Raw genomic sequence first — 144,179 nt, 5'->3', positions numbered from 1 at the left:
TCATGGGTATACACATGTATAAAAATTATCACATTATATTAAATGTGTGCAGTTTTTATCTATGTTTTAATGAATCTGTTTTAAAAAGTCAGATTTATTGGCTGTTACTCCTTCAAATATGCAGTAATACATTAAACAAATGTCATGTAAGACCTTTATATTGAAAACAACAATTTGTTATATAGAGAAAGAGATAGAGATATAACATATTCATGGATTGAATAATGTTTTAATTTTTGAATTGAAGATTTAATACTGTTAAAATTTCAATTATCCATTAATTAATATATAGAACCAATGAAATTCGATAAAATTCATGGAAATTCTTTGAAAACTTTGACAAGTGGTGAAATTTCAAAGAAAAGTGAAGCATTATATTCAAAAGTGTTAAGAAAGAAAAACTTGGAGAACTTACACCTCTTGATTTCAATAGAAGTCATACATTTGTAGTTATAAAGACAATGTGATATTAGCTCAACAATAGACAAGTAGATCAATGAAAGAGAAAGTAATATAGAAATAGCCCCACAACAAATGTGCCAGTGCAATTCAAATTGTGTCAGAACAACTAGATAAATATATGGGAAAGGTCTACAAATTCTACCTCATGTTACACACAGAGAGAAATAATAATTTGAGATGCAAATTATTATTATCCTAAGAGTAAATGCTAAAATTATGGTTTTTAGAATAAGCTATGAGAAAAACGTTGTGTTCTTTTGTTACACAAAAATATTTAAAGAGCACATAAAAAGAGCTAATAAAGGAAAAATAGCTGATGGATTAAGGCCCTGGGAATGCCATGTTGTAAAATGGGAAACAGAAGCATGTATGTCAACTGTAAAAATTGGAGTTCATGGCACAGGAAAGCAGCCGGATTGCAGCTTTGTCCCAGCCTTGATTCACTCCATCACAAGGCTGACATTCTTTTTAATCAGCTCTCAACTCAGTCCTCACCTCTTTTGGGAAGCTGTTCCCGATGTCTTCATCTAAATACTGGAACCTTCCATGTGTCTCGCCAGGACTCTAAACTTCATGCATAAGACTTTCAGAATACGCATCTCTTTCCTCTCTTCTGTGAGCTTTCTGTAGGCGAGGTCTGTGTCCCTTTGATCTATATTATTAAATCTTGCCCATCTAGGTTGTTTCCATGTCCTGGCTATTATAACCTAGATCAGCAAATGAATGGATAAGAAAGCTGTGGTACATATACACAATGGAGTATTACTCAGCCATTAAAAAGGATACATTTGAATCAGTTCTGATGAGATGGATGAAACTGGAGCCAATTATACAGAGTGAAGTAAGCCAGAAAGAAAAACACCAATAGAGTATACTAAACATATATATGGAATTTAGAAAGATAGCAATGATGACCCTGTATGCAAGACAGCAAAAAAGACACAGATGTGAATAGCGGACTTTTGGACTCAGAGGGAGAGGGGGAGGGTGGGATGATTTGGGAGAATGGCATTGAAACATGTATACTATCATGTAAGAAACGAATCACCAGTCTATGTCCGATGAAGGATACAGCATGCTTGGGGCTGGTGCACGGGGATGACCCAGAGGGATGTTGTGGGGAGGGAGGTGGGAGGGGGGTTCATGTTTGGGATTGCATGTACACCCGTGGTGGATTCATGTCAATGTATGGCAAAACCAATACAGTATTATAAAGTAAAATAAAGTAAAAATAAAAAGTTTTTAAAAAATTTAAAAAAAAATCTTGCCCAGACCCTGGCATAATCTTTGATAATTATGACCAGAATGAATAAATGTTTGAAAAAAAGGATTCACTGAGCCAGTAAATCTAATATATTGAATATTGAAAAAAGATTTGCATATTAATATCCTACTGTTAATCTCTGATAAATTCTGTTTCATCTTACCAAGTAAATATTTATTGATTTTCTCCACCATGTAAGCAAGAATGATCAGTTATGAAGGTTCAATATCAATCCTGTGCCATTAATCATATTTCAAAGCCTGGTCTATGATTGTAAAGGGAGAATTAAAATGAACACCACCATTATTTTAATAGATAAATTTCAATCAAAATTATTAGTTTTTTCTTAATAATTTGCAGCCAGTAAATGCAGATATTTAAACAAGTTTAACTCATTACATTATCCTAAGGAGGAAAATAAAAGCTATATATATTGATACTTTATACCAATGCTGTGGATATAGCACTGTGAACTAGGAGATGCTTCAGAAGTCCTATTGACAAATTTATTCCTCTATCTGTAAAGCTAACATTGGAGACACAAAGGTCTTACACCCTAATATTGATAGAGCATGTTAATTATGACCCATATTATGGTGGAATTCTTTAACTTCCTGAGAATATTACCGTAACACTTAACATGATAAGCCCTCCCACGAAAAATTTTTGGTTAGGAAGTGTCAATATATAACTGTTTATTAGGTAAAGTCTACTTTTTAGACTAAAACTTTTATATCATTGATTCAGTACATTTCATTTGATTTTAAACAAACTCTTTAACTGAATTGAAGAAGTATAATTATTTTGAGAAAAGATTTTCATCAACTCATCTCCATTCAGATATGATATTATCCTCACTGTGAGGCAACCTAAATGCCCACTGATGGATGAATAGATAAAGAAGATTTCGCATTTGTATACAATGGAGATTACTCAGTTATCAAAAACATGACATGCCATTTGCAGCAACATGGATGGACCTGGAGATTGTCATACTCAGTGAAATAAATCAGAGAAAGACAAATATAATACAGTAATTTGTAAAATATATATTTTTAAATATAATACTTATATATTGAATATAAAAAATGGTACAAATGAGCTTATTTACAAAACAGAGTCACTGATACAGAAAACAAACCTACAGTTACCAGAGGTAAAGCAAGGGGGAGGTATAAATTGGGAGACTGAGATTGACACATACACACTGCTATGTATAAAATAGCTAACAAGGACCTGGGCTTCCCAGGTGGCTCCTGGTAAAAGAATACGCCTTCCAAAGCAGGAGACATGGATTCAGTCCCCGGGTGGGGAAGATCCTCTGGAGAAGGAAATGGCAACCCACTCCAGTATTTTTGCCTGGAAAATCCCATGGACAGAGGAGCCTGGCAGGTTGCAGGCCAGAGGGTCACAAAAGAGTCAGACACATCTTAGCGACTAAACAACAATAACGATAAGGTGCCATCTACTATAATCCATCATGATATTACTGCAGGGAATATACAGACCCCTACTTTTCTAAGTCAAGAAGATGAATTTAGAATAAACATAGATATAAACAGAAGCAATATCAAGCACTGAGCTTATTTGACTTAAAAATAGGGACACACTAGATTAAAAGTAATGTTGAAATACAAGGGATGGTCTTTACTGGGGCTTTTATCTAGTATAAAGGAAACTGGTGAAAATATGATATCACCTAGTTTAACAGAACACTGACCATTCAGTACTTGCCTATGTAAAGTTGATCAGCAGTAGGGAGCTACACGTGAAAATAGAAGTTTAAAAGCAGCCATGTGCACAGCAGAGATCCCAAAGTAATAAGACTCAAAATTAATTGCAGGGAGCTGAGTCTGAGAAGTTGAAGGTAGAGCAGTTCTTGTCAAAATGTACCTGACAACATGAAATTGAAAGCCTAGGCTAAGTAAAAACGGGCCGAAAATGACACACCCATTGACATCAGACAAAGTCACTGTTGCCTCATGACTCATGGGATATTTACTTTTCATAACAAATCAATAGGCAGGTATTACCTCCCCATTGCAAGCACAGAAACTCAAAAGTTAAGTAATTTACCAAAGGTCACACATGTGGCAAAGTATTAGAGGCAGGAGGTGAGCCTACGCCATTATAAAGATAAGGTTTAATAAGCATTTAGAGGTGACTGTGGCATTCCTTCCACCTGTAAGAATGGCATTCACAGGAAGGGATATTTTGATTTATGAGGCATCCCTTAATGGCTTTTCTCTGTCCAGTTTTATGTCATTGCAATGTGCCCAAATGAGGATGAGTACACTAGTATCTCTTTAGCAAATGACACTGATGGCAGATTCCACTTGGGTGCTGATAAATTGTTGAGTTTGCAGACATACCTCCACCAGCAAAACTCACTGGAGGCAGATGCTACCCAGACCATATTAGTGGCCAGTCATTAACTCCAAATTTAGATTATCAGAAAGAAGCATAATTAGAATAAAATAGAGAGAACTGTTTTTTTTAAATAACATTTCTCTCAATAAGTAAAACCAAAATAAATTCTATTAAATGATGTACTATTGATAACAGTAAATGCAAAATATAAAATAAGTCAATGTGTTGCTACTGCTAAGTCACTTCAGTCGTGTCCGACTCTGTGCGACCCCATAGACGGCAGCCCGCCAGGCTCCCTTGTCCCTGGGATTTTCCAGGCAAGAACACTGGAGTGGGTTGCCATTTCCTTTTCCAATGCATGAAAAAGAAAAGTGAAAGTGAAGTCGCTCAGTCATGTCCGACCCTCAGCGACCCCATGGACTGCAGCCTACCAGGCTCCTCCGTCTGTGGGATTTTCCAGGCAAGAGTACTGGAGTGGGGTGCCATTGCCTTCTCTGAGTCAATGTGTTAGATCGAGGTATTTTTCAGTTACATTATTATATTCCTCTCGAAATATTTAACCCTGTAATAAGAGACAATGTTCTTTGGATGACTACTGTGTCTGAAATTATTTAAAACAATATCTGCAGCAATATACACACATTTTATACATTCTTAAATATTCTTCTCTAAAACAACAATATTCCAATAAAGAAAAGATGCAATACATATACACAGTGGATATTACTCATCTATAAAAAGAATGAAATAATGCCATTTGCAGCAACATGAAAGGACCTACAGATTATCATACTAAGTGAAATAAGTCAGACAGAGAAAGACAAATCCCATATGATATCACTCATATGTGGAATCTAAAGTATGACACAAATGAACTTGTCTAAGAAACAGAAAGAGACTCACAGACATACTTAGGTTGCCAATAGAAAACAGACTTATGGTTGCCATGGGGAGGGCGGAAGGGAGATAGATGGGCTGGGTGTTTGGGATGGGTAGATGCAAATTACGACATTTAGAATGGTTAAACAAGGTCCTACTATGTAGCTGCTGCTGCTGCTAAGTCACTTCAGTCATGTCCGACTCTGTGCATCCCCATAGACCACAGCCCACCAGGCTTCCCCATGTCTGGGATTCTCTAGGCAAGAACACCAGAGTAGGTTGCCATTTCCTTCTCCAAGACATGAAAGTGAAAAGACAAAGTGAAGTCACTCAGTCGTGTCACAGGGAACTATATTCAATATCTTGTGAAAAATAACTCTTAACACCTTCACTATATTGTATTGAATGTGATCGCTTAGCTTTCATGAACATATGTCTTTCTACCTGCTTCAAACCTGAATTTATATATGAAAGGCAGTGCTCCCCATCAAGGGACACGCTCCCCAAAGTCTCCTGCACCCAGCATCATTGATTCTTTAGCTAAGCCAATGTTCCTTAAGGAGGAAAAAAAATAAGAATCCTTAGCAGGTGTTTCCTCTCTGCTGGTGCTGCTGAACTGCAGGGCACAAGGCAGTGCTCAGAGGAAGTACCTGAATCATTTGAGGAAACTATTCCATTTGCCTTTATCTTCTTCCTAATTGGTTTTTTATTTGCCTTTAAATTTTAATTGTCCTGATTTATTGTATTTCACTTTACAATGTTCCTTAAATCCTCTGTGGAATAAGCTATAAAACAGAAATTCTTTAAAAATAAATCATCCAGTAATCCATATTTATGTAGAAACATGAAGGTATGCAGCAGGATTTTTATATAAATACCTAACTAACTTACAAGATGACTAAGTGCCTGTGCTCGATTTTAGCCTACTCCTGGTTACTTGGTTCCTAGGAGTAAGATAGGGAAGATAACCCATTCTCACTACTACCATGGAAGGCATTTTAAAAAATACTTAACAAAGCTCAAACTGGCTTTTCAGCTTCTTTTTCTTTTACCTTGATCATCTGGGCATAAAGTAGAATTTGATTTAATTTTCTGCAAGATCAATAGAAGATGGCTCCCAAATGTTTGTGAAATTCTTATAGATTGTTCAGAAAAGCAAATACCACTCTGTTTAAAGTCATCATATCAGAATTGAAATATCTGTTCCTAGAGTAATTTAAAGTCTCATTTAGTGTGACAGAACGTAGACATATACTTGCTTAATTTTCTTTTAATTAAGCCATTATATAATTGGATCTTACCAGAACTATTGGATTATGTTACAGCTGAACAAATTGAAAGAGTTTATTTACCTTTTTGTTTAAAATCGAGAGAAAAACCAACCTAAATAAATTTCCTCATTGCTTTATTTTATCATTGAATATATGAGAAAATTATCCTGGCATGAAGAAACATAAAAGCTTCTTGACAGAAAGAAATATGAAATTAATCTTTCTTTGACTGAATCCATTCATATTATCTATTACTGACTCAGTGCCCTTGTTTCAAGTTCTGTCAACCGTCATTTGCCATCAAATAATAAAATTCTAAGAGCATTTCCTATGCAAATGCTTAAGTAAATTTTACAGGTATGAAGACAGTGGTTGTTGACTTTAGTTATGGCATTTGGTGGATGGAGTAGCCAATACAAGAAGGAGTCTTGTCTTCACCATCCAAGCTGAATCACAAGGCCATTCACATCTCTACAATTCTGCAGTCAGCAGACTTATTGGCAATTTTTCTGTGCCAGATGTGCAAGGCATCAGGAATATAAAGATGAACATGCTTGCTTTCCCTTCTCAAGTAGTTTATATCATTGGGCACATAAAGGCACATGCAATATGCATATGCAATATGACTTAAGATGTCATGGAGGTATGAGTCAATTATAACGGAAGCGCAGAGAAGATGCAAGGAAATAAGAATAGAAATGTTAGGGGAGCCTTCTCAGAGAACTACTTCTGCTGTGACTTGAAGTAGAATTCACTCTGGTTGATACAAGCAGAAGATGACTTCAAAAATGAAGAAGAGTAAAAATGATACCTTCGGGACAGGAGGCACTGTCAGTACTGTTGGGGGATATGGTTCTTATGAGTGGCATCTGTGAACTCCCGAGGAACAGGGAGGAGGAGGATCAGAGTGCCTGACCAGTCAGGTTAGTGACTTTCACTTTCACCTATGGTCAGTAGTCAGCTACTGAAATCTTAGATTAGGAAGCAGTATCATTGGACAGTTCTAGCTGGGAAAAGGAAAATGGACTGCAGGCCCAGATACCTGGCAGTCAATTATGGCAATAATTTCAACAAGCAATAATGAGAGATTTAAAACAATAAAAACAGAAATGGAGAGTATAGGTCATTTAATTTATGGTACTATTCTTCTAACATTTTGATGAAAGGATTTAAAAACAGGAGATTTTGTTTTCTAACACTTGTGTCATTTATTGCATCATTGCATATTTATAATATGCTAGCTAGTGTGAGCTTTCCACACTTAATATATCTTCAGAAAATCTCTATAAGCTTATAAGTTTGTTGACCCTACAGATGAATGAGAGATTGATTTATTTGACCACATCATTAGCAAAGCTACTTTGAAAAACATCATAATTCATAGGAAATTTGTATGGCCATTATAAGGTTTCAGTGAATTGCTCAAGCACAAAATTACTTTCCTAAGAGGAAAATCTTTGCAGTGTTAAGCTTAGAAAACAGTTATGACTCAGCATCCTTGAAGGAAACAGATAGTCTATCCAAGTATTAACCAAAGTCTAATGAAATGATTATTTACAGTGATGGGGGCAGGTCCAGAGAACCCAGAATGGACAGAAGCTCCCAAGGACTAGTAACCTTCATGCTACAGCCCGAGGGGCCATGTGAGGGAGTGCTGTTCCTAGGAGCATAGCTCTTAAAGGAGGCAGCTGGAGAGGCTGTCAGGAAGGGGCAAGGTAGAGGGGGAGGGGGCCATAGACAGAGAGATGAGCCATTGTCAAAACCTACTGGAGACTGGGATTGGCATATATACACTTCTATGTATAATATAGATAACTAATGAGAACTTCCTGCATAGCACAGGGAACTCTACTCAGTGCTCTGTTGTGACCTAAATAGAAAAAGTCCAAAAAAGAGGGGATAAATATGTAGGTATAGCTGATTCATTTTGCTATACAGCAGAAACTAATACAACATTGTAAAGCAACTATACTCCAATTAAAAAAAAAAAAAAACTATTAGAAAGGGAGAGCAGGAAATACACAAGAACCTTCCTGTCCTTCTCCGCAAGTCTCCGGCTGGTGTATCCACAATGTAAAATGAACTGCAAGAAAGAAAGAGGACAAAGAGCTATGTCAAAGTGTGGATGATGCCTCAAAAAAGGAGCCATAACCCAGGACACAGAATGTGAAGATGGGCAAGGGCAGTTGTGGGGGAGGGATGATGCACACGAGATGAAGCAGCCCTGGGAGGGTGCCATTGGTACTTTTCAAATGGTCAACCTGGCTACTTGAGTAGCCTGCTTTCCAGTTTTGCATTTTCCAGAAGCATGATTCTGCAGATGGAGGTCCCTTTGCTGTTCTGTGTTCACAGCCCTGTGATGCCATCCAGATTCCTGCCTGGGTCTTACTTCTGTGCCAAGTCCTCCCTGAGACCTATTTCCCTAGTGGGTTATGGCTAACCCACTATTCTCTGTGCTTTGTTTATGAGTCCAATGATGCTATTTAATGCATAGAAGTATTTGACATCTCTGTATTGAAGTGTTAATGAATAAATATATAGGAAAAGTGAACAAAGGCCTTGATAAATTATCCTAGGAAAGAAACTTCAAAAGTGAATTTCCCAGGTTTGAACAGATGATCAGGGGTTATTTAATCCTATTCAATTTTGCCATTGTTTTGCTCTCCTTCCAATCTCATCAGTCAATCAATTATCAACACATGGTGAACATAAATGAGTGCTTTCTTTGAGGCTGAACTAAAAGGATGTTGGTACCAAGGGAGCTTGGGGGAGGGGGCAGGCATCTAAAAACAGTTATTATGACATGAACTGCTAGTTGAAATAACAACATTTTGGTGCAAAATGAATCCCTGGTTAATAGGTTTCTAGAGCATTAACTCAGCCAGTTTTATGGAATTATAGACTTTTCCCCTAAACAAGTAATATACTTATTATTCATAATCTACTTATGATTCATAATTTCAAATAACCCTTAAAATACACTCAGTGAAATTGTAGTGCCTTTCTCCCCACTTTACTGGGCAACCTGAGCACTCCTTGCCTAGGCTCTGCTCAGACACTCAGCATCTCCCTCTATTACTGGAGGAACAGCTATTTAAATCAAGTGCAAAGGCACATAGTTCAGCCCCCTGGAATTGAGGGTTATTAACAAATAATGCAGAACTAGAAAAACCAAACCAAGCACCCTCAGGTTTATAATCCTAGCTCTTTGTGAGGACACAGAAAAGGAGGAACTTACACTTGAGCATTGATTCCTGCCTTCCCAGATACCAACTGTGCATCCTGAAGAAAGGAGTTCAGAAACATAGGTTCTGAGGAACTAGGACCCCAGGCAGGCTGTGCGGCAAAACAGGGGTGACCGTACGCCTCACTCAGGACATTATTTTGGGAGGATGAAAAAGGCTAATACATACAAAACTGATGTGTCAATGATGATGGCTTAATAAAGCTTATTTCTTACACTAAGGTGTATACTATTACTAAAACATCCCAGCATTACTGTGTTGATCAGAGATACATATTGATAAGTGAAAAATTATCATTTATTTTGAACTCTTAGTGATGAAAAGAAACAGAGAAGTGTAATGAACACAAATGGATTTTTCATCCTAAGAAACCTCATCATTATTTCCTTTAATTCCTACATACAGTTGTGGTATAGGAGTAACTTCCACAGGATTACTGAGTTGAGAGGATTACAGACTTGGAAGTTGAGAGCCCGTAACTCTCCACATCTTTTCCTTGCTGATTCATCTTTCACTTAATTAGTCTTCCACTTCCTTTTCTTCTTTTTCTGCACAAGAAATTGAGGATTCTTTCTTAAATCCATCTCCTGTCCTTTCTTATCATACCCTGAAATTTAGGTCACCATGATGCCTTGTCTAGACTATGTATTAATGTTCTGTTTTCCATTTTTCTCCTTAAAATCACTACTCTGTTGAGTGATCTCAGATACAAGAAAACCAGTCCAAAAGGTCTAAGCTTTGTAAACTCAAACCACTATTTCCAGCTGCTCCAAAACTTGGCTTCCCCCTCTTTTCCAAATCTCTTGCTATCTTTGGCTTGTGCTTCATTGCCTAGTAATATCACCTAGTGAAACTGTCCAGGGATGGTAAAAATTCTTGTGAATGCAAGATATCTGCCCCCCTGTAATAACTGCTACTCACCCTCCAGGATACTCCGCCTCCACAAACTGGGCCACATGGTCTGACAGCCACACTCTGCTTCCTCTCACAATAGTGAAATAAAGCGATCTCTGAATTTCTTCCTGCCCACAGATGATGACCTGCTTTCAGACACAGATGGTGTCTTCCTCTCATCCTCTTACCCCAGTTCCAAATGCAATGTTCTAGACCCACAAGGAGCACCGTTCTCTGATGACTTTCCAAACATGCAAGAAGTATCCACAAATGCATGAGTGACTTATACTACAACTTCAGGGACATCTACCCCCAGGAGAGTCTACATTGCCACTTGGATTATCCCATTTCACCTCTGTTACACTCACTTTGACACTGGATGTGTTAATAAAATCTACTCCTGACACGTCCATGGATGTGGAGCTGGGCGTTTTCCAGTTCACTGTGGACCTACTGAGCAATTTTCTGTGCGACTGTAATTTTCAGTCATCCTTGCTTGATCAGCAATGGAGCTGATCATGATGCAGAATACATACAGCATGAGTTGAATCTACCTTTATTTCTTTTAGTCATTAAATGTTCACAAGTAGATGATAAATTTTCTCTACTTCAATATATTTCCTTGACATAAAAAGCACTAAAAGGGAATTAAACTGTCATAAAAACTCTAATATGCACTGTACATATTTCCCTGTCAAAGAAGCTGTTTTTAGTTAAGACTTGTAGGATATTCAGTTTCAATCAGTGTAAATTTAAATAAATTCATTTCAATCTTCACTTTCCCTTCCAGCTATAAATCTGGGAAGACCTACAGCATTAATATGATCTCATTTTCAATGTAAGGGCAATGGGGAAGACATTTTATTGATATTAAACAGAAAATTACAATAGGTGATTAAATTAAATCTCTGGGTTGAAAGATATAGTAATAGAATTAAATCAAATTCTGTCACCTTAAATCAAGATATTTAACTGTAAAGGCCTGTTGTTAGGGAACCATAAAGCTACTCCAAGGATGATTTTTTATGCACTGTTAAAAAAAAGAGAGAGCAAGAGAGAGAATTTGCTGGTGAAGAGAAAGGGATATTTTTTGCACATGTGTAGCTGATGTCACCTCTAAATGTAAATGGTCACATTTACTTGATTCATAAGACATAGAATGTTGACCCCAGTAGATAATTTATTTTTCTGCTAATTTGACAGCAAAGACTGGGTGGTATAGTACAAGAGACAATGATCATCAACTTCCAGCTTTAAACCAAGACATCTCCAAGATCATTCCAGCTCTGATGTTCTGAGATTGTCAGATTCTGGTGGATATCCACTCCAGTGCAAATGTTACTAAGAATAGCTCCATTGTGGGTTCACGGGATAAACTGAAAGTTGAAAACAAGAACACAGCTTGCAAATCTGTACTACGGCTTTCCAAACAAATTGACCATGCCAACCATGAATGCAGATTAAGTTGAAACCCTTGAAGCAAAACTTCACTCATAGGCACCAAGTTTTAGATAAGACCATGTCAAAAAGATCTAACAATAAGTTAGCATGGATTAGCTCTAAAAATAAGTCTACTCACTCACTGTTCTAGTGATTTTCTTGATTTATGAATCTTGATCATAACTAGTGAGACTGTCTTGAGACTAACTCTCAGCCTCAAAGCTTTAGGGAAACCCTTCCATGGCACCCCTCACTTGGGGGTTGCCCTCAGTTTTAAGGAAATACGTTCTTTTCTGCAAAAACTAAGAAACCTAAATTCATTTGACTCTGTATGTGTTCTTCATGGTCTTTTTTTCACACTGTAGTTTCTAAATCATAGGGCTATTATAAAGACTCAATAAACTTTTGTACCTGGTACAAGGTAAGTTTTAATAATGTCAGATATTGCTTCTGGGAAGTTATCAATGTATTGATGTTATCAAGTCCAAGCTCATTTTGCTTGCCATGTGACAAGCAATAAATTGGAGGCCAATAAATTGGAGAAGAGGTGTTGAGGCAGAGAATAATGACTTTATTCAGAAAGTCAGCAGACAGGGAAGACACAGACTAATGTCTCAAAATAACCATCTTATCAGGGTCTGGATGCCAGGTTCTTTTGTAGAACAGAGAGGGAGAGGAGTTGAGGAAATAAAAGAAAAAGGCCATAAGTCTTGCAAAATATCTCCTGGAATGCCCAGCCCATGGGGATAGGATGTACTAATTTCTTTTTTCTTGCAACCATTCACAGATGGACAGGGTCTGGATACTTCCCTGAACAAAGGCACCTTGGTTTAACATTCAGGTAGAGGGATAGGGTGCTCCGAGGTAGGCCATTTTGTTTAAACAGTATCCTTTTAGGAACAAATGAAATGGGAAGCAAAGGTTAAAGTAAAAGAAACAGATCTAACATGGAGTCAGAATTTGATCTTCCCTGTAACATTGACTGTGAACTCCAAAGCCATCTTTCACTGCCTTGCTCTGCTGGATGGTTTCCTGCTCCTTGGTCTCCCTCTAAAGCCTATGGTCAGGTCTAGTTATGGCAGTCAGCCACCTTCCAAGCCACACCCTTGCCAACCAGGTGTAAATCCAACCTTGTGGAGAGAACCCCCTCCACACTTGTTCTTTCCTCTGAGGTGCCCTTTCAGCCTTCAGGTTTTTTCAGAGTTCTCTTTTACTCCTTCTTTCCCGTTGGGCAGGAGGCCCCAGCAGGACTGCTGTAGAAGCAGCTGGAGGGCATTATCACTGCGTTGTACCAACTACCAAAGAGAGATGTTACCAGTTCTTTATATTAAAGTTTATGTTAGTTTACATAAAGTACTAAATACATAAGGTATTAGTTTACACAAAGTTTACATTAATGTAAATTTTACTTTACATTAAAGTTACCAATTCTTTACATTAAAATTTCCCTGTTGAAGTGACCGATGTGCTTTCTGTCTCCTGACTAAACCCTGAATAATGCAGCTACTTGAACTACTGATTGTTCAAATGGAACAATGTTTATACGGACTTACTTCCAGACTTCTCTGTATCTTTTACTCTTTTTGGCCACTTGACTTCTGACCAAGAGCCCTCAGCACTTAACCTGACACCTAATTTGGGATTGTCTATAGTGTTAATGCCTTGCCACTCTCTACCTATGATCCCTTTGTTAAGGAAATGGTTTGAATCACCAGTTTTCCTTCAGGCCTTGACGAAATTTCTGGTAAAGTGCCAAGCTTTGCATTGACCTCAATTTCATGAAATGATGCTTGTATTGTAGTAACATTCAGGTAATGATCACCATGTCAGTTTCCTTCTGCTTGTATGCACAAATCTTATCTTTCTTCCTTATAAAAGAATAGGTAGACCAGGTGATGTCAATAATGATATTACTAGCAATAATAATAACAGCAGAGCTTATTTTTGTCAGGCACTGTGTTAAATATATTTTATTTAATTTCCATAATAGTCCTATTAGTTAGATAATGTTCTATATACGTATTATAAATAGTAATACTGAAACTTGGAGAAATTTGGTGTCTTGGCCAATATCAAGCAGCTAATAAGTAGCAATACTTTGGCGACCTGATGCGAAGAGTTGACTCATTAGAAAAGTCCCTGATGCTGAGAAAAATTGAAGGCAGGAGGAGAAGGGGATGACAGAGGACAAGATGGTTGAATGGCATCAGTGACTCATGGACATGAGTTTGAGCAAGCTCCAGGTGATGGTGAAGGACAGGGAAGCCTGGTATATTTTAATCCACGGGGTCACAAAGAGTTGGACATGACTGAACAACTACAACAATAAGAAGCAGATCTGAGGCAAGTAAACTGTGGCTGATTATTCAAAATTAAACTGTTGTTACTTAGCTCACGTTATTCCAAAAGTGGGCTTCCCTGGTGGCTCAGTCAGCAAAAAGTCTGCCTGCAATGCAGGAGACCCGAGTTTGATCCCTGGGCTGGGAAGATCTCTTGGAGAAAAAAATGGCAACCCACTCCAGTATTCTTGCCTGAGGAGCAGAGGAGCCCAGCAGGGCTAGTCCATGGAATTGCAAGGGTTGGACATGACTGAATGACTAATTCCAAAAGTGGTCACAATTTCACTTCCCTATGATTTTTTAAATTTATTATATTATCAATAAGTACTTGATAACTACTGAATTTATTAATCACTCATGGTATTTCAATGAATATCACTAAATATAACTGTCACAGTGACATATGATTTAGTAATTACTAAATCTACTCAAATGTGTGTGAAATAAAAACTACTCAAATGTGTGTGAAATAAAAACTACTCAAATGTGTGTGAAACTGTTTCCATTGATGTATGTAATGCAAATGCATGCAAATATTTTGCCCTAATGACCCCAGCTACTAAATTTGTGTGACAGAAAGATCACTGACAACATTTCTGGTTCAATTTAATTAATTAAACTAGGCTCTGTTCATTGAAATGATTATTTAGTTTTTGAAATGTGGTTCATAAGCTTATGCTTGAAGTATCAATTTTAAAATGAACCATTGCTGCTTGGGTAGGACAAATGAGTAAATCATTTTAAAATGTAATTATACCAGGCTACCATAATCGGGAGGAATGGTAAGGCTACTGACAAGCAAATAGGCTCTAAATGCAATTAATTAGCCTTTACTGAACAAAGGATGCAACTTAATTTTTATCAGGTAATACCATACACCAATTTCATCTCTTTCACACGTTTTCTTGAGAATAAAATTATATTCATGCATCATTTAGGAGAAGGACTGAGACACAAGCTGGATTCCCAGGTGGCACAGTGGTAAAGAATCTGCCTGCCAATTTAGAAGGTGCAAGAGATGTGGGTTCAATCTCTGGGTCAGGAGGACCCCCTGGAGTAGGAAATGGCAACCCACTCCAGTACTCTTGCCTGGAGAATCCCATGGACAGAGGAGCCTGGCGGGCTACAGTCCATGGGGTCCCCAAAGAGTCAGACACGATTGAGCGCACCTGTATATGCTGAGATGTGAATGAAAAGAAGGATCTGAAAAGTCACATTTCCTCATCGAGACTTTAGGTAACTCCTTCCAAATATAATTTGAAGTGAGAATCTCAGGGTTGTAGTGGGTGTCTAACGAATCAATGAGCATGTAAGTGTGCAGTTGTGAAAATAGAAAGTATTATAAAAATCCACGTGGATTTGCATGATGCTACAAATCTCCAGGCTTGTAGATTTTTCCTGCTGCCTTTGTCTTAAAAATCATAATTTGCTTACTGTTGGTTTCAATTTTCCCCCAACATCTCCAATTTTAGTGTATCCCCAAATCTTTATCCCTCCCTGTTTCTTTTAGAAATTGAAAGTCTATGATTTTTGTAGCTTATATCATGAGCTAAAATTGAAACACTGTAAATCCTCCAAAGGACAGAAAGAGTTAAATTTCATTTAAATTATGGCATTCAAGATATTCCTATTTTGAATTTACACTGAGTAAATTTCACTTATTGTGCTTTATTGTTTTTTAATTTTTATTTTTACTTTATTTTACTTTACAATACTGTATTGGTTTTGCCACACATTGACATGAATCTGCCATGGGTGTACATGAGTTCCCAATCCTGAACCCCCCTCCCACCTCCCACCTGATATCATCTCTCTGGATCATCCCTGTGCATCAGCGCCAAGCATCCTGTATCCTGTATCGAACATAGACTGGCGATTCATTTCTTACATGATAGTATACGTTTCAGTGCCATTCTCCCAAATCATCCCCCCCCCACTCCCTCTCCCTCAGAGTCCAAAAGTCCATTCTATACATCTGTGTCTCTTTTGCTGTCTCACATAAAGGGTTATCAGTACCATCTTTCTAAATTCCATATATATATGTTAGTATACTGTATTGGTGTTTTTCTTTCTGGCTTACTTCACTCTGTATAATCAGCTGCAGTTTCGTCCATCTCGTTAGAACTGATTCAAATGTATTCTTTTTAATGGCTGAGTAATACTCCATTGTGTATATGTACCACAGCTTTCTTATCCATTCATCTGCTGATGGACAATTAGGGTGTTTCTATGTCCTGACTATTATAAACAGTGTTGCAATGAACATTGGGGTACATGTGTCTCTTTCCATTCTGGTTTCCTCGGTGAGTATGGCCAACAGTGGGATTGCTGGGTCATACGGCAGTTCTTGAAGAGATCTCTAGTCTTTCGTATTCTATTGTTTTCCTCTATTTCTTTGCATTGATCGCTGAAGAAGGCTTTCTTATCTCTTCTTGCTATTCTTTGGAACTCCGCATTCAGATGCTTATATCTTTCCTTTTCTCCTTGGCTTTTTGCCTCTCTTCTTTTCACAGCTATTTGTAAAGTCTCCCCAGACAGCCATTTTGCTTTTTTGCATTTCTTTTCCATGGGGATGGTCTTGATCCCTGTCTTCTGTAGAGTGTCACAAACCTCATTCCATAGTTCATCTGGCACTCTATCTATCAGATCTAGGTCCTTAAATCTATTTCTCACTTCCACTCTATAATCATAAGGGATTTGATTTAAGTCATACCTGAATGGTCTAGCAGTTTTCCCTACTTTATTCAATTTGAGTCTGAATTTGGTAATAAGGAGTTCAAATCGGAGCCACGGTCAGCTCCTGGTCGTGTTTTTGTTGGCTGTGTAGAGCTTCTCCATCTTTGGCTGCAAAGAATATAATTAATCTGATTTTGGTGTTGACCATCTGGTGATGTCCATGTGTAGAGTCTTCTCTTGTGTTGTTGGAAGAGGGTGGTTGCTATGACCAGTGCATTTTCTTGACAAAACTCTAATAGTCTTTGCCCTGCTTCATTCCACATTCCAAGGCCAAATTTGTCTGTTACTCCAGGTGTTTCCTGACTTCCTACCTTTGCATTCCAGTCCCCTATAATGAAAAGGACATCTTTTTGTGTGTTAGTTCTAGAAGGTCTTGTAGGTCTTCATAAAACCGTTCAATTTCAGCTTCTTCAGCATTACTGGTTGGGGCATAGACTTGGATAAATGTGATATTGAATGGTTTGCCTGGGAGACGAACAGAGATCATTCTGTTGTTTTTGAGATTGCATCCAAGTATTACATTTCAGACTCTTTTGTTAACCATGATGGCTACTCCATTTCTTCTGAGGGATTCCTGCCCACAGTAGTAGATATAATGGTCATCTGAGTTAAATTCACCCATACCAGTCCATTTTACTTTGCTGATTCCTAGAATGTTGACGTTCACCCTTGCCATCTCTTGTTTGACCACTTCCAATTGATTCATGGACCTGACATCCCAGGTTCCTATGCAATATTACTCTTTACAGCATCAGATCTTGCTTCTATCACCAGTCGCATCAACAACTGGGTATTGTTTTCACTGTGGCTTCATCCCTTCATTCTTTCTGGAGTATTTCTCCACTGATCTCCAGTAGCATATTAGGCACCTAATGACCTGGGGAGTTCCTCTTTTGGTATCCTATCATTTTGCCTTTTCATACTGTTCATGGGGTTCTCAAGGCAAGAATGCTGAAGTGGCTTGCCATTGCCTTCTCCAGTGGACCACATTCTGTCAGCTCTCTCCACCATGACCCACCCATCTTGGGTTGCCCCACAGGCATGCCTTGGTTTCATTGAGTTAGATAAGGCTGTTGTCCTAGTGTGATTAGATTGACTAGTTTTTTGTGAGTATGGTTTCAGTGTGTCTTCCCTCTGATGCCCTCTTGCAAAACCTACCATCTTACTTGGGTTTCTCTTGCCTTGGGCGTGGGTTATCTCATCACGATTGCTCCAGCAAAGCAGAGCTGCTGCTCCTTACCTTGGATGAGGGGTATCTCCTTACCGCCGCCGTTCCTGACCTTCAATGTGGGACAGCTCCTCTAGGCCCTGCAGCACCTGCGCAGCCACTGCTCCTCGGGTTGCTCCTCCCGGCCGCCACCCCTGACCGGCGCCACTGACCTCGGATGCAGGGTACCTCCTCTTGGCCATGCCTGCGCCGGCTTGCAGCCGCCTGCGCTAAGAAGAGGTGACAAGATACACAGAAGAACTGAACAAAAAAGATCTTCACGACCCAGATAATCATGATAATGTGATTACTAATCTATTGCCAGACGTCTTGGAATGTGAAGTCAAGTGGGCCTTAGAAAGCATCACTATGAACAAAGCTAGTGGAGGTGATGGAATTCTAGTTGAGCTGCTTCAAATCCTGAAAGATGATGCTGTGAAAGTGCTGCACTCAATATGCCAGCAAATTTGGAAAACTCAGCAGTGACCACAGGACTGGAAAAGGTCACTTTTCATTCCAATCCCAAAGAAAGGCAATGCCAAAGAAAGCTCAGACTACCACACAACTGCACTCATCTCACATGCTAGTAAAGTAATGCTCAAAATTCTCCAGCCAGGTTTCAGCAATACATGAACCATGAACTCCCTAATGTTGAAGCTGGTTTTAGAAAAGGCAGAGGAACCAGAGATCAAATTGCCAACATCTGCTGGATCATGGAAAAAGCAAGAGAGTTCAAGAAAAACATCTACTTCTGCTTTACTGACTATGCCAAAGCCTTTGACTGTGTGGATCACAATAAACTGTGGAAAATTCTGAAAGAGATGGGAATACCAGACCACCTAACTTGCCTCTTGAGAAATCTGTATGCAGGTCAGGAAGCAACAGTTAGAACCGGGCATGGAACAACAGACTGGTTCAAAATAGGAAATGGAGTACGTCAAGGCTGTATATTGTCACCCTGCTTATTTAACTTCTATGCAGAGTACATCATGAGAAATGCTGGACTGGAAGAAACACAAGCTGGAATCAAGGTTGCCGGGAGAAATATCAACAACCTCAGATATGCAGATGATACCACCCTTATGGCAGAAAGTGAAGAGGAAGTAAAAAGCCTCTTGATGAAATTAAAAGAGGAAAGCAAAAAAGTTGGCTTAAAGCTCAACATTCAGAAAACGAAGATCATGGCATCTGGTCCCATCATTTCATGGGAAATAGATGGGGAAACAGTGGAAACAGTGCCAGACGTTATTTTGGGGGGCTCCAAAATAACTGAAGATGGTGACTGCAGCCATGAAATTAAAAGATGCTTACTCCTTGGAAGAAAAATTATGACCAAGCTAGATAGCATATTGAAAAGCAGAGACATTACTTTGCCGACTAAGGTCCATCTGGTCAACACTATGGTTTTCCAGTGGTCATGTGTGGATGTGAGAGTTGGACTGTGAAGAAAGCTGAGCGCCAAAGAATTGATGCATTTGAACTGTGGTGTTGGAGAAGACTCTTGAGAGTCCCTTGGACTGCAAGGAGATCCAACCAGTCCATTCTGAAGGAGATCAGCCCTGGGATTTCTTTGGAAGGACTGATGCTGAAGCTGAAACTCCAGTACTTTGGCCACCTCATGTGAAGAGTTGACTCACTGGAAACGACTCTAATGCTGGGAGGGATTGGGGGCAGGAGGATAAGGGGACGAACAAGGATGAGATGGCTGGATGGCATCACTGACTCGATGAACATGAGTCTGAGTGAACTCTAGGAGTTGGTGATGGACAGGGAGGCCTGGCGTGCTGCAATTCATGGGGTCACAGAGTCGGACATGACTGAGCGACTGAACTGAACTGATGGCAGTTCTATTTGCAATTTTTTAAGGAATCTCCACACTGTTCTCCATAGTGACTGTACTAGTTTGCATTCCCACCAACAGTCTAAGAGGGTTCCCTTTTCTCCACACTCTCTCCAGCATTTATTGCTTGCAGATTTTTGGATCGCAGCCATTCTGACTGGTGTGAAACGGTATCTCATTGCGGTCTTGATTTGCATTTCTCTGGTAATGAGTGATGTTGAGCATCTTTTCATGTGTTTGTTAGCCATCCATATGTCTTCTTTGGAGAAATGTCTATTTAGTTCTTTGGCCCATTTTCTGATTGGGTCATTTATTTTTATGGAATTGAGCTGCGTATGTTGCTTGTATATTTTTGAGATGAGTTGTTTGTCAGTTGCTTCATTTGCTATTATTTTTTTCCCATTCTGAAGACTGTCTTTTCACCTTGCTTATAGTTTCCTTTGTTGTGCAGAAGCTTTTAATTTTAATTAGATCCCATTTGTTTATTTTTGCTTTTGTTTCCAGTATTCTGGGAGGTGGATCATAGAGGATCCTGCGGTGATTTATGTCGAAGAGTGTTTTGCCTATGTTCTCCTCTAGGAGTTTTGTAGTTTCTGGTCTTACGTTTAGATCTTTAATCCATTTTGAGTTTATTTTCGTGTGTGGTGTTAGAAAGTGTTTTAGTTTCATTCTTTTCCAAGTGGTTGACCAGTTTTCCCAGCACCACTTGTTAAAGAGATTGTCTTTACTCCATTGTATATTCTTGCCTCCTTTGTCAAAGATAAGGTGTCCATAGGTGTGTGGATTTGTCTCTGGGCTTTCTATTTTGTTGCATTGATCTACATTTCTGTCTTTGTGCCAGTACCATGTCTTGATTACTGTGGCTTTGTAGTAGAGCCTGAAGTCAGGCAAGTTGATTCCTCCCATTCCATTCTTCTTTCTCAAGATTGCTTTGGCTATTTGAGGTTTTTTGTATTTCCATACAAATCTTGAAATTATTTGTTCTAGTTCTGTGAAAAAAATGGCTGGTAGCTTGATAGGGATTGCATTGAATCTGTAGATTGTTTTGGGTAGTATACTCATTTTCACTATATTGATTCTCCCGATCCATGAACATGGTATATTTCTCCAACTGCTAGTGTCGTCTTTGATTTCTTTCATCAGTTTTTCATAGTTTTCTATATATAGGACTTTAGTTTCTTTAGGTAGATATATTCCTAAGTATTTTATTCTATTCGTTGCAATGGTGAGTGGAATTGTTTCCTTAATTTCTTTTTCTACTTTCTCATTATTAGTGTATAGGCAGGCAAGGGATTTCTGTGTGTTGATTTTATATCCTGCAACTTTACTATATTTATTGATTAGCTCTAGTAATTTTCTGGTGGAGTCTTTAGGGTTTTCTATGGAGAGGATCATGTCATCTGCAAACAGTGAGATTTTTACTTCTTCTTTTCCAGTTTGGATTCCTTTTATTTCTTTTTCTGCTCTGATTGCTGTGGCCAAAACTTTCAGAACTATGTTGAATAGTAGCGGTGAAAGTGGGCACCTTTGTCTTGTGCTTTAAAATTCTACATATTTAATAGCTTTATTGAGTGGTAATTGATAGAAAACCTCATATATGCAATGTGTATAATTTAAGGAGTTTGGACATACGCAAATGCCCGTGGTACCAGCATCACCATGAAGATGACAGACATCCAATACTTCCCAAAACTTCCCTGTGTACCTTTATTTTTGGTTTGTTTGTTTTGTGGTAAGAACATATAACACGAGATAAATACACAACACCATATTGTTAACTACAGGTTCGTGTCACATGTCAGATCTCTAGAACTTTTTAATCTAGCAGAGCTGGAAATTAACCTCCATTGCACCACACTCCATAGCCCCTGGCAACCAATACTGTGTTTGCTGCTTCTATGAGTTTCACTACTTTACATTGTACAAATGAAATCATGCAGTATTTGCCCTTTTGTGACCGGCTTATGTCACGAAGCATAATAGCCTCTTAGTTCATCCACACTGTCACAAACAGAAGGATTTTCTTCATTTTTAAGGCTAAATAGTGTACATTACATGTGTATACTACATTTTCTTTGTCCATTAATCTTTTGATGGACATGGTTGCTTCTGTATTTTGGTTACTGTGAATAATGCTGCAATGAACTTGGGTGAGCAGACATCTCTTCCGTGTGCCTGGTTGTGTAACCAACAACCTCATCAGGATACAGGATGGTTTCATTACCACAGAGTTTCCTTTGCTCTGCCCCTTCCTAGTCAAACAAACCCCTCACCTTTACCTCTTGGCAAGTACATTTGCTTTCTCAATATATAGTTATGCATTTACCAAATGATCATGTAAAAGAAATTGCACATTCTGTAACTTTTGGCTTGATTAATTTCACTTAAAATAGTACAACTGAGATTTACCACATATTTCCATGCATCAGTAGAACATTACTTTTTATATTTGAATAGTATTTTATTTATTTATTCATCTGTTGATGACTATCTGAGGTATTTCCAGCTTGAGGCAGTTACAATTAATGCTGCTATAAATGTTTTTGTGATTTTGTGTGGACATAATTTCCTATTTTCTAGTATAGTGGGACTAATAACTACAAAAGTAAGTGTATGTTTAACTTTATAAGCATCTGCACACCTGTTGTAAAAAGTGGGTTAATCATTTTGCGTTCTCTCAAGCAGTGAATGAGATTTCCTGTTGATGCATACTCTCATCAACAGTTGGCAATGACAGATTTTTAAATTTTTTTCTTTATAGTAAATGAGAAGTGGCATTTATTGTTTTATTTTACATTTCCCAAATAACAATGATGCTAAATATCTTTTATGTGTTATTATTTTCTTTGGTGAAGTGCCTTTTTCCATTTTTTACCCTTTTTAGCTAGATGGTTTGTCTGTTTATCACTTGCTTTTGAGAGTTCTTTGCACATTCTAGACACAATTTGTTGAGTATAGGAACTCTATACCTCCTCTCAGTCTGAAACTTGACTTTTTATTTTCTTAACAGTGTTTTTCATAGATCAACGTTTTTATTTTTGATGACATCCAAACTATCACAGATTTTCTTCTCTGTTTTCTTTTCAACATTTATACCTTCACATTTTACATTCCATCCTATGACACAATTTGATTCACTGATTTTATTTCATTTTTTATTTCTTTAAGTTTATTTATTTTAATTGGAGGCTAATTACTTTACAGTATTGTAGTGGTTTTTGCCACCTTGACATGAATCAGCCATGGGTGTACATGTGTTCCCCATCCTGAAACCCCCTCACACCATCCTCCCCCTCCCATCCATCTGGGTCATCCCAGTGCATGAGCCCTGAACACCCTGTCTTATGCATCGAAACTGGACTGGTGATCTGTTTCATATATGATAATATACATGTTTCAATGCTATTCTCACAGGTCATCCCACCCTTGCCTTCTCCCACAGAGTCCAAAAGACTGTTAATACATCTGTGTCTCTTTTGCTGTTTCGCATATATGGTTATCATTACTATCATTCTAAATTTCATATATATGTGTTACTATACTGTATTGGTGTTTTTCTTTCTGGCCTACTTCACTCTGTATAATAGGCTCCAGTTTCATCCACCTCATTAGAACTGATTCAAATGCATTCTTTTTAATGGCTGAGGAATATTCCGTTGTGTATATGCACCAGGCTTTCTTATCCATTTGTCTGCTGATGGACATCTAGGTTGCTTCCATGTCCTGGCTATTATAAATAGTGCTGTGATGAACACTGGGGTACACGTGTCTCTTTCAATTCTGGTTTCCTTGGTGTGTATCTCCAGTAGTGGGATTGCTGGGTCATATGGCAGTTCTATTTCCAGTTTTTTAAGGAATCTCCACACTGTTCTCCATAGTGGCTGTACTAGTATGCATTCCCACCAACAGTGTGAGAGGATTCCCTATTCTCCACACCCTCTCCAACATTTATTGTTTGTAGATTTTTGGATAGCAGCCATTCTGACCAGCGTGAGATGGTACCTCATTGTGGTTTTGATTTGCATTTCTCTGATAATGAGTGATGTTGTGCATCTTTTCATGTGTTTTATTAGCCATCTGGATGTCTTCTTTGGAGAACTGTCTATTTAGTTTTTTGGCCCATTTTTTGATTGGGTCATTTATTTTTCTGGAATTGAGCTGCAGGAGTTGCTTGTATATTTTTGAGATCAATTCTTTGCCAGTTGCTACATTTGTTATTATTTTCTCCCATTCTGAAGGCTGTCTTTTCACTTTGCTTATAGTTTCCTTCGTTGTGCAGAAGATTTTAATTTTAATTAGGTCTCATTTGTTTATTTTTGCTTTTATTTCCATTACTCTGGGAGGCGGGTCATAGGGGATACTGCTGTGATTTATGTCGAAGAGTGTTTTGCCTATGTTCTCCTCTAGCAGTTTTATAGTTTCTGGTCTTAGATTTAAATCTTTAACTCATTTTGAGTTTATTTTTGTGTATGGTGTTAGAAAGTGTTCTAGTTTCATTCTTTTACAAGTGGTTGACCAGTTTTCCCAGTATCACTTGTTAAAGAGATTGTCTTTTTCCATTGTATATTCTTGCCTCCTTTGTCAAAGATAAGGTGTCCATAGGTGTGTGGATTTATCTCTGGGCTTTCTATTTTGTTCCATTGATCTATATTTTTGTCTTTGTGCCAGTACCATACTGTCTTGATGACTGTGGCTTTGTAGTAGAGCCTGAAGTCAGGCAGGTTGATTCCTCCTGTTCCATTCTTCTTTCTCAAGATTGCTTTGGCTATTCGAGGTATTTTGTATTTCCATACAAATCTTGAAATTATTTGTTCTACTTCTCTGAAAAATAACATTGGTAGCTTGATAGGGATTGCATTGAATCTGTAGATTGCTTTGGGTAGTATACTCATTTTCACTATATGGATTCTCCCAATCCATGAACATGGTATATTTCTCCATCTATTTGTGTCTTCTTTGATTTCTTTCATCAGTGTTTTATAGTTTTCTATATATAGGTCTTTGGTTTCTTTAGGGAGATATTTTCCTAAGTATTTTATTCTTTTTGTTGCAATGATAAATGGAATTGTTTCCTTAATTTCTCTTTGTTTTCTCATTGTTCATGTATAGAAATCCAAGACATTTCTGTGGGTTAATTTTATTTTCTGCATCTTTACTATATTCCTTGATTAGCTCTAGTAATGTTCTGGTGGAGTCTTTAGGGTTTTCTATGTAGATGATCATGTCATCTGAGAACACTGAGAGTTTTATTTCTTCTTTTCCAATATAAATTTCTTTTATCTTTTTTTCTGCTCTGATGGCTGTGGCCCAAACTTCCAAAACTATGTTGAATAGTAGTGGTGAGAGTGGGCACCCTTGCCTTGTTCCTGACTTTAGGAGAAATGCTTTTAAGTTTTCATCATTGAGGATAATGTTTGCTATGGGTTTGTCATATATAGCTTTTATTATGTTGTGGTATGTTCCTTCTATTCTTGCATTCTGGAGAGTTTTTATCATAAATAGATGTTGAATTTTGTCAAAGGCTTTCTCTGCATCTATTGAGATAATCATATTGTTTTTATTTTTCTATTTGTTAATGTGGTATATTACATCGATTGACTTGCAGATATTGAAGAATCCCTGCATCCCTGGGATAAAGCCGACTTGGTCATGATGTATGATCTTTTTAATATGTTGTTGGATTCTGTTTGCTAGAATTTTGTTAAGGATTTTTGCATCTATGTTCATCAGTGATATTGGCCTGTAGTTTTCTTTTCTTGTGACATCTTTGTGGCATCTTTAGTATTAGGGTGATGGTGGCCTCATAGAATGAGTTTGGAAGTTTACCTTCCTCTGCAATTTTCTGGAAGAGTTTGAGTAGGATAGGTGTTAGTTCTTCTCTAAATTTTTGGTAGAATTCAGCTGTGAAGTCGTCTGGACATGGGCTTTTGTTTGTTGGAAGGTTTCTGTTTACAGTTTCAATTTCCGTGCTTGTGATTGGTCTGTTAAGATTTTCTGTTTCTTTCTGGTTCAGTTTTGGAAAGTTGTACTTTTCTAAGAATTTGTCCATTTCTTCCACGTTGTCCATTTTGTTGGCATATAGTTGCTGATAATGGTCTCTTATGATCCCTTGCACTTCTGTGTTGTCTGTTGTGATCTCTCCATTTTCATTTCTAAATTGGTTGATTTGATTTTTCTCCCTTTGTTTCTTGATGATTCTGGCTAATGGTTTGTCAATTTTATTTATATTCTCAAAGAACCAGCTTTTGGCTTTGTTGATTTTTGCTATTGTCTCTTTTGTTTCTTTTGCATTTATTTCTGCCCTAATCTTTAAGATTTCTTTCCTTCTACTAACCCTGGGGTTCTTCATTTCTTCCTTTTTTAGTTGCTTTAGGTGTAGAATTGGATTATTTATTTGACTTTTTCCTTGTTTCTTGAGGTAAGCGTGTATTGCTATGAACCTTCCCCTTAGTGCTGATTTTACAGTTTCCCATAGGTTTTGGGTTGTTGTGTTTTCATTTCACTCTTTTCTATGCATATTTTGATTTCTTTTTTAATTTATTCTATGATTGGTTGGTTATTTAGAAGCGTGTTGTTTAGTTTCCATATGTTGAAATTTTAAATAGTTTTTTTTTTTTTTTTCCTGTAATTAAGATCAAATCTTACTGCATTGTGGCCAGAAAAGATGACTGGAAATATTTCAATTTTTTTGAATTTTACCAAGGCTATGTTTATGGCCCAGAATGTGTTCTATCCTGGAGAAGTTTCCATATGAACTTGAGAAAAAGGTGAAATTCATTGTTTTGGGGTGAAATGTCCTATAGACATTAATTAGGTCTAGGTGGTCATTCATGTCATTTAAAGTTTGTGTTTCCTCATTAATTTTCTGTTTAGTTTATCTATCCATAGATGTGATTGGGATATTAAAGTCTCCCACTATTATTGTGTTACTGTTAATTTCCCCTTTCATACTTGTTAACATTTATATTGTGATGCTCCTATGTTGGGTGCATATATATTTATAATTGTTATATCTTCTTCTTGGATTTATCCTTTGATCACTATGTAGTGTCCCTCTTTGTCTCTTTTCACAGCCTTTATTTTAAAGTCTATTTTATCTGATATGAGTATGGTTACTTCTGCTTTACATTTTTTTTTTTTTGGTCTTCATTTGCATGAGATATCTTTTTAAACCATTCACTTTCAGTCTTTATGTGCCCCTTGTTTTGAAGTGGGTTTCTTTTAGACAGAATATATAAGGGTCTTGTTTTTGTATCCATTCAGTCAGTCTATGTCTTTTGGTTAGGGCATTCAACCCATGTATATTTAAGGTAATTATTGATAAGTATGCTCCCATTGCCATTTACTTTGTTGTTTTGCATTCGAGTTGATACACTTTTTCTGTGTTTCCTGTCTAGAGAAGATCCTTTAGCATTTGTTGAAGAGATGCTTTTTGATGAAGAGTGGACAGAATGAGGTCCACTGGAAAAGGAATGGCAAATCACTTCAGCATTCTTGCCTTGGGAACTCTATGAACAGTAAGAAAAGGCAAAATGATAGGAAACTGAGAAAGGAACTCCCCAGCCAGTAGGTGCACAATATGCTACTGGAAATCAGTGGAGAAATAACTCTAGAAAGAATGAAGGGATGGAGCCAAAGCAAAAACAATACCCAGCTGTGCATGTGACTGGTGATAGAAGTAAGGTCCGATGCTGTAAAGAGCAATATTGCATAGGAACCTGGAATATCAGGTCCATGAATCAAGGCATATTGGAAGTGGTCAAAAAGAGATGGCAAAAGTGAACACCAACATTTTAGGAATCAGTGAACTAAAATGGACTGGAATGGGTGAGTTTAACTCAGATGACCATTATATCTACTACTGTTGGCAGGAATCCCTCAGAAGAAATGGAGTAGCCATCATGGTCAACAAAAGAGTCTGAAATGCAGTAACTGGATGCAATCTCAAAAACGACAGAATGATCTCTGTTCGTTTCCAAAGCAAACCATTCAATATCACAGTAATCCAAGTCTATGCCCCAAAAAGTAACGCTGAAGAAGCTGAAGTTGAATGGTACTATGAAGACCTACAAGACCTTGTAGAACTAACAACCAAAAAGATGTCCTTTTCATTATAGGGGACTGGAATACAAAAGTAGGAAGTCAAGAAACACGTGGAATAACAGGTAAATTTGGCCTTGGAATGTGGAATGAAGCAGGGCAAAGACTAATAGAGTTTTGCCAAGAAAATGCACTGGTCATAGCAAATACCCTCTTCCAACAACACAAGAGAAGACTCTACACATGGACATCACCAGATGGTCAACGCCAAAATCAGATTAATTATATTCCTTGCAACCGAAGATGGAGAAATTCTATACAGTCAACAAAAACAAGACCAAGAGCTGATTGTGGCTCAGATCATGAGCTCCTTATTACCAAATTCAGACTCAAATTGAAGAAAGTAGGGAAAACCACTAGACCATTCAGGTATAACCTAAATCAAATCCCTTATGATTATACAGTGGAAGTGAGAAATAGATTTAAGGGCCTAGATCTGATAGATAGAGTGCCTGATGAACTATGGAATGAGGTTCATGACATTGTACAGGAGACAGGGATCAAGACCATCCCCAGGGAAAAGAAATGCAAAAAAGCAAAATGGCTGTCTGGCGAGGCCTTACAAATAGCTGTGAAAAGAAGAGAAGTGGAAAGCAAAGGAGAAAAGGAAAGATATGAGCATCTGAATGCAGAGTTCCAAAAAATAGCAAGAAGAGATAAGAAAGCGTTCTTCAGCGATCAATGCAAAGAAATAGAGGAAAACAGCAGAATGGGAAATACTATAGCTCTCTTCAAGAAAATTAGAGATACCAATGGAACATTTCATGCAAAGATGGGCTCGATAAAGGACAGAAATGGTATGGACCTAACAGAAGCAGAAGATATTAAGAAGAGGTGGCAAGAATACACAGAAGAACTGTACAAAAAAGATCTTCATGACCCAAATAATCACAATGGGGTGATCACTCATCTAGAGCCAGACATCCTGGAATGCAAAGTTAAGTGGGCCTTAGAAAGCATCACGACAAACAAAGCTAGTGGAGGTAATGGAATTCCAGTGGAACTATTTCAAATCCTAGAAGATGATGCTGTGAAAGTGCTGCACTCAATATGCCAGCAAATTTGGAAAACTCAGCAGTGGCCACAGGACTGGAAAAGGTCAGTTTTCATTCCAATTCCAAAGAAAGGCAATGCCAAAGAATACTCAAACTACCACACAACTGCACTCATCTCACATGCTCGGAAAGTAATGCTCAAAATTCTCCAAGCTAGGCTTCAGCAATACGTGAACTATGAACTTCTTGATGTTGAACCTGGTTTTAGAAAAGGCAGAGGAACCAGAGATCAAATTGCCAATATCTGCTGGATCATGGAAAAAGCAAGAGTGCTCCAGAAAAACATCTACTTCTTCTTTATTGACTGTGCCAAAGCCTTTGACTGTGTGGATCACAATAAGCTGTGGAAAATTCTGAGAGAGATGGGAATACCAGAAAACCTGACCTGCCTCTTGAGAAATCTGTATGCAGGTCAGGAAGCAACAGTTGGAACTGGACATGGAACAACAGACTGGTTCCAAATAGGAAAAGCAATCTGTCAAGGCTGTATATTGTCACCCTGCTTATTTAACTTCTATGCAGAGTACATCACGAGAAATGCTGGACTGGAAGAAGCGCAAGCTGGAATCAAGATTGCTGGGAGAAATATCAATAATCTCAGATATGCAGATGACACCACCCTTATGGCAGAAAGTGAAGAGGAACTCAAAAGACTCTTGATGAAAGTAAAAGAAGAGAGTGAAAAAGTTGGCTTAAAGCTCAACATTCAGAAAACGAAGATCATGGCATCTGGTCCCATCACTTCATGGGAAATAGATGGGGAAACAGTGGTAACAGTGTCAGACTGTATTTCGAGGGGCTCCAAAATCACTGCAGATAGGGACTGAAGCCATGAAATTAAAGGATGCTTACTCCTTGGAAGAAAAGGTTTGACCAACCTAGATAGCATATTCAAAAGCGGAGGCATTACTTTGCCGACTAAGGTCCGTCTAGTCAAGGCTATGGTTTTTCCAGTGGTCATATATGGATGTGAGAGTTGGACTGTGAAGAAGGCAGAGCGCCAAAGAATTGATGCTTTTGAACTGTGGTGTTGGAGAAGACTCTTGAGAGTCCCTTGGACTGCAAGGAGATCCAACCAGTCCATTCTGAAGGAGATTAGCCTGGGATTTCTTTGGAAGGAATGATGCTCAAGCTGAAACTCCAGTACTTTGGCCACCTCATGTGAAGAGTTGACTCATTGGAAAAGACTCTGATGCTGGGAGGGATTGGGGGCAGGAGGAGAAGGGGACGACCAAGGATGAGATGGCCGGATGGCATTACTGACTCGATGGACATGAGTCTGAGTGAACTCCAGGAGTTGGTGATGGACAGGGAGGCCAGGCATGCTGCAATTCATGGGGTCGCAAAGAGTCGGACACGACTGAGCGACTGAACTGAACTGAAAAGCTCATTTGGTGGTGCTGAATTCTCTCAGCTTTTGCTTATCTGTAAAGCTTTGATTTCTCCTTCATATCTGAATGAGTTCCTTGCTGGGTACAGTAATCTATGTTGTAGTTTTTTCTCTTTCATCACTTTAAGTATATCTTGCCATTCCCTCCCGGCCTGAAGAGTTTCTATTGAAAGATCAGCTGTTATCCTTATGGGAATCCCCTTGTGTGTTCTTTGTTGTTTTTCCCTTGCTGCTTTTAATATTTGTTCTTTGTGTTTGATCTTTGTTAATTTGGTTAATATGTGTCTTGAGGTGTTTTGCCTTGGGTTTATCCTGTTTGGGACTCTCTGGGTTTCTCGGACTTGAATAACTATTTCCTTCCCCATTTTAGGGACATTTTCAACTATTATCTCCTCAAGTATTTTCTCATGACCTTTCTTTTTGCTTTCTTCTTCTAGGACTCCTATGATTTGAATGTTGGGGCATTTCACATTGTCCCAGACCTCTCTGAGATTGTCCTCATTTCTTTTAATTCTTTTTTCTGTATTTCCTCTCTGCTTCATTTATTTCTACCATTCTATCTTCTACCTCACTTATCCTATATTCTTCCTCTATTATTCTACTGTTGGTTCCCTCCAGAGTGTTTTTGATATCTTTAATTGCATTATTCATTATTGATCAACTCTTTTTTATTTCTTCTAGGTCTTTGATGAACATTTCTTGCATCTTCTCAATCCTTGTCTCCAGACCATTTATCCGTAACTTCATTTTGTTTCCAAGATTTTGGATCATCTTTACTATCATTATTTTGAATTCTTTTTCAGGTAGACTCCCTATCTCCTCCTCTTTTGTTTGATTTGGTGGGCATTTATCATGTTCCTTTGCTAAGTTGCTTCGGATATTTCTCTGCCTGTTCATCTTGTTTAAATTGCTGTGTTTGAGGTGGCCTTTCTGTATTCTGGCAGTTTGTGGTTCCTCTTTATTGTGGAGGTTCCTCCCTGTGGGTGGGGTTGGATGAGTGGCTTGTCAAGGTTTCCTGGGCTAGGGAAGCTTGCGTCAGTGTTCTGGTGGGTGGAGCTGGATTTCTTCTGTCTGGAGTGCAATGAAATCTCCAGTAGTGAGTTTTGAGATGTCAGTGGGTTTGGTGTGACTTTGGGTAGCCTGTATATTGAAGCTAAGGGCTAAGTTCCTGTGTTGCTGGAGAATTGCATGGTATGTCTTGCTGTGGAACTTATTGGCTCTTGGGTGGTGCTTGGTTTCAGTGTAGATATGGAGGCTTTTGGATGATCTCTTATCAATTAAAATTCTCCGGAGTCAAGAGTTTGCCGGTGTTCTCAGGTTTTGGGCTTAAGCCTCCTGCCTCTGGTTTTCAGTCTTATTCTTACAGTAGTCTCATGACTTCTCCATCTATACAGTACTGATGGTAAAACTTCTAGGTTAATGGTGAAAAGATTCTCCAGTGAGGGACACCCAGAGAGTTTCACAGATTTCCATGAAGAAGAGAAGAGGGAGGAGGGAGATAGGAGGAGAAGACCAGGAGGAGAAGAGGGGGAATCAAAAGGGGAGAGAGCAATCTAGCCAGTAAACAATTCCCTATGTGCTCTCCACAGTCTGGATCCCTCAAAGAGGTTCATGGAGTTACACAGAGCAGAGAAGAGGGAGGAAGGAGATAGAGGTGAGCAGGAGGAGAAAAGGGGGAATCAAAAAGAGAGAGATAGATCTAGCAAGTGCTCTGTTCCCTGTGTTCTCCACAGCCTGGAACACCCACAGAGATTCACAGAGTTGGGTTGAGAAGAAAAGGGAGAGGGAGGAGATAGAGGTGACCTTGGGGAGAAAAAGGAGAGTCAAAAGGGGAAGAGAGTAATCAAGCCAGTAATCACACTCCTAAGTAAAAATGGGTACTGAAGATTGGATTCTTAAATGTACAACATTGATAACAAATACCAAAAAGCAAAGATTAAAAATATAGAGTTTAGACTCTCAAAAATACAATATAAAACAAATAAACAAACAAAATCACAAAATGTATAAGAAATATATATGAGGTTTGCTTTAAAAATAAAGCTTTTTTTTCAAGGTAATAGGTTATAAAAATGAAAATTAAAGGAGTAATAGAAGACTTAAAAAGGAAAAAATTAAAAATGATAATAGTAAAAATATATCTAGGAATTTCTCCAGAGCTGTTGCAGGCGGTTCCCAGAGTGTGGGTCAGTTCAGTTTCAGATAGTTCCTTGTTCCAGCTTATACTTCTCAAGATATATAGGCCATTTCCAATGTAGTCGGTGTTAACTATAGGGATTTTAATCTGCTACACCTGTTACTTTCAAAGCGGTTCTGTTTATTTGGCTTCTTCTGTTTGTTCGTCTCTTCAGTGTCTAATTTCCGCCCTGACACAAGGGGGCAAAAGTGGTCTCTTGTTTAGGTTCACTTGTTCAGTCATGCTGTGAGGAGGGAGGAACACTGCAAACAAATATCACTGGCATGTGTGGGGAGTGCTCGCAGTGTCTCAGCCACACTGGGTTTGCCCCCACTTATGGCATGTGTGCTTTCCCAGTCTACACTGCTCAGGCTTCAGGTTGCTCTGCAGGGAGAGGGCCCTGGGTTGTGTGCACTTCCCAGGTCTAAGCCACTCAGGTTCAGGTTCTCCGGTTCTCCACAAACGTGCAGACTCAGTTGGGCTTGTGTTTGGTGCCCTTCCCTGGTCTGAGAAGCTCAGGTGACCAGGTGCTAGCAAGCACACTCTCCTGAGGTGGGCGGTGCACCTTATCACCTCCCCAGTCCCAGCCACTGGGTTTCCAGGGCACATCCATCCTCATTGTGTCCTTTGTCTCTTCTGGGGAACTGATCTCACCCAGCGACCCTCCCGGAGGATGTCAACTGTCCAGAATTTCAGGAAGTCTTTGGTTAGAAACTGAAAGCCTGTTCACAGTTTGGTAGGGGATGCCCTCTCTGGGGCCATGTTTGTCCCTAGCCTTCCAGCTCTGTCTGGCACCCGCCTGCTCCCTGCGTCTGGCAGAGGATGGGCCAGTCCACAGCCAGCCAACTCTCCTCTGGTATTCGCTCAGTCCTTTGTTCTTTGAACGGCCTGGCAGTGCCTTAGGTTAGGGCTTTTTGTGGGATAGTTTTTTCTCTCTCTCTTTTTTTCCCCCTCTCTCTCTCTGGCTATCCCACAATTTATGTTGCTACCCCACGTTAGCTCCCTCAGATTGCCCTCCGGGCATTCAGGCCTAGTCCTTACCCTAAGCAATGCAGCCCACACCTCCCTGTTCAGCCCCTGCTTGCTGGTGGTGGATGCAAGCGTCTGGGGTACTTCTCTGCTGGGAGTTGCCTTTAGGCACATAATCTGTGGGTTTTATTTATTTATATTTCCTCCTGGTTATGTTGCCTTCTGAACTTCGAAAACTTCCCCCAAACCGGCCAGTGAGAGGGTTTTCTGGTGTTTGGAAACTTTTCCTCTATTAAGACGCCCTTCCTGGGATGGATCTCCATCCCTAACTCTTTTGTATCTCTTTTTATCTATCATATTTTGTCCTGTCTCCTTTTGAAGACAGTGGGCTGCTTTTCTGGGTCCCAGCATTCAGAAGTTGTTTTGTGGAGTTTGCTCAGCGTTCAAATGTTCTTTCAATGAATTTGTGGGGGAGAAAGTGGTCTCCCCATCCTATTCCTCTGCCATCTAAGGATCTGTCTTGATTCACTGATTTTAAAGGCTTGAAATATAGGTCAAGATTTTTATTTTGCTTATAAGCAAAATATTTCTTCAGATTTCCTATGTAGATAACTATGGCCTTTGTAAATAGAGGGTGTTTCATTTCTTCCCTTTGAGTCTTTATGTCCTGTATTTATTTCTTCAATGTGTTAAACAATCTTGGACTTCCTCTACCCTATTAAGGAACAGAGATGAGAACAGATATTTTGCTTTGCTCCCACCATAAGAGGGAAAGCATTACCTCTTTCACCACTGAATTAAATTTTAGCTTTGTATTTTTGCATGTTTGTTTTCATAGATATCCTTCATCAAGATAAGGGGAACTCAAGGTTTCTGAGAATTTTTATTATGAATAAATGTTAATTTTGCCTGAAATTTTTTTCTTCTATCAAAAGTATCCTGCATTTTCCTATATGAAACATTTGATTGACTTTTCAAATGTTGAATCAACTTTCCACTCCTCAGTATAAATTCCAGTTGGTGGTGCTGGAATTTCTTCTCTTTATATATTAACTATTTGATTTGTTAATATATTGTTGAGAATTTTTGTGTCTAAATTTATTTTTTAAAATTTGTCTATTCAGTTTTCTCATGCAATGTTTTCCTGTGACTTTGCAATCAAGACAATATTAGCACACAAAATGAGTTGCAGGTTGCTCCTGTTTTTTGGAAGAGATTATGTAGAATTTCTATTATTTTTTCCATTTGTGTTGAGTAGCATTTACTGGTAAAAAACAGTTTGTCCTGGATTAATCTCTTTTGGAAGATTTTTAAATACAAATTTAATTTATTTGATAGATAAAGGAGTACTTTAGTTATCTGTTTCTTGTTGAGTGAACTTTATAGTACTTATGAGTATTTGGTCCTTTTAATGTAAGTTGTCAAATTTTGTGTAAAGTTATTTGCACTATTCACTTATTAACCTTTTGATAGCTATGAGTTCTATGATGATATTTCCTTTTTAATTTTAGGAATTGGTAATTCTACCAAATAGAATTTTACTCTTTTATTATTAGAAGTTTATCAATTTTATTAGTTTTTCAAATACAGAGCTTTTGTTTTATTGATTTTCTGTTTTTTTTTAATTTCAATGATTTGTATTCTAATATTTATTTTATTAATTTATTTACTTTATTTTGTTCTCTCTTTTTCAAGTTTCTCAAGGTGGGAAGTAAGATTATGAGTCTGAGACCTCTTTTAGTTTAAGGGTTTAATATTACAAATTTCCCTCTAAACTTTGATTTAGTTTTATCTCTCAAATGTTAATGTTTTATTTTCATTTTGATTCACTTTTGAAATGCTCTCTAATCTCCAAACACTGACTCCTTTACCATTGTTAAACAATAAATTAATAAACCATTTGACCCATGATTTATTAATTTATTGTTTAACATCCAAATATTTGGAAAATTTTCTAGTTGTCATTGTGTTACTAATATCTAGTTAATTTTCATTATGCCAAAGAATATGTATTTTCATAGATCAATTATTTTATTTTTAATACTTTATTATTATAGTTGCTTTATTTCAATTATTTTAAATTTAAGTTTTTTTCTTTTTAAACTGAGGATATGTTTAAATAAATATTCATGTGAACTTGAAACAGTATGTCTTCTGCTGTTGCTGGGTAGAGTGTGCTACACCTTTCAGCTTGGTTTAGTTGGTTCATGTTGTTTACATCTTCTATATCCTTGCTGATTTCATGTCAGACTGTTTTATAACTTAATCAGATTTTTACCATTTCTTCTTTCAGCTCTACCAGTTTTTGCTGTATGTCTCATATAGTTATAATCTCTGTCATGAGGTGCATATTTATGCAAGATTGGTTTCTTCTTAGTGCACTGACTCTCTTACCATGATTAACATCCCTTGTTATCACTGATACTTTCTGTTCTTCTGAATCTGCTTTATCTGTTTAATATACCTAACACAGCTTTCTGATGATCACTGTTTCCATGTTAGATCTTTTTCCTTCTCCCTTTACTTTTATTATAACTTTGATTTCAGTTAGAATCCAGCTGCAAGTCTGACTCACCTTCTACAGTTACAATGTGAGTTCAATGTTTAAAGCCTAAGCAGAGATATTCAAATCTGCTCTATATGAGCTCCCTCCAAAATCCATTTCAGTCAGCTTCCCAGCTGCTGGTTGATATCATAGTTTATTTCTCAGTTTAACTTGGTTTACTGTTTTAGGTCATTTCCATGCATCACTTCATGGCAAACAGATGGGGAAACAATGAAAACAGTGATGGATTTTTTTCTTGGGCTCCAAAATCATTGTGGATGGTGACTCCAGCCATGAAATTACAAGATCCTTGCTCCTTGGAAGAAAAGCTGTGACAAACCTAGACAGCATATAAAAAAGCAGAGACATTACTTTGTCGACAAAGGCCTGTATAGTCAAAGCTATGGTTTTTCCAGTAGTCATATGTGGCTCAGCTGGTCAAGAATCCGCCTGCAATGTGGGAGACCTGGGTTTGACCACTGGGTTGGGAAGATCCCCTGGAGAAGGAAAGGCTACCCATTCCAGTATTCTGGCCTGGAAATTCCGTGGACTGTATAGTCAATGGGGTTGCAAAGAGTCAGACACGACTGAGTGACTTTCACTTTCACTTTATATGGATGTGAGAGTTGGACCATAAACAAGGCTGAGCACCAAAGAATTTATGCTTTCAAACTGTGGTGCTGGAGAAGACCCTTGAGACTCCCGTGGACTACAAGTAGATCAAACCAGTCAATCCTAAAGGAAATCAACCCTGAGTATTCATTGGAAGGAATGATGTTGAAGCTGAAGCTCCAATACCTTGGCTACCTGATGCAAAGAGCCAACTCATTGGAAAAGACCCTGATGCTGGGAAAGATTGAAGGCAGGAGGAGAAGGGTCAACAGTGGATGAGATAGTTGGATGGCATCACTGATTCAAGGGACATGAGTATGAACAAGCTCCAGGAGATGGTGAAGGAAAAGGAAGTGTGGCATGTTGCAGTCCATGGGGTCGCAAAGAGTCAGACATGACTGAGTGAATGAACAACAGCAACATGCCTCCATAGCCCAGAATTTCATACAAGTTTGAAGAAATCTTTCTTTGAGCTCCCTCCCATCTATGATTTCCTCAGTTCTTCAGTATTCGATAGCTTCTTTTTTCTTGTCTCCTCACTATAAACTATGGATTTGTTCACCTCCTCATGCTCATCTTGGCATCCCTGGTGGCTCAATGGTAAAGAATCCACCTGCCTATCCAGGAGACATGGAGACACGGGCTCAATCCCCGGGTCAGGAAGGTCCCCTTGAGAAGGAAATGACCACCCACTCCAGTTGCCTGGAAAATTCCACGGACATAGGAGACTGGAATCTCCTATCATGGAATCGCAAAAGAGTCAGACATGACTTAGTGACTAAACAACAGTAACAACACACTCCTCTTATAACACAATTCCTGAACCTGGGTCTACCTCTGGCAGGAGGTTAAAAAGACATAAAATGTAGCACAGATCCTCCCTCATTGATTAGACAACAGAGGATGTTGTTCCCAGTTGATGTCATCAGGAAGAAGGATTTTCCTCCCAGAGCTTTAGGTGTCTTAGCAACAGATGCTGAGGTTCACTCCATAGAAAGGTATTTTGAGGACTGAGACTTACTTAGGTGCTAGGTTGGGAAAAATTAAAACAGAACACAATAATCAAAGAAACATTGAGTATTGAACAGTCAGGGGTTTAAGCTGTCCCAAGTATAAGCCAAGTGATTTGAGAGGAAAAATACACAAACATCATGAATACACACCTATACCTACCACATACACACACACACACACACACACACACATCACACAATCACATGAAACATACTGCTTTTGAATATAAACAAGATGAAGAGACAGAGGAATATCCAGCAGGTAAAGGAACAGGATAAATGCCCACCAAACCAAACCAAAGAGGAAGAGATAGGGAATCTACCTGATAAAGAATTCCAAATAATGACAGTGAAAAAGATTCCAAAATCTTGAAATAAAAATGGAATCACAGATAAATAGCCTGGAGATAAGGATTGAGAAGATGCAAGAATGGTTTAACAAGGACCTAAAAGAAATAAAAAAAGAGGCAACATATAATGAATAATGCAATAAATGAGATAAAAAACACTCTGGGGGGAACAAATAGTAGAATAATGGAGGCAGAAGATAGGATTAGTGAACTAGAAGATAGAATGAACCATAGAGGAAAAAAGAAAAACAAATTAAAAGAAATGAGGACAATCTGAGAGACCTCCAGGACAATGTTAAACACCCCAACATTCAAATCATAGGAGTCCCAGAAGAAGAAGACAAAAAGAAAGACCATGAGAAAATACTTGAGGAGATAATAGTTATAAACTTCCCTAAAATGAGGAAGGAAATAATCACCCAAGTCCAAGAAACCCAAAGAGTCCCAAACAGGATAAACCCAAGGTGAACCACCCCAAGACACATATTAATCAAATTAACAAGGATCAAACACAAAGAACAAACATTAAAAGCAGCAAGGGAAAAACAACAAAGAACACACAAGGGGATTCCCATAAGGATAACAGCTGATCTTTCAACAGAAACTCTTTAGGCCAGGAGGGAATGGCAGGACATACTTAAGGTGATGAAAGAGAAAAACCTACAACCCAGATTACTGTACCCAGCAAGGATCTCATTCAAATATGGAGGAGAAATCAAAAGCTTTACAGACAAGCAAAAGCTGAGAGAATTCAGCACCACCAAACCAGCTCTCCAACAAATCCTAAAGGATCTTCTCTAGACAGGAAACACAAAAAGGGTGTATAAAGACAAACACACAACAATAAAGTAAATGGCAACAGGATCGTAGATATCAATAATTACCTTAAACATAAATGGGTTGAATGCCCCAACCAAAAAAACAAAGACTGGCTGAATGGATACAAAAACAAGACCCCTATATATGTTGTCTACAAGAGACCCACTTCAAAACAAGGTACACATACAGATTGAAAGTGAAGGGCTGGAAAAAGATATTCCATGCAAATAGAGACCAAAAGAAAGCAGGAGTAGCAATACTCATATTAGATAAAATAGACTTTAAAACAAAGGCTGTGAAAAGGGACAAAGAAGGACGCTAGATAATGATCAAAGGATCAATCCAAGAAGAAGATATAACAATTATAAATATATATGCACCCAACATAGGAGCACTGCAATATGTAAGACAAATGCCAACAAGTATGAAAGGGGAAATTAACAATAACACAATAATAGTGGGAGACTTTAATATCCCACTCACACCTATGCATAAGATCAACTAAACAAAAAATTAACAAGGGAACACAAACTTTAAATGATACAATAGACCAGTTAGACCTAATTGATATCTATAGGACATTTCACCCCAAAACAATGAATTGCACCTTTTTCTCAAGTGCAGACAGGACCTTCTCCAGGATAGATCACATCCTGGGCCATAAATCTAGCCTTGGTAAATTCAAAAAAAAATTGAAATCATACCAAGCATCATTTCTGACCACAATACAGTAAGATTAGATCTCCATTACAGGAGAAAAACTATTAAAAATATCAACATATGGAGGCTAAAAACACACTTCTGAATAACCAACAAATCATAGGATAAATCAAAAAAGAAATCAAAATATGCATAGAAATGAATAAAGATGAAAGCACAACAACCCAAAACCTGTGGGATACTGTAAAATCAGTGCTAAGGGGGAAAGTTCATAGCGATACAGGCATACCTCAAGAAACAAGAAAAATGTCAATTAAACAACCTAACTCTACACCTAAAGCAACTAGAAAAGGAAGAAATGAAGAACCCCAGGGTTAGTAGAAGGAAAGAAACCTTAAAAATTAGGGCAGAAATAAATGCAAAAGAAACAAAAGAGACCATAGCAAAAATCAACAAAGCCAAAAGCTGGTTCTTTGAAAGGATAAATAAAATTAACAAATCATTAGCCAGACTCATCAAGAAACCCAGGGAGAAAAATCAAATCAATAAAACTAGAAGTGAAAATGGAGACATCACAACAGACAACACAGAAATACAAAGGATCATAAGAGACTACTATCAGCAACTATATGCCAATAAAATGGACAATTTGGAAGAAATGGACAAATTCTTAGAAAAGTACAACTATCCAAAACTGAACCAGGAAGAAATAGAAAATCTTAACAATCCCATCACAAGCATGGAAATTGAAACTGTAATCAGAAATCTTCCAGCAAACAAAAGCCCAGAACCAGATGGCTTCACAGCTGAATTCTACCAAAAATTTAGATAAGAGTACCTATCCTACTCAAACTCTTCCAGAAAACTGCAGAAAATTCCAGAGTCATTCTAGGCCACCATTACCCTAATACCAAAACTTGACAAAGATGTCACACAAAAAGAAAAAGAAAACTACAGGCCAATATCACTGATGAACATAGATGCAAAAATCCTTAACAAAATTCTAGCAATCAGAATCTAACAACACATTGAAAAGATCATACACCATGACCAAGTGGGCTTTATCCCAGGAATGCAAGGATTCTTCAATATCTGCAAATCAATCAATGTAACACACCACATTAACAAATTGAAAAATAAAACCATATGATTATCTCAATAGATGCAGAGAAAGCCTTTGACAAAATTCAACATCCATTTATGATAAAAAACTCTCCAGAAAGCAGGAATAGAGGAACATACCTCAACATAATAAAAGCTATATATGACAAACCCACAGCAAACATTATCCTCAATGGTGAAAAATTGAAAGCATTTCCCCTGAAGTCAGGAACAAGACAAGGGTGCCCACTTTCACCATTACTATTCAACATAGTTTTGGAAGTTTTGGCCACAGCAATCAAGAGCAGAAAAAGAAATAAAAGGAATCCAAAGGAAAAGAAGAAGTAAAACTCTCACTGTTTGCAAATGACATGATCCTCTCCATAGAAAACTCTAAAGACTCCACCAGAAAATTACTAGAGCTAATCAATGAATATAGTAAAGTTGCAGGATATAAAATCAACACACAGAAATCCCTTGCATTCCTATACACTAATAATGAGAAAGTAGAAAGAGAAATTAAGGAAACAACTCCACTCACCATTGCAATGAAAAGAATAAAATACTTAGGAATATATCTACCTAAAGAAACTAAAGACCTATATATAGAAAACTATAAAACACTGGTGAAAGAAACCAAGGAGGACACTAATGGAGAAATATACCATGTTCTTGGATCGGAAGAATCAATATAGTGAAAATGAGTATACTACCCAAAGAAATCTATAGATTCAATGCAATCTTTATTAAGCTACCAACAGTATTTTCCACAGAGCTAGAACAAATAATTTCACAATTTGTGTGAAAATACAAAAAACCTCAAATAGCCAAAGCAATCTTGAGAACGAAGAATGGAACTGGAGGAATCAACCTGCCTGACTTCAGGCTCTGCTACAAAGCCACAGTCATCAAGACAGTATGGTACTGGCACAAAGACAGAAATATAGATCAATGGGACAAAATAGAAAGCCCAGAGATAAATCCACGCACCTATGGACACCTTATCTTTGCAAAGGAGGCAAGAATATACACTGGATTAAAGACAATCTCTTTAAAAAGTGGTGCTGGGAAAACTGGTCAACCACTTGGAAAAGAATGAAACTAGAACACTTTCTAACACCATACACAGAAATAAACTCAAAATGGATTAAAGATCTAAATGTAAGAACAGAAACTACAAAACTGCTAGAGGAGAACATAGGCAAAACACTCTCTGACATAAATCATGGCAAGATCCTCTATGACCCGCCTCCCAGAATACTGGAAATATAAGCAAAAATAAACAAATGAGACCGAATTAAAATTAAAAGCTTCTGCACAACAAAGGAAAATATAAGCAAGGTGAAAAGACAGCCTTCAGAATGGGAGAAAATAATAGCAAATGAAGCAACTGACCAAGAACTAGTTTCAAAAATATACAAGCAACTCCTGCAGCTCAATTCCAGAAAAATAAATGACCCAATGAAAAAATGGGCCAAAGAACTAAACAGACAGTTCTCCAAAGAAGGCATACAGATGACTAACAAACACATGAAAAGGTGTTCAACATCACTCATTATCAGAGAAATGCAAATCAAAACCACAATGAGGTACCATCTCATACCAGTCAGAATGGCTGCGATCCAAAAGTCTACACGCAATAAATGCTGGAGAGGGTGTGGAGAAAAGGGAACCCTTTTACACTGTTGGTGGGAATGCAAACTAGTACAGTCACTATGGAGAACAGTGTGGAGATTCCTTAAAAAACTGGAAATAGAACTGTCTTATGACCCAGCAGTCCCACTGCTGGGTATACACACTGAGGAAAGCAGAATTGAAAGAGACATGTGTACCCCAATGTTCATCACAGCACTGTTTATAATAGCCAGGACATGGAAGCAACCTAGATGTCCATCAGCAGATGAATGGAAAAGAAAGCTGTGGTACATATACACAATGGAGTATTACTCAGCCGTTAAAAAGAATACATCTGAATCAGTTCTAATGAGGTGGATGAAACTGGAGCCTACTATACAGAGTAAAGTAGGCCAGAAAGAAAAACACCAATACAGTATACTAACACATATATATGGAATTTAGAAAGATGGTAATGATAACACTGTATGCGAGACAGCAAAAGAGACACAGATGTACAGAATAGTCTTTTGGTCTCTGTGGGAGAGAGAGAGGGTGGCGTGATTTGGGGGAATGGCATTGAAACATGTATAACATCATATAAGAAATGAATCGCCAATCCAGGTTCAATACAGGATGCTTGGGGCTGGTGCACTGGGATGACCCGGAGGGATGGTATAGGGAGGGAGGTGGGAGGGGGATTCAGGATGGGGAGCACGTGTACGCCCATAGGGGATTCATGTTGCTGTGTGGCAGAACCAATACAATATTGTAAAGTAATTAGCCTCCAATTAAAATAAATAAATTTAAATTTTAAAAAAATTAATTTAAAACAAAAGTTTAAAGAAGAAAAAAAGGAAAGAAAAGAAACATATTGCTTTCAGATCATTGTCTTATCGTTTCCAACCAGGATTTTTGGTTACAATTAGTGGAAAAGATAATGTAAAATATCCCTACTCTATCTTTAGAAAAACCAAACTACTCTGTGTCCTTACCCTTGCTGCTTTTAAGACTATGTGAATGATGCCCTTCGGAGTTGGTGATGGACAGGGAGGCCTAGCGTGCCTCAATTCATGTGGTCACAAAGAGTCGGACATGACTGAGCAACTGAAATGAACTGAACTGAACTGAACTGTACTGATAGTTGATCTGACACTTCCTCCTGAAATCTTTAGTTGCGGGGAAATATTACCATCACCATAACCACCATCATCCCTACTTTCAACTTCATTGTTTCCCACTGGAATTAGCAGATAGCCACACAGCAAAGAGCATGGACATTTTAAGAAGCCCCAGTCCAAAGTTTTAAACCAACTCCAAAGGCCTCATCCAGTGGAATATCAGCCCATAGATGCCCCCCTTTCAATGCAATGGGAGTAGCCTAGGAGTGGAGGGGTCCCTCGGTATGGCAAGTATGTTAGGTCAGGAGACTGATGACGCCACCCAGACAGTTTGGCATGAATAGCTATCCCTCATGAATCTAGGCTTCGAGGAAGTGATTTTTCTTTTGCTTTGTCTCTTGAATCTAACCAGGCAACAGAAGCTTCTGTGTGATCCTTCCTTGAGCACTAGGGTTTTTTCAATTATAATTTATTTACTTATTTATTTATTTGGCTGTGTCCAGTCTTAGTTGCAACACATGGGGTCTGTGTTGCATCATGTGAGATCTTTTGTTGGGGGGCATGGAGTCTCTAGTCATGGCACCTGGGCTCAGTAATTGTTCTGTAACATGTGAGATCTTAGTTCCCTGACCAGCGGTTGCACTGGTATCTCCTGCATTGTCAGGAGGATTCTTAACCACTGGACCCCCAGGGAAGTCCCTAAGGTTTAATAAAGGGCTTCTGTTTATAGCCCTGCTTCTCCCCAGGCTAACAGAACCTTAGTCTTGTTAGAGCCTCTGCCTTGTTCCTCAGCCAAATAGAAACCTCTTCTTCCTGACAAGCAGCTGAAGCATCTCTATCTCACCAGGGGTATCAGCAGCAGATCTGGACCCAAGTCACAGCCCCACTGAACATGACTTTGCCACATAAGGTCTTTGGGTTTTCATGCTCACATCTGTATAAGACAAACAATATTCTCTGTATCACTGATTTGGGTGGGTTCAATGAGGCATGCATGCGTGCTCAGTTGTGTCTGACTCTCTGACCTTTGTACAGTAGCCTGCCAGGTTCCTCTGTCCATGGGATTTTTCAGGCAAAACTGCTGGAGTGGGTTGCCACATGCTCCTCCAAGGGATCTTCCCGACCCATGGATTGAATCAGCATCACCTGTGTCTCCTGCATTTCAGGCAGATTCTTTATTCTTTATCCACTGGACCATCCGGGAAGCTCTGGGTTTAATGAGGAAAAATATATAAATCACCTAACACCCATAGTTGGTACCAGATTAATCCTCAATGAAAGATAATTCTCTTCCTTCAAAATCTACTGCTGGGTCAGGATTTTCCAGCATACTCTAAAGAAGAACACCCATCCTGTGAAATGGTGGTTTATGAGACTGGGATAGGGGAGGAGACAAGAATTCTAGGATCAAAAATGTCTGGGCACCAATAAATTCCTGCATTTAAAGTTGAAGACTCAGGACTCACACTGACATGTTGAGGGTTCTGAAGAGTCTGGGATAATAAAATCACAATCATTTTACTTATTCCTAGGAACCCAAAGCCAATTTGGAGTTGAAACCTTCTTTCTCACTTGATTTCCCCCTTTTGAGTACAGTGTGTGGCAAGTTTACATTGTTGAGTACCCTCTGCCCCCGCCAGAAACTAACTCCCAGGAGACAGGGCTCACCAAAGCCTTCCTGAGCAACTCACTAGAAGATTTGTTTGTTTCTCTTTCACCAGCCTGCATGCAGGAGTCCTCTGGGGGCCCTGTAAACACAGCCTTTGAGCCAGCCTGCCTCCTCACTCCTCCAGCCCACCATTAATCTCCACTAATCTGCAAGGTGTTGGTGATTAGCACAGTAATTATCATAGCGACAGGATGACAGCCTGAGAGCATCTGAGCTTCCAAGCTGTTTTATGAAAATTTTGCCCAGAAAGGTGATGAGAGAGATGAACAAGGAAAGCGTTACTGGGCCAACAGTTTAACACACGCTTTCCCAAATGCCAACTGGCTCTGTTGAGTCATTATGCAATTCTGGATGATTCTCTCTGGTTAACAAGGCCACTCCTTCCTCTCCACTCTGGATCTGTGGGTGTTTTTACCCTACTTCTCAAATTAAGCTACTATTCACTGAGTTCTGTGTAAGGGACCACAGAAGATAGAGAAAGAATAGCATTCTTTTGTCCTTCCAGACTCAAATTTTAGCAGACATCACAGATCATAAATAGGTATAGTCAAAAGATGCCTTTGATAAAAGTCATATCAGGGTCACGAGGAAACAGTTAGGAGGACGAGGGTCAGGTAGACTTTACTACTTCCTGGTGGGTTATGGGGCAACCAGTCCATTCTAAAGGAGATCAGCCCTGGGATTTCTTTGGAAGGAATGATACTAAAGCTGAAACTCCAGTACTTCGGCCACCTCATGAGAAGAGCTGACTCACTGGAAAAGGCTCTGATGCTGGGAGGGATTGGGGGCAGGAGGAGAAGAGGATGACAGAGGATGAGATGGCTGGATGGCATCACTGACTCGATGGACATGAGTTTGAGTGAACTCTGGGAGTTGATGATGGACAGGGAAGCCTGGCATGCTGCGATTCACGGGGTTGCAAAGAGTCAGACACAACTCACTTACTGACTGGAGGCTTATGAGGAAACTTCTTAGGAGTGAGATGTGACCGAGATTGAAGGCAATTCTCTATTATATTAATCACAGAAAGTTAATTTCCTGCTGGAGTTTCTCCAGCATATAGCATAATGCCTGCGTCCATTTGTAGATTCCTAAAAAGTTTTGTGTTCAGTTATGAAATGTCCAGAATCTTGAAGATTAAGTTTGCTAACTTGGAGGGAAGAGATTTTGAGCAAAGAGAAAATCCTAGTTAAAAGTACAGAGACAGCAATATTCCATGTAGACTTTTAAGGTCAAGACCAATCCCTGGAGAAAAGCTGTAGATATGGGTTTGGAAGCCCTACTTTGCACATTCAGACTCTATAAACATGGCTGAGACCTACATCGCCTCAATTAGAAGGTAGAGGCAATAATATCAAGTCATATGTGTATGTGTGCTGAGTCACTTCAGTCATATCCAACTCTTTCCAACCCTATAGTCCCCCTCTGTCCATGGGATCCTCCAGGCAAGGATACTGGTGTGGGTTGCCATGCCCTCCTCCAGATCTTCCCAGCTCAGGGAGCAAACCCACATCCTTTATGTCTCCTGCATAGGCAGGCAGGTTCTTTACCCCTAGTGCTATCTGGGAAACCCACTGACTTATATAGATGCTTGAACCACAGTTCCCTGGATCCCAAACTGTGAACTACTTCCCAAGTGTGAAAGGGGCTTTCAAGCTGGGCATTCAACACAGTTGATCCCAACTTTAGTCATTTGAGATATAGCTGAATTTGGAGGGGGGGGGTTGTTGTTGTTATAGATTTTTTTTCCTCATCTGTATAAATGAAGATAATAGTATTTGATTCAAGGGGGATTCTTTTCTCATTAAATCTGATGGTAAATGTCAGATACTAGCAGACCATGGGGTATTAGTATTAGACCCTTATCAAAGCTGATTCCTTTCTGGCAAGACTTCTCTTCCACAGCTCTGAGTCAAAGTAGCTGTTTCTTGTTTTGCAATGTTGCTTCCAGGGGAGGGTTGAGGGATGGCTTAATTTCAGATGCAAATGGATGTAGAGAAAAGACTTCTTCCAAAGCAAACTTCTGTTCCAGTCCTTGTTCCCCCAAATATTCATTTTTACCAGTTGCAAAATCTGGGGCAGGTTAACCCATTTTATGAGATTCTGTCTCCTCACCTAGGATGAAATATGTAAAGAACTTTTAAAATTAGCAGAAGACTGTTAAGCAAAGCTCCACGGCATCTTCTAGCACCCATAGCAGGGGCAGGAGACTCACGTTCCTGCTCTGACCCACAGGTTCCTGGAGGAACACTTTCCATCAGGGCATTGTCTGCCGCTGAGCTTCAGTAAACTGAACTATATAGGCACATATATAGTTTCACCCTGAATGTTTAACTGGGACAAAATGACTCTCTCCTAATTAGTGTGAATAAGTACACTGGAGCATTCAAAAGGGGCACCTGGGGCTGAGGATCAGGATGATCATCCTGAATGCCTGCCAAGCATTATCTCACCAGCGAGGAGAAATCACATCCTGTCATTTTGTCCAATTCTCTGGAACAGTTTCAAAATTGCATTCTCACTTCACAGATGAGAATAATCTAAGACTATTTTTTAACATGAAAAAGATTATTTTAATTAAAAAAGGGGGGGGGACAGTATTCTGGTATTTGTGTGTGTGTGCTGAGTCACTTCAGTCATGTCTCTCCGTGACCCCATGGACTGTAGCCCACCAGGCTCCTCTCTCCATGGGATTCTCCAGGCAAGAATACTGGAGTGGGTTGCCATGCCCTCCTCCAGGGGATCTTCCTGACCCAGGGATCAAATGCATGTATCTTATGCCTCCTGCATTGGCAGGTGGGTTCTTTACCACTAATTCACCTGGGAAGCCTACTCTGGTATATACACTACTGGTCAATTCATTCATGCAAAGTAGATGTGAACAAAGTTTTTCTGAGACGTCAAAGAAAATTTTCCTCATGAGAATTGCATTTAGGAGAATTTAAAATTGAAAACCAGGCCATGAGCTCCAAATTAAGGGATGTTAAGTAAGAGTTCCAGAAGATAGGTCTAACCTCTCCAAATTCTGCATTTAGGGGAATACGAAATTGAGCACGGTCAGGACTGTGGACAGAAGTGACACCACCAGGCGGCAGCCAGAGGAGGAGGGAAACCTGCTGCTTTAACCCTCAGCTTCTGTGCCAGCTTAGACACTGATTAATTAAAGAGGCTTTTAGGCCCTCATGGCAGCCAGAGGCTCCCTAGAAATAAGGTTAGTTATAAAATATGCCCGTTTTTTTTTTAATTTACAAGAAATATCAAAGGAATTCCATTTTTCAACAGTGCAAATTTTATCAAAAATTGGCTAAGTTTTTGCTTGTTCATCCCAAGTTCACAGCTGTGAGATGAAACCCTCAAAAGACACCCTTCCATTTCTCAACTTTGAGGAGAGAAATAGAGCGCGTTCAGTTCTTCTCCATCCCTTCTACTAGTAGCTCAACTCCTGCCATTCCGACTCCCCCTTGTGTGGCCAGGGTCTCATCTAGAGCCTTCCGGCCACTTCCGGTCATGCTCCAGGCTCTCACGGGGGAAATACTGTGTTACAAGCACACGTCTCATTTCCCCTCTACTCAAATTCTGCCTCCGCTGGCCTCTTCCGATGAGTACAGGATGCTCAGCCAAAAGTCGGCTCCGTCAACTCTTCCAGAAATACCCCAAACTCACATTCAACTTGTTCTCTTGTGACATTCTTAAATTAACACATTACCACCAAAAAATAATTATTTCTAAACATCCCTTTTCAAGACCTTGTGTCTCTCGTTTGCTTGGAACGTTCTATCCAGGTGTGCCGTCTGGCAAATTTCTGCCCATCTGAGGTGCAGGAGGACTTCTTCCGGTTCTGGTCATGGCTCAGCAAACTGGGCAGGAAGATCCCTGACCACTTTCTAGAACCTTCCACAAAGCCATAGGCTATTTCCTGCCACGTGGTAGATATGCTGGTGTTTAAGGAAGGAAGGAAGGAAGAATGACTCTACACTTCAACATTAGTAAGGGAAGGGCTATAATACTGAAGCGAAGTGAAGTCGCTCAGTCGTGTCTGACTCTTTGTAACCCCATGGGGTGTAGCCTACCAGGCTCCTCCGTCCATGGGATTTTCCAGACAAGAATGCTGGAGTGGATTGCCATTTCCTTCGCCAGGGGATCTTCCCGACCCAGGAATCGAACCCAGGTCTCACGCATTGCAGGCAGATGCTTTACCATCTGAGCCACCAGGGAAGTCACAATACTGAGGACAATGCTAATATTGGAATGTCTTTTTTTTCTCATATTGGAAGAACCTGGTTGTGTTGCACCACTAGGATCTCTTCCACTGCAAGATTTTCTAGAGATGCATCATTTTCAAGTTGGGTTATTTCATGCCAAAAATAAAACATGAGTAGGTCACTGGTCTGAAGCCTTTACACTTAACTTCCAAAATATCTCAGGAAAAGGGAAGAACTAGGAGTCTGGAGTTCTCTTAAAGTGTGCTTGTGTTTCATAACAAATATGCTAAAGACTTTTGATTGACGCAGGTAAACAGTTCCCCTAAGATTTATTAACAAGCCCTTGTGGAATTGGAAAATGCTTAGAATAAGTAAACAAACTGTGAGGAAATATGAAGTCACTAACAACCTAAGTTGTAGAACATATGCTTTATTCTAAATTCTGGTGAAATCACATTTTTTGTCAGAAAAAAAAGTATGCTACTGTAAGAGCAAATACAAGTCTTAAACTTTAAAAATTTCCCTGGTGGAAAGAGGATAAAAATCTCCCCTCCCCACCCCCACAGTTTCATTTTTAGAATACTTCCTTTAGAAAATGTAATTTCAAACCCTTTCTCTGTCCCTTGGAGGTGCATGTAGACCTTTTTAAAAGCTAGATAAGTTTCTCTCCAGTTGAGGCCCTGGGAGTCATTTCTTTGAAATGTGAACATCAAGCAAATGGGTACCCTGCCAAATCTCTCCTTCTTCTGGAGGCGGGGGGCAGGAGAGTTTAAGGTATGTTTAACTTGGTGCCTGGCTCCAAGTTGTAAAACTACCTGATTGTCATAGAGAGAAAAGAAGTCCTATTTTTGCTCTGAATAAAGGCAATTATTGAACACATATGGTCATCTTACCATGTGAATTTAAGATAAAGTATGTGTGACAGTTATTGCACATATTTTCCTACTTAAGGACTATTTATCGTTTATCCTGAGAAAATGCATTCATTGCATTGTATCTGGCTGGATTGCTCTCTGGTTTTGCAGATTTTGTTCTGCTTTTGTAATCAGTCTAGGAACTTGCCTGTGATATACAGCAGTCAGTTGGCTACCTACCCAGTAATAAAACTATTCTTGTCTACATTTGTGGAGCAGTATCCTGGGTAGACAGGAAATTTTGCTGTTAATAATTTCCCAATGCTAGCAGCAAACTCTTATCTTCCTGAGTTTCAATAAGCCAGAGGTTTGTGAAAATAATTGTCTCTAATTTCATTAGGAAAAATAGCAAAAACAAGAAGAATAATGATATTAAATCTTCCCTTGTCCTGATAACTGAGTAAAGGATGGAGTTTGGAATTCCACAGTGCTGTAGGCAATTGTGTTTCTAAATAAAAAGGGATGAACTGCATTTCTATTTATCAATCATCTATCTACCTATTTTAACAAATCAACCGATACCTGGGATATGAAATGTAGCCATATACAACATCTGTGAGGTAGATAACTATAAAGTAATCTTAATTCATCCAAAAAATATTCAGAGCATTTATTTTGTGGCAAAGACAATGCTGATAAATACATGGCTTTTTTTTTTCTGGCAGCAAATGTAAATATTTTAGAAGTAAAAAATCATTCAAAATATCTAGATTTTGAATTTTCATTGAAACATTCAGGATGGTCAAAAATCATAATGCTTGTTCCTTTTCTTCCAACTAACAATCTTGCTGGTAAATTAAAACCTAATTTTCACAAGCATGCCAACGATTTCCTTCCTTCAAGAAGCTTTGGAAACTACAGTGAAGTTTCAGAGTCCCTAACACTATTTGTTGTTGTTATTGTTGTTCAGTCACTGAGTCCTATCTGATTCTTTGTGACCTCATGGACTGCAGCCCACCATGGACCTCTCACCGTTGGATTTCCCAGATAAGAATACTGGAATGGGTTGCCATTTCCTTCTCCAGAGGATCGTCCCTACATAGGGATCGAACCCATGTCTTCTGCACTGCAGGTGGATTCTTTACCACTGAGCCACCAGGGAAGCTCAGTAACACTAGATACTGGCCCCTAGAGAGCTGAGATGAACATCAAAAGAAACAGTTCAGTGAGCCCAGAATCTTGCACCCTCCCATACGAAGTGCTACACTCCTTAACTTGATATAGCTGTTCCATTTAATTAACAGCAATCTTTTGATGTTCCTGACTACCTGCTCTTGGTTGCAAAAATCCTATATATGTCCACGTCCACCACCACATCCTCAGAGCAGTTTCTCAGAGCGATCTGAAATGCTGTCTCCTGGCTTAAGTCCTCATTTGGCCCAAAATAAAACCTAACTCACAACTCTCACATTGTGCAAATTGACAGCATATAATACAGGAAAGATTTTTAAAATTTCATCTGTGACCACCTGCATCGTATCACCTGGACAACTTTATGGGTTTCTTTTTTAAGTATATGGAGCTCCATCCCAGAACCATTCAGTCAAGGTCTTTAGTGGTTGAATCACCAGGAAACTGCATCTGGAAATTTCCCGCTGTGATTTTTACACATACAGAATGTTAGACCACCTGTCCTAAATGGGCTTTAGAGGGATGCACTCTGGTGAAAAAGACAGATAGTAGGTAATACATGTTCACCACCGTTCTCAGCACAGAATATGCTCTTGGTAAAGATTTTGATGATGAAAAGCCCTGGGAGTCATCCTTACTCTCAGTGTTCTCAGACACTGGCCTAGTTAAGAGCTCAACCTGGGAATCAGGAACAATTATCTCTTTGGGTAAAACTGGAGGTGACAAGAATAAAACAAAAGTAAAATATTTTAGCTCCAAGAAGCCTTGCAACGCTTTCCTAATAATCTGCTCTCAGCAGAAATTTATTGGGACATAGAAGCTGCATACATGGTGACGATGCTTTATTACCCCCAAGCTGTGTGAACCAGAGCTAGAATGAACTAGCTGTCGCATTTTGATGGGGTGTTCTTTAATCTCATGGGGCCTGGGCATGCAGTTCCTGAAAGTTAGAAGACAGGGCAAAAAAAAATCACCCAAATCACCCACTGTATTTCTCTCTGTTTAGTTTCCAGGCTGCAGGAGACACAAGGGAAGAGAACATGGTTATAAATCTGAACTCAGGTTCTCTGGGCCATGAACAGTTAGTTTTCCTTTTGTCTTTCTGAAAATGATACTTCAGTGTGCCTAAACACAAAATAAAGAAATATGCATAGAAACACCTAACATAGCACTGGACCTGGAGACACTCCAGGAAAACTGTTTCCACGTTTTTCCATGCTGTTTCAGGGTTATACAACAAAATAGCATTTGACAATATTCTCTAATAATCTTGGGGGTCGAAAATCATTCTGGCTTGCTCAGGTCTTAAAATATAGGAAGATGCAAGTGAGAGAGACTTTTAATGCTGGTCTTTAAAGCTGGGTTTTGGTCACAACTGACTCTGATCACATTCCTTCTTTGCTTATCACAGAGCTGTACTTTTTTGTCATCTGGTATTTGGCTCCATGACTGACCACTGCCTCTTTCACATATTGACGTGTCCTGAATAGCCTCTGTCCGCCTTCTCTGGGTGGGTCCCTCACTGCCTCACTCCTCTGTGACCTTGCTCTTTTCACAAAATCTTATCAGAAGTATTCCTCAGAGGAATACTGGGTTCCTCCACCCTTGCTGCCTCCTGAGTTTTTAGGTTTTTACCTGATTGAGAATATATATATATATATATATATATATAGGCACTTAATTTAATGGTATAACATTGTCTACAGATGAATTAATCATTTGAAAGCTTTTCTGGGTACTTTAAAATCTCTGCTGATGCATATTTTATTTGTTTGTGAAATAAATGCATCTTCAATTTATTAATATTTTAAGTATTTTTTCAAAAAATTTCATTTCTCCTTTGTTAAACTTTTCATTCTTAAACAGTTGATTCAATTTTGATAAAGTGGAACAGTGATCAATGTTAAGTGCTGCAATTAGTGTTTAGAATTGTGCAAAAAACTAGAAAGAGGTACATGGATGGCTATTTGACTTTTGACAATGATTCCAAGGTAATTCAATGGATAATAGAGAGTTTTTTAATAAACAAAGCCAGGAGAAAATGGATATTCAGAAGCAAATTAATAACTTGGACCTCTACCACACGCAATAGAAAAATTACTCAAAGTGAATCATTAATATAAATATGAGTGCTAAAATTATAAAACATTTTAAATAAAATATAAGAGTTGGTTTGGGCAAAAAGTTCTGAGATACAACACTACATGAAATAACAGATTGGTAAACTGAACTATATTAAAAATGTGTGAGCTTGTTTGTGCTTCAAAAAACAATCAGTAAGAAGATTGAAGGCAAGACATACACTGGAAGGAAACAGTTGCATATCTTATAATTGATAGATTGTGAAGAACTCAATTTTTCAATGAGAACTGAATAAAAATCTCAGTTTAAAATTGGGCACACTTTTTTTTTTCATTGTTTCTTGTTTTTGCTTTTTAAAAAATTATTTATTTTTTAATTGAAGGATAATTGACTTACAGAATTGTGGGCACAAGTTTTAAACAGACAATTCACCAAAAAATATATCTGAATGATAAACAAGCAAATAAAAAGATGTCAGTTTCATTAATCCTTACAACTCTGTCTGACCCCATGGGCTGTAGCCCATCAAGGTCCTCTGTCCATGGGATTCTCCAGGCAAAAATACTGGAGTGGATTGCCATGCCCTCCTTCAGGGGATATTCCCAACCCATGGATCGAACCCACATCTCTTGTCTCATGCGTTGGCAGGTGGGTTCCTTACCACTAGCGCCACCTGAGAAGCCCTCCTTAGTCCTTAGGAAAGTGCAAATGAAACCAAAAGCCTGCAGAATAGCTGTAATAAAAACACAGTACCCAGTGTTGGCAAAGACACATGGAAAGTAGAACCTGTGTGCATCGCTCATGGGAATGTGAAATGGTACAGCTATCTTAGGGACTCCCATAGAGCAGGTTTCCAGGGAATAAGTCAGTGCACAAATTTAAGAATAAAAGTTTTAATTATAAGCCTAATGTTATTCAACAGAGCCTGGTGATTCAAAAATCCTTACTCTGATGCACAGAAAGTGTGCTGTGAGGACAAGAAATTGCCCTGTCCTACTCTTGGTTTTTCTTGCTGCAATTTGAATGTCCCATCAGTAACATAAACCAGCCCCCTCAGGAGACCCTGGCCAGTGGTCCATTAAATGAAGAGATTCAGTGGATGAGTGGAAACATTTAAAGATAACTTTAAAGCTGTCACATGGATGTTATTAATAACTTTTCCACAGGGTCTGTGACTAAGACTATTGAAAGGCATAGTGGTTTTAGTTCAGGTAGAATTTCACTTCAGAAAAGATGACTAAGTATGAAACAGGGTGATTTTGATCTCCAGTCACTTGGAAGTGTTGAAAATGATCAATATGACAGGTTACAACCTGGCAAAATACTGCCAAAATTTTGAGCATTAAATGGAAGTGTTGACTTGGGTAACTAATAACCTTTCTCTGGGCCAAGAGACTCTCTGGTAAGGCAGGACATTGTACCTAAATGCAAATCAATAGTTAATGAAGCCATCAGAGATATGATTTAGTAACATGTTCCAGCTTAACTTAAAAAGTTAAACTTTTACTAAAATAAATTTTATAGTGAGTCAAAAATAAAAGCAATGTTGTAAATGCCAGCATACAAAACCTATGTGTGACTTATAACTCAGCAGAAGTCAGAAAAGAATTCTCCAGTACCTCAGACAATTACCTCAGATAAGACAGATATGGATTTCAGTAAGGGAAAATGCAATCAGTTAGGCAAAAGCAAGCCTGTTCTAATAAAAAAAAAATTAATAATGAGGAAACTAACAAAATGTATTTTGAAATTTCTTACCAGGGAGAACAATAATGTGGAAAATGAGAAATACTTGCTGATACTGTACCAGAAACAAAAATAAGGAATGAATGACCCCGAGAGGAAAGTTGATTAAGATCCAATCAGAGATGCTTGGAAATGAGCAAGGGAGGCATAAAAGGACACTGATGTCAGGTGTGAAGCAAGGTGAATGTGCCCAGAGTCAAGAATAGGAGGTGCTTTGGAATTAAGAAGGGAAAATACCTCCCTATAAAGAGAACCAAGTCCTAACACTGGAAGAGTCTCCCCCATCCCCTCCATAGGGGTCTCAAGTGTCAATTGTCAAACTACACCAAGTCTTCCATTTCGATCCTTTGCTCTTTCTCAGTATTTGAGGGAAGAAGAAAGAAAAAATGAGAATGAGTGATCTTTGTGTAAAGTGGGTGGTGTATGTTGGGGGAGGGGCAGTGATTGGGCTCCCTTGGGCTTTGCTTAGGAAGCAATCCCAGAAAACGAAAAGTTAAAACTTTTGTAGATTTTTTTCTCTTTGTCATGCATCTTTTTCTCCTAGTTATTTTATTTTTTTATTTTTAAAAATTTCATTGGAGAGTAGTTACTTTACCCTGTTGTGTCAGTTTCTACCATACATCAAAATGAATTAACTATATTATATATGTATATCCCTCTTTTTTGGATTTCTTCCCATTTAGGTCACCACAGAGCATTGAGTAGAGTTCCCTGTGCTATACAATATGTTCTCATTAGTTATCTATTTTATACATAGTATCAATAGTGTATTGAAGAAGGGCATGGCAACCCACTCCAGTATTCTTGCCTGAACAGAGAAGCCTGGTGGGTTACAGTCCATGGGATCACAAAGAATTGGATGAGATTGAGTGACTCTCTCTCTCTCTCTCTCTCTCACACACACACACACACACACACACACACACACACCCCAATAGTGTATAGATTTTTATTTCCACAAGGATTGAGCCAATGACTGTTAACAAGCTCATGAATGTGACATCACCCCTTTCCACTCCCCACAGGGGGGGTGGCCTTTCAGGTGCATGTATCTCCACGGCTCCTTCATCTGAGGCCCTCGGCCAGGCTTCCTGCAGCCTCAGTTAAACTCTGGAAGTATCTGCCCTAAATTACCGCTGCTCATAGATCCTTTCTTTGGTTCTCAACACTTGTTCATTTTTATCTGTTGAACATACTCACCGCTGGGTCTGCGTGCCGTTAGTCATTTACACCTACAATTTATTAACTCTGTTAGAGGCACAGGCCTAAAGAATTTGGATGTGATTCCAGAATTTGCTGTTCTTTCTGAGATTTATTTTCAAGGCACTTTGTGACCCTGTAACTTTGAAAGGCCTTGTATAAAAGAAAGTTTATTATTAGAGCTACAAACAGCAGGGTGGCTTTCATTGCAGGCCTGACATCAGTGCAGTGAAAGATTTCTCTTTGTAGTTCTTTGAGTGTACTGGACCTCAGTTAAAATTTAGCAAGTGCAAATTCAAGCAACTAGAGAGCTTGTATTAACAAAATATCATTCCATGTTTTTGTCTCTTCTGAGATAAAATAAAATCAAGTTTTATTAAAAAAATAAAATATGACTGAGGTCTAATAGCTTTCTACAGTTTTCATATATAATTTTCATCCTTTTTCATAACTTAAAATGTAGCTGTATCTTCCTAAGGATCACTATAAAAATGGTGGGATGGAATGATGACAATGAATTAATCATAAAAAAAATGGGGCCTTAATTTTTCAGGTTGTTTATAACCTCCTTTCTTATGAAAACATCATCTTTAGAATTATAAAAGATGTGGGACAATTAAATTGAAAACCATCTGTTGCTGATACAAAACATGAACCTGTATTGAGCACTAATTGATAGCAACACTTGACCTCATTGTCAGTGTTCCGTTCCATGAGATTTACCAGTTTTGCCAAAGGCATCACATGACTGTCGCCCATTAATCCTTTGAATGTGGCTTTATCAGTGCTAAGGAAATGCATCCTTTTCATTTTGCTGTGGAAATACAGCTTTCTTGTGTTCACACGATAGCAATTATATCTAATAGTGAATCACCCAGAAGAGAAAAATCAAATACAAAGGAAAGAATACTGACCCACCTATCTGCTTTTATCGGAAGGTAAGTTACTGGCAGAGACCTTTATGATTGAGTCAGGAGCCCTGGAATTCAGTCCTAGTAATTAGCACATTTTAACTGTACCAAACTCTCCTATCAAACAGAAGAATGACTTTGCACTCAGATGATTTCATTAAGATCCTGAAGAAGAAAATAGCTTGATCCTTGGTTCAGGCCTCCCAAGGAACTGAGCCTTCCCAGGTTCACCATCAGTCTCAAACTCCTGAACTCAGAAAGGCACTAGAACCCATGCATCCTGAGGTAACTTCTTTAACACTTGCCCCATAGGTTTAAAAACCCTGAAATCCAATCGATACCTTTCCAAGGTCTGTGAGTTTCCTATGACTACTGCTTAATTTTGTGTTTCCATTTTGATGGGAATAATAAAGGATCTTAAAGCGTTTTAAACCACCACCACAATGCTGTACTGTTATAGATTTTTAATACATGTTTCACATGTACATTGAGTTAGACAGAGCTGTGGTCCTAATGTGATTAGATTGACTAGTTTTCTGTGAGTATGGTTTCAGTGTATCTGCCACCTGATGCCCTCTTGCAACACCTACCATCTTACTTGGGTTTCTCATACCTTGGGCGTGGGCTAAGAGCCCATGGGGCAGCCAAAGATGGGCGGGTCATGGTGGAGAGGTCTGACAGAATGTGGTCCACTGGAGAAGGAAATGGCAAACCACTTCAGTACTCTTGCCTTGAGAAACCCATGAACAGTATGAAAAGGCAAAATAATAGGATACTGAATGAGGAACTCCCCAGGTCAGTAGGTGCCCAATAAGCTACTGGAGATCAGTGGAGAAATAACTCCAGAAATAATGAAGGGATGGAGCCAAAGCAAAAACAATACCCAGTTGTGGATGTGACTGGTGATAGAAACAAAGTCCGATGCTGTAAAGAGCAATATTGCATAGGAACCTGGAATGTCAGGTCCATGAATCAAGGCAAATTAGAAGTGGTCAAACAAGAGATGGCAAGACTGAACGTCGATATTCTAGGAATCAGTGAACTAAAATGGACTGGAATGGGTGAATTTAACTCAGATGACCATTATATCTACTGTTGTGGGCAGGAATCCCTCAGAAGAAATGGAGTAGCCATCATGGTCAACAAAAGAGTCTGAAATGCAGGACTTGAATGCAATCTCAACAACGACAGAATGACCTCTGTTCATTTCCAAGGCAAACCATTCAATATCACATTTATCCAAGTCTATGACACAACCAGTAATGCTGAAGAAACTGAAGATGAACAGTTCTATGAAGACCTACAAGACCTTGTAGAACTAACACCCAAAAAAGATGTCCTCTTCATTATAGGGGACTGGAATGCAAAAGTAAGAAGTCAGGAAACACCTGGAGTAACAGGCAAATTTGGCCTTGGAATGTGGAATGAAGCAGGGCAAAGACTAATAGAGTTTTGCCAAGAAAATGCACTGGTCATAGCAAACACCCTCTTCCAACAACACAAGAGAAGACTCTACACATGGACATCACCAGATGGTCAACACCGAAATCAGATTGATTATATTCTTTGCAGCCAAAGATGGAGAAGCTCTATACAGTCAATAAAAACAGGACCAGGAGCTGACTGTGGCTCAGATAATGAACTCCTTATTACCAAATTCAGACTTACATTGAAGAAAGTAGGGAAAACTGCTAGACCATTCAGGTATGACCTAAATCAAATCACTTATGATTATACAGTGGAAGTGAAGAATAGATTTAAGGGCCTAGATCTGATAGATAGAGTGCCTGATGAACTATGGAATGAGGTTCGTGACATTGTACAGGAGACAGGGATCAAGACCATCCCCATGGAAAAGAAATGCAAAAAAGCAAAATGTCTGTCTGGGGAGGCCTTACAAATAGCTGTGAAAAGAAGAGAGGTGAAAGGCAAAGGAGAAAAGGAAAGATATAAGCATCTGAATGCAGAGTTCCAAAGAATAGCAAGAAGAGATAAGAAAGCCTTCTTCAGAGATCAATGCAAAGAAATAGAGGAAAACAACAGAATGGGAAAGACTAGAGATCTCTTCAAAAAATTAGAGATACCAAGGGAACATTTCAGGCAAAGAAGGGCTTGATAAAGGATAGAAATGGTATGGACCTAACAGAAGCAGAAGATATTAAGAAGAGGTGGCAAGAATACACAGAAGAACTGTACAAAAATGATCTTCATGACCCAGATAATCACGATGGTGTGATCACTCATCTAGAGCCAGACATCCTGGAATGTGAAGTCAAGTGGGCCTTAGAAAGCATCACTATGAACAAAGCTAGTGGAGGTGATGGAATTCCAGTGGCGCTATTTCAAATCCTGGAAGATAATGTTGTGAAAGTGCTGCACTCAATATGCCAGCAACTTTGGAAAACTCAGCAGTGGCCACAGGACTGGAAAAGGTCAGTTTTCATTCCAATCCCAAAGAAAGGCAATGCCAAAGAATGCTCAAACTACCACACAATTGCACTCATCTCACACACTAGTAAAGTAATGCTCAAAATTCTCCAAGCCAGGCTTCAACAATATGTGAACCATGAACTTCCAGATGTTCAAGCTGGTTTTAGAAAAGGCAGAGAAATCAGAGATCAAATTGCCAACATCCACTGGATCATGGATAAAGCAAGAGACTTCCAGAAAAACATCTATTTCTGCCTTATTGACTATACCAAAGCCTTTGACTGTGTGGATCACAATAAACTGTGGAAAATTCTGAAAGAGATGGGAATACCAGACCACCTGACCTGCCTTTTGAGAAATCTGTATGCAGGTCAGGAAGCAACAGTTAGAACTGGACATGGAACAACAGACTGGTTCCAAACAGGAAAAGGAGTAAGTCAAGGTTGTATATTGTCACCCGGCTTATTTAACTTATATGCAGAGTACATCATGAGAAACACTGCACTGGAAGAAACACAAGCTGGAATCAAGATTGCCGGGAGAAATATCAATAACCTCAGATATGCAGATGATACCATCCTTATGGCAGAAAGTGAAGAGAAACTAAAAAGCCTCCTGATGAAAGTGAAAGAGAAGAGTGGAAAAGTTGGCTTAAAGCTCAACATTCAGAAAACGAAGATCATGGCATCTGGTCCCATCATTTCATGGGAAATAGATGGGGAAACAGTGGAAACAGTGTCAGACTTTATTTTTGGGGGCTCCAATATCACTGCAGATGGTGGTTGCAGCCATGAAATTAAAAGACGCTTACTCCTTGGAAGAAAAGTTATGACCAATCTAGATAGCATATTCAAAAGCAGAGACATTACTTTGCCGACTAAGGTCCATCTAGTCAAGGCTATGATTTTTCCAGTGGTCACGTATGGATGTGAGAGTTGGACTGTGAAGAAGGCTGAGTGCCGGAGGACTGATGCTTTTGAACTGTGGTGTTGGAGAAGACTCTTGAGAGTCCCTTGGACTGCAAGGAGATCCAACCAGTCCATTCTGAAGGAGATCAGCCCTGGGCTTTCTTTGGAAAGAATGATGCTAAAGCTGAAACTCTAGTACTTTGGCCACCTCATGCAAAGAGTTGACTCATTGGAAAAGAGTGTGATGCTGGGGATGGATTGGGGGCAGGAGGAGAAGGGGACGACAGAGGATGAGATGGCTGGATGGCATCACTGACTCGATGGATGTGAGTCTGAGTGAACTCCGGGAGTTGGTGATGGACAGGGAGGCCTGGCGTGCTGCAATTCATGGGGTCACAAAGAGTTGGACACGACTGAGCGACTGAACTGAACTCACATGCACATGTGTTTGTGATCAAACTAATTATAAAAATTATTTTTATTTTAATGTACTAACAAGCAACATGTGAAGGTAGATTTAACATGCAAAGGGTGCATTTTTACCAAATTACTTTGATGTATGTTGTTAATATTACTTGGATGTTTGATGTATATGAGCTTCCCAGGTAGCACTAGTGGTAAAGAATCTGCCCACCAAGGCAGAAGACGCAAGAGACATGGGTTCAGTCCCTGGGTTGGGAAGGTCCCCTGGAGTAGGAAACAATAACCCATTCCAGTATTCTTGCCTGGAGAATTACATGGGCAGAGGAGCCCGGGAAGCTACTTACTGTCCACAGTGCTGCAAATAGCAGAACACGCCTGAGCACAGCCCACAAGCACACACACGCACACAAATGCTGTGAAAGCAACTGCCTCACAGTCTAAATTCAGCACAGTTTTTGGAGTCGTTTTTCCGCATCAGACATTCGTCTGAACCCAGAACTGAAAAAAAAAAATAGTGTTGAATGAGAAAACATGCTCCCTAAGAATATGCACCCTCTAGAGCCAGATGGAGAGGAAGTAAATGAATCAATACATCAATAATACACTTCATACATTGATTAGAAAGCTAAAAGATGATGCTTTGTGATAAGAAGAGAATTTTGTGAAGTGAAGGAAATGTTGGACAGTTGGTTGGAACTGTCTACCCGTAAAGTTGTCTCTGAGTTCTGAATAGTGGGAAGAAACCTGCCTTGTGAATGTCATTGGAAAGAGGGTGCCAGACTAGGAGCGCTTGCTGGCATGAAGCCCTTACCTTGGTAACATGGAATTACACGCGCACACACACAAGGAAGCCCGCATGACTGGCCTGTCAGTGATTAGGCCATGAACGTGGCTCTGCTGGGGTGAAGCTGGGGTGGTGGCCAGGGAGGCATGAAGAGCTGTGTAAGCCAGGGCAACAGGGTAGAATATTATCAGATGTGAGGGGAAACATTTGGATGCTTTTATTGTTTTTAAGGGTCTTCTCTTTTAGCTTTATTGAGGTGTAGTTGGCAAATACAATTGCAAGACATGAACATACACATTGTGATGACTTGATCTTATACATTGTGAAAGGATTCCGCCCATCTACCCACTTAAGACCTCCATCACTCACATAGTTTTTGTTGTTGTTGTTATTTTGGTGAGATCATTTAAATTTCACTGTCTTAGAAAATTTTAATTCTAGAGTACAGGGTTAGAGAATATCATATTTAACATGTGATTATATGACTATATAAGTTTTATTATTGTTTTGGCTTGACATCTTTGGGCCCATAAATACGGTTGGGACAACACCAGAGAGCCTGGGTTCAAATCCTTTCTCTATCACTTAATTATGTGATCTGGGTGTGTATCCTTGGTATACATAAATCTTCAATGATTTCATGAAGAGATTTACTATTTCAACACATTTCTTGTGAAAGACAGCTGTCTACCAGACATTCTGTGTGCTGGGAATCTCTTTACATTATACCAATAACTCTTTCAGCCAGTTCCATGAGATAGGCAGTATTGTTCTCATTTCATTCACCTGGAAAATGGTGGAGTAGTGATTTATTTACACATAAATTATATGAAATCCAACATCCTCCCAATTATAGAAACAAAATAATGAATTTAAGCCATACTCAAGCTGGGGAAAGAAATACAAGTAAGGGATATGAGGCCAAAGAAAAAGGGCTAAAAATGATATTTTAAAGCTATATGTTGTTTATAAAATTGAAGATTAACTAGAAAACATCTTTTGAGATAGACTGGAGCATTTTCCTATCATTCTAAATCATAAAGATGTTCAACTCTTACAAACTAACCAAAACTATAGAGGAAAAAAGGATGAATTCATGGTTTTGGTTAATTCATCTCTTTTGCTCTCTTCCTTGATGTCTTTAGATTCTTGCTCTGCTCACTTCACTTCTCACTCATACATTTTTTAAAGATGCTTTTATAAGCAAAGAAGATAAAAACCAGTTATGAGAAATGTTGTATAGTTTGAGTGAGCTTTAGTCTGGACTGATTTAGAATGACATTGACCTGAAACTTGAGATGATGCTCATGTTCAATGACTAATTTAGAATCCTTATAGCTGGGGAAGTGTCCAATCTCCCCGTAAATAAGAATTAATGAAATGAAGTAAAATAAAATAAGAGTACAAACTATCACTCTGTTGAGAATTCAGTTGGTTCTATGTCAACATTTAGACTAGCTAATACATCATCTTGAGAAGAAATAAATTCGTGTTAACAACTCTGTAAGCAGATATTCTGATGAAATTAATCTGAGTTCACAAAACACATGTGAAAGTCAGTGAGGATGACTCTTGGCACCATGCGAAAGGGGAATTGGATGATGTTTCCAGGATGATTTCTAATCTCCTGTCAGTAATCATGCCAAGACCCAAAATCATCTTAAATGGAATTTAGTTACTGAATTTAAAAGAGACATTTCCAATCTTTTGGAAGGCAATCTAAGTATACTTCAAGTCTAAAAACAATCAAAAACGGAAAATCCTTTCTGAGTTCTGAAAACTTCAAACAAATGTTACTGTTGGTCATCAAGCATCCCTTGCATTAAATAAACTAAGTTAGAATTTATGTATTTGGGCCCATGATCACAGCTAACTTCATCTCCCAGTTGGGTCATGCCATAAATAAGGCTACCTCAGCTGATTTCAGGCTCTAAAAATAAATCTGATGCTGAGACTAAAAATAGATAATTCACATGCAGTGCAAATGATCCTGTATCCTGAAATTTATTTTGAAATTTCCCTGTTCTGAGTGAATGGCTGTGCTATAATTTTTGTGTAGGGGAAGAAGGGAGAGAATGTACAAGAAAATTATTTCTATTTACTGAAACTTCCATGCAAACTAGTCTAGCTTCCTTTAAAACATGTAATAATACACTTTCTATATTTTGAATAACCCCTCAAAAAATAAGAGGAAAACCCACAAAGGTATCAGCTGGACTTTCCTCTAAGGGTTTTATTCTTCAGAATAAACATATGCCAATTTACCATGCACCTGCCTCCACGCCCAGTGTTGCTCAACAGAGAAAGCACCTGATGATTCTGGCTTGGTGAGGTGAAACGCAAAATAAGCTGGAGTTTAGGGACCATATTTATATTTAATGGCCTCCAGGAAAAGGGCTCCCTGGGACCAGGAGATGTTGCCTGCAAATCCAGATTTTCCCTTAGGATGCCAATGTACTGTAACCAAGTTTGCTGACTTCTCTTGGCCCTAGTTGTCAACTGGGTTGACAATTGATGTGACTGGGTTCAAGTATCCCAGTTTGAATTAAGGAAGAAAAAGATTGTGCTTGGATTTAAAACACACAGTGGTCTTATAGTGATACAAGTGACAAGAAGTGCTTGCTGACTTACAAGAGGTCCAGCTCACCCACACACAGCCCCACGTAAGTTCTCTGAGGGTAGTTTGATGTCACAGGCGATGCAGCCTAGCCCATGCGGCTGCTCCAGCACATGCAAAGGCCCCAGGGCAGCTTCCTGGGGCCCCTTCCTGTCCTGGGAGGTTCTGCCTTTCCCGCCCTCTCTCAGGCCCCTCAGATGCGGCTGGCAGAGGATGCACAGCTGGGCAGCCCAGTCAATACAGTGAAAGGCATATTTAATAACATTCTAGTGCCATGCTAGTTCTTTTTTACTTTTCTCTTGTTTTGCTTTGCTTTCTGCACAATTCTCTTAGATAATAGTGACCTGTCATCTGTTATAAGAATCATCATATTTTATAAACCACTAATAAAATGAGAATCCCTTGGACAGTGAGGAGAACAAACCAGTAAATCTTAAAACAATCATGAATACTCATTCGAAGGACTGATGCTGAAGCTGAAGTTCCAGTATTTTGGTCACCTGATGCAAACAGCTGGCTTATTGGAAAAGTTCCTCTTGCTGGGAAAGATTGATGGCAGAAGGAGGAAAGGGCATCAGGGGAGGAGATGGTTGGATGGCATCACTGATGCAATAGATATGAACTTGGGCAAACTCTGGGAGATGGTGAGTGACAGGGAGGCCTGGTGTTCAGTATTTGCCAGGCAGTTCTGTCAATAGCCATAGCTCATATTCTTTTCCAGATAGTTCTCATATTTGCTGTCTTCCTTTGATTTCTTACTGCCAGATGCTTCCTCTGAACCTACGGGCTAGAGCAGTCTGGGGCAAGGGGTGGGTAGTTTGTTAACAATCCTTTAGTGGGGTTTTGTCTGGGTTCCTTGTAACCTGCCGAGGTTTTCTTGAGTATCTATCGTTCAAGTTTTTTTCTCAGATTCACAACTTAATATTGGAGCTACCCAGAACTGGTTTATCCTACCATCTAAAGCTACCAATTTTTAGATTCCCCTGTTCTGGGTTTTTTTTTTTTTTTCTTTTCCATTTCTGCTTGTAAAGCAAGTGTTCTTTTCTAAGGCTTCTCTCTCTGCCTCTGTCTCTCTCTCTATGCTTGAACTCTTATCTCTCTTTCTCCCTCTCATTCTGTCTCTCCCCCCCACCTTCGTTTTCCAATACCTTGACAAATAAATCCCACTTATAGCAACCAACACACAGCAAAACTCTCCTATTATACAACCTCTTCTGCTGCAGCTGCAATTTCAGCCAACAATTTCCAAGCTATTGGCGGTGACAGCTTAACCAGGCATCCTTGCACCACGTGTCATGGATCTCGATTGCTCAAATCTCCAAGAAGCTTTCCCACTGCATGTCATACAAGTGTGTAGTCGGTGGCTCTATTTTATTAATTTTGCATTTTTGATGTACATATATACAAGGTGGTGAGAAATAGAGTATTTCCTGCCACATCAATAAACAGGATGTCACAGCCATCAGTGATTCCAGCACCCCAAACGTGAATTTCTGAGCCCGAGGGTGCCCAAGGAAAGCAATCTTTCCATCCAGCAGCTATCTGGCTGCTACCATTCCCTATGGTGAGTAAGGAAGTAAGGATGTGAAAAATCAAATCACAAGATGCTGACCCCAGATAGCTGAGAGGCAAAGGAAAGGAATGATGTCAGTGAGCCCAGACTCTTACATCTTCCTACACATAGTTCAGTCACTCAGTCGTGTCTGACTCTTTGCAACCCCATGAACCACAGCACGCCAGGCCTCCCTGTCCCTCACCATCTCCCGGAGCTTGCTCAAACTCATGCCCATCGAGTCGGTGATGCCATCCAACCATCTCATCCTCTGTTGTCCCCTTCTCCTCCTACCATCAATCTTTCCCAGAATCAGAGTCTTCTCAGATGACTTTGGCCACATCAGGTGGCCAAAGTAGTGGAGCTTTAGCTTCAGCATCAGCCCTTCCAATGAATATTCACGACTAATTTCCTTTAGGATGGACTGGTTGGATCTCCTTGCTGTCCAAGGGACTCTCAAGAGTCTTCTCCAACACCACAGTTCAAATGCATCAGTTCTTCGGCACTTAGCTTTCTTTATGGTCCAACTCTCACATCCATATATGGTTACTGGAAAAACTATAGCTTTGACCAGATGGACCTTTGTCTGCAAAGTGATGTCTCTGCTTTTTACTATGCTGTCTAGATTTGTCATAGCTTTTCTTCCAAGGAGCAAGGATCTTTTAATTTCATGGCTGCTGTCACCATCTGCAGTGATTTTGGAGCCCAAGAAAATAAAGTCTATCACCGTTTCCATTGTTTTCCCATCTATTTGCCATGAAATTATGGGACAGGATGCCATGAACTTAGTCTTTTAAATTTAAAAAAAAAAGCCATCTTTTAAAAAAGTCCTTTACTTGAGGTGTCTGGGGCTGGTGCACTTGGATGACCATGAGGGATGGGATGGGGAGGGAGGTGGGAGGAGGGTTCAGGATGGAGAACACATGTACACTCATGACTGATTCATGTGAATGTATGGCAAAACCCACTACAGTATTGTAAAATAATTAGCCTCCAATTAAAATAAATAGAAGAAAATAAATAAATAAACTAGTATGGCAAAAGTTAAAACAACAACAACAACAACAATCTTTTGATGTTCAGACTACCTGCCCCTGTTGCAAACTTCTATGTAACCTGGCTCTTCTCCCATCCACCTCCTCGGAGCAGTTCTCTCAAGGTACTTGAGATGCTGTCTCCCAGACTTGAAGTCCTAAAAACTCCCACCAAATAAAACATAACTCTCAACTGGTAGGTTGTGACTAGTTTTGTTTTGTTTTTTAGTCTACAGCGGGAAGAGAATTTAGAAAGCTACAAAGATTTTAATAAAAGTATGGTCTCCACAGCAGGTTTTGGGATTTGGAATGTCACTTCCATCTGTTTTTATTAGCTGGAAACCTTGGATGTTGTTGTTGTTTCTTGGTCATGTCTGATTCTTTGTGGCCCCATGGACTGCAGCACACCAGGCTTCCATGTCCTTCACTATCTCCCGGAGTTTGCTCAAACTCATGTCCATTGAATCAGTTACTTAAACAGCATTTCCTCTTCTGTAAAAATGAGTTGCCTGGTTGAGCCAAGGATTGGATGCTTCTAAGGCCTTTGCAGCAATGCCTGGGCTCGAGTGTCAAGTAAAACTGCTGCCCAAAGTGGCTGGCCCATGAGCTTGAGCACAGCATCAGTGTCCCAGCTGTGGGAGGTGGATTCCCGTGTCCAACAGATTCGTTCCATCGGCAGCGCCATGGCATTAGTCATCTTCAAGAATAAAATGCTTGTTTGAACTAAAAATTATGCAAGAAATGGGCAAATCCTGGGATGAAGACAGAGGGCTGAATTAAGGAAGTATATCAGACTGAGAAAAACTAACCCTTTTCCTTTAAACTGTTGATTAGTGAGATGAACATACAATATTTGTACCTTTGTTCTGGGGAGAAAATAGGACTTTGACATAGTCCATCAATTCTTATTTTTAGTACTGATATAGGAGATAGATGGGCTTCAGGTTAGGCATTTACGACTGGCCTCCTGTTTGCATTTCCTGAGACAAAAGATAGGTGGGCTCCAGTTGAGGCATTTACAGTCAGCCTCCTGTTTGCCCTCTGAAATGGAAGCAACAACAGAAACAAGGTAAATAGCCAGTGTTTGCCTCTTGTAAACACCTTGAGGTAATAGTCATGGCAAAAACAAAGATGGGCAAACGCTGTTTGCATAAAGGATTAAGGAATTTTCTTTCAATTCTGTCTTCCTTGGTGTGTAGGCCCAGCAATGGGATTGCTGGGTCATAAGGCAGTTCTATTTCCAGTTTTTTAAGGAATCTCCACACTGTTCTCCACAGTGGCTGTACTAGTTTGCATTCCCACCAACAGTGTAAGAGGCTTCCCTTTTCTCCACACCCTCTCCAGCATTTATTGCTTGTAGACTTTTGGATTGCAGCCATTCTGACTGGTGTGAAATGGTATCGCATTGTGGTTTTGATTTGCATTTCTCTGATAATGAGTGATGTTGAACATCTTTTCATGTGTTTGTTAGCCATCTGTATGTCCTCTTTGGAGAAATGTCTGTTTAATTCTTCGCCTCATTTTTTTTTTTTACATGAATCCATCACGGGTGTACATGTGTTCCCAAACACGAACCCCCCTCACACCTCCCTCTCCATAACATCTCGCTGGGTCATCACCGTGCACCAGCCTCAAGCATGCTGTATACTGCGTTGGACATAGACTGGCGATTCGATTCTTACATGATAGTATATATGTTACAATGCCATTCTCCCAAATCATCCCACCTTCTCCCTCTCCCTCAGAGTCCAAAAGTCCGTTATATACATCTGTGTCTTTTTTGCTGTCTTGCATACAGAGTCGTCATTGCCATCTTTCTAAATTCCATATATATGTGTTAGTATACTGTATTGGTGTTTTTCTTTCTGGCTTACTTCACTCTGTATAATCGGCTCCAGTTTCATCCATCTCATCAGAACTGATTCAAATGTATTATTTTTAACGGCTGAGTAATACTCCATTGTGTATATGTACTGCAGCATTCTTATCCATTCATCTGCTGATGGACATCCAGGTTGTTTCCATGTCCTGGCTATTATAAAGAGTGCTGCGATGAACATTGGGGTACATGTGTCTCTTTCAATTCTGGTTTCCTCCTTGTGTATGCCCAGAAGTGGGATTGCTGGGTCATAAGGTAGTTCTATTTGCAATTTTTTAAGGAATCTCCACACTGTTCTCCAAAGTGGCTGTACTAGTTTGCATTCCCACCAACAGTGTAGGAGGGTTCCCTTTTCTCCACACCCTCTCCAGCATTTATTGCTTGCAGATTTTTGGATCGCAGCCATTCTGACTGGTGTGAAGTGGTACCTCATTGTGGTTTTGATTTGCATTTCTCTAATAATGAGTGATGTTGAGCATCTTTTCATGTGTTTGTTAGCCATCCGTATGTCTTCTTTGGAGAAATGTCTATTTAGTTTTTGGTCCATTTTTTGATTGGGTCGTTTATTTTTCTGGAATTGAGCTGCAGGAGTTGCTTGTATAGTTTTGAGGTTAGTTGTTTGTCAGTTGCTTCATTTGCTATTATTTTCTCCCATTCAGAAGGCTGTCTTTTCAGCTTGCTTATATTTTCCTTTGTTGTGCAGAAGCTTTTAATTTTAATTAGATCCCATTTGTTTATTTTTGCTTTTATTTCCAGAATTCTGGGAGGTGGATCATAGAGGATCCTGCTGTGATTTATGTCGGAGTGTTTTGCCTATATTCTCCTCTAGGAGTTTTATAGTTTCTGGTCTTACATTTAGATCTTTAATCCATTTTGAGTTTATTTTTGTGTGGGGTGTTAGAAAGTGATCTAGTTTCATTCTTTTACAAGTGGTTGACCAGTTTTCCCAGCACCACTTGTTAAAGAGATTGTCTTTACTTGGCTCATTTTTTTATTGGGTCACTTATTTTTCTGGAATTGAGCTGCAGGAGTTGAAAGAGACACGTGTACCACAATGTTCATTGCAGCACTGTTTATAATAGCCAGGACATGGAAACAACCTAGATGTCCATCAGCAGATGAATGGATAAGAAAGCTGTGGTACATATACACAATGGAATATTACTCAGCCATTAAAAAGAATACATTTGCATCAGTTCTAATGAGGTGGATTAAACTGGAGCCGATTATACAGAGTGAAGTAAGCCAGAAAGAAAAACACCAATACAGACCACCTAACCTGCCTCTTGAGAAATCTGTATGCAGGCCAGGAAGCAACAGTTAGAACTGGACATGGAACAACAGACTGGTTCCAAATAGGAAAAGGAGTACGTCAAGGTTGTGTATTATCACCCTGCTTATTTAACTTATATGCAGAGTACATCATGAGAAACACTGGACTGGAAGAAACACAAGCTGGAATCAAGATTGCCAGGAGAAATATAAATAACCTCTGATATGCAGATGACACCACCCTTACGGCAGAAAGTGAAGAGGAACTAAAAAGCCTCTTGATGAAAGTGAAAGAGGAGAGTGAAAAAGTTGGCTTAAAGCTCAACATTCAGAAAACGAAGATCATGGCATCCGGTCCCATCACTTCATGGGAAATAGATGGGGAAACAGTGGAAACAGTGTCAGACTTTATTTTTGGGGCCCCAACATCACTGCAGATGGTGATTGCAGCCATGAAATTAAAGGACGGTTACTCCTTGGAAGAAAAGTTATGACCAACCTAGATAGCATATTTAAAAGCAGAGACATTACTTTGCTGACTAAGGTCCGTCTAGTCAAGGCTATGGTTTTTCCTGTGGTCATATATGGATGTGAGAGTTGGACTGTGAAGAAGGCTGAGTGCCGAAGAATTGATGCTTTTGAACTGTGGTGTTGGAGAAGACTCTTGAGAGTCCCTTGGACTGCAAGGAGATCCAACCAGTCCATTCTGAAGGAGATCAACCCTGGGATTTCTTTGGAAGGAATGATGCTAAAGCTGAAACTCTGGTACTTTGGCCACCTCATGTGAAGAGTTGACTCTTTGGAAAAGAGTGTGATGCTGGGAGGGATCGGGGGCAGGAGAAGAAGGGGATGACCGAGGATGAGATGGCTGAATGGCATCACTGACACGATGAACGTGAGTCTGATTGAACTGCGGGAGTTGGTGATGGACAGGGAGGCCTGGTGTGCTGCGATTCATGGGGTCGTAAAGAGCCAGACACGACTGAGCGACTGAACTGAACTGAACTGAACAATAACCCTGTATGCGAGACAGCAAAAGAGACACAGATGTATAGAACAGTCTTTTGGACTCTGTTGGAGAGGGAGAGGGTGGGATGATTTGGGAGAATGGCACTGAAACATGTATAATATCATAGAAGAAATGAATCGCCAGTCTATGTTCGATGCAGGATACAGGATGCTTGGGGCTGGTGCACTGGGATGACCCAGAGAGATGGTACGGGGAGGGAGGTGGGAGGGGGGTTCAGGATTAGGAACACGTGTACACCCGTGGCGGATTCATGTTGATGTATGGCAAAACCAATACAGTATTGTAAAGTAATATAAAGTAAAAAAAAATAAAAATAAAAAGCAATCTTCTCCCTCCACTCTTTCGGGACAAGAGTGCGCTACACGTGCACAGAAAACCTCCTTGTGGGTCAGAAGCCAGGGGATAATGCCAGGCTATGGTCTCGCTCCTCCCAGAAGCCTTCCCTGGAGATCCATCTTGGCTGAGGTATGTGTGTGCACCCCAGGGCAGTGTCCCTGCGTAGGTCAGGTGTGGAAAAAGAAACCAGATAACTGGCCTGGAGGAAGATAAAGACCTGGAGAACTGATCTATATGAATGACAAATGCCTCTTTACCACACTCCTCCTCCTTTGCGGAGGTTAGGGGAGATGCCCACACCCTTTCTTTTCACGTGTGCAGCTCTGCCTTCTGTCAACTAAACAAAGTTTCTCTGTGTGCTCTCCCACTTGTGATTGTGCTTTGTCTTTAATAATAAGCTTTGTACCTGCATTTACCATTTCTGCCTCCATGATAAATGTATTTTTCAAGGAGGCTAAGATTCCTAGTTCTCATCCAGGCTGTGTGTGTGAGCTTAGTCACTTCAGTCTTGTTTGACCCTTTGCAGTCGCATGGACTGCAGGCTCCTCTGTCCACAGGATTCTCCAGGCAAGAATACTGGAGTGGGTTGCTGTGCCCTCCTCCAGGGGATCTTTCCAAACCAGGGATCGAACTGGCATCTCTTATGTCTCCAAGTGGGATCTTTACCACTAGCGTCACCTAGGAAACTTCTCATCTAGGCTATGCAGGTTCAATTCCTGGGCGAGAAATTAAGATCTCGCCACCACTCAAAGCTGCCTGGCCAAGATCAGTACTAAAAATGGAATGTAGCCAACTGTCTCCTATGGAAAGTAATGTCCTGGGATCAACCATTTGGCTCCAAGTCTCACATCTGATGTGCTTTCATCGGGGCTGGCAGGTCCCAGCCAGTCAAGATTCACATGTCAGAATGTGGACCAGATCACAGGGCCATTTCAAGTTGCGTCCTTTGCGTAAGAATGCCTCCTAGTTCATCCACATGGCTGGGGCAGAGGAGGCAGAGGGAGTAGAACATAGTTGTTTTTAGGTCTTCAGAGCACAGGCACATTAAAGAGCTCATGTTTTAAACAATTTAACTCAGGAAATCCCCAACCTGGAAACAGAACTCTGACCTGGATGTGCTCCTGGGAACCCGACAGTTATATCCTAAAACACTCAGAAGAGACCTTTGTAATTTTCTGAAATCCAAATGAAAAAAACATTCAAACCAGATTTTTGTATTTTAAAACTTAATTTATTCATTTTTAAATATTTGGTCATGCTTTTAGCTTTACTGCATAACATACTTTTTAATTGTGAAAGTAATTCATGCATTTAAAAAATAAAATATATAAAATAAAAAATCAAAGTCCCTCCCAAAGCAGCCCACTCCTGGTTGTGGAGGGAATCAGTTAGCAGAGGTCCCCAGACAGTCTGTGCATTTACGGGTCACTGTTGTCTATGTTTGTAAAGACATGAGATCATACTGTACGTAATGTTCTAAATAACATTTCACCTTCAAGTAGCAATAACAGCCAAAGAGAAATCAGGAAAGAGAAACACCTCATGTTTAGGGCTATAAGGATGCTGACTGCCAGCCTCCCAGGAAGAACCACATTCCCACCCAGGGCTGGTGGAAACAAAATCCACAGGCTTGTAACAGACTTGGAATCACTAGCTCTGCAAGGAAACTTCTACTGAATTGGTCAATGCTGATATTAAAATGGTAAACAACCCTTAAGGGGATTGGAGAGAGTGTGTGATGCCAAGGATGCTAATATGTTATTTCCCTTTGGCTTTTCTTGCCTCATACTCTTGCCTGCATCTCTTGCTTGGGTGCCATAAGATTCTAGAATTTTCAAAAACATTTTATTTTATATGGGAGTATAGTGGAATAACAATGTTTTGTTGGTTTCAGATATACAGTAGTGATTTAGGTATACATATATCTATTCTTTTTCAAGTTCTTTTCCCATTTAGGCTGTTACATAACATTAAGCAGAGTTCTCTGTGCTATACAGTAGGTTCTGGTTGCATATAGCAGTGTGTATGTTTCCATCCCAAACTTCCTAATCATCCCTCGCCCTCACTCTTCTCCCCTGATAACCATAAGTTTGTTCTCTGAGAGTCTGTCTCTGACTTGCAAGTAAGTTCACCTGTATCGTTGCTTTTTAGAGTGCAGCTAAATATCATATGATGCTTTTCTTTGTCTGACCTACTTCACTAGTATAATATTATCTAAGTCTATCCATGCTGCTGCAAATAGCATTATTTATTTTCTTTTTTTTTTAATTTTTAAAATTTTAAAATCTTTAATTCTTACATGCGTTCCCAAACATGAACCCCCCTCCCACCTCCCTCCCCATAACATCTCTCTGGGTCATCCCCATGCACCAGCTCCAAGCATGCTGTATCCTGCGTCAGACATAGACTGGCGATTCTTTCTGGCTGAGTAACATTCCATTGTATTAGTCCATGTACCATATCTTCTTTATCCTTTCATCTATCAGTGGACATTTAGATTGCTTCCGTGTCCTCGTTGGCCTCCCTGGTGGCTCAGATGGTAAAAAAAATTTTGCCTACAATACTGGAAACACAGGTTTTATCCCTGAGTTGGGAAGGTACCTGGAGAAGGGAATCACAACCCACTCCAGTATTCTTGCCTGGAGAATTCCATGGACAGAGGAGCCTCATGGGCTACAGTCAGACATAACTGAGTGACTAACATATGTCCTGGCTATTGTAAACAGTGCTGCAATTAATATTGGGGTGCATGCATCTTTGTGAATTATGGTTTTCTCCAGATAAATACCCAGAAGTGGGATTGCTGGATCCTATGGTAACTCTCTTCAGTTTTTTTAAGGAAGCTTGATATTGTTCTCCAGAGTAGCTACATCAGTTTACATTCCTACCAACAGTGTATTTTTAAATTAATTGAATTTGCATTGCTTCTCAGCTGGAGGCAGGTTTCAGGAAGTATTGTGCAGTTGCTGACTGGGAAGACTCTCCCCCAAGAAGAGTACTGGGTGGAAAGCCACACACTTGGGGGCATTTGGTTTGTTCATCATCCTTCCCAAGAACTTGTTCTGCTATGGGCTCCAAGGCTATGATGATCACGAGCCCCAGGTGGACTCACCTGTTCACAGTAGAAAAGATGCATCATTAACCCGAAAAGCAGCAAGGAGTCTCCTATTATGCCTCAGAAGTGCTTGGTTCACAAACTCCCCCAAATGGAAAATACCATAGGGAGAACTCAGCAATCATGTGGTTTGTCCAAGGTTAAGTCGTCTGAGGTCTCCTTTCAGAAGCAGGTGCAAATCACTGGGTTAATTTTTTTTTAATACAGTTGTTTAACAATGTTGTGCTAGTTTCAGGTACACAACAAGGTGATTAATATATATATATAGAGAGAGAATTGTGTCTGGCTGTAGCCCACGAGGCTCCTCTGTCCATGGAATTCTCCAGGCAAGAATACTGGAGTGGGTTGCCATGCCCTTCTCCAGGTAACTTCCCAACCCAGGGATCAAATCTGTGTCTCCAACATTTCAGGCAAGGTTTTTTTTTTAACCATCTGAGCCACCAGGGGCGCCAAGGAGGACATGGAAGCAACCTAAGTGTCCACTGATAGATGAAAGGATAAAGAAGATGTGGTACATGGAATATATGGCTCAGACTGTAAAGAATCTGCCTGCAAGGTAGGTAACCTTGGTTCAATCCCTGGATCAGGAAGATCCTCTGAAGGAAGAAATAGCAACCCACTCCAGTATTCTAGACTGGGAAATCTGATGGACAGAGCAGCCTGGTGGGTGACAGTTTCTGGGGCAGAGTTGGGCATGCCTGAGTGACTAACACACACACACACACACACACACACAGAGATATCTAGATTATTTACCCTTATAAATTATTATTACCAGATATTGAGTATAGTTCCCTATGCTATACAGTAGGTGCTTGTTGTTTATTTTATACACAGCAAATTGTAGGGACAGAAGAGCCTGGCAGGCTGCAGTTCCTGGGGTAGAAACAAGTCAGAAGTGACTGAGCAACTAAGCATGTCTGTGTTAATCCTAAACTCCTAATTAATCCTCCCCCCTTCTCCTCTGGTAACCATAAATTTGTTTTCTGCTTCTGTGAGTCTATCTCTATTTTGTAAATAACTTTATTTTTATCTTTCTTTTCTTTAGATTCCATATATAAGTGATATCATAGGATAATCATCTTTCTCCATCTGGTTTCCTTCACTCAGCCTGATCACCTCTAGGTTCAGGATGACCCCTTCATTCCAAGTTGCCTCTCCCCCAGCCCTTCTTCATTGAGTGTGTCCACCCTGAAAGCAGCTTCAGGGAGACAAACAGAAGATTCCCCTGGGAAGCCACTCCCCTTCCTGAGAGGTCACATCCGGGTCAAGGTCACGTCAGCATGAGCTCTGTGTCTCCTGGGCATCCCTTACTTCACACGTTCTCACTCCCGGGAGCTGTTTCTGTGATCACTTGTGGGGAACCACTGCCTGATTCAGGCTCCCACCCCAAGGCTGTCTCTCATACCTCCCCAGGGCCAGCCGCAGAAATAACACCGTTCCCCCTCCTCCCTCACTGCCCTCCCTTTCGTTTTGTCCTTGCTCTTTCTGCAGGGACACAATCCCTGTGCTTTAGGATACAGTCAACAGGCAGCTCCCCAACTTGGTGCCCCCCAACACTGTTCCCATCTACACCTCCCACATTACCTTCAGCTTCATAAACCACCTCTGGTAGCACAGGACCCATTCAGGGTTATCCTTGCCAAAGTTTCCACAACTCCTCACTTGTCTTCTGGTTTCTTGTTGCCACCCCTGCACCAACACACACTACAGACATGCAGTTATGGGGGGATGGGGAAGTGGACCACGGTGGCTGCATCCCCTCACCATCTTCCTGAGGTCTTCAACTCCAGGACCGCGTGTCTCAGAGTCTAGCAGAAATGCTGTTGTTAAATAAGCCTCTGCAAGAGGAGAAGGGGACGACAGAGGATAGATGGCTGGATGGCATCACAGACTCGATGGACGTGAGTCTGAGTGAACTCTGGGAGTTGGTGATGGACAGGGAGGCCCGGCGTGCTGCAATTCATGGGGTCGCAAAGAGTCAGACACGACTGAGCAACTGAAATGAACTGAACTGAACTGAAGACACAGACATAGCGAACAGACATATGGCTACCAAGGAAGAAGGGTGATTGGGATGAATTGGGAGACTGAGATTGGCCTGTATACACTAGTAATACTATGTATAAAATGGATAACTGCTGGGGACCTACTGTATAGCACAAGGAACTCACATGCTCTGAGGTGACCTAAAGGGGAAAGAAATCCATAAAAGAGGAGATATATGTATACGTATATCTATACAGCAGAAACTAACACAATGTTGTGAAACCGCTATACTCCAATAAAAATTACTTAAAAAAATAAGTCTCCATAAATGCTTTGATGAAGGAGTCAAAGAAATACTTGAAGTGCCTGTGCGCCTGACAGGGAGCCCCATGCCTTGAGCATATTTTAAGTCAAATAGTTAGCTGAAATGATCAATTGTTTCTTCTGCAGTTCATTATTCCTTATTGACAAGCCTGCCTCATCCACCACTGGGGATCTCCTGAGACCAGATTGCTTATGCTGCTTCTGTTTGATAATTTGGCCAAGGAAACATAAGATTTATTATTTAGTAGATGCTTTTGTTAAATAAAATACTATACAATTTATCAAACACTTTGTATATAAGCATCAGTGAACAAAGTAAATAATGCTAATATGGAGTTTTAATCAATGGTTTCCTTGGATAATACATACATCCAAATATCAGATCAACCCTCCCTCTAGGCTTCATTAGCATTCATGCATAACTAAATAATATTGGCTCAATGGCTTGAAAAATCAACTGTTCTTGAAACTGAAAAATGTATTTAAATCACAATGTTTACTTATAATAAATACTGAGAATTTCTTACAAAATTATAAGAATTTTAGGTATTATTATCTTGAACTTATTGTATTATTTGAAATTATTATTTTGAAAATGTTTTATTTTGAAATTGAATCTCAGACTTTCTATTGGTGGAAAAAAATGAAGTCTAAATCCAATTTCCAGACCAAATTGTTAGGTAGGTAAAATAGGGAAAAGGAGTCCAAAATGGTGGTGGCTAAAAGACAAGGAAGGAAAAGCTCGGGAAAATAAAACAGAAGAAGGTCCGAGGACGGGAGTGAGGACCTCAGGTAAAACAAACAACACTCCTGGCTGGCCCAGTTTACACAGGACAGGACCAGGGAGAGATAAACATATAAAAAGAGGAGTCAAAGCTAGCTCTCTCTCTCTCTCCCCCTGCACACTGGGGTGCTCTTCTCTTTGTGTCTTTGGATCGATGTGCCCTCATGCCTCGAAGATTGGTTTTCCTGCTACCTTCTAAATAAAAAAGAGCTGTAATACTGAGCTGTAACACTGCTTTGTCTAAGAGCTATAACATGGTCCATTCGAGACCTGAGAGCTATAACATGGTCTATCCACGCCGAGGGGGCTTTAATGTCTGTCACTCCAAATCTTTGTTGTGACAAAGCAAAGAACCGAGGAACATACACTCATGTGACAAAATGAAATGATTTATTCCTCAAGCAATTGTTTTTAATTACTAAACATTTAATTTACATATTTTCAGAATTGCTGCTGCTGCTGCTAAGTCGCTTCAGTCGTGTCCGACTCTGTGTGACCCCATAGAGGGCAACCAGGCTCCACCGTCCCTGGGATTCTCCAGGCAAGAACACTGGAGTGGGTTTCAGAATAGCACTGCTTATTAAAAATAGAGACTATGTTAAATATAATGCAGGCTTTCATTATTTGATGGCTTAGTTTTTTAAGAAGAAATCTTTTTGAAATATTGATCAAAAATAAAGTTATAAAACTACAGCTTGTAAGGATGAGCCAAGTAGAATTAATATTAAGTCAAAAGTGGTTGAATATGGCATTTGGAAATGGCACAACCTAGAAGTATGTAAGTTGAAATGGTTTGTAAGCTATTAAACAAAGCACATGATTAATTTAACATCAGGTCTGTAGAGTTTGCCCATGTACTAACAATATAAGTGTTGTAACTGAGCAGAACCCTGTGGGTATGTCTGTCAAATTTATGATTAACCTCATTACCTGAACCTTTTTCTTGTTCAAAACTTGTTCTCAAAATTGAGGAGTATCAAAGAAAAGGGGGGAATTGTAATGGAGCAGGATCATATGGGGCCTTCCAAGAACAGGTCTTCCCCCATATCCCCTGCTTTAGCTCCTCTCTGAAGTTACATAGTTAATGGTATTTGATGCAAATTCCCTGAGTTTTTAGAGATGTAAAAAGCCTCTCCCTCTCCCACAAATAGAAGATGCTAACTACTTGATGACCAAGAGCACATAGCCCCAGGACCCCTGGAGTCTAAGGAATGATAATGTTAACCTCTGTGATACTACCCTGTTACCTCACCATCAGCCAATCAGAGAATTGTGCACGAGTTGATTACACACCCTTCTGACCCCTCACTCTCTTATCTGGCCTTTAAGAATGCTTTGATGAAACTCTTTGGGAAGCTCAGGGCTATTAGAACATGAGCCACCTCTAACTTTGCATGATCCTGCAATAAAGCTTTCTGCTCCAAACACTGGCATTTTGGTCTGTTTTTGTGTCAGGTACTCGAACTTTGTATTGACAGTGTGACTGTTGTCAATTGACATCTCTTTTTGACCTTTGTTTTCTCACATGAAAATGTCTAACTTTCTCATTTTTCTACTTTCTGTTTCAGCTCTGAAACATCTGCAATTCAGTTTAAATATTTTCTTTTGCCAGGACTCTATTTTGTAACAAACATTTACTGATATGATTAATAAAGCATCTTCACTCATTAATACAAAAAGTATCCACTGAGTGATTGTTATGTTCTGGGGCTTTCCATCAACTTCAGGTACATGGAACAAACAGAAGTCCTTCTCTCACGGATATTACATTCTAGTACATGAGAAAGATAATAAATAAATCAGTATAAAATGTTGTATGCTGTAAAGTTGGGATAGGGGCAGGAAGACCTGGAATGGGGGGGCCACATTAGACAGAGTGCAGAAGGAAAGATTCATGGAAATGTTCCACTATAGCATCAGGAATACCTTTGGCACAAAACCCCTGTTCAACAGTGACTTGAAGAAATAGGGGTTATTGCTCTAACTTAATAGACAATAAAGAAGTAAATGCTCTCCTGAGACCGATTCTACTGTGCCATCAAGTCCTTAGGTTTTTTCATCATTTTGCTACTTTCTCTGAGAAATGGAATATTTCCTGCCACATGAGTAAATAAGGATGTAACAGGCATCAGTAATTACAGGCACCATGGAAGGTAGGCTGGTGAGCCCTGAGAAAACTCAGGATGTGAAAACGCAGGAAACTGGACCCAGATAGCTGAGGTGCATACCAAAGGAGTGATTTCAGTAAGCCCAGACTCTTGCAGCTTCCCATACGTAGAAAAGTGCTAAATTACTTAACTTGGGCTATCTGAGTTTCTTTAATGAATAATCTTTTGATATTTGGACTACCTGCCTTTTATGCAAGCCTTCTATAAAACCTGGCTCCTCCCCCCACCCCACCCCACCCCCCACCCCCTTAGAGCAGTTCTCTGTGTCACTTGAGATGCATCTCCTGGTGAGTGATAAAGTGTTAAAAATCCCTACCAAATAAAACATAGCTCTCAACTTCTTGGTTGTGAGTATTTTTTAAATCCACATGTCTTTGCTACTTACTATTCCTCCTAATGCTTGTGACCTCATGGTCACAGGATGGCTGCCATCCTTCCATGCAACACAACTGGAGAATAGGAACAGACAATTCTCCTCTCTCTATCTTTTTTGAACTTTTGCAAGCATTTGTGTCCCCAGAACAACAATATCCACATTCCCCACAATTGTCTTCCCTATGCAAAATTGTATTACTCATGTCTTTTGTTTTCTGTATTTTGATGCTTTGACTGTCCTGCAGGGTAGGCTGATTCCTAGCACCCTTCAAATGTAAACCAATCAATGCAGAGCTCACATCTCTTATCACCTCCTCTATCAGGCCTTCATACTTTGATACTTTTTTAGGGCAGGATCCCCCTGCCCTAAATACCCCAAGACCAGGTACCAGGGGCAGCCCCTGAACCCCAGAGTCAAATAAAATCATTCAAACTAGCCAACCCTACAAATTCATTAACAGAAGGAGGTATTTTCTTTGGTCCACGAGGACCACCAGGCCCTGACATATGTAAGGTTTGACTGGCTTGCGGGGGAAGGTGTTTGCTCTTCTGCTCAGTCACCCAGTTGTATACGACTCTTTGGGACCCCATTGAATGTGTCCCATCACGCTCCTCTGTCCATGGGATCCTCCAAGCAAGAATACTGGAGTGGGCTGCCATTTCCTCCTCCAGGGGATCTTCCCAACTCAAAGATCAACCTGCGTCTCCTGCACTCCTGCATTGGCAAGTGGATTCTTCAGCACTGAGCCATCCAGGAAATCATCTTGCTAAATTTTCAGAAGTCCCCTGACTATCCAGAAACACCTTCCTAAAAATTTTAAATCTCTTCTTTTCTGATCTTCAGAGATGTTTCTTCATTTTCAGTCCAAATCCTCGTATATCTTTTTGTACCATTTTTATGTGCTTTGAATTGAAGAGTGCCTCTCTTGGCTGGAGAAGGAAATGTCCACCCACTCCAGGATTCTTGTCTGGAGAATTCCACGGACAGAGGAGCTTGGCAGGCTACAGTCCGTGGGTTCACAGAGTCAGACACGACTGAGCGACTAACACTTTTACATTTTCACCCTCTTCTTGGCAGGAGAAGATGAGGAGGGAGCTTTTACTAAAGGTAGGGACCAACAGGTGCCCTGTGTTGACATGGTAACCTGTTCTGGAAGCGCAGTTTGGCAGACCTTTCCATGAGGTTGGGGAGCCCCAGCACCGCCCAACGCAGTGGGTGTCTCCCAGGGGTGTGTTTCTCAGCAGGGGCCGCAGGACCAGAGAAGAGTGACACTCAAAATACGAATCTGCAGTACCCACATGGGCACCACCAAGAGATGCTGGCTGTTGCTGGACAATGGGTTCTGAGGGTTCCACAGGCACATGGTAGGGTTTGGATCAGAGGCTGTATTTCCACTGGCACAGAAATATGCCTCAACACGTGGCAAGTGGTTTGGCAGCCCTGCCTGGCACTGGCTGAAGTCCACCCATGTACCAGAGTTGGCACCCAGAAGAGGCTACCAAGACCCAGGCAGATGGCCAGAAATCCATCAAAACTGTGGTGGTTCAGAGGGAAGGTCCATTCTTAGCAAGGGAATAATTATTACAAAGAAATTGAAGAACAGAACTGAGTCATGCTGTTTATATCAATGTGATGTGAGGTGTCCTGACAAATAATCAATAAACAACCTATAATAGGGTCCTGTGGTCCCAGCCAAGACCGTCCACTGGGAAACCCCCTCCACCAGCCTGGGGACCCCGCTCCTTCCTGCCCTGTCTTCTCTTCGGTGACTCCATGTATCAGCCATTTTGACATCTCAGGGCTTGTTTCAAATCACAAAAACAGAGTTTTTCTGAAGTGATTTTATTTTCTTAAGAAATGACCCAGCAATCCCACTTCTGGGCATACACACCGAGGAAACCAGAATTGAAAGAGACACATGTACCCCAATGTTCATCGCAGCACTGTTTATAATAGCCAGGACATGGAAACAACCTAGATGTCCATCAGCAGATGAATGGATAAGAAAGCTGTGGTACATATACACAATGGAGTATTACTCAGCCGTTAAAAAGAATTCATTTGAATCAGTTCTGATGAGATGGATGAAACTGGAGCCAATTATACAGAGTGAAGTAAGCCAGAAAGAAAAACACCAATACAGTATACTAACACATATATATGGAATTTAGGAAGATGGCAATGACGACCCTGTATGCAAGACAGGAAAAAAGACACAGATGTGTATAACGGACTTTTGGACTCAGAGGGAGAGGGAGAGGGTGGGATGATTTGGGAGAATGGGAATTCTAACATGTATACTGTCATGTAAGAATTGAATCGCCAGTCCATGTCTGACGTAGGGTGCAGCTTGCTTGGGGCAGGTGCATGGGGATGACCCAGAGAGATGTTGTGGGGAGGGAGGTGGGAGGGGGGTTCATGTTTGGGAACGCATGTAAGAATTAAAGATTTTAAAATTTAAAAAAAATAAAAAATAAAAAATAAAAAAAAAAATAAATAGATAAATAAAAAAAAAAAAGAAACTATACTATTTTTCCTTTTTTTGTGTGAGAACCTGAGGTGATTTATAAGGTATTTGCTGAAAATGGGGAGAAATCTACAGTACTTTTTCTTCATTCCCTTTGTACGTATTTGTCTGTAATTCAGAATGGAGTGAAATCTGTCTCCTAATACTCACCCCCGTGGACAGAATGAATATGTACAAACTGTTCAATGTGTTTGCTCACTGTTACCGTACCCTTCAAAATGATCATGCTTCACTAACTCTTAGTTCCACCTTAGGAACTTTTAGAAATGTGGCTTGTGTGGCAAGAAAATTTTTACAGTAATGAAAATCAAATAATCCAGGCCCAATTCTAGGAAAACATTTATGGAAATGATGATTAATTCTTACAATTGGATAATACATATCCTATAAAATGGTGCTTAAATATATTTTGGTGACATGGGAAACACCTCTTATTAGGTAAAATCAAAACTGCTGCTGCTAAGTCCCATCAGTCGTGTCCGACTCTGTGCAACCCCATAGACGGCAGCCCAACAGGCTCCTCTGTCCCTGGGATTCTCCAGGCAAGAATAATGGAGCGGGTTGCCATTTCCTTCTCCAATGCATGAAATCAAGACTAGAGGATATTTTTTTACAAAGATGACAAATAAATTTAAAAAATAATAGCAGCTTTTCATGGATGATGGGATCATGATCAACTTTGTTATTTTCTAGATGCTTTTATACTTTTGAAATATCATAGAATAAACACACAACCTTTAAGACCAGAAAATATATTTGAATATATGTGTGGGTATATGTGCACATATATGTACAATATCTAACAGTTATAGAGGCTGGCCAGCATGTGTAAACTGCTGGGCTATAAGTTAATCACTGAGAATGACCTTTTGATAAATTTGGTGAAATGTTCATAAAACAAGGGCAAATGAAAAGCTGGAATATAAATTGTACAAAGGATATGCTCTTTGCTTCACTTAGTTTAATAAAAGAACTAAAATATATAGACAGAAAATAGTTCAATAAAACACAAAATGACTGAGATTATTTTGGATACACCCTTCTATGTTGGCAATGTTTCCTGCCTTGAATTTAATGAATGCACACTTCTTTTAGAATTAGATGTAAACACCACAAGGCAGGTGGCCACTTTCATTACAGGCATGGCAACAGCTCTGTCCCCATGGGGGCTCACTTTCTCTTGCTGTGTATGTGACATAGCCTTTACAACACGCTAGCAAATGTGTTTTCATTATGCTTGCCAAGCTGTGTCAACTCTTGCTTTCCCTGGTTGGTTAAACTTTATAACAAAATATTCTTAAAATAAAAATGTGCCAGTTTTGGTTGTTTGGAGCTTTCATCATTGCTGAACATTCAGCACATATTGTTTAATTTCTTAAATTGAAGTGTAGTGGATTTACAATGGTGCTTTAATTTCAGGTAAACAGAAAAGTGATTCAGTTATTCATATATACGCATTCTTTTTTAATATTCCTGTTATAATTTATCAGATGCTGAATATAGGTCCTTGTGCTGTACAGTAGGACTTTGTTCTTATTCATTCTATTTATAATAGTTTGCCTCTGCTGATCCCAAGCTCCCACTCCATCCCTCCCACACCCCCTCTTCCTTGGCAACCGCACATCTGCTCTCTATGTCTGTGAGTCTTTTTTGTTTTGTAGATAAGTTCATGTCATATTTTAGATTCCATATATGTGTCATCATATGGTATTTGTCTTTCTCCTTCTGACTTTACTTCATTTTATACGATAATCTCTAGTTGCGTCCATATTGCTGCAAGTGGCATTGTTTCATTCTTCTTATGGCTGAGTAGTATTCCATGGTATACATGCACTATATCTTCTTTATCCAGTCATCTCTAGATGGACATTTAGTTTGCTTGCGCGTTTTGACTATCGTGAATAGTGTTGCTATGAACATATGGGTGCGTGTATATTTTTTTATTAGAATTTTGTCTGGATGTTTACCGAGCAGTGGGATTGCTGGGTCATGTGGTAGCTCTGTTTTTAGTTTTCTGAAGAATCGCATGTTGTTCTTCATGGTGGTTCTGTGTGTGTACTCAGTCACGTCCAGCTTTCTGTGACCCCATGGACTGTGGCCTACCAGGCTCCTCTGTCCATGGGATTTCCCAAGCAAGAATACTGGAGTGGGGATTTCCTCCTCCAGGGGATCTTCCCAATCCAGGCTCTACCAACTTACATTCCCACCAACAGTGTAGGAGAGTTCCCTTTTCTCCACATCCTCTCCAGCATTTAAATAAAATATTGTTAATATCATATATATGATTTTTTTTCCTTTAATATAAAGTAAATGTGTTAATGTGATTTGGGAATTTGATTTTTTTTTTCACTTTAGAGCTTCTGAAAAGTAAAAATAATAGAATCACCTGGGATATACACACACCTGGAAAAAAAGTTGAACCTGGCAAATTTGCTAAATAATACAGCATCTCTGTGTTAGCTTTCTTCTTCCCCTTTCCTCAATTATCTTCTTCAGTATTCCACTTTATCAAACTGAAAGAAGCTTTTAAAAGCCCTGGAGTTAAGGTTTCTTTCCCTCTCGGAGAAAAGAAATTGGTTTTTGTTTTGTATTTTTTTAAATTGGTCTCTCAAACTCTTGATACCCATCTGTTTAACAGTAGAGGCAAATCTTACCATCTAAAATTCTGTTTTCTTGCATGTTCAGAATTGCCAGGTTCTGCTGGGAACCTTCACATCAGTGGGAATCCAGAAAGAGAACAGAAATCCTTTGAGACAATCCGCTCATCTTTCCTTCATGTGAGAAAGCAGCAATTCTACAGACCAGACCAGATAAGAACTGGGTCAAAAAAATCCAAATGCTTTGCAGGGACAGGGCAGAAATCCTACAGTATTTGACATCCTGAGGCTGAGTGGAGAGGGCAGCTTGCCTGAAGCAGTCACATCATCCTCTACACACTCAAGACTTGGACTATAGGATAGGATAACAGGAAAACAGGTCCCAGGGTACCTAAAGTCTACACCCAATACATGCATTGAGTTCTAGGGGAGATTTTTTTATCTGTGGAAATATTCCAATCTTTTTGTGTTCAGATAAATAAAAAAAAAAAAGATCACTGTTTTCTCACAATCATTAATATTCAGGAGAAGCCTCTTGAGAGTCCCTTGGACTGCAAGAAGACCCAATCAGTCCATTCTAAAAGAGATCGGCCCTGGATGTTCTTTGGAAGGAATGGTGCTAAAGCTGAAACTCCAGTACTCTGGCCACCTCATGCGAAGAGTTAACTCATTGGAAAAGACTCTGATGCTGGGAGGGATTGGGGGAAGGAGCAGAAGGGGACAACAGAGGACGAGATGGCTGGATGGCGTCACTGACTCAATGGATGTGAGTTTGGGTGAACTCTGGGAGTTGGTGATGGACAGGGAGGCATGGCATGCTGCGATTCATGGGGTCGCAAAGAGTTGGACACAGCTGAGCGACTGAACTGAACTAAATGGTTATTATTTTAAATAATTGAATCACCATGAAAGGAGTCCACCCACAGAATCAAATCCAGATCATCACTGTAAAGGCATTATTTCAAACATTTCCAACATTCTTCTTTCTGTTTATCAAGGGCGACTTTATGTTAGGAAACAGGATTTCAGCATATTGGAGACATGCATAGGCTTTTTGAAACTTTTAACAGTTCTGTCACTTTCTGAAAGTCTCTGGGGTGAGTGTGGGAAGAAAGTAGGTGGAGATTCAGAGTAAGCAGAGGCAGAGCTCAAGCGGGGAAATGGCTACACATTCAGGCAACAAAACGAAGATCACAGGACAGGACACAAGGAACCAAGTGTATTTTTGTCTTATTTGCAGAAGAAGGCATCTGGGCATGTTAGGCATTGCATCCATCTGTCAGACAGCGGTTGGTGAAGCCCTTTGTCAAGTGCAGACCAGGAAGACTGCCTGTGAGGAGATCAAGAGTAGAGAAGGCAGTGTCCTGGGCAGGTGAGTGACAAGAGGACACCAGCCAGAGATGGAGAAACCACATGCACCTGATTCTCATATTTGCAAAACTTAGAAGGACCACATTTCTTGTAAAAATGAGATTGCGATATGCACTGCAGATAAAAATACTCTGATTATTGGTGACAGTCAGCAAGCTCAGCCTTATGCATTTTAATGAGCTGGTTTTCCTGACACAAGCACTTTTTAAAAGATAGCAACTAGATTTCTAAAGGAAAAGAACAAAAAGAGATTGTATTTTCATGGCGATTATTTTGCCTGTGAATTATATGATTGTCCCCATGTCTTCTCAACTTCCATCTAACTTGTGTCTGAATCTAAAGAGTACATCCTTCTTAGCTTGTGAGAAAAGGCTGCAGATTTTTTCTCTCATCCATATTAAAAAGAAAGAAAATATAGAGAAAGCAGTTTGGAGTAGATGACCTAGACCGTTCAGGCTACTGCTCTCTCTGCCCTGACAGAGCCAGCTCATGGCAGTGCAGCTCCTGGTGCCACGCCAGCCTGGGGATGAAGACGGTGCCACCAGAAGAGTCTGCGTGAGCCCACATAGCAAGATTCATGTAGACACCTTGAATCCGCTGACCAAGCATTTCCTTACCGATCAGGATTTGTTGAACGTATAATTTGCTCTAGGATTTCACTAAAGGTAGAAAAATGAAACTCTCCCTCTCCACAAAGGTCATATCAAGCTATCTAGCTAGCTACCTATAATCTACCTCTATAGCTATATAGATAATCAATAGATAGATATTGATATACATAGACAGATATTGATCTATTTATTTGTCCATACATAGATCAATCATCAATAAATAGATCTATGACTGCATTTGTGTTTCAATTGACCTCTATATATCTGCCAATATCTCTGTTGATCAATTTGTATCTGTATCTATATCTATCATCTATCTATATCTATGTATGTATGTGTATATGTGTGTATCTGTGTACCTAACTGCTTTTTATGTATGTATGCATCTGTCAGCTATCTGTAACTGTGTATGTATGTGTTTGTATGTTTACCTGTATCTCTGCACCTATCTATGTACCTATTTATGTATGCATCTATCTATAATTAGTATTTAATGATTAACATTTAACTAAGACAACTGTCCCCTCAATCTATCATCTATTTATATCTATTTATGTGTATGAGTGTTTATATGTATTTACGTATGTGTGTGTCTATCTATATATTGCAGGGAAGGAAAAACTTCCTTTTACCCCTTTAGGTTCCTTGGCTGGACAATAATTAAATTAATAGAAGACGAAATAGGATAATGAAAGAAAAACATAGAAATTTATTTTCTTACACATGGTTGGGAGATTTCAAAAGAAAAATGAAGCCCTGAAGATGCTGTTAAACTCTAAAGTTCATCTACCTTTGACACACAGATGATGAACTCTGAGTCTGTGATGAGACAAAGGGCTTGAGCTTGGGCAGCAAGCAGTAAGTAGGACAGGGGCCAGGAACTGTGTGGAGGAGACCAGTGGAAAGGAAAGGTCACTTTAGTAGAGCTTTTGTCCAGGGCCATTTCAGTGTCAGCTCCCAGGCCCTGGGTGATAAAAATGTTCTTCTCCTCCTGGTGCTGGGAGGGTGTGTTTCTCACTGAAAATCTTTAGACTTACTTTTAGGTGGAAGAGGGGCGATCAGAAGGTCTTCCCTGCAATTACTGTTTCACAAATGAATTTAATTCCAAGTAATCACTGTGGCAAGATGACATATTTCAGGGTGACATGTTCTGAACCTCTTCACTGTCACCTGTCCACCTCTCCACCCATCCGTTCTTCTATCGTCTGTCCTGCTTATCTACCTATCTGTCTATTGTCAGCCTGTCTAGCATCTGTCTGCCTACACGCCTGTCTGCTCTGCATGCATCAGGAACCTCTGGACCAGGCAGCATGAGAGTTGCCAGGGGACTGAGGAGAAATCCCCTGCCCTCAAGGCTAGCAGGGTCCTGTTTGGCCACTTTGCAGAGAGTTCCTTCTGCTCCCCAGCTACCTCCTCTCCTGTCCATACAGCTAGATCCCTCTGACCCCACTGATGTGTAATAGTTACTTCAGAAGCCAGACCTAACTGACCTCCCACCCAGAGACTCGGCAAACATTCCTTTTCTTGGACCAAATGGCAGTCATTACATTTGACTAAATTTTTTGGTTTTACTGTCTATTTCTCACACATGAGCACAAGTGCTTTTCTGTCAGGACCCTCACTGTGGCTGGAACAAATGAGGGTTCCAGTGCATGTTAATTGTCATCATTAGTTTAAGCATGACCTCAACTCTGTGCATAAGCCCCACTGGGTAAGTGTAAAACAGTTGTCCCATCTGAGTCATATAGATTTGAATTACCCACAGTGTAGGGATTATGTATATGTTGAGATTTTTTATAAGACACTAAATTCAACTATGAGGGCTCCACTCTCATGGGTTACTCACTCCCCAAAGCCCCCGCCTCCTAATAATACCACCTATGGGACTAGAGTTTGAACCAAATAATTTGAGAAGGATTCATTCAGACCATGTCAGTAATGATATCAGTTCAGTTCAGTTCAGTCGCTCAGTTGTGTCCGACTTTATTGCGATCCCATGAATCGCAGCACGCCAGGCCTCCCTGTCCACCACCATCTCCCAGAGTTCACCCAAACTCACATCCATTGAGTCAGTGATGCCATCCAGCCATCTCATCCTCTATCATCCCCTTCTCCTGCCCCCAGTCCCTCCCAGCATCAGAGTCTTTTCCAATGAGTCAACTCTTCGCATGAGGTGGACAAAGTACTGGAGTTTCAGCTTTAGCATCATTCCTTCCAAAGAACATCCAGGGCTGATCTCCTTTAGAATGGACTGGTTGGATCTCCTTGCAGTCCAAGGGACTCTGAAGAGTCTTCAACACCACAGTTCAAAAGCATCAATTCTTCGGCTGTCAGCTATCTTCACAGTCCAACTCTCATATCCATACAACCACTGGATAAACCATAGCTTTGACTAGACGGACCTTTGTTGGCCAAGTAATGTCTCTGCTTTTCAATATGCTATCTGCTGCTGCTGCTGCTGCTAAGTCGCTTCAGTCGTATCCGACTCTGTGCGACCCCATAGACAGCAGTCCACCAGGCTCCTCTGTCCTTGGGATTCTCCAGGCAAGAATACTGGAGTGGGTTGCCATTTCCTTCTCCAATGCATGAAAGTGAAAAGTGAAGGTGAAGTCGCTCAGTCGTGTTTGACTCTTAGCGACCCCATGGACTGCAGCCTACCAGGCTCCTCCATCCATGGGATTTCCAGGCAAGAGTACTGGAGTGGGTTGCCATTGCCTTCTCCGAATATGCTATCTAGGTTGGTCATAACTTGTCTTCCAAGGAATAAGCATCTTTTAATTTCATGGCTGCAATCACCATCTGCAGGGATTCTGGAGCCCAGAAAAGTAAAGTCTGACACTGTTTCCACTGTTTCCCCATCTATTTCCCATGAAGTGATGGGACCAGATGCCATGATCTTCGTTTTCTGAATGTTAAGCTTTAAGCCAACATTTGCACTCTCCTCTTTCACTTTCATCAAGAGGCTTTTTAGCTCCTCTTCACTTTCTGCCATAAGGGTGGTGTCATCTGCATATCTGAGCTTATTGATATTTCTGCCAGCAAACTTGATTGCAGCTTGTGCTTCTTCCAGCCCAGCGTTTCTCATGATGTACTCTGCATAGAAGTTAAATAAGCAGGGTGACAATATACAGCCCTGATACACTCCTTTTCCTATTTAGAACCAGTCTATTGTTCCATGTCCAGTTCTAACTGTTGCTTCCTGACCTGCATATAGCTTTCTCAAAAGGCAGGTCAGGTGGTCTAGTATTCCCATCTCTTTCAGAATTTTCCACAGTTTCTTGTGATCCACACAAAGGCTTTGGCATAGTCAATAAAGGAGAAATAGATGTTTTTCAGGAGCTCTCTTTATTTTTCCATGATCCAGCGGATGTTGGCATTTGATCTCTGGTTCCTCTGGCTTTTCTAAAACCAGCTTGAACATCTGGAAGTTTATGGTTCACGTACTGCTGAAGCCTGGCTTGGAAAATTTTAAGAATTACTTTACTAGCATGTGAGATGAGTGCAATTGTGCAGTAGTTTGAGCATTCTTTGGCATTGCCTTTCTTTGGGATTAGAATGAAAACTGACCTTTTCCAGTCCTGTGGCCACTGTTGAGTTTTCCAAATTTGCTGGCATACTGAGTGCAGCACTTTCACACCATCATCTTTTAGGATTTGAAATAGCTCAACTGGAATTCCATCACCTCCAGTAGCTTTGTTCATAGTGATGCTTTCTAAGGCCCACTTAATTTCACATTCCAGGATGTCTGGCTTTAGGTGAGTAATCATACCATCATGATTATCCAGGTCATGAAGATCTTTTTTGTACAATTCTTCTGTGTATTCTTGCCACCTCTTCTTAATATCTTCTGCTTCTGTTAGGTCCATACCATTTCTGGTCTTTATTGAGCCCATCTTTGCATGAAATTTTCCCTTAGTATCTCTAATTTTCTTGAAGAGATCTCTAGTCTTTCCCATTCTGTTGTTTTCCTCTATTTCTTTGCATTGATCATGGAGGAAGGCTTTCTTATCTCTTCTTGCTATTCTTTGGAACTCTGCATTCATATGCTTTTATCTTTCCTTTTCTCCTTTGCCTTTCACCTCTCTTCTTTTCATAGCTATTTGTAAGGCCTCCCCAGACAGCCATTTTGCTTTTTTGCATTTCTTTTCCTTGGGGATGGTCTTGATCCCTGTCTCTTGTACAGTGTCAGGAACCTCAGTCCATAGGTCATCAGGCACTCTATGTATCAGATCTAGTCTATTATATCTATTGCTCACTTCCACTGTATAATCATATGGGGTTTGATTTAGGTCATACCTGAATGGTCTAGTGGTTTTCCCTACTTTCTTCGATTTAAGTCTGAATTTGGCAATAAGCAATAAGGATATCAAAAACTAATAATTAAAACTAGAAACAAAAGATCCCCTAATGGATTCTATCAGATTTGGTCAAAGAAATAATATGCAACCAATTTAAAATGAATTTTATCACATGAAGTGTGAGCTCCATAAGCTCAGTCCAAGTAGGAAAGCAAGATACACAACTTAATTCAAGCATGAAATCAACGATGCTCTCCAACTGTATTTAGAGAGAACAGAGAGGAAATAAAAGAAGTCCTGACAATCATTTTATGGCTAACGGGGATTTGGGAAATAGCTTTCTTCTTATATTTTTAAATTTTTACAACTGGTGCATTCACATTTAAAAGGAACATATTTTTGTATACAAGGTACTTACCACTATCTAAAAGCATGTCAACACATGTGTTTGCTTTAGAAATGTTATTTTGTGTTGCTGTGGACAGTTACTAAAACTGGTCTGGTGAATATCAGGAACTAAAACACTGAAGGAAACATCCTTGCTGGAGATGAAAATCCAGGGACAGGATGGAAGAGATTTCTTACAGGACCCTTGCAACTGTCTTGTTTGGACTCACCATGGACTAAGTCCACTTGCACCTGTTTGTATAAATTCTTCATTTCCTCCCCGGGGACCAGTTACCAAGGAAGCTAAAGTCTGCCCCGATGTTTTCTTCTCTGTGATTATGATCCTTTGTCTTTACTGTTTGGGCTGATACAGACTGGTGCCCTAATTTGCTGCCGTGTGGAGCAAGACCTCAATGTTCCCAGTTTATGTAGGTCACATCAGGCTCCAAGCTGCCAGGGAACATTTGAGAAATTCTTAGCTGTGGTGGAATTTGTGTATCCAATCACATCCTTTGGGTCCAGAAACCCAATGGCAAGGAATTTATGATGATGGGACTTATTTGGAGTTCAAGTGTAGATAAACATAGAACATCTATATGGCATCCAGACAACTTCTAGAAATGCCATATTCATGGGAAGACAGAGGCATCTCTTTGATAAAATCATCGTATATCAAAATATCTAGCCAAGAGGGGCAGATGGACTTCATTGACTTAGGATCAATGAAGATGTGCTTATTTATGCCCTAACCCAGCCTACCAAGAGTTGAGCAAGAGGTCGAAGACACTCTTCTATAGTTAGAATTATCTTTAAACTTCTCAAAGGGAGTAGAAGGGATTCTCCTGCTGCGCCCAAAGGAAGAAAAACAGTGGCATTTGAGGTTTGCAAGCTGGTGCCAGGTGGAGGTCAACAGCTCCAAAAATGCTCACCATCATTGCGGGCACTGGGGCTATCAATCACCAAGAAAGATCACAGCTGCTGGGCTTTCCCTGTTTAACAGATGGTAAAGAATCTGCCTGCAATGCAGGAGACTCAAGAAGAGGGAATGGCTAGCCACTCCAGCGGACTTCCCAGGTGGTGCTAGTGGTAAAGAACCTGCCTGCCAATGCAGGAGACATAAGAGAGGAGGGTTCATTCTCTGGGTTGGGAAGATCCCCTGGAAGAGGGCATGCAACACACTCCAGTATTCTTGCGTGGAAAACTCCATGGACAGAGGATCCTGGCAGGCTACAGTCTGTGTGGTCACAAAGAGTCGGACGTGACTGAACAACTAACATTTTCATTCTTCACTTTGATCACAGTTGCTGTGGAGGAGGGCTGAGAGAGAACAAAACCTCAGAGCTGAGAGCCCAGGAAGCTGATGGCTGTGGCCCCTACATCCAGCCCCTAAAATAGAAAAGTATAGAGGTGTATCCTAGGGGACAGAGAGTGTAAGTTCTTATGTCACTGGCATTACCAGAATTTGAGATAGATCCATAAACACAGTTGACACAGTGGCTCCAAGGAGTTGACATTTTACTAGAGGAGAGAGAAAACAAACAAATAAAAAAATTTTAATACTATGTGAGCTACAAGGAGACTAGACTAATGAAGAGTTCAATTATAAGTGGAGTGGTAGCAGAGTCATCCCTAAAGCAGAGACCTGACATTTGACTCATCTGACAAGCCCAAGCTATTTAAGAGAGGGTCACATAATATATTTACACTGGAAGGAAATCTAAAGCAACACTTCCCCTCTTTTTGAACATGTTCATAATATAAAGGATATTCACTGCGGTGGTTTAAAATACACTGTTGATTCCAGATCATTTATTTCATGGCAAGGCATCACGTAGCATGAAGAAACATAGAAAGGGCATTATTTACTCAAACAAAGAATAAAACTATTTAGGCAAATTGTGTTAATACTGCAGTGGTTGCACTATATGCAATCTCTTTAATTTTATATTTTGGTTTAAGAAAATCTGCAGGACTTTATGCTTTGAGGTTGCAAAAAGAGTGTGTAAACCTGTCTTCTAAGTTCAGTTCAGTTCAGTCACTCAGTCATGTCTAACTCTTTGTGACCCCATAGACTGCAGGACGCCAGGCTTCCCTGTCCATCACCAAATCCCAGAGTCTACTCAAACTCATCTTCATTGAGTCGGTGATGCCATCCAACCATATCATCCTCTGTTGTCCCCTTATCCTCCTGCCTTCAGTCTTTACCAGCATCAGGGTCTTTTCCAATGAGTCAGCTCTTCGCATCAGGTGGCCAAATATTGGAGTTTCAGCTTCAACATCAGTCCTTCCAATGAACACCCAGGACTGATCTCTTTCAGGATGGACTGGTTGGATCTGCTTGCAGTCCAAGGGTCACTCAAGAGTCTTCTTCAACACCACAGTTCAAAGGCATCAGTTCTTCTGCACTCAGTTTTCTTTATAATCCAACTGTCACATCCTTACATGACCACTGGAAAAACCATAGCCTTGACTAGATCAACCTTTGTTGGCAAAGTAATGTCTCTGCTTTTTAATATGCTGTCTAGGTTGGTCATAACTTTCCTTCCAAGGAGTGTCTTTTAATTTCATGGCTGCAATCACCATCTGAGGTGATTTTGGAGCCCCGCCAAAATAAAGTCAGCCACTGTTTCCACTGTTTCCCCATCTATTTCCCACGAAGTGATGGGACCAGATGCCATGATCTTCGTTTTCTGAACGTTGAGCTCTAAGCCAACTTTTTCACTCTCCTCTTTCACTTTCATCAAGAGGCTTTTTAGTTCCTCTTCACATTCTGTCTTTAGAATGGTGTCATGTGCATATTTGAGGTTATTGATATTTCTCCCAACAATCTTGATTCCAGCTTGTGCTTTTTCCAGCCCAGCATTTCTCATGATGTGCTCTGCATATAAGTTACATAAGCAGGGTGACAATATACAGCCTTGACGTACTCCTTTCCCTGTTTGGAGCCAGTCTGTTGTTCCATGTCCAGTTCTAACTGTTGCTTCCTGACCTGCATTACAGATTTCTCTGTAGACCAGTCAGGTGGTCTGGTATTCCCATCTCTTGAAGAATTTTCCACAGTTTCTTGTGATCCACACAGTCAAAGGCTTTGGCATAGTCAATAAAGTAGAAATAGATGTTTTTCAGGAACTCTCTTGCTTTTTTGATGATCCAGCAGATGTTGGAAATTTGATTTCTGGTTCCTCTGCCTTTTCTAAAATCAGCTTGAACAACTGGAAGTTCATGGTTCATGTATTGCTGAAGCCTGGCTTGGAGAATTTTAAGAATTACCTTACTAGAGTGTGAGATGAGTGCAATTGTGTGGTAGTTTGAGCATTCTTTGGCATTGCCTTTCTTTGGGATTGGAATGAAAACTGACCTTTTCCAGTCCTGTGGCCACTGCTAAGTATTCCAAATTTTCTGGCATATTGGGTGCAGCACTTTCACAGCATCATCTTTTAGGATTTGAATGAGCTCAACTGGAATTACATCATCTCCACTAGCAGCACGGTGTAGCCAGCCTGTCTTCTAACAGTTTTTTATTCAACCTTTCCTGTTCAAATCCTTGAAAAATGCCTGGCAGTTTACAAGATACTGAGATGGAAAATGTGAAAGGTGAGAGATGGCTCCTGCTCCAAGCACTTCCGATGGAGTATCAGATATGAAACCTCAGTGATTAACTTCTTTGAGTCCATTTGTAATAGTTTGCCAGCATGTATCCTTAAGTCACTTCTGTCATGTATGATTCTTTGTAACCCTATGGACAATAGCTTGCCAGGTTCCTCTGTCCATGGGATTCTCCAGGCAGAAATACTGAAGTGGGTTGCCATAACCTTCTCTGAGGATCTTCCTGACTCAGGGATCTTCTGTCTCCTGCACTGATAGTCAGATTCTTTACACCAGAGCCACCTGGGAAAGTGAAAATGAAGTAGCTCAGTCATGTCCGACTCTTTGCGACCCCATGGACTGTAGCCCACCAGGCTCCTCTGTCCATGGGATTCTCCAGGCAAGAATACTGGAATGGGTTGCCATTTCCTTCTCCAGGGGATCTTCCCGACCCAGGGATTGAACCCAGGTCTCCCCCATTGCAGGCAGAGGCTTTAACCTAATCTCTCTCCCTTCTCGTCACTAAGAATCATGTTGAAAGATCATGCTCTTTGAAGTAAATTTACTCAAAGGATTAACGAATAGCTATTTCCTTGTGGAGACTGGCATCTGCAAGGTGATGCTCAGATTCCATGGGTGTGGCAGAGTTTCCTGAAGAGTTTTCTGAAGAGTTTTCATCAGTTTGTTCTCCCTGAGACATGTGGGACAATTTCTGTTGACCTACATCCTCATCAAGTTTTAGGATTCTGAGACTTTTTATTTCGCCCAGTCAGGTGACTGTCTTCATCTTCCACACCCCACATCATCATGACTGGTACTCCAGCATCTGCCTCGGTTGACTTCCTCATTCTTCTTCCTATTAGAACCTGCTCCCCAGGATCTTTAAGTAGGACAGGATGTGAGGATGAAATCTTAAAAAAAAAAAAAAATTAATGATCAAGAACTGCTTTGGGTGCTATTTTCTATCATAGATATCTAGATGGCGTCCTTCCAGTGTAGATAGAGTCAAATGCCAGGCTGAGTGATGATGAAATTTGCTGCATCTATTTAAATTCTCATTCCACATTTTGTTTTTCATATTGTATTCATTGAATTTCCCATGATTTATTTTCCTTTTCATGATAACCAATAATTATTTTTCATAGACTTTTTGTTGTAGTTCTTCTAAAAACTAGTGACAAAAGAAAAAAAAGATCAATAAAAATAAAAGTATTTCTATTTCCATGCAACTCAAAAAAGTATATATTCCTTTACATCTTAAAATGTCCCTTGCAAGCATTATTTTAGCAAAGTGGTCTTACTGCAATGTAAGTTCTGTGCAAGTAAATGTAGCCTCTAAACACTGTAATTTTATTGAATAAGTTTTGGCCCTGGAAGTACTAAACACACTTTAATTTCTCTGTTCCAGTTGTAAAAAGGCATTTATTCAGTTTTTGTTGTTTCTCTCATATGGTTCCATTGGTTTTATTATTTAAAGAAATAGTTTAGGGGGTTTACCTATGTAATTAAATACTGGTGATTTCCTGTGATAAAGAACTATAAATAAAATATACAATAGAAGTCATAAAGTATTATAAACAAAGTTGAAAGAAAGCAGCAACTTAGAATGGAATATTTACAATATATGACACATGATTGCATCATTGATTTATGAAGTGCTCCTGAGGCTTAATAACACAAAAGAGTTTACTATAGAAAAAAAAAATGAGTAAAAAATTGAAAAGGCAAGTTTAAAAATTATAAAGAATAGCTAACAGGAGAAACTCTCAGGCAAAAAAGTAATCAAAGAAGCTCAAATTAAAAAACAATGAGGATACATTTTTGAAAATCTATCCTCTTGGAAAATATTAGACAAAGAAGAATTGGCAAAAACTGAGAATCAGAGATTGACAAATACTGATGTAAAATTACAACCTTATTTGCTGAAAAGGAAGCCTAGCTTTGAATTTATGTTCACTACTTTTTCCTTCTGGAATTATTAAGAGAACACACTTTGCCCTGCTGGATAGTCCCATCAGACATTCTTTCACCTCATCATTCTTTGGGAGAAAGTGTGACTCCCGGTGACCCCAGGGACCTCCTTGGCAGAAACATTCATGGTAGTTGAGTTCAGCTAAGATCCCTTGGCTGCTTTTTGTATAACAGCTTTATTGAGATGTAATTCAAATGTCATAAAATTCACCCTTTTAAAGTCTGCAGTTTAGTGGCTTTTAGTATAATCACAACCACCACAGCCATCTCACTTTAGAACAATTTTTACCTCCCTCAAAATGTTTGCTTTCCATAGTCATCCCATTATTCCTTAGGTGTTTGCACCAGGAAAATATCATATCTAGAGAAAACACTCTCAACCCATGTGCTTGGGATTCCCAAAGATTTAGGGGAGTTAAAATTAGCTGTAAAATAAAAGGTTAATGAAATAAAGCAGAATAAAACAAGCCAAAATGAGAGAAAATAAGTAGATCAATAAAAAACAGTTTTAAAGCATCTTACATATAACAATTTCTTTTTAATTATTTTTTCAGTTCAGTCCAGTTCAGTCGTTCAGTCATGTCCAACTCTTTGCCACCCCATGGACACACCAGGCTGCCCTGTCCATCATCAACTCCTGGTGTCTCCTGAAACTCATCTCCACTGAGTCGGTGATGCCATCCAACCATCTCATCCTCTCTTGCCCCTTCTCCTTCTGCCTTCAATCTTAAACAGGATAAGGGTCGTTTTTTTTTGTTTGTTTGTTTGGTTTTTAGTTTGTTTGTTTTTTGTCTTTTCAAATGAGTCCCAGCTCTTTGCATCAGATGGCCAAAGTATTGGAGTTCCAGCTTCAACATCAGTCCTTCCAATGAACACTCAGGACTAATCTCCTTTAGGATGGACTGGTTGGATCTCCAGTCCAAGGGACTCTCAAGAGTCTTCTCCAACACCGTAGTTCAAAAGCATCAATTCTTCAGCCCTCAGTTTTCTTTATAGCCCAACTCTCACATCCATACATGACTACTAGAAAAACTATAGCTTTGACTGGATAGACTTTTGTTGGTAAAGTAATGTCTCTGCCTTTCAATATGCTTCCTGGGTTGCTCATAACTTTCCTTTCAAGGAGTAAGCATCTTTTAATTTCATGGCTGCAAGCACCATCTGCAGTGATTTTGGAGCCCAAAAAAATAGTCAGCCACTGTTTCCACTGTTTCCCCATCTATTTCCCATGAAGTGATGGGACTGGATGCCATGATCTTCATTTTCTGAATGTTGAGCTTTAAGCCAGCTTTTCCACTCTCCTCTTTCACTTTCATCAAGAGGCTTTTTAGTTTCTCTCCACATTCTGCCATGAGGATGGTGTCAGCTGCATATCTGAGGTTATTGATATTTCTCCTGGCAATCTTGATTCCAGTGTGTTCATCCAGCCCAGCATTTCTCATGATGTACTCTGCATATAAGTTAAAATAACAGGGTGACAATATACAGCCTTGACGTACTCCTTTTCCTATTTGACCAGTCTGTTGTTCCATGTCCAGTTCTAACTGCTGCTTCCTGAGATTTACAATGTTGTGTTAGTTTCTGATATACAGCCAAGTGAGTCCATTACATGCATACATATATCCTTTCTCTTTTAGAGTCTTTTCCCACATAGGCCATTACAGAGCATTGAGTATAGTTCCTTGTGCTATAAGTAGGTCTTTATTCGTTATCTGTTATATATATATGCACCCGTGTGGACGTGCACACACACACACACACACACACACACACACACACACACACACACACACACACATAGTAGTCTGTATGTCAATCCCAATTTCCCAATTTGTCCCTCCCCCCCTTACACCCTGATAACCACAAGTTTGTTTTCTAAATTTGTGACTCTACTTCTGTTTTGTAATATGGGCCATTTTTTTACATTCCATATATCAGTGATATAATATGATATTTGTCTTTATCTGGTAAATGTTTAAGCTGATAACAACTTAACCTCCATCACATACAAAAACTCTGACCTTTTACTTTCCCTCCTACTATTTTATGTTTTAATATCAAAATTTATATTTTTCATATTGCTTATCTATTAACAAATTATTATAGTTGTAGCCATTTTTCATCCTTTTGTCCTTTAACATTTATGCTACAGCTAAGTGGCTAATACCATATTATTAGTGTATTTTGAATCTGACTACTTACCAATACCTGCTGTAAATCTTCATATGTTGTTGTGTTACAAATTAATGCCCTTTCAAATCACTTTTAAGCACTGCTTTCAGCATTTCTTATAATACAGGTCTAATAGTGATGAACTGCCCATGCTTTTGTTTCACCTTTATTTTTGAAGGGTCGCTTTTCTGGGTAAATTATTCTTGATCAGCAAGTTTTTTCTTTTCAGCACTTTGAATGTACATCTCATTCTCTCCTTGCTTGTATGGTTTCTCCTTTGAAATCTGTTAATTGTCTTATCAGGGCTCCCTTGTATAAGGGAATTTTTTGCTGCTTTAAAATTTATTCTTGTCTTTGGCTTTAGACACTTTTGTTATAATGTGTCTTGAAGAAGATTGTTTGGATTGAAATTTTGGGGTGACCTATAGCTTCATGAACTTGGATATGTAAATCTCTTCTCAGGTCTTTAAATAATCTCTCTAACCATTTCTTCTTTTCTTCTCCTGCTGGAACTTCAGTGATGTGTAGATTATTTCTTTTAATGGAATGCCTTAAATCCTGTGGACTTTCTTCATTCCTTTTCATTCTTTTTACTCCTGTGACCTGATAATTTTCAGTGATCTGCCTCTGAGCTCACTGAATTTTTTCCTCCTGTTTGGACACATCTAATTGTTGAAGTTCTCTATTGAATTCTGCAGCTTATTTATTAAATTCTTCAATTCCAAATTTTTTGTTTAGTTTTATGTTTTCTATCTCCTTGTAAACTGTCTCTTTTTGTTCTTGCTTTTCTGACTTCATTAAATTGGTTTTCCTATGTTCGTTTGTATTACTCTGTGCATCTTTAGAACAACTATTCTACTTTGTTATTTAGCTATTCCTGTATCTCCATTTCTTTAAGTCAGCAACTGGAATTTTCCTGTGTTTCTTTGATGGAGTCAAGTTTCCCTGATTCTTCATGATCCCTATAGCCATGCACAGATGTCTGTGCATTTGAAGAGGCAGTCATCTCTTTCAGAGTTTATGGAGTGACTGTAGTAAGGAAAGATATTCACCTGTGGGTGGAGACTTTCTGGGGCAGTCTGAGACCTGGCTCTGATGTGCGGGAGTGCTGTGGCTCTGGGTCTGGGGGGCAATGTCTCTTTGGCTCAGGCCACTGAGGTCCATGGCATTGACAACCATGGTCTTTGGTGAGCACTGCGGGCTCTGCAAAGGCTACCAGACTCTTGAAGTCTTCAATGGTGCTTTCAGTTCCAGCTGCTGGGGACTGGAGCAGTGGGCAGGGGGGGCAGGTCCCGTGGTGTGCACACACTCAGGGTCCATTTCCAATGCCCGGGTAGTGTCAAGGGTCCGCTGCAAAGATGCATGTCATGGTGGAGGCCAGAGTAAGCAGAAATGGTTGGAGCCAACTGTAGGTTCACCAGAAGCTCTGGGGGCTCTGTCTGTCTGTGTGCAGTTCTGTGGCTTCTGAGTCTTATCCCAGGCACATGGCAACAGAGACCAGTGCCAGAAATCAGTGGGGTGTGTGTAGATATATAGCTGGAGAGGCTAAATATAGAGGAACCTAGATGTACAGACCAGTGACTGTAGGTAGGGCTGAAGCCAGGCCCACAAGCCGTCGTGAGCACCTGGCTGTCAGCATGTACTCCAGTGACCGCAGGGCCTCACAGGGGGCATGCAGCAGTAGAGGCTAGTGATAAAGGTGAGGATGAGCCCATGCCAGTGTTCACCTGGAGGAACCACCTGTGGGGAAGGCCAGAGGGATAGGTAATTACAGAAGACAAAGCCAAATCTGGAGTCACAAGTATCTGTGGGGCCTTGGTCATCAGTGTTCACGTCTGTGCTGCCACATCTTGCCCTGGCAAGGACAACATTGGACACATGTCATTGGAGGCTGGTGATGGGTATGAAGCCAGCAACGTGCAAGCACATAGCTAGAGGGGCTAGCCCAGATGTGCACACGATGGCAGGGCCAACGGCAGGGGTCTAGGCTGGTGCCATGCACTTCTGCAGTTGTGCGTGCCCATACTGGCTGTGGGTCCCAGGCTCTGACAAGGGCAGGGGATACAGAGCTTGAAGGAACTCAGGTGGCTGGTGGCTGTGAACACGAACACTTGTGTGGCTAAAACTGGGGAAATCTGCAGGAGTTTGCATAGCTGTGGTGATGTCTTCAGTGCTAAAACTGTTGGGGTCGTCTGCAGAGCAGGTGACGGAAATATGGTCTCTCCCACTGCATCCCGAGAGTGGCAGCTCCTGCTTTTCCTCCTGTTCCTACTCTCTGAAGGTCTCAGATTTACCAGTCTGGGTGTGGTGAAACCAAAGTGGAACCTTCACATGGTATCACCAAAGACTGGGCTTACTCTGCTCTGCCTTTCCTGGTGAGGGGAACACTTTCTAACTGATCAGTGCCTGCCTGGGACTGGGAGGATTCTGAGACAATGAGCCTGCCTTCCTGATCTTTGTGTGCATGACTTTCCTTCTGCTGTAAATTTTCTTAAGAACCCCGGAGCTGGTTTTTTTCACAGGTAGCTGTCTTTTTATTGATCTTTGTAGGAGAATGGAGACCAGTGTCTCCTAGCCATCTTGGTGATGAAACCAAATCTTAAAACCAGTTTTGACTTGCTTTCCCAGTAAATATTTACTTTGATGGAAAAGTAGTCAAATTTTCCTGATGGACATTTCCCCAACATGATTTATGAAAAGGTTTGCATTTTCACCACTGATTTAATTTGCTATTTTTCAGTTACTAGTTTGTATAGGTTCTTTTTCTGGGCTCTACATTCTCAGCTATCAGTCTATTTATCACTTTTTTGCAAAATGATCTGTTTTATAACTACTGTTATGATTTAAATATATTTTATTATCTTGTAAGTCATGTTCTCTCATCCTTTTTTTATATCAAAGTTTTCTTAACAATTTTTGTTTATATATATGTGTGGATACCTACATATATATAGATAGAGAAGAAAGGCAAATTTTGAGAACAGGACAAGAATTTATTGGAATATTAAAGAAGAAGAAGAAATAATATTCTATGACACACTCTGAACTCTTCCAGCAACCATTTTCTGACCTACTTCCAATCACTGCTGAGCCAAGCTGGATCAGTTATAATTCTGAGGCTGTCAAGCATCACCCTTCTGTTCTGATTTGTAGCTGAGCCTCAAAGTTGTCTTTCATCTCTACCACTTCACTCTGTGCATGCAAAAGAGAAGATTGCTCCAGAGAATCGGCAACTCACCCAAGGGCAAATAAAAGCTTTGTGAAGTTTCTAGCCTCCATGCAGATCTTGCAATTATAGAATTGAATTCAAGATAGAAGATGGTTTTTTTTTTTTTTTTTTTTCCCCTTCTAAATCTTACTTAGAGATCTAGGTAATACTATGCAAATTGCTTAGGATAAAAGGCAACTTGAAAGCCAGAGGATTGGGGAAGGGCATAGCCACAGAGACTGCTGGTATTAAAGAAATAGATTGATTGGGGCAAGGCCTCTGAAGTGTTCTAAGGTCTCAAAACCATCACTTTTTCTTTTAATGGTTTCAAATATCCAATCAACTCAGATCAAATACATTTTTTTAATGTACTTTCAAATACTACTATGGAAGCCTGTATTCTATTGAAAAGGCCACTAAGAAAAAAATATTCATTTTTTTTCATATATATGTGCTTAGTTGCTCAGTCATGTCTGACTCTTTGCAACCCCACAGACTGTAGCCCACAAGGCTCCTCTGTCCATAGGGATTCTCCAGGCAAGAGTACTGGAATGGGTTGCCATGCCCTCCTCCAGGGAATCTTCCCAACCCAGGGATTGAACCCAGATCTCCCACACTGCAGGTGGGAGTACACTCTTAGCCACCAGGGAAATGCTTGTTTTTCACATAGTTAATATTTATAATGTCCACAAATAAGAATTATAGTTCCATATGAGACCTATGATGTAGGTGAGTGGTTAAATGTAGTTGCAACATAGATTCAGGTGTACAAAGATCCTGTATACCTAGTCATGTGGGAACATGGCTGTCATACAGATTGGCAGAATAACCCTGTACCTACAGGCAAGGTAAGCTGAAATCATATAGTCTATCTGATCGTTCTATAGGTCAGAGGAAGCTGAGTAGCTCTGAGATGGTAAGCAGCATAGGCAGAGGACCCATTTAGAAGGATTACTCTGACAGCTTTGTGTCTGGTGGGCATGTAGGAGGGACCAGAGACTGAGGCTACGAATGTCTACAGAATCTTCAGCAGGAGTCCATGGACTTGCTTTGAGTCCAGGGTCCTCAGGCTCTCAGAGAGCACTGGTTGTCCCATTATTCTGAGCATCAGTATAAGCTCCTGAGGCTCTCCTAAGTAGAAACCCCTGGGCTTAACCCTCAGATTTCTAATTCAGAGAGTACAACAAGGCCAGAGGATCTACACTTTGAAGATCAAACTTCCCAAATAATTCTGAAATTCCACTGTGTGGGACTGAGCCACAGTGCTGGCTGTGCTTGAGGAAAGGACCCACCATGCTATCACATAGGTGTCTTCTGATTCATCACAAATTGTGCAATAGATTTAAGAAACATTAAACAATTCTCCCTTTAGAAGTGCAAATAGGTGTCTTGTAATTACTCTATTTCATTAGAATATGTGACTATCTTTCTTGATGTTGAGTAACCTGTGCTAAACCTTTATCCCCCAAGGTAGGAGGTGAGACACTCGCTATATAGAAGTAATCAAACTTAAGGAATGGAGTAGATGGCAAGCTTGATGAGGCTGGTGAGGCTGTGAAATTCCAGCCACAAAACCAGCTCTGCTCCCTTGGTTTCCCATGAGCTCTTCTGCCTTTGGGAAACCCCTTTCTTTTATGAGTCCTTTGCTCTATGAGTCTGCACCTTCTCCCTACTTCCACACACTTGACTCTAGCCATTCATAGTGACTCATTTTTCTACGTATTTCCAGAGTCACACGCTGTCTGATACACTGAAACATCTCAATGACAAATGTCATGTGAATACAATGGTAGCACGTAAGCAAGGGTGCAGAACTCAGTGTTAAGTCTCTTCTCCCTTCACCACCACCGTTTTAGAAAACTGAGATGCTATAATCGCACAAGGAAACGTCTGCTTCTTTTCCTTCCCTCTAATGAATATCAACCTGTATTTTGGTCAGGTTTGGTTAAGGTCACACTGACTCCACACCTGCAATCTGGGGAATCTCAGGGTTACTTCTATAAAATCACCGAAGAAGGGCCTTTTCCACTCAACTTGGTTGCCTGCAAGCAAGTCCCATGGCTCTCATCCCTCTGCTGTCACAGTCTCTGCCTTTTGCTCTGACAGACACACTCAGAGCATGACACTGAAACCCTGGCCTCCAAAAGGTCTGACATCTGAAACTTATTTTAGCCCCAGATTACCTTGCTGATGGGCTTCCTGGGTGGCTCAGTGGTAAAGATTCTGCCTGGCAAGGCAGGAGCCGTAGGAAACACGGGTTCTATCCCTGGGTCAGGACAATCCTCTAGAGGAGCAAATGGCAACCCACTCCAGTTTTCTTGCCAGGATTTCTGCCTTGGGATCAAGGACAGAGGAGACTGGCTGGCTACAGTCCATGGTATCTCAAAGATTTGGACACAATGGAGTGACTAAGCACACCTCTCTGATACAATTTCTTCTATTTCTGTTTCTCCCAGGTCCTCATTCCTTTGACCCATGCTTTTTGTTTGTTTGTTTGTTTGTTTGTTCATTTTTTTATTAATTTATTCTAATTGAAAGCTAGCTACTTTACAATATTGTATTGGTTTTGCCATACGTTGACATGAATCAGCCATGGGTGTACATGTGTCCCCCATCCTGAGCCCTCCTCCAGCCCATCCCTCTGGGTCATCCCTGTGCACCAGCCCTGAGAACCCTGTCTCATGCATCAAACCTGGACTGCAGATCTGTTTCACATACGATAATGTACACATTTAAATGCTATTCTCTCTATAAAACACTAATGAAAGAAATCAAAGAGGACACTAAAAGATGGAGAAATATACCATGTTCATGGACTGGAAGAATCAATATAGTGAAAATGAGTATACTACCCAAAGCAATCTACAGATTCAATGCAATCCCTATCAAGCTACCAGCCATATTTTTCACAGAACTAGAACAAATAATTTCAAGATTTGTATGGAAATACAAAAAACCTCAAATAGCCAAAGCAATCTTGAGAAAGAAGAATGGAACGGGAGGAATCAACTTGCCTGACTTAAGGCTCTACTACAAAGCCACAGTCATCAAGACAGTATGGTACTGGCACAAAGACAGACATATAGATCAATGGAACAAAATAGAAAGCCCAGAGATAAATCCACACACCTATGGACACCTTATCTTTGACAAAGGAGGCAAGAATATACAATGGAGTAAAGACAATCTCTTTAACAAGTGGTGCTGGGAAAACTGGTCAACCACTTGTAAAAGAATGAAACTAGATCACTTTCTAACACTGCACACAAAAATAAAACTCAAAATGGATTAAAGATCTAAATGTAAGACCAGAAACTATAAAACTCCTAGAGGAGAACATAGGCAAAACACTCTCCGACATAAATCACAGCAGGATCCTCTAAGATCCACCTCCCAGAATTCTGGAAATAAAAGCAAAAATAAACAAATGGGATCTAATTAAAATTAAAAGCTTCTGCACAACAAAGAAAACTATAAGCAAGCTGAAAAGACAGCCTTCTGAATGGGAGAAAATAATAGCAAATGAAGCAACTGACAAACAACTAATCTCAAAAATATACAAGCAACTTCTGCAGCTCAATTCCAGAAAAATAAACGACCCAATCAAAAAATGGGCCAAAGAACTAAATAGACATTTCTCCAAAGAAGACATACGGATGGCTAACAAACACATGAAAAGATGCTCAACATCACTCATTATTAGAGAAATGCAAATCAAAACCACAATGAGGTACCACTTCACATCAGTCAGAATGGCTGCAATCCAAAAATCTGCAAGCAATAAATGCTGGAGAGGGTGTGGAGAAAAGGGAACCCTCCTACACTGTTGGTGGGAATGCAAACTAGTACAGCCACTATGGAGAACAATGTGGAGATTCCTTAAAAAATTGCAAATAGAACTACCTTGTGACCCAGCAATCCCACTGCTGGGCATACACACCAAGGAAACTAGAATTGAAAGAGACACAAGTACCCCAATGTTCATCGCAGCACTCTTTATAATAGCCAGGACATGGAAACAACCTAGATGTCCATCAGCAGATGAATGGATAAGAAAGCTGTGGTACATATACACAATGGAGTATTATTCAGCCGTTAAAAAGAATTCATTTGAATCAGTTCTGATGAGATGGATGAAACTGGAGCCGATTATAGAGAGTGAAGTAAACCAGAAAGAAAAACACCAATACAGTATTCTAACACATACATATGGAATTTAGAAAGATGGCAATGACGACTCTGTATGCAAGACAGCAAAAAAGACACAGATGTGTATACCGGACTTTTGGACTCAGAGGGAGAGGGAGAGGGTGGGATGATTTGGGAGAACGGCATTGTAACAGGTATACTATCATGTAAGAATTGAATCGCCAGTCTATGGTCTGACGCAGGATACAGCATGCTTGGGGCTGGTGCACGTTGATGACCCAGAGAGATGTTATGGGAAGGGAGGTGGGAGGGGGGTTCATGTTTGGGAACGCATGTACACCCGTGGTGGATTCATGTCAATGTATGGCAAAACCAATACAGTACTGTAAAGTAAAATAAAGTAAAAATAAAAATTAAAAAAAAAAAAACTAAGGAAGAAGTATGAAGGAAGAATGGCAGATATGAAGCAGCTTGCCACAGTGTTCAGACCTCATGCTTCCGAGACACAGTGCTACCCTAAACAACAGGTGACTTGTTCCCAAAAGTCAAAATAGTAGATGAGGGATTGTCTCACAGGCAGAATCACACAGGTTTGAAATAAAATTGTGCTTTTCAAAATAGGGGGATGTATTTTAAAGGGTGATTTACCTTGTGAAAAATAAACATTAAATTGAAAAATTTTTAAAAATAAAATAAATGCTATTCTCTCAAATCATCCCACCCTCGCCTTCTCCCACAGAGTCCAAAAGACTATCCATGCTTGGTTTTGATGCTGCAGTCAACTTGGGAGTGCAGACATGTTTTCAAGATCCTAATTTCATTTCCTTTGGATACATACCCCAACATGAGATGGCAGAGTCATACAGTAGTTTTATTTTTAATTTTTTGAGGATATTCAGTATTTCTTTCCATAGTGGGAAATAGTGAATTTTCCAATTTACATTCCCACCGACAGTACAGGAGGGGCCCCTCTGCATCACATCCAGCACCATCTTTATCCCCAGGCTCCAGACACGCCTACAGGCCAGAAGAATCCTTCCAATTTCTTGGCCTTGCCCTCCAGTCCAGATTCACCTTTCAAAGCTCACCTGGAACCTCAGCCTCCCCTCCCCTTTCCGCAGGCCAGAGGCATCCCCTGAGCTTCCATCCAGGTGCAAGTCCTTGGCTGCACCCCAACTCCTGCTTCACTATAAGGACACTGGTCCTGTTCAGTGAAGGATCATTTTTCATCCTCTGAGAACACTGTTGACTTTGCATATCAAAGAACCATCTGATGAAGTACACTGAGATTTTATGACTAGGATAGTTTCTGATTGTGTACTATCCACACATCATTAGGCCCGTATGAGGACAGCCAGAACCATTCATTTCCAAGATGAATGGATGCTCCTACCTGGAGCACTGAAAGCTAATGCATGCATATTCATAAGGAAAACTGACAGCTCGCAAGTACTTCACTGATTTTCATTATGCTTCTATAGTAAAAATGACCAGAAGTTAAGAAAATAAGGTCAGACTCTAGATCACTGTCATTCCCTGAAAGAAAAACAGATCTTTGGTATCAGTATGATCTGGATTGTGGCTTAGTTTCATCTGTAAATCCAGAATATGAATATATGTAATAGTCACTGGGAAGATAAAATAATGTTTATATTATACACCATTCTGGATACAATTCTATTATGCTCAGCACCGTATCAGGCATACAGTAGATGTTTAATTTCCTTTCTCCCAAAGCAGTCATCTTAGCTTGTGCTTGTTTCATAAAGTCGGAGAAGTGAATTTGTCTTTTTTTTTTTTTTCATATATGAAGGGCTGAAGCACTGCGTTCCAGACAAATTGCTGGTGAGACATATTCTCTGTGTAAGGCGACTTCGAAGCTTCACCCGAGACAATCTGTTTTAGCAGGAACCTGCCCTGGACGAATGCCATCATGGGTTCTACATGTACCGCCTGAGACCCAGTGAAACCAGAGAAAGTCACCCTCACCCATAATCATCACATTATGGCTTCAATTAAAAAATGTTCATCCACATGAAACAGTATAGTATATCCAGTTTTATAGTGCACCAATGTTTCACAGTTTTATGCAACATTTGTGCTTCTTTTGAATTTGTAGTCCTCTTTCTATGAGTTTGTTTACAAATTAAAAGGGGAATTTGGAAAGAGGACATCATATTTTTGTACTGAACATGTGCCTTTACGTCTAGTTTGATTTGTTCATCTTGCAAATAGGTTACATTTCAGCAGAAATCCAGACCATCTTTCATGAAAGCCTTTAGAAGTAAATGTCCAGTCCCTGTCTTTCAGTTTTACTCAACAGTCCCTACTTGCAGTCACGTTTAAGACAGTCCATTGACCTCTTGGTCCCCTAGAATCCAGTTCAGAGCCCATGCTGAACACAAGGAGCATTTGGGAGACCAGGACAAAACTTGGGTGCCAATCCCAAGGCCCTGACAACAGTGTCCATGGGTCACAACATCCATTTGTCCACAGTACGTTGTGCTATTGTTTTTTCCTTTGTACTCCCCTTGTGTTAATGAGATGTACTTCAGCTAAGTGGGCCATAAGCAGCCAATTACTAAACAGGCATTTAAAAGCCAGTTCCAGCTTTGTTATTGTCTCTAACATAAGGTGATCTGGCTAAAGGTCCAAGCAAAACCCCTGCATTTACAGATGGTGACAAGCTACCAGGGCATTACCTGCTCAGCATTTGTGCACTTTGCTATTGGCTGGAGTGACACATGAAAGATGACTATAAAATACCTCTTCATAAAGCTAACTGACAGTAAGGAAGCCCTGGATAATAATCCACATAGCCCTGGATTGACTGATTTTACAAAGTACCTTGTTTTCCTTTGTCTCTTTATTCATGAATTTGTTGAGGTAATCAGACTAAACTGGTGGACCGGGGGCAGCTTTAACCCCATGGCTCCTTAATAGGTGGTGTCTCTTCTATAAGGTCCTCTGTTCATCCTGATGGAAGATCCCTGACCTCCCACAGCTAAGACCCTGCCTGCTGCTGTCAGTGGGATTTGGATCTGTGTCCTTGCAGGCAATTTGAACATGGACACTGGCCACAGCTGTTGGTCACAAGGCCCTGGAGGTGAGCTCCTGATGCCATTTTACTCCAAGTCACCATTGCCTGTGCCCCCTACCTCTCAGAGGGAGCCGCAGAGAACTGGACCCAGAAGTCAGACAGTTGTGGCGCAGGCCTGGATCTTTGGAAAAAACCAGCCTGTCTCCTTCTTGCCCTCCTGCTTTGCACTGTTATTGCCAGGAATTTGCATTTGCTAAGAGAGACAGATCTCACTTTCAGTTATATCAATTGGAACTGAAATTTCTCCACTATGAATTTGTGGACTTAATAAATACATTTACATAAATGTTAGTCAAGAAAGCCTTAAGAGCAATCAAGGTATCACATTAATTTATTGTTGTTGTTCAGTTGCTCAGTCATGTCGGACTCTGCAACCACATGAACTGCAGCACGCCAGGCTTCCCTGTCCTTCACCATCTCCTGGAGTTTGCTCAAATGCATGTCCATTGAGTCAGTGATGCCATCCAACCATCTCATCCTCTGTCGTCCCCTTATCCTCCTGCCCTGAGTCTTTCCCAACATCAGGGTCTTTTCCAATGAGTCAGCTCTTCCCATCAGGTGGCCAAAGTATTGGAGCTTCAGCTTCAGCATCAGTCCTTCCAATGAATATTCAGGGTTGATTTCATTTAGGATTGACTGGTTTGATCTCCTTGCAGTCCAAGGGACTCTCAAGAGTCTTCTTCAGCATCACATTAATAAAGCATTTTTACCTAAGAATTATATAAAATTGTCACACAAAGATATTATTTTTGTTTCTTATAATTTATAAATGCATGTTAGATTTTTATATCATTAGTTTCTCTATTAGGTTTCATGAGAATAAAAAACAATTAAAAGGAAAAGACTTATATTTGAGTACCTTTATATGAAGATTTTCCCCCTTTTATGCAAGTCTCCTTTTTCCTTTTGCACTGGGTCCCAAAAATTATGCAGGCAGCACTGGCAGTGCACCTAGCTCATATTAAATTGATACACATTTTCAGAGGCAGTAGTCATAGGCTTGGCTATTAGGGAAAAATGGAAAACAAAATCAGCAGTGTACCTTTATGAGTTATATGTATTAGGTCTGTGGTTTTTAAAGGTACAGTTTTCTAATTAGCTGAAAAAATGCTAGACTCTACAGTAATATAAATGTTTTTTGAATCCAAGTGACAGTACTTTTATTATAATTAGACGTCACAAATGCAAACAAAAAGAAATGTATTTGGAAGAGATGCATATCACAGCCGACCTTGTTAGGCTATTGCATTCTATTAGACCAGAAAATGTACCGGCGATGCTAAACTCAAGTGTCAGAGAAAGCGGGATGTTGTCTTGAACACTGTGACCCTACTCAGTTTATCATGACTTTTCTAGCAGCTTTCACATTAATTATCTTTTAATTTCACTTTTCACCTCAAGATAAGCTAAATTAAAGCTGGCATGACAATGTTTTCTCAGTGTCTCCTAATAGCAAGAAATACTCAAAAACAGAGTGAAGGAAAAAAGGAGATTTCAGGAAAGAAATAAGAATGGGCTCAATTCAGTTTTGAACCCAGGCTCTGTTAAGTTTTGACCATCTTGTAGGCATTTAACAGATCACTCTTTAAACCTTCTGGCTGTCCCTATGTACTGGCTCCAGCAGAAATGTCAGTCAAGGTGGGAACTAGCTTCGAAAGCAGAGAAAAACTTTCTCCATGCCCAACACCCTCCACAGAGAATAAAGAAAGAAGGTGTCAGGTGCGAAAGGGATTCAACAATGGAAAACAAAGAACCTGTTTAAGAAGAATAGAGCTCTGTGGTCCCTCACTAGAGAGGCAGCCATAAACACTCCTTGTTCAAAGAAATCTGTTCCTTGGTTATGGGAATAAAAAAGTCCCAGGCAGGGGTCATTGTTTTATAGCATATAACTACCCTAAACTGGCCAAAGAAATGAAAAGGAGATTTGGGGAGGAAGTGCTGAGTAAATTTTAAAGATGTTTTTGGCTTGATTCAACCATTCCTGAATCAAGAGGCATCCAAACCAGCAGGCAGAAAGGGAATTCAAAATGCTGTACAGGCAAGAGATTTTATAAGCAGATGGAAGCAGGAACAAGGAAGTCATCTTATACAAAAGACTGTGTTGGTTAATGCCAGGTTAATCTCCTTTAGAGCATGGCAGGGTCTTGCGGGCAGACCACCTGAGTAGTGTGAGCAGGTGATTCCTGACTGACTGGTTTATGATTTCATTGCCGTAAGTCTCAGCTTGATGACTTGGGGCACAGCATAAAGCGACTTCCATTGGGGCCAGTTGTCTTGTTTTCAACAGAAGGAAATTGGAGTATCTCTGGACCTTCAGGGCAAAAAGACCTCATGAGAGGCAGGCACTGATAACTGGAAGGGAACGACCTCAAGACAGAGGGTGGATAATCATCTCCACGTTCTCTATGTGATGGCGCGTGCCTGTTCATTGGTGTTTGTTCTAGGGGGTTACTTGCTGGTTTTCTCTTCCGAAGAAACCAGAATTTCTCGACTTTCTCTGGTCACCTTACAGCTATCTCCAGTATGACTGCCAAGATCGAACTGTACATGAACACTTCACACAGGGGTTCAGAAGAGGATCGGGGGATCTGATTGGGCCAAGCTGGACTATGTGCCCAAACTATTTCTAATGTCTGCAAACAGGAAGGATTCAAGGTTCTAAAGGTTCTAGAGTGTTGACTAGGCAGCAACCTCCCAAAGCAGAACCAACGTGTACCCCTCAGTAAGAATCAAATATAGGGACTTCCCTTTTGACTCAATGACTAAGACTCTGCACTCCCAGTGCCCGGAGCCTTACTTCAGTCCCTGGTCAGGGAATTAGATCCCATATGCTGCAACCCAGTGCAGCCAAATAAATAAATACAGTAAATACTTAAAAAAAAATCATATGTAGAACAAGAGGGAATACTCAGTAAATTATTTCAGAATCAACTAAGAAATGATAATGAAATGCAGAGAAAATGAACCTTTCCAATGCATATCTTCAGCGTTTCCTACCAGAGATGAATATTTCAACAGAAATCAGACAAATGAAACACATGCATTTGCTAGAGAGACAGTTGAAGGGAGGCAAACTTTAGACAGTGGTGGAAAAGAGAGTTTGAAGGTCTCCAATCAATCAAAATGTTTATGATATCCAAGAAATCTGAATTTTTTAAGGCCAAGCATAAATTTTTACCCATCTCTTTTTTTTTCTCTCTTCCCACTTTTTCTAACATTAATTATCACATACGACCTTACTTCTAACAACTTAATGGAGTCTTTCTAACCTAGGAGTTTAGTTGTGCCTCTTGACACCAGCAAGCGGTAAGGAACAATTTGACCAAACAGCAAAGTCCAGAAGATGCTGAATGACTTCAGGGACAACTCATTGGCTCTGTTCTCTGTTCTTCTTCTATCATTCAGAACTTAAGGACACAGCTGTCAGCATCACAGAGGGAGCCTGTTCCATTTACTAGGAGAGCATATCTGCATCTCTGCCTTAGGCAAACACCAAACAGGGAGAAAACCTCTTCCTTGCTGTTTAATCATGTGTGACCTTCTAGGACATGCTATTTAGTTTTTTCACACCTTTTCTCTAGAAAGCCATGTGTGTGTGTGTATGTGTGTGTGTGTGTGTGTGTGAATTGCTCAGTTGTGTCCAGCTCTTTGCAACCCCATGGACTGTAGCTCCTCTGTCCATGGAATTTTCCAGGCAAGGACACTAGAGTGGGTTGCCATTTCCTTCTCCAAGGGGTCTTCCCAATCCAGGGATCGAATCCAGGTTTGATTGCATTGCAGGCAGATTCTTTACCATCTCAGTCACCAGAGAAGCTGACAGAGAAGAGGCAAAAGACACATCCTCTATTTAACTGCAATATGTTCCAATTTTACAAAGTTTCTAAGTTTGCAAGGGTGGTATTTTAACACTGACTTGTCTCATAGCAGGGATGACATTCAGCACCAAAGGGTCACAGAACTCCAAAAGCATTCTAAATGGGGTTTCAAGAAGGCTGTCACTTGGTAATAAGGTCACACTCAAAGTAGCACCTATTCAGCTAAACTTACCGGAGATGAGAGAAGTGTAGTATCAGGCGCTGCTATGACAAGAACATCATGACCTATCCATCCCCTTTTGGTGGCTGTCAATACAACATTATCCTTCAGGATCCAGTTTAGTGAAGCAAAGGCAATAATAGAAAAGCCTTTGAAAAGACTCTTGTTCATAAAAACACATGTCCATCACATCTGCTTCAACAGCCAGCATCTCCACAATAGCTAATGTCACTCAAGAGGCTTCTTGTATTGACCTTTCCTCAGGGGACCCAGGAAGGAAAATGCTCTGCAGTTCAGGTGCACTGATGGGACATGAGGTGGAAACAAAGCTGAAGCACAAGCAAGATTGAAAGCAGGTGCTAGGCACGCGGCTGGGTGAATAGCCTGTGCTTAAAACCAGATCAATGTGCCCTGTTCTGATTCTGTGGAAAGATCTTGACCTGAGGATTCACAACACTGCAGCGAAGGTCTGGAAGAAAGAAACCACAAGCGCTCCCATTTCCCAAGCCTATCATAAGAGGGAACAGTACACACTGAGTTCGACATCACTTAGGAATGCGTTGGTTATGAGTAGCAGAAAGAGCAGTTGGATAAAATGATATTTTTCTCCCATAACAGGAAATCCGTGAGCAGGCTGTGTTCTGTATCAGCATTGGGGTGACTTGGGGGTATTTATGTTGCCAAATCTTGCTGTGGTTCCTGGGTTCACACCCACAATCATGTGCAGACTCAGAGGACCAGGAATAGGGCAGGGCAGAAGCAACCTTGCTGGGACTTCTCTTCTGTTACAGAGAAACTGTATTTAGAGAGTTTCCACGAGGAGGAATTCTTCCAGCATCATTTCTGCTCCATCTTTCCCACAGCCCTGGGAGGTTGGGGCCTGGCTTTGCCAGCCTCTGTGGAGGAAGACAGCCACAGGACAAGGGGGTGAGGACAGGGGTGTCAAACACATGTGGTTAGTATAGACTACAGATGTACATTTCAACTCAATACAGGAGTTTCTAGGACTCATAGGAAATTGCAGACTGTCTGATAAACTTCTCCATCACTGGTGATCACAGAAACATCCTCCTCTGGGCAGGTCCTGAATCATGCACTAAGAATATGAAATAAAGTAGGTGAGTGTGTGTCCTGGAGTAGAGTTTATGGTCTAATCAAAGTCCAGGACACCAATGGCTCGGAGAACCTGTCAACTAAGTTCTCAGCTGGTGGTGCTCTGCCTCCCCTCACTCAGCCATGCAGCCAGAAGGAGAACCTCTGGGAGAGGCCCTTTGTAGGACGTTGTCATCCACAGAGGGAGCTTTACTTCTTCCTCTCCCACTGTGCATATGTAACTCCTTACAATCCCTCTCCTGTGTGACCAGCAGTCCTAAATGCCTCTTGCACGCATGCTCAGTCATGTCTGACTCTGCGATCCTATGGACTGTAGCCCACCAGGCTCCTCTATTCATGGGATTTTCCAGGCAAGAATATTGGAATGGGTTGCCATTCCCTTCTCCGGGCGATCGTCCCAATCTAGGGATCGAACCCACGTCTCCAGCATCTTCTGCATTGGCAAGCAGATTCTTTACCACTGAGCCATCCAGGAAGCTCCAAATACCCCTCTGTCTTTCCCTCTTCAACCTCAGTCCCTCCTCCACAGTTGGGCTGAAATGTCATTTCTAAAGAAGCAGAGAAGTTGGCTGCAAACCACCTGATGTATATGAACTGACCATTTATCCCTGGCTTGGTTCTTGCTGAGGGTGAAATCAATGTGAAGGCTTGACTGGGGTGGAGCGCTGGTGCATGAAAGGCAGACCCAGAGTTTCACTGATTAAAGACAAGATCTAAAAGAGGGAAAATAGGGCTTCAGTCAAGCCTATCCGAATTTACATATTGTTTTAAAACTTAATGAGAAAAACAAGAGGAAAGTAGTCTATAGTAGCAAAATGATTTTATGAAAATATACCCACATATCCCAGCATTTTACATGGAAGAGATCATCATCAGAGACAAGTACAGATAGATAGATAATAGACACATAGACACATAAATACATACAAGCACACACACATACATAGATATGGATAGATAGATGATAAATAGAGACAGATGGTGATGGAAAGATGATAGAGGCAGAGACGGACTTCCCTGGTGCTCAGCAGTAAAGAATCTGTCTGTAATGCAGGAGACCCAGGTTCAATCCCTGGGTGGGGAAGATCCCCTGGATGTAGGGCATGGCAGCCCACTCTAGTACTCTTGCCTAGAGAACCCCAAGGAAGAAGAGCCTGGTAGGCTGTAGTCCATAGGGTCCCACAGAGTCAGACAGGATGAAGTGACTAAGTGGCAGCGGCTGCAGAGACAGAGATACAGAAAGACAAAGATAGGCAAGTAGATAGATGAAGATGATAGGTAATAAATAGATGATACATAGATAGATAGGGAGAAAGAGATAGACACATTTGAGGGCAATTCAGTGAAGAAATATGGCAAGCATAGAGCATGTAAACTAAATCCAGATCCTATAGAAGGTAAAAATCCAAGCACACTGGCTTATTGGGAAGCTGACTACACCAGCAGAGAAGACACCACGAAAGCCTCCTCATCCACCCAGCCAACCAGAGCTTCAAAGCGTGTCCACAAAGACAGGATTGGTGGAAACACAGGACATTTCATTTCCCCCTTTGCTGTACTTAGTGACTATTACATCTCACTGCCTATTGGTTAATCAAGTTCCTGCTGCTACTGCTAAGTCGCTTCAGTTGTGTCCTACTCTGTCTGATCCCATAGACAGCAGCCCACCAGGCTCCCCCGTCCCTGGGATTCTCCAGGCAAGAACACTGGAGTGGGTTGCCATTTCCTTCTCCAATGCATGAAAGTGTAAAGTGAAAGTGAAGTCGCTCAGTCGTGTGTGACTCTTAGCGACCCCGTGGACTGCAGCCTACCAGGCTCCTCTGTCCATGGGATTTTCCAGGCAAGAGTACTGGAGTGGGGTGCCATTGCCTTCTGCTACATGCATAGTTTTGGGGTAAGAGTTTTGGTGAGAAGTTAAGCAGAGGTACCTTACCCACATTGTAGTTGTTCCCAAAGCATCAAGAAAAATTTGCCTGCAAAGACAAACTTCACTGTAACACTTCAACCTGAGAAACGTGTACCTAGACAAGCTGAGCAAATAACAGCCCTGTACAAAATGATTGTCATTTCCTACAATAACAAAAGCATGCCAAAATGTTTTGTTAACATTTTTCTGATTTTAAAAACAGTACATGATTTTGGTAGAATGTTTGGGAAGGAGATAGTAATATCCAAAATGGAATATGACAACCACTCCATGCTCAAAACTATGGCAGTGTATATTTACTTTTTGCTTGACTGTGATACATGCATATTACCAGTATCATCATTTTTTTTAAATAGCTGCAGATTTTCTCTGTATAAATGTACCATATTTTAGTTAACCTTTCCACAACTTTTGAGCACTTGTAATCTTTGCACTTCCTTTTTGTGTATGTGGTTTATTTCCCCACAAGAAATTCCAAGGAGTGAAATTTATGATCAAGAGTATGAATATTTCTACTATGTTTAAGAAACACTGAAATTTACCTGCACAGAATGTTTATCTATTTGACTATATTTTTCAAAAGTAGGTATTATTGCTTTCTAAAACAGCCAAGATGAGTGCTTTGTTTACAATGTTAATCATTTGAATACGAGTAAGTCTAGGTTTCAGTATGTTTATTAATCACTTACATTTTAATTTCTATTTTATATTAAAGTTGATTCGCAATGTTCTGTTACTTCCAGGTGTACAGCACAATGATTCAGTTATACGTATGTACTGTATATATGCTCATCATACATATATTCAGTTATATACCGATGTATACCCATTCTTTTTTGGATTTGTTTCCCATATAGGTTAATACAGAATATTGAATAGCAGAGTTCCCTGAATCATTTTTTTCTTTTTTATTTTATGTGTTACCTTTAGATATATAGGGCTTCCCTGGTGGCTCAAACACTAAAGAATCGGCCTGCAATGCAGGAGACCTGGGTTCGATACCTAGGTTTGGAAGATCCCCTAGAGAAGGGAATCATTACCCACTCCAGTATTCTGGCCTGGGGAATTCCATGGACAGAGGAGCCTGGCAGGTTACAGTCCATGGGGTCGCAAAGAGTTGGACACGACTGAGCATCCAACATCCTGTATATCAAAGATACACAAGATTTTGCCCGGCTATCTATGCATTCCCCTTCCTGATATCAATCTTGGTATATTTACTAGTCTTATGTTTTAGGAAGTGGTGGGTGACCAAAGATGGGTGAGTAGAGGTCTGGCAGTCAGGCTGTGAACAGAGGAGGAGGGACTACGGACACTGTTTTGTAGAAGTCCTACTGCAAATCTCAGGAGTTGTTGAGATGTAACTTCTTCACACCTCCTTATTTCCCATTACTAGGGAGTTCTGAATATGCATCTCATTAGAACCTTCATGAGTCCAGGCAGGGTCCAGGACACAGTGAGGCTGCAGGAGGGCATCCACATGGAGGACTATATGGAGGTTCCCAGGGGACTGGGCAGCCCCTGGCAAGAGCACGGGGCGTCAGGCAGTCTCCATGGCTTTGTTTTACCAGGATCTGCCATGGTGCTTTGCTACATAAGAAGAATGATCTTGTTCAACTAACAAGAATAATATGAACTTAGAGAAAGTAAAATAAAAAGAAATAAACTACTTTCAGATATACATCTGACTTCTCTCAAACTGAGTGCCAGAGGACACAGAGGTTCTTTCTTCTCTCAGCTCTTTACTCTGCTGCCCAAATGTGGCATTCACATACCCATGCAGCATAGTTCTTGTACCATGGTGAATGCTTGTATGGAGGGCCCTCCAGTCTGAAAGTGAGACAGTTCACCACCTCAGGCCTCAACCACAGAAGTCAGGACAGTGCGTCTTCCCAACCTACTTCCCAGGGCCAACTTGTCTCCGAGGACCATTGAAGGGCTTCCCAGGATGCGCTCCATCGTTGTGTGAAGGCAGTGCATTCCAAAAACAGGAAGATGAGCAGAGGAGAAGCTTCCAGGTTTGCAGCCAGTGTGTCATGACTGGTAGGGAGCTGGCCTGGACTGCAAGATGCCTTGATCTATCACTGCTTTCTTTTTGGTTATTAACTCCACCTGCACGTGCATATAGAATTTCAGAGCAAAGGGCTGAGGTTACTGGGCAATGGCTATTCCTCCCACTGACCAGTGTTCACCCAGTAGCTTGTCTCTATCTGCTCATTTTCCCAGTGCTGAAGTAGACACATGACATGCCTTGGACAACGAAATGAAAGCAGAGGTGATGTACCTCTCTTCTGCAGGGAAGCGTTTAATTTCTGGGATAGGAAAACCTGGTTTTGGGCATGCTTTGCTTTGTCATGTTTTGCAGTATTTTTTTTTTTTTTTTTTTTTTTTTTTACAAATTGAAAATTTGTGGAAACCCTGCATCAAGCAAGTCTGTGGCCACCGCTTTCCCAACAGCATTTGCTTACTTTGTCTCTCTGTGTCATGTTTTGGCAATTCTTGCAATATTACAAACCTTTTCATTTTGTCATATTTGTTATGGTGATCTGTGATAAGTGATCTTTGATGTTACTATTATAATTGTTTTGGGGAGCCACAGACCACACCCTTATAAGACCTTGAATTTAACCGAAAAATGTGTGTGTCCTGACCGCTCCATCTGGCAGATGTCCTCTCATCTCTCTCCCTCTCTTCAAGCATCCTTGTTCCCTGAGACACAGCAATATTGAAATTAGGTCAGTCAGTTACCCTAAAATGGTCTTTAAGTGTTACGTGAGAGGAAGAGTCTCTCACTTTAACTCCAAACCTGCCATCTGTATGTCTTCTTTGGAGAAATATCTGTTTAGGTCTTTTGCCCACTTTTTGATTGGGTTGTTTGTTTTTCTGGTATTGAGCTGCATGAGCTGCTTATATATTTTGGAGATTAATTCTTTGTCAGTTGTTTTGTTTGCTATTGTTTTTTCCCATTATGAGTGCTGTCTTTTCACCTTGTTTATAGTTTTCTTCATTGTGTGAAAGCTTTTAAGTTTAATTAGGTCCCATTGTTTTGTTTTGTTTTGTTTTGTTTTTATTTCAGATACTTAAGGAGGTGTGTCATAAGGGATCTTGCTATGATTTATGTTGGAGAGTGTTCTAAGTTTTCCTCCAAGAGTTTTATAGTTTCTGGCCTTACATTTAGAACTTTAATCCATTTTGAGTTTATTTTTGTGTATGATGTTAGAAAGTGTTCTAGTTTCATTCTTTTATATGTAGTTGACCAGTTTTCCCAGCACTGCTTGTTGAAGAGACTCTCTTTATAAATCTGGAGCCTATTATATAGAGAGAAGCAAATCATAGAGAGAAAGACAAATCCTGTATATTCATGCAAATATGTGGAGTTTAGAAAGACAGTAACAATGATCCTACATGAAGGGAAGGAAAGGAGACACAGATGAAAGGGACAGACTTTTGATCTCAGTGGGAGAAGGCTAGGGTGGGATGATTTGAGAGAATAGTATTGAAACATGTACATTACCATATGTAAAATAGATGGGGCACCCAAAGCCAGTGGTCTGGGACAGCCCAGAGGGATGGGGTGGGGAGGGAGGTGGGATGGCAGTTCAGAATGGGGGACAACTCTATACCTGTGGATGGTTAATGTTGATGCATGGCAAAAACCATTACAATATTGTAAAGTAATTATCCTCCAACTAAAATAAAATTTTAAAAAGAAATTCAAATAAATAATTCAAACAGATTAAGCTTAGTGAGGAAGGCATGGAGAATGTGGAGTCAGGCTGAGAACTAGGCCTCTTGCATCAGTTGGCTAAGCGGTGAACGCAAAGGAGAAGTTCTTACAGGAAATTAAAGAAGTCACTTCACTGAGCATATGAATGACAAGGAAGTGAAACAGCCTTATTGCTGATATGGAGAAAGTTTTAGCGGTCTGGTTGTTGTTAGTCACTAAGTCATGTCCTGAGTGTTCTTTGGAAGCAATGATGCTAAACCTGAAACTCCAGTACTTTGGCCACCTCATGTGAAGAGTTGACTCATTGGAAAAGACTCTGATGCTGGGAGGGTTTGGGGGCGGGAGGAGAAGGGGACGACAAAGGATTAGATGGCTGGATGGCATCACTGACTCGATAGAAGTGAGTTTGAGTGAACTCCAGGAGTTGGTGATGGACAGGGAGACCTGGCATGCTGCGACTCGTGGGGTCACAAAGAGTCGGGGTCGCAAAGAGTCGGACACGACTGAGTGACTGAACTGAACTGAACTGAACTGAAGTCATGTCCAACTCTTTGCAACTCTCCTCTACTATCTCCCAAAGTTTGCTCAAACTCATGTTCAGTGAGTACAGTGGTCTGGGTAGAAGATCAAATCAACCACAACATTCCCCTAAGCCTAAGCCTAAGCCTAGTCTAGAGCAAGGCCGCAACTCTCTTCAGTTCTATGAAGGCTGAGAGAGGTGAGGAAGCTGCAGAAGAAAAGTTGGGAGACATCAGCGCTTGTTTCATAAAATTTAAGGAAAGAATCCATCTCCATAACACGAAAGTGAAAGGAGAAGCAGCAAGTGCTGCTGTGGAGCCTGTAGCAAGTTACCCAGAAGATGTAGCTCAGATCACTCACGAATGTGGCTATACTGTACAACAGATTTTCAGTGGAGATGAAACAGCCTTAAATTGGAAGAAGATGTCATGTGGCACTTTCATAGACAGAGATGAGAATTCAATGCTAGGCTTCGAAACTTCAAAGGACAGGTTAACTCTTGTTAGGGGCTAATGCAGTTGGTGACTAAAATGAAGCCAAAGCTCATTCACCATTCCAAAAATCCTAGAGTCCTTAAGAATTAAGTTGAATCTACTCTGCATGTACTCTCCATACATGGAACAAAGCCTAGATGATGGCATATATGTTTATAGCATGCTTTCCTGTATATTTTAAACCTGCTGTTGTGACCTGCCTCTAAAAAAACATACTCCTTTCAAAATAATACTGCTATTGACATTGAACCTAACTTTTCAAGAGCTCTGATGCAGATGAACAGTAAGATGAATGTTTGTATACATACCAGCTAGCACATCTATTCAGCAGTCCATAGATCAATCAGTAATTTTGACCATCAACTCTTGTTATTTAAGAAATTCCTCCAATTAAAATAAATAAATAAATAAAAGAAATTCATTCATAAAAGCATAGCTGCCATAGCTAGTGATCCCTGTGGTGGTTCTGGGAAAAGTCAGCTGAAAACCTTCTGGAAAGGATTCATCATCTTTTATGCCATAAAGAACATTTGTGATTAATGAGAAGAGGTCAAAAGAGCAACAGAAATAGGAGTTTGGAAGAGGAGTTTCTTCTAACTGCCCTGGATGACACTGAGGGGTTTAAGGCTTCAGTGAGGGAAGGAACTGCAGATGTGCTGGAATTAACAAGAGAACTAGAATTAGACGTGGAACCTGACAACATGAGTGAATTGCTGCCGTCTCGGGATAAGAGTTGAAGGATGAGGAGTTGCTTCTTATGGATGAACAAAGAACGTGGTTCCTTGAAATGAATTCTACCCCGAGAAAAGAAGTTGTGAAGACTGGTGAAACGACAACAAAACATTTAGGATATTGCATAAACTTGATGAAGCAGCGGCAGGATCCGCAAGGATCGGCTCCCATTTTGAAAGAAGTTCTGCCGTGAGTAAAACACTACCAAACAGCATTGCAGGCTCCAGAGAAATCATCCATGAAAGAAAGAATAATTGATGCGTCCAACTTCGCTGTTGTCTTTAGAAATTTCCGCAGCCACCCCAGCCTTCAGCACCCACCACCCTGATCAGTCAGTAGCCACGTACGTCAAGGCAAAAAGACTACCCACTGGCTGAAGTGTCAGACTTTATTTTGGGGGCTCCAAAATCACTGCAGATGGTGATGACTGCAGCCATGAAATTAAAAGACGCTTACTCCTTGAAAGAAAAGTTATGACCAACCTAGATAGTATATTCAAAAGCAGAGACATTACTTTGCCAACTAAGGTCCATCTAGTCAAGGCTATGGTTTTTCCTGTGGTCATGTATGGATGTGAGAGTTAGACTGTGAAGAAGGCTGAGCACCAAAGAATTGGTGCTTTTGAACTGTGGTGTTGGAGAAGATGCTTGAGAGTCCCTTGGACTGCAAAGAGATCCAACCAGTCCATTCTGAAGATCAGCCCTGGGATTTCTTTGGAAGGAATGATGCTAAAGCTGAAGCTCCAGTACTTTGGCCACCTCATGCGAAGAGTTAACTCATTGGAAAAGACTCTGATGCTGGGAGGGATCGGCTGCAGGAGGAGAAGGGGACAACAGAGGATGATATGGCTGGATGGCATCACTGATTTGATGGACATGAGTCTGAGTGAACTCCGGGAGTTGGTGATGGACAGGGAGGCCTGGTGTGCTTTGATTCATGGGGTCACAAAGAGTCGGACACAACTGAGCAACTGAACTGAACTGAACTGAACTGGCTGAAGGCTCAGATGATGGTTAGCATTTTTTTTAAGCAATAAATCGCATTTGAATTAAAGTATGTACACTGATTTTTGAGACAATACTATTGCATACAATAAACTATAGTATAGTATAAACAATTTTTATGTGAGCAAAGAAACTGAAAATTCCTATGACTTGCTTTATTGTAACATATTCTTTATTGCAGGTCATGGAACCAAATCTGGAATACTACCTGTCTTACTTCTTTAGTCTGATTTCTCCCTACCAGAAAAGAATATATATATATATAAACCCACAGGTTCCATGAGATGGAAACAAGCTGGATTTCTGAGCTGGCCCCCAGTGTATAGCTACCCAGTATATTTCCCCATGTTCATTGGGTTTTGACAGAGAGATAAATCAATATTTGTGTCCAGCACTGGCACTGGGGTTATTTGTTATTGTGATATCATACATTTGACTAGTTACCAATTTAACTCACTGTTATATTTAAAATCCCTGAAGAAGGGAAAGGCAACCCCCTCCAGTATTCTTGCCTGGAGAATCTCATCGGCAGAGAAACCTGGCAGGTTGCAGTCTATGGGATTGCAGGGAGCTGAGCACGACTGAGAGATTAACACACACACACATATTTAGAATGGATAACCATCAAGGATGTACTGATAGCACAGGGAACTCTGCTCATTGGCAGCCTGGATGGGAAGGGAGTGTGAGGGAGAATGGATCCGTGTATACGCATGGCTGAGTCTCTTTGCTGCCCTGTGAACCTATCTCAGCAATATCAGTTGGCTACGTGCTGTGCTGTGCCTAGTCGCTTGGTTGTTTCTGACTCTTTGTGACCCCATGGACTATAGCCTACCTGTCTCTCCTGTCCATGGGGATTCTCCAGGCAAGAATATTGAAGTAGGTTGCCGTGCCCTCCTCGAGGGGTTAATCACTTATATTCCAATATAAAATAAAAAGTTTAAAAAATCAAAGATATGGAAATATGAACCTCAATTTTATATTTTGTGTGAGCAGAAAATAAATTACACACTAAAGTGAAAACAATAGACTCAAAATAGGCTTCAAAATGGTTTCCTCAAGGTTCATGTGACATCTTTCATCTGCTTGTGAAGAAGATGCTCCAGTGAAAGATGCTGAGAAGCACTGATGTACAAGCCCTGGCATGGTTACAGGGTCAGAATTGCTGCCTCTAATTCACTTGTGAGAAGCTAACAGCTCAAATCTGTGAGGACCTGACCCCAAACCATCAAGTCAATACACAGTGGAGATGAGATTTCAGTTAGGCTTGAGACTCTAGTACGTCATGATGAAAACCTTTGGGAGTCTGAAATTTTGTTAGCTGAACACTGGTCTCAGTATAATTTAAAAATGAGGTACCATTTCACACCAGTCAGAATGGCTGCGATCCAAAAGTCTACAAGCAATAAATGCTGGAGAGGGTGTGGAAAAAAGGGAACCCTCTTACACTGTTGGTGGGAATGCAAACTAGTACAGCCACTATGGAGAACAGTGTGGAGATTCCTTAAAAAACTGGAAATAGAACTGCCTTATGACCCAGCAATCCCACTGCTGGGTATACACACTGAGGAAACTAGAATTGAAAGAGACACGTGTACCCCAATGTTCATTGCAACACTGTTTATAATAGCCAGGACATGGAAGCAACCTAGATGTCCATCAGCAGATGAATGAATGAGAAAGCTGTGGTACATATACACAATGGAGTATTACTCAGCCATCAGAAAGAATACATTTGAATCAGTTCTAATGAGGTGGATGAAACTGGAGCCAATTTTACAGAGTGAAGTAAGCCAGAAAGAAAAACACCAATACAGTATGCTAAGTCATTTCAGTCGTGTCGGACTCTGTGCGACCCCATAGATGGCAGCCCACCAGGCTCCCCCGTCCCTGGGATTTTCCAGGCAAGAACACTGGAGTGGGTTGCCATTTCCTTCTCCAATGCATGACAGTGAAAAGTGAAACTGAAGTCACTCAGTCGTGTCCAACTCTTAGCGACCCCATGGACTGTAGCCTACCAGGCTCCTCCGTCCATGGGATTTTCCAGGCAGGAGTACTGGAGTGGGGTGCCATATACTAACACACATATATGAAATTTAGAAAGATGGTAATGATAACCCTGTATGCGAGACAGCAAAAGAGATCCAGATGTACAGAACAGACTTTTTGACTCTGTGGGAGAGGGAGAGGGTGGGATGATTTGGGAGAATGGCATTGAAACATGTATAATATCATATAAGAAATGAATTGCCAGTTTAGGTTCAATGCAGGATACAGGATGCTTGGGGCTGGTGCACTGGGATAACCCAGAGGGATGGTATGGGGAGGGAAGTGGGAGGGGGGTTCAGGGAAAAAAAAAATCTATGTTTGAATAAACTTGAAACAACTTTAAAAATAAATAAATAAAAAGGTCAAAAATATTATTTCTTCAAGGTTCTTTATGTCCCTTTGTTAAGCTAAAAAATATTTTAAGAAAAATTTGGTTCCCTTTGAACATAAGAAACATGTCATGCTGCACTTTTCTTCTGAATTCTTAGCATTATCCTCACTAATCCTTTCAAAGTCCTCACTGGATTCCAAGGAAAGCAAATACTTTGTAGCTGAAAACGCTGCTTGACCACATATCTTCCCAGCCTCTGAGAACCAAGACTAGATTGTTTGTTTGCAAACCTTGATCTTAAGTTTCAAAACCGAAAACCCAATCCAATATTAGGAAGCTCTATGCATCGTCCAGAGAGCATCCTTGCTCAAAAGACTGAAATGTAAAAACAGATCCAATTGGCTCCTTGAGAAGTAAAGTCAAGCCAGGAGGAAGGAGACCAAGCCAGGATGGATTTTCCCAGGAAATCGTTGCAGGCAGGCAAGCCTTCTCCTTACAAGGCTCTTTTCACCATCTGTTACAGCTTGAGCTAACCTGTGCTGCCTGCTTCCTCAAGGAGTGCAAATGTCCATTTGGCTTCAAATGCTTTCACCTTGTATTATAAAGAATAATTTATCTTTGACTTCCAGATTAGCATGCCCTCACCTACTTTTAAGCCTATAAATAGAGAAAATCGTACCATAAAATGACCTAACACTCTTTTAGAAAACAGGTTATATGGCTAGGGGGCTGTTATAATATTTTTCTCTTACACTTGCATTTAAATAATTTTATTAGTAATAATAGCAATAATAATAATATAACTGATAGTTAATTGTTCATTAATTTAACCCAGTGCCAAGTTCTTATTTCTTATTGTATTATTTTTATTCATTCATAGATACAGTAGTTATGAAATTAATAGACTTTGTAAATCCCATCTTGGTCACAGTTTTTAAAATATTATTCTATCTTAAAATTCCTTGAGCTTCAGGAAAAAATATACTTCTAGTTTTTCTTATAAATTTTGACTGTTATTTCCCCAGACTATTTGTGGATTTCTTATTCTTTTTCAAAAACATAAATACCATTGTCCTCAGAACTACATTCTTTTTACTATATGCACTATTCTTTGTTATTTGCATTTACTTTCTTGCAATGCACTCCCGTATTCTTGCCTGGAAAATTCCTTGGACAGAGGAGCCTGGCAGTCTACAGTCCATGGGGTCACAAAGAGTTGAATACAACTGAGCCCACACACACATTGAATTACTATATTTATGATAATAATTTTAAATATTTAGCTCAACTTTCTTCTGAGAAGCTCCAACTGGATGCTTTACAGGCATCTCAAACCTCTATATCTAAAGTTAAAAATAGAAAATGTCTATTTTCTTCTGCTAAGCTTACCAACCAACATTGTGAGATAATAGAAAACACCGATTGGGCTCTGCCCACCGCTCCTGGCGCAGAGCTCCTGAAACACCTGTGAATTCCTGAGTCACAAGAGCAGCAGGAACAGCTCTTGTTCTAATGAGGTGACTCTGAGTGGCTCCTGCATGGCTCCTGAGCAGGACTGGCCACAAGGAAGACCAAGCCAGGCTTAGAAGCTTGGAATTGTTAACCCAGCCCCACCCCACCTCTCCAGAGGGGGCAATAAATAAAGGCTGGAGATGAAACTGATAGCTGACCATGCTGCGTCAGGAAGCCTCCATAATAATTCAGTAGTGCAGTTGCGGGAGCCTCCAGGTTGGTGACACACCCCAGTTCAACAGGGACAGAGTTCCCATGCTCAGGACCCTCAGACCTCACCCTGCATATCTCTTTATCTGACTCTTCTGATTCCATTAATAAACTGATAAATGTGTTTCCCTGAGTTTCCTCAAGCATGTTAATCAAACCCAAGGAAAGGATGGTGGGAACCTACTATTTGTAGCAAAACTAGACAGAAGTTCCCAGTGACATGGAGACCCACTAGTTGCATTTGGCATCTGAAGTGGGGGTGGCAGTATCTCACAAGTCTGAGCCTGTACGGCATCCAGGAAGATTGTGTTAGAACCGAGTTAAGTTGTAAGACACCCAGCTGGTGTTGTAGAGAATTGCTTGGTCTGGGGAAAAAAAAAAAAAAAAACCCACACATTTCATGACCAGAAGTGTCAGAAATGAAGTTCCCTGAGTGAGAAGTAGAAGAGACACACAGAAGAGAGACTCAGGAGGCAGATGGAACTGAGCGTTCCCAGGACAACCAGCCACCCAAGAGTCATCAGACAGAAGCTGGGAACTCGCCCCCGTCTCTGCTTCTCCTGCCACCACCTCCAAACCAGCCACCAGTGTCTATTTTTTCCCTCGTTAATTTCTCTTAATCCTCTTTTCATTACAAGTGTCCACAGTAGAGAATGCTGTCCTAGCCACTGTGCCATCAAGCTATTAGCTTGTCTCCACAATTATCCTATTTCCAGAAACTCTACACAGTAAATCCAAGAACTTTGCAAAACCAGCTCTAAACATGCCAGCATCCAATTTTACATCCCTCATTAAATTCCTATCTATTGGAAGACAGCTTCCACCCTTTTCAATGTGCCTTGCAAGAATCTCCATGATCTGACCCCAAGTCAGCTTTCCAGCTTCTTCTCTCATCAGCTTCTTCACATCCTCCAGGGGTATATCACCATCTTCATATGCACCATCATTTCTCTTCTCTGGTCATTGACATAAAATGCTCAATGCCATTGCCTGATAAAGACAGCTCAATCTTTAGATGTCAGCTTACGTATCTCCTTTTCAAGAAAGTCTTCTTTGACTGATAAACAGGATTGCTGCTGCTAAGTCACTTCAGTTGTGTCCAACTCTGTGCGACCCCATAGACTGCAGCCCACAAGGCTCCTCCATCCCTGGGATTCTCCAGGCAAGAACACTGGAGTGGGTTGCCATTTCCTTCTCCAGTGCATGAAAGTAGAAAGTGAAACGGAAGTTGCTCAGTTGTGTCCAACTTTTCGCAACCCCATGGACCGCAGCCCACCAGGCTCCTCTGTCCATGGGATTTTCCAGGCAAAAGTACTGGAGTGGGGTGCCATCGCCTTCTCCGGATAATGACTAGTTTAACTGTTGTCTTTCTTGTTTCAGTGTAAAGTCTCTGAAGACAGGGACCACTTCTCTCATTTCACAGGGCATGTGTATATACTCAACACATTTTTGCTTGGCTAAATAAATGAAAGAATTTCCTAAACCCTTAAATTTATGAGATAAGTTTAGTTGTCATGGTGAATGAAGATTAACTTGCTGGAGTAACTATATATTGTTGCATAACAAATGACACCAAAATGTTTTCCTTTAAAACAATTAACACATTATCTCACAAATTTCTGTGACCCAGGAGTAGTCAAGTCTGTGGGCAAGTCAAGCCCACCATGGGCAAGCCATGTCACAGTCAAGGCTGTGGGCAACACTGTAGGCAAGGTGTTGTCAGGGGCTGTGATCTCAGCTGAAGGCTATCCCGGGGAACACCTGCTCTAAGTTCAGACCTCGATGGTTGTGGGCCAGAGGCTGGCCCATTTCCCAGGGCAACCCACATCATGGCTGCTGGCCTGTTGAGCATACAGGAGAGAGCTATCCCAAGACAGAGCCACAGTCTTCTTACAGCCCAATCATGAAAGTAAACTCGTATCGCTTCTACTGTATTCTGTCCATTTGAAGTGAGTCACTAAATTCAGCCCCTGCTCCAGGAGCAGGCCTTTCCCAGCGTGTCAACACCAGTGGGCAAGGATGCCTACAGGCCTCCTGCCAGGCTCCTTACTGATCTTTGCCATTTTATTATATAGAACCTTTGAAAGTAAATTCATGAAGGTGTGAATAGTCTTTTATTTTTGTACTATATTTTCAAGCTTTACTATTGAAATTTTTCAATGTAATTACAAAGTTATTAATGTTTATTTCCTCTCTCTCTTTTCTTTTCAACTTCTCCATTATTATAGGGAATATTTCACAATTTAAATTTTTTAATGCATTTTTCTTATTCATATAGTCTTTTGAGGCTTTATAATATGTCAGTTTTTTCAAACTTCTGAAAGTCTTAGATGTGGTAGATGAGCATTTCCTGTGCAACACAGTCCAAAGTTTATTTAATGCTATTAGGTGGCTCAGCTGGTAAAGATTCTGTCAGAAATGCGGGAGACCTGGGTTCGATCCCTGGGTTGGGAAGATCCCCTGGAGAAGGGAAAGGCTACCCACTTCAATATTCTGGCCTGGAGAATGCCATGGACCACAGTCCATGTGATCACAAAGAGTCAGACACGACTGAGTGACTTTTGCTATTACCCTAATATCTGGCAGAGTCATTTTGATCCAAAGGCATCCCTGGATTTTTCAAACATTAAGAAACAGGAGGATATTGCCCTTGTTCACAGGAGCCAGAGAGTGAGATGTTTGGGTCAGCTCAGTCCTCGGTCTGCCTGAACCAGGGAGGTGCACTGTGGTGGGCTTACACACAGCAGATGTCTTGGCACTCAGGCAGGAGAGGCTCCCTTCTCTCGTCACATTCCTGTCACAAAGAAACCATGTCCCATCAGAACCCAGACACTGAGAGATGCCCATAAAACCAGAGTTTGGGATTCTCCAAAAACAAATCTGCAAGTAAACACAGAGTTAGGACAAAGAGCAAGCACTCTGCAGAGGCTAGCTGATGCAAAGAAACATCTCCAGATACAAACTGATAAAGATGATAGTGAGGAAATATAGGTGACAGTATTTATACTATGTATAAAGCGGATAAGAGATGAAAACCTACAGAGCAGAGCAGGGAGCTGTCCTCAGTGCTCTGTAATGACTGAAGCGGGAAGGAAATACAAAGAGGATACATGTATACATATAACCGATACACTTTGCTGTACAGTAGAAACACAACATTGTAAAGCAACTATGCTCCAATAGAAAATTTTAAAGGTAATATACACACACATACACAAGAGCTTGAACATCTTCAAGCAAAGACCCCACCAGGATGGATCTCTTCCCATAGCCATCCCTGGAGAGAGCTTCTCACCAGCTTCTAAATGAGGAAAAGCTGTATCTGAGAAATGAAGTGACTCTTTGTTCTATATAGTTTGATGTAAATATTATGCTCCAGGTGGTAGTTTCATAAAATGAGCATCATTAACATCCCTGGGTAAGGTTATTCCCTCCTGAGAACCCCAGCTGTTAGTTTCCTCCTCGTTAAAGGGAAACTTGGATTCTGTTTCAGATCATTGACCAACTTTACCTTCTCCAGCCCCTGTGGTCATAGTTTTATGTTTCAAGTGGGTGAAATGAACTAGGCACCCCTTTTTGAGAACATTTTCTTTCCCAGCTGTGACCATGCCCGTGTGTGCCACTCATCACACACATATTAACTGACTAAACTTTCGACACATCTTAGAATTTAATTTAATGCATCTCACTTTGTTAAAATGACTATTCTTCAGTCTTTGAATTAGTAAAGTTCCAGAAAAGAGCACTTGCATTTTAAATAAATACTAGGAAGCTGATGTGGTCACAGATAATTTCATTTTCAATTGCATCCCAGATATGTGACGTGACACAGCAAGAGGTTGAAATGAAGCAAGATGCTTAGAAACCAGTCCCCTGGCTAGACAAATAGACTGACTACAGTCTGTCGGTTTCATTTCAGCTTCCTAGCGTCATTCTGATTAAAACACCATGCAATAGAAAAATCTCATTTTAATGGAGAACACAGTTCTATAAAAGTACTTTCTGTGGCATTCTCACTTCTTACTTGGTTAAAGGTTTTCATGTCTATTTGTTCCCATGCTTTCATTTCTGGCTGTGTTATCCTTCTAGAAACTGTCAGCATAGTTTTCAAACAGGGGGTATCACTTTTCTCTCACTTGTCTTCGCATACCTTTAGGGGTTCAAGAAGTGTTAGAGTCCGGGATGTGTCATCCTCATTTTTGAAATGGCAGGTGAGCCCTGGAAGGCAGAATGCGAGGGTCTTGCCAGCACACACAGGGGGCCTGGTACAGGGCCCTCCAGTTTCTTATTCATCCTGGGACGGTAGTTCAGGATGCCACCACCCCATTTATTCCTTTTGTGCCTGTCTTTCTGATAAATTCTCATGGTGAAACACAGTCCTTTCACTGTAAGCAGAGCAATACAGACTCACTGGCAATATTGTGCAGAGGCTACAGCTACTTGGGGGCTCAGATGGGGCACACTGTGGAAAGAGCTGGGGGCAATCCTGATGTGGGGTGCTGTGCACTGGCACGCTGAGAGAACTGAGTGAGAACATTCTGGAAGCAAATCCACACTGCTAGGTGATGAGTTTGTGGCCCCTGGAGCATGAGAGGAGCACGAGGAAGCCAGATGGCTTTGATCTCAGCTTTGTCACTAACTTTCTCCTCTTTCTTCTTTCTCTTCCCTCCTTTGCAGGATGCACTGCTTTGCCAAATCTTTGTTCCATTCTTTTCAGCAAACTATGCAAATTCTTTTGAAGTAGTCAATCCTATGAGGTCCTGTGGGCTTCCCTGGTGGTTTAGTGGTAAGGAATCTCTGGGTCAGGAAGATCCCCTGGAGAAGGAAATGGCTACCCATTCCAGGATTGTTGCCATGAAAATCCCATGGACAGAGGAGCTTGGCGTGCTACAGTCGATGGGGTCACAAAGAGTCAGATATGACCTAGCGATTGAACATCAATGAGGTCTTGTAGAGAAAGCAGTCATACCATGCTTTACAGAATCTCCAGATCAGGCAGCTAAATCCTGCAGCTTCCTCTGAACCCTTTCCCCAGCACCAGCCCTTCCTCTGGTGGAGTCACAGGGCTGGTCCAGCATCTCTTTCTGCACCCAGGTGATGGCACAACCCATCTCCCGTGGCTGCTCCTACCACACCACAGGTGCACAGGACCCCCCATCAGAGATGCTCAAGCTGTCCTCTCCCCCAAGTCTTCTCCAGCTCCAAGTGTGTCCAGTTTCCAGCTCATGGTATGGGATTGTTGTCATCTCCTCGACTCCATCTGCTCTTCACCATAAACCATTTTTATGGCTTCTATTCACAGGGGTATCGTGGCTGCCCAGCCTCTTCTTCATCCTCCTTTTCCTCTCTGGGAGAATCCCATGGCATTCCATCAAGGGTTTCTTATTTATTTATTTTTGGTACTGTTTTATTTTAAGTTATTCCCCCCAATAACACAGCTCAAAGCCTCCTCTTTCCAGCTGCCCATGTATTTCACTTCCCAGGGGTATTATGCCTCTTCTACTTGGCAACTGGGGGTTTATGCATTATTCATTGACAGGAACTTGTTCAACAAGGCAAACATCAGTATGTCTATCGCCCTACATCAAAGCATTTGATGTATCTTAAGATTGGGATTCATATTCCTGACTCAGTAATCCCACTTCAAAGAATTTGTCTTAAATTATCAGTGATGCAGCTAAAACTCTACAAGGCTACTCTGCAAAGATTACTTAAACCTCTGAGAAATCTGTAGCAGTATCAATGTTTAAAAGTAATGTTTAAAATCCTCCCACTTAAAACAGTATTTACATAGACAATTTGAAGCCTCTGTGTTAATAAGTGAAGTTTCTTGGAATAGACAGTTAAGTACAAATGCAGAATTTGGAATCATAAATGTTGAAGGAATAGAAATGCCCTTAATAGGAAAAAAACAGTAATTTTCATGTGGTATTTGCAGTCATAATACTTATTTTATTTATGGATTTGCATTATTTCTTGGTTAATGTGTTCAAATCATTTAAACCTGGAGGTTTGAACCAAGGAAGGAAGTAGATACACACACACACACTAAAAAAAAAACATCATTTTTCCTGAACATGTATAATTTATATTGGAAATCAGTTCATTTAAAAATCTAGCTATCTTTAACGGAAATGTGATTCTAGAAACGGCTGGGATGGAAACCTGTAACTCTGCTGATCAAAGAATATTAACAGTTGTTAGTCACTCAAAACAAACTTTATTTGAAAGCAGGAAAGACAGCTCCGTACAAAAACAAAGGTGAGCATGTTAGGCTCATACCTTCCAGGATCTGACATGAACTGAGGAAGTTAAGTGTGCACAGTGTCACGTCATTTGTGTAAACATAGATATATATGTCCCTATGTATGTGCATGCTCAGTCACGAAGCTGTGTCTGACTCCTTTGAGCCCCATGGACTGTAGCACTCTAGGCTCCTCCATGCATGGGATTTCCCAGGCAAAAATACTGGAGCAGGTTGCCATTTCCTTCTCCAGGGGACCTTCCTGATCCAGGGATCAAACCTGCATCTCCTGCATCGGCAGGCGGGTTCTCTACTGCTGAGCCATCAGGGAATCCCACTTATATATGCTGCTGCTGCTAAGTCGCTTCAGTCATGTCCGACTCTGTGCGACCCCATAGACAGCAGCCCACCCGGCTCTCCTGTCCCTGGGATTCTCCAGGCAAGAACACTGCAGTGGGTTGCCATTTCCTTCTCCAATGCGTGAAAGTGAAAGTGAAGTCGTGTCCGACTCCTAGCGATCCCGTGGACTGCAGCCCACCAGGCTCCTCCATCCATGGGACCTTCCCAGCAAGAGTACTGGAGTGGGGTGCCATTGCCTTCTCCCTTATATGTGCACATATAGTAATATATCTGCGCATATACCTATATATATATATGTATATATATATATACACACACACACACACACAACTATGTTTCTTTATATGGGTTTGCTGAATATATATTGTATATTTATAGATGTTATATATATAGTCAACAAATGCTTACATACATATATATAAATCCCTGATTATTGAAGGAATAACAAAAATCTGCTGCCAATCTTCACCTTTGAAAACAAGACTCAGACATGAAGCTGAGGAAAGATTCACTTAAAATTTTGCATCTTTCTGTATTCTCTGCTTTTCCTAATTTTAATTATCTATTTATTTTACATGAAATGTTTATATCATTGATGACACTTTGGAAGTGAGATGAAGGGCGGTGTTTCATGTCCTTGCCTGTGCGTGCATCTTGTTTTAAACTTACCTACTGAATGATATATTGCGGAAATCATGTTCCTCTAGGAGACCTCTTTATTCTCGTCTCTCACAATATGTAGGGAAAAGTAATTTTTCTCTCCCCTCTATAATTTACCTTTCTCTCTATGTGAGCTATTAACATAGCCTATTACAGTGTACCAGGGATGGGAATATTCAAAGGTGAGTGAACTATTTTTGCAGCAAAATGAGAAGCTCTTTCCTCTCCAAGACTAGAGAAAAAATCTAAGATGTAGGGAAAGAGCTTTGGCCAAACCCAGTCTCCACAAAAAGACTCTACAATGTACAGAGTTGAGGGAATGAGGAATGTGTGTCAGTTTCACTAATATGTAATTATGATACTCATCAACCCAGTGAGAGGTTCTCCTCAAGGCAGTAGATGTTTTTCACTTGACGTATTTGAGGAGGAATATAATCAGTCAGACAGGACTGAGCGACTGAACTGAACTGAACTGAACATCTCGGTGTCTTTCTTTCCCGTTCCCTCAGCAGACTTACTAACGCAACTCCAGCAGGGACAAGTGAAACAGAGAATGGACCTCCTGGGATGGTGGCAACTGGGGGATGCTTTGACAAAGGTGTGGGAGCCTTCTCCAAAAGTACACACAGCACAGATGAGTGGAAAGAGATATCAATGATTCCAGAGCTGTGGGGCTGTGGAGAGAGGCAGGGAGTGAGGAGCATCCACAGGCGAGCCAGCAAGAATGCTTAGAGGACCTGTTAGGAGACTCACCATGTTAGCCCCTGGCTTTGGTACTGAGCACAGTTAAATATGTACATTTCTTAGTTGTAGGATTCCAGTCCCCAGTAGATGCTTTAGGGTTTCTTGTTTGACCACCATGTGGGTGTCCTTCCTGCTACTCCAAGCGCTGGCCCTTCTCTGGAGAATTACCCAGGAGTTACCTCCTGGGAGAAGGGGCAGTCTTCACGGCCAGCTCGAAGATAACCACCAGCCAGTGGCTAACCGCTCGAGATGAAGTAACCCCCCACCCTCAGGCAAGCAGGGCTACATGAACTTCAGTTCAGAGTCTTCCACTCTATGGGTGAAGTTCAGGCTGGCCTTTATCCAAGGCTCCATCCTCTCTAGCATCTTCCCCCTCCCCGTTCCCTGCCACCTTCTTGCTTCATGTGTGTCCCAGACAACACTGTCTCCGTAATTCCCAGGCTTCAGGCTCTGTTCCCCAGGAACCCATCCTCAATGAGCTCTGTGTACACATGTGGCTTCCCACAGATTCTACAGACGGAGAAAAAGAAGATCATCCCCAGCTCAAAGTTCCTCTAAAGCCTCTTCATGCGCTACCCGCTCCTGCTTCCCAAAGGGGCCTTCTAATCCTAACTGTCAACTACGGGTTATTTTACCCATTTTGAACTCTATCTAAATGGAATTAAATGCATGCAAGCTTTGGTGTGCAGCTGCTCCCACTCAATACTATGTTGTGCTATTTGTCTTTATTGTTGTACAGTTATAATGTATGCATTAAACTGAATGTGCATTTTAATTTGTGTGTGTGCATGTGTGTGTCCATTTCATTCATAAATCCATTTTACGAATGCTGTGATGAAATGTATTTGTCCATATTACAACTGATGGACATTTGAAATTTCTAGATTATGGCAATTGTCAGCCATGCTATGATTCGATGAACATTCTTAACCATTACTTGACGGCTACATGAATACATTGTCTCGTGCGTGTTTTTAATTGCATTGTTATCGTTGTAAGATTTATTTAAGTATTTCCAGATGCAAGCCTGTTGACGGCTGTGTTTAAGCTGACACCTTGGTCACATTTCACTTCCCCAGGGATGTCTCAGTGCACACAAACTTCAAGTACGTACCAATTATCACTGTCTTTAAAATGTACTGTATCTTCTCAAAACTTTCTCTATCCTGAGGTCATGAAGATATTCTCCTATAATAGCATTTAAGCCTTTGGGGATTTTCTTTTACATTTAGATCTAGAAGCCACTTGAAATTAATGTTTATATTTGGGGTGGTGGTGGTGGTGGTTTAGTGGCTAAGTCGTGTCCAACTCTTGTGACCCCATGGACTGTAGCCCACCAGGCCTCTCTGTCCATGGGATTTTCCAGGCAAGAATGCTAGAATGGATTGCCTTTTCCTTCTCCATGGGATCTTCCCAACCCAGGAATCAAACCCAGGCCTCCTGCATTGCAGGCAAATTCTTTATCTTTTATTTTTGTTTGTCTCTTCCATTTTGATGGCTACTTGACTCAGCACCACAATAAAAAGAAACAAAAAAACATACTCCCATTTTACTATTCTGAAACACTAGGTTTATCATAAATCAACTGGTTATATAAGGACATGTATGACTTTGGAGTCTCTCTGCTGCTCCACTGGTCTGTTCACTCTTGGTGTACTATTGCCAGATCATGTAGCCTACTAAGAGGTCTTGATACACAGTAGACATATCTGCCAACTTGTTTTTTTTCTTTAAAAGTATCTTGCCTAAACTTGTCCTTTTGTAATTTTACATAAATTATAGAACCACCTTGTTAATTCACACATTCTCTCTCTCTCTTTCGCACACACACACACACAAAGGCATAAGTGGATGGATTATTATCATGAATGTCCTAAATCCATTGATTATTTTGAAGCCTGACAACATTGCAGTGTTTAGCTTTCTCAACCATAAATAAAATTTTGCTTCCATTTAAATCTTCTTTATTTATGTTAATATCATTTAATAGTCAACTACAGTTCTTAAATATTTTTGCACATTAATATATGTATATGTATATATTTGATGTTGGTTGCTAATATGAATTACATCCTTTATAAACTATTTTATAACTGCTTATTGCTGACATAGGGAAATGTTTCATTTTATTTGTTGACCTTAAATTCAGAGACCTATTTTTTAAATTTTCATAATTATCTTCAGATTTCAAAAAAATTCAATGTGCCACGTGTGATGACAAAATGTATTTTTACTTCCTATCCTTATGCATATATATACACAGGTATGCATATAAAATATAAATAAAGTTTGCATTGCTGAGGTCCTGCTGTACAAAGTTGAATAGATGTGGCACCCACAATCCTATTGACTTAATTAAACAAGGAGGCCATTAGATTGAGGTGGCCCTAATGCCTCACCGCCTAGCAAGCAAATCAAAACCTAAACCTGTAATGCCTCAAATTAAAGAAATCACACCTAAGGATGATCCATCACAAACAGAAGGCTCCCCAAATAGACAACTGCTTAAGCAACAGTGAATCAAATAATGTTCTTAGTCTGCTTCTTTTTCTTCTCTGAGTCTTTTCCTAGCTCTTGTGGGAGGAGTTCTAAAAACTCATGGTTTGGTTCTGTATGATTCAAATTGACTTTTGTTGAAATAAATTTAAAATTAGGTCACTCACCTATAGCCAGACATGCTGGAGTGTGAAGTCCGGTGGGACTTAGGAAGCATCACAACAAACAAAGCTAGTGGAGGTGATGGAATTCCAGCTAAGCTATTTAAAATCCTAAACAATGATGCTGTTTAAGTGCTGCATTCAATATGTCAGGTGACTTAGAAAACTCAGGACTGGAAAATATCAGGTTTCATTCCAATCCTGAAGAAGGGCAATGCCAAAGAATGTTCAAACTACCACACAATTGCACTCATTTCACAAGCCATCAAGGCAATTTGCAAAATCCTTAAAGAGAATCTTCAACAGTATATGAACTGAGAACTTCTAGATGTACAAGCTGGATTCAGAAAAGGCAGAGGATTGAGAGATCAAATTGCCAACTTCTGCTGGATCATAGAAAAAGCAAGAGAATTCCAAAAAGTATCTACTTCCGCTTCACTGATTATGCTAAAACCTTTCACTCTGTGGGTCACAAAAAACTGTGGAAAATTCTTAAAGAGATAGGAATACCAGATCACCTTATGCCTCCTAAGAAGTCTATATGCGTTTCAAGAAGCAACAGTTAGAATAGGACATGAAACAACAGTCTGGTTCAAAACTGGGAAAGGAATATGTCAAGGCTATATATTGTCACCCTGCTTATCTAACTTACATGTCAAATACCAGGCTGGATGAAGTTCAAACTGGAATCAAGATTGCAGAGAGAAATATCAGTAACCACAGATATGCAGATGACACTACCCTGATGGCAGAAAGCAAACAGAAGCTGAAGAGCCTCTTGATGAAGGTAAAAAGAGGAGCGTGAAAAAGCTGGCTTAAAACTCAACAGTCAGAAAACTAAGATCATGGCATCTGGTCCCATCACTTCATGGCAAATAGATGGGGAAACAATGGAAACAGTGAGAGACTTTATTTTCTTGGGCTCCAAAATCACACAAATGGTGACTTCAGCCATGAAATTAAAAGACACTTGCTCCTTGAAAGAAAAGTTTTGACAAACTTAGCATAGTAAAAAGCAGAGACCTCACTTCACCAACAAAGGTCCATCTGGTCAAATTTATGGTTTTTCCAGTAGTCATGTACGGATGTAAACATGGAACCATAAAGAAGGCTGAGTACCAAAGAATTGATTCTTTCGAACTTCAGTCCTGGAGAGGTCTCTTGAGAGTCCCTTGGACTGCAGGGAGATCAAACCTGTCAATCCTAAAGGAAATCAGTCCTGAATATTCATTGGAAGGAGTGATGCTGAAGCTGAAACTCCCAGAATTTGGCCACCTGATGCAAAGAGCCAATTCATTGGAAAAGACCCTGATGCTGGGAAAGATTGAGGGCAGGAGGAGAAACGAGTGAAAGAGGATGAGATGGTTGTATGGTATCACTGTCTCAATGGACACAAATTTGAGCAAACTCCGAGAGATAGTGGAAGACAGGGAAGCCTGGCATGCTGCAGTCCATGGGGTTGCGAAGAGTCAGACACGACTAAGGGAACAAAGAACAGCAACAAATGCCTCAGTTTTTCTTTAGTTTATCTGCTGGCACCCCCAATTTCACACATCAGCTTTCAATATATTACCATTTAATGTGACATTTTCAGTAGATAATTTGGACACATGCATAGCCAGACTAATGCATTTCTAGTTTGCTTGGAATTTTTAAAATTGTAAATCGATGCTAAATTTTATAAAATGCTTTATTGTCATCTAGTGCTATGATCATACTTTTTATTCTCACTTCTGTTAATATAGTGAATTATAAGAGTGATTTTTTTTTAGTGTTAAACTGAGATTAAATTACTAAGATAAAACCCCCAACTTTACTATATTTGTTCTAGACTTATTTTTAAACTTATATATAAAATAAATTAAATTTGCATTTATAAATAGTTAGAAAAGTATCTAAATTATTTCTCTTTAGTCTATATTCACAGTTGATACTATTGATGCTGTTTTAATGTTTTTGTCAAACTATTACATTAAAATTATGCTGATCTCATAAGATAATAAAATTTAGCACTTGAATAGATTTCATCTTTGGTAGACATTTGCCTATAAATTTAATCTCTGTAGCATATATTAAACATATCAAAATTTCTTTTGCCTAGTTTTGCTAAACTGTGTTTTTCTAGGACTCTGTTCAAGTCATTTAACTTTCACATTTACTAGTTTAATGTGTTCAAATGATCCTGTTATCTTTACAGTATCGGTCACATCCTATTGATGCCATTGGTGTCGTGCATGTTGTGGTTATTGTGTTTTGCTTTGTTTTTTTTTCTCTCTCTCTTCTCCTCACATCTTTCTGAAGCCCGTATAATACAAGGTTTTATTTCTTCTTTCAGTATTTCCTTTCTATTTGATTGTTTCTTTCCTTTTGTTTCCTTTGTGCCATTTTTTAAATATGTGTGTGTGTGTGTGTGTGTGTGTGTGTAACCGTTACTTCACTCATTCTTTACATAGATCCTTAGGAAATAGATCTCCAGCTTTGTCTTTCTAATGTGTGTGTTTATGGCTGTAATTGTCCTTGTACTTATAAACTACACTGCATCCACACGTTTACTATTTAGCATTGTCGTTATAACTGAAATGTATTCTAACTTCTACGGATTTCTTCTTTGACTCATGGTTACTAAAAGTGAATTTCTTAATTTCTTAGAATGTGAGTATTTCCCAGTGTTATCTTAGTTGTATATCACTAGTCTATCACCTCTGATTTTGTACAATATTTTGTGTGTTTTGAAAAGAATGAGTATTCTGAAGTTATTCATTGCAGTGTTATATACCTGTAAATAATATCAAATCTGTTAATAATGTTTTTTTTTTATTTTTCTATGTTCTTGATCTATTAGTCATTGAAAACTGGATTAAGTCTCCCACTATAACTGGGTATTTATCTCTTCTTTTTCATTTCATTTTGTCTTCAAGTATTTTGAAGGTATGTTAGTAAGTGAATAAAAACCTAGAAACCTGCCATCTTGATAATATAATTATAAATTACAAGCAAATAAGTATAAAATTAGTACTAAATATATACTATATGAATACAGTAAAATACAGTAATGCAAAATCTATCAATGCATAATATAAATACTATAAAAATGTTTCCTTATTTCAAATATATTCTACTTATTGTTTATCTTATAAAAAACTATAATAGTTTGCTTTTTATTACACTTTACATATTATAACTTTCCATTCTTTCTCTCCCTTTAATATTGTCTCATAAGAAACACATAATTGAATTTTGTTATAATTTTATTGTATCTGGGAAAATTGGTCACTGAAAATTAAATCCATTCATATTATTGCAATTTCTGATATATTTGAGTTTTAGTCTATTATCTTAATATAGCTTCAATTTGTCCTGTCTATTCAATGTGCTTTTTAATCTATGTCATTATGTTTAATTCTTTGTGAGTTTGTATATATACATATCCTTCTGTTTGCTTGATAGGTATATATTCCTTTACAGCTTTTTGTTGTGTTCCTGAAGAGTACTGCATGCATCTGTAACTTATTATTGTAGACATGCACACACACACACACACACGTGTACACATGCACACACAGAAACACACACATACTGAAGGGACATTATGAAGATTTTACAATATATTAGCTCCATGTGCTTTCTTTCAACTTTACACTGTTATGGAGGAGGGAATGGCAACCCACTCCAGTATTCTTGCCTGGAGATTCCCATGGACAGAGGAACCTGGTGGGCTACAGTTCATGGGGTCACAAAGAGTTGGACACGATTGAGTGACTAACACACACACTTACTATTATATTGTATGTTAATTCTTCTTTACTCATATTATATATTATGTAAATATATATTATACACAATGAATAAATGTATTCATAAGTGGCATGTCTTAATACATAAAAATTATTAATTTATTATAATACAATAATACTTCATTACTTAATAATTCTTCATTTGAACCTAAGATCTTTTCCTACTGAAAAAAAGAATATATTTGCTTTCTCTATTATAGCCTGTCAGTGACAAATTTCTTCAGGTTTGGTTTATCTGAAAATCTATTATTTCAATTTTGTTGATAAATATGTTTGCTTGGGTGCTTCCCTGGGTGGCTCAAATGGTGAAGAATCCACCCACAATGTGGGAGACCTGGGTTCATTCCCTGGGATGGGAAGAGTAGGACATGGCAACCCACTCCAATATTCCTGCCTAGAGAATAGCCATTGACAGAGGTACCTGGCAGGCTATAGTCCATGGGGTCGCAAAGAGTCAGATATGACTGAGCAACTAAGCATACCATGGCACATCTTTGCTTGGACATTGATGTTTCTGTATAATGTTTATTTTGATACTAGAATTTTTAGATATTGTTCCATTGCCTTCTGATTTCCATTGATATTTCAGAGAAGTCAGCTGAAACATTTATTGATGTTTCTTGGAAGTTTATATCATTTTCTCTCTACACCCTAAAAATATAGTTTGAGCCTTTACTTTTTAAAATCGTATTTCTAGGTGTGTTATTTTCACGTATCCTTCTTAAGCCTCTTAGTGCCTCTAAAATCTGTGACTTGATAATTTTAGAATTTTTAGAAAATTCTCAATCATTATCTATTCAATTGTGGTTTGTCTCATACTCTCTTGCTTGAATCCCAATCATGTAGGATCTAATGGTGCCACTCTATTTTTTATGTATATCTTATGACTTTCTCTGAATATTTCATCCTTTGGTTTCTTGGTTCATTGGTCTGAATATTTTCTTCTGCCTCATCTTTGAGTTCACCAATTTTTTCTTTTATACCAATTATCTGGCTTCCCAAACATATATTTCTTTGTCTACAATTTTGTTTGTCTTTTTGCCATATAGTATTATCTTTTCAAATGACTGGTTATTTTTATTGAATGTTCATCATTAAATATGAAATGTTGAAAAGGTGATTCAAACCTTTATATGATGTGCTCTTCTTCCAGGGACACAGAGGATCCCAGATCAGCTTAATACAATAAGAGCTGAAAATTATTCTGAGCTGAGCTTCAGGCTTTGTGAGTCATGAATTGTCTAGTGGACTTTTAGTTTGTAGGTTTGTGGACCCCAGTACAAAGCCTGGAACTAATCAGAGCAACTCTTCCCTGTGGTCCCTGAACTCTGGACTTGGTCTGTCTGTTTTCATTACTCTTTGAAGTCCTTCTGGGCTTCTTGGCATCTCTGTCAAAGTTGTAAACACAACTGTAGTCAAGGCTATGGTTTTTCCTGTGGTCATGTATGGATGTGAGAGTTGGACTGTGAAGAAGGCTGAGTGCCGAAGAATTGATGCTTTTGAACTGTGGTGTTGGAGAAGACTCTTGAGAGTCCCTTGGACTGCAAGGAGATCCAACCAGTCTATTCTGAAAGAGATCAGCCCTGGGATTTCTTTGGAAGGAATTATGCTAAAGCTGAAACTCCAGTACTTTGGCCACCTCATGCAAAGAGTTGACTCATTGGAAAAGACTTTGATGCTGGGAGGGACTGAGGGCAGCAGGAGAAGGGGACGACAGAGGATGAGATGGTTAGATGGCATCAC

The sequence above is a fragment of the Capra hircus genome, chromosome 4 (assembly GCF_001704415.2).
Source record: "Capra hircus breed San Clemente chromosome 4, ASM170441v1, whole genome shotgun sequence".
NCBI lineage: Eukaryota > Metazoa > Chordata > Mammalia > Artiodactyla > Bovidae > Capra > Capra hircus.
This window is presented reverse-complemented; position numbering follows the sequence as displayed.